The following is a 144,179-nucleotide window of genomic DNA, read 5'->3' on the forward strand; positions in this document are numbered from 1 at the left end:
ACTCTCACCTTAAAGCCAGTGTTGATAATGTTTAGACTGATGTAATGGTTCAATTGTGTTCTGTTGTAGGGTTCAGGAGGTCACCAGCTCGATTCAAACAACACCTACATGGTAAGGAAGGTCACCTCTGGAACATTGAAACTTTTCGCACAGCACGAGCTGTCAAGCTGTTGTTCACACCATTTCTGTGTTCTCTACTAGGCTCTGCAACGTCCCACTCAGTCCATCTACGGTCATCTCCAAGGTACGTTGCAACATCTTTGGACAGGCCGGCTAAACCATATCAACTGCTGTGGAAGTGGTGAGACTGGAGAAGTCTTTATACAGGAACAGCCAGTGAGCAATGAGCCCCGTGTGGTGATGGATCAGCGGCAGCTCAGTCTGATCACCAATTGGACCAGGGTGTGAATTCATACCTTTTACTGAATCAGGTCGCTCAGCCATGCACAGACATCCTCACAGTCCTGGTAAAGCTGAGTGTCTAAAAGACCCAGTGCTGTTCATCACCTCCATTGGTTTCAAGGCTGAGCAAGTGTTGTCCCTGATTTTTCCAGCAGGATCTGTTACATGAGTTGTTGAATTCCAGTGAGTACAGGCCAAGAGCCATCAGATGCTTTCATATGATAAGCCTTTCAGTTCTGAAATCATTTGAAGCCTCTCTTGGGCCCTCTCCAATGTCAGAACATCCTTTTTTCAATAAGAGTCCCAAACCTGCTCGCAATACTGCGTGAGGCTTCACCAGTGTTTTATAAATCCTCAGCATTCCATTCATGCTTTAATATTCCAGTCTTCTCGAAATGACCGCTAACATCGGATTTCTGTTCCTCACCACAAACTCAACCTGCAAATTAATCTTTAGGGAATCCTGCACAAGGACTCCAAAGTCCATTTGTGCCCCAGAATTTTGTATTTTCTCTCCATGAAATAAATAGTCCACACTTCCATTCTTTTCTACCAAGGAGCATGGACATACATTTCCCAACAATGTATTCCATCTGCCACTTCTTTGCTCATTCTACTAATCTGTCTAAATGCTCTGTGGCTTCTCTGCTTCCTCAACAATATCTGCCCCTCCACTTATCTTCATATTGTCCACATACTTGGCTACAAAGCCATCAATTCTATCATCCAAATCTTTCACACTTCACGTAACACTTTGTTTGTCATATATATTAATGATCTGGATGATGGGGTGGTAAATTGGATTAGTAAGTATGCAGATGATACTAAGATAGGTGGAGTTGTGGATAATGAAGTAGGTTTTCAAAGCTTGCAGAGAGATTTAGTCCAGTTAGAAGAGTGGGCTGAAAGATGGCAGATGGAGTTTAATGCTGATAAATGTGAGGTGCTACATTTTGGTAAGACACTCATGGTAAATGGTAGGGCATTGAAGAATGCAGTAGAACAGAGGGTTCTAGGAATAATGGTGCATAGTTCCCTGAAGGTGGAATCTCATGTGGATAGGGTGGTGAAGAAAGCTTTCGGTATGCTGGCCTTTATAAATCAGAGCATTGAGTATAGAAGTTGGGATATAATGTTGAAATTGCACAAGGCATTGGTAAGGCCAAATTTAGAGTATTGTGTATAGTTCTGGTCACGGAATTATAGGAAAGATGTCAAGAAAATAGAGAGAGTACAGAGAAGATTTACTAGAATGTTACCTGGGTTTCATCTTCTAAATTACAGAGAAAGGTTGAACAAATTGGGTCTTTATTCTTTGGAGCGTAGAAGGTTGAGGGGGGACTTGATAGAGGTATTTAAAATTATGAGGGGGATAGATAGAGTTGACGTGGATAGGCTTTTTGCATTGAGAGTGGGGGAGATTCAAACAAGAGGACATGAGTTGAGAGTTAAAGGGCAAAAGTTTAGGGGTAACATGAGGGGGAACTTCTTTACTCAGAGAGGGGTAGCTGTGTGGAACGAGCTTCCAGCAGAAGTGGTTCAGGCAGGTTCAATGTTGTCATTTAAAGTTAAATTGGGTAGATATATGGACAGGAAAGGAATGGAGGGTTATAGGCTGAGTGCAGGTCGGTGGAACTAGGTGAGAGTAAGAGCTCAGCACGGACTAGAAGGGCTGAAATGGCCTGTTTCCATGCTGTAATTGCTATATGGTTATATGTTATATGGTAACAGGACACCACTAGTCACCAGCAGCTAACCAGAAAAGATTGTTACAAGAATCAGTCCTCGTAATAATGATCGGTGAGGTACAGAGAATCTGTATTTACCAACAAGTAACTTTTATTGTTTCAACTCAAAGCACGTGGGTTCACAAACTATTTATCTGTGTGCACCCTACTAGAATCCTTGACCCTACATGAACAGTCAAGGAAGAGAAAAGGTATTACAGGCATTCCTCGTAGTCCTGATTTCCATGTGTCCGTGGAGTCCTCTGGCTGCTGGAAAGTTATTTCCCTGGCATATTTGCAGCTCCTGAGTCCTGTACTGTTCCTCATCAATCGAACAGTTGGATCTCCATCCCATTGGCTCAAGGTCACCTGACCTGCCTGGGTCACCTTCTTACTGGTCATTGTACAGGAGCAACAACCAACATTGTTTCAAGGTTCTGTCCACCCCAGCCTTGTGTATTTGAGCCTTTCAACTCTGACTGGTTTAAACCAATTCAATGAAGCAACCCAGACAAAGTCTAACGAGATTACAGATTGCTTCTTTGGTAGGTCTGGCATTTTCAAAATAAGTAGCTACTCCTCCAAGAACTGTCTCAGGTGTACTAGAAGTTCCTTGTGTCCACATTCAATTGCTCTGATTAGATTGTCCCAGAGCAAAAATCAGTTCAGAGTCCACAAAATGGGGGGAAACAACGACAACTGATTTGTCTGCTTCCTCTGTCTTCGATCAGACAGTTTCTTCTGACCAACAAGGTTGTCTCCTGCCAGTCAGCCAATGCTCTATCCATGTTAGTATCTTCCCTGTAAAGTCATGGGCTCTTAACTTGTTAAGCAGTCTCATGTGTGGCACCTTGTCAATTGTCTTAAAATCAATGTGCACAATATCCACAATTTTTTGTCTATCCTGTTTGTCATTTCTTCAAAGAATCCTAACAGTTTTGTCAGGCAAGGTTTTTCCATGCTGATCAAGGCCTATTTTATCATGTGCCTTCAACTACCCATAACCACATCCTTAGCAATCGACTCCAACTTCTTCTCAACCACTGAGGACAGACTAACTGGCCTATAGTTTCCTTTCTTCTGCCTATCTCCCATCTTGAAGAGTGGAGTGACATTTGCAATTTTCCAGTCCTCCAGAACCATGCTATAATCAATTGACTCTTTAAAAATCATTACTAATGCCTCTACAGTCTGTTCAGCCACTTCCTTTAGAACCCTAGGATGTAGACTGCCAGGTCCAGTTGATTTATCTACCTTCAGACCTTTCAGTTTCCCAAGGACCTTCTCCCTAGATTTGGCCACCATTTCCTTGTCTCCCATTACTATCTCTCCTGCAATGTTTTCCAACGGTCCGATATCTACTCGTGTCTCTCTTTTACACTTTGTGTATCTGAAGAAATGTTTGGTATTCTTTTTAATATTATTGACTTGCTTACCTTCATTTCCCATCTGTTCCTCCTTCATGACTTTTTTATTTGTCCTCTGTTGGTTTTCAAATGCTTCACATCAAAATATACTCTGCCTTTGGCTTATATGTTGGCTTTGACTTCGCTTATTAGACATGGCTGTGTCATTCTGTCTTTAGATATTTCTTCCTCCTTCAGAAGTACAGTATCTATCCCGCACCTTTTCGAATTGCTCAGAGAAACCCCGGCCAATGCTTCTCTGCTGTTATCCCTGTTCATGTTCCCTTCCAACCAATTTTGTCCAACTCCTCTCTCATGCCTCTAATTCCCTTTGCCCCACTGTAATACTGATACTTCTGACTTTAGCTTCTCCTTCTCAAAGTGCGGGGTGAATTTGATCATATTATCATCTTTGGGCTGTAGGGGTCCCTTTTGACATTACACCTTTAACATGCATTTCTATCACCTATTCTGATTTATGGACATTGCTACTGTGTTAGGGTATTTTTTTTCCCTTGCAGTTTCTTAGCTCGACCCACAGTAATCTTACACCTTCTCTGACTTGGCCAACTCCTTTTCATGATTTGATTTTATTTTTTATCAGCAGAACCACCCGAACCCCTCTGACTACCCGCCTGTCATTTTGATACAATGTTTACAGCTCGAGCAAACCTGTCTGCAAAGATATTAGAAACATAGAAACACAGAAAACCTACAGCGCAATACAGGCCCTTCGGCCCACAATGTTGTGCCAAACATGTCCCTACCTTAGAAATTACTAGGCTTACCCATAGCCCTCTAGTTTACTGAGCTCCATGTACCTATCTAAATGTCTCTTAAAAGACCTTATCGTATCTGCCTCCACCACCGTTGCCGGCAGCCCATTCCACACACTCACCACTCTCTGAGTAAAAATCATACCCCTGACATCTCCTCTGTACCTACTCCCCAGCACCTTAAACCTGTGTCCTCTTGTGGCAGCCATTTCAGCCCTGGGGAAAAACTTCTGACTATTCACACAGTCAATGCCTCTCATCATATTATACACCTCTATCAGGTCACCTCTCATCCTCCGTCGCTCCAAGGAGAAATGGCTGAGTTCACTCAACCTATTCTCATAAGGCATGCTTCCCAATCCAGACAACATCCTTGTAAATCTCCTCTGCACCCTTTCTATGGCTTCCACATCCTTCCTGTAGTGAGGCGACCAGAAATGAGCACAATACTCCAAGTGGGGTCTGACCAGGGTCCTATGTAGCTGCAACATTACATCTCGGCTCCTAACCTCAATCCCACGGCTGATGAAGGCCAATGCACCGTATGCCTTCTTAACCACAGAGACAACCTGCACAGCTGCTTTGAGCATTCTACTGACATGGACTCCAAGATCCCTCTGATCCTCCACATTGCCAAGAGTCTTACCATTAATACTATATTCTGCCGTTATATTTGACCTACCAAAATGAACAACTTACATAAAAACATAGAAAATAGGTGCAGGAATAGGCCATTCGGCCCTTCGAGCCTGCACCGCCATTCATTATGATCATGGCTGATCATCCAACTCAGAACCCTGCCCCAGCCTTCCCTCCATACCCCCTGACCCCCATAGCCACAAGGGCCATATCTAACTCCCTCTTAAATATAGCCAATGAACTGGCCTCAACTGTTTCCTGTGGCAGAGAATTCCACAGATTCACCACTCTCTGTGTGAAGAAGTTTTTCCTAATCTCGGTCCTAAAAGGCTTCCCCTCTATCCTCTAAGTGTTGTTAACTTCACACTTAACAACAAGCAACACACATAAAAGTTGCTGGTGAACGCAGCAGGCCAGGCAGCATCTGTAGGAAGAGGTGCAGTCGACGTTTCAGGCTGAGACCCTTCATCAGGACTAACTGAAGGAAGAGTGAGTAAGGGATTTGAAAGTTGGAGGGGGAGGGGGAGATCCAAAATGATAGGAGAAGACAGGAGGGGGAGGGATGGAGCCAAGAGCTGGACAGGTGATAGGCAAAAGGGATACCAGAGGATCATGGGACAGGAGGTCCGGGAAGAAGGACAAGGGGTGGGGGGGACCCAGAGGATGGGCAAGAGGTATATTCAGAGGGACAGAGGGAGAAAAAGGAGAGAAAGAATGTGTGTATAAAAATAAGTAACAGATGGGGTACTATAAAAATAAGTAACAGATGGGGTACTATAAAAATACTTCACACTTATCTGGGTTGAACTCCATCTGCCACTTCTCAGCCCAGTTTTGCATCCTATCAATACCCTGCTGTAACCTCTGACAGCCCTCCACACTACCCACAACACCTCCAACCTTTGTGTCATCAGCAAACTAACTAACCCATCCCTCCACTTCCTCATCCAGGTCATTTATAAAAATCATGAAGAGTAAGGGTCCCAGAACAGATCCCTGAGGCACACCCCTGGTCACCGACCCCCGTGCAGAATATGACCCGTCTACAACCACTCTTTGCCTTCTGTGGGCAAGGATATTGATGCCTGTTGGGTTCCAGTGTAACCTGTCATTGGAAGAGATCCCAATGATCTAAATCCCTGCCCCCTGAACCAGTTCCTCAGTCACTCATTCTTCTGCCAAATCATCCTATTCTTACCCTCACTGGCTTGTGGCAGAGACAGCAATCCAGAGATTACTATCCTGGAGGTAATGTTTTCAGCTTTCTACCTAGCTCCCTAAAAACTCTCTTCAGGGACTCCTCAGCTTGTCTACCCCTGTCATTGGTGCCAACATGAACCAAGACTTCTGGCTGCTCCCACTCCCCCTTTAGAACACCGTGGATCCAATTTGAGACATCTCTGACCCTGTCACCTGGGAGGCAACAAACCCTCTGGGTGTCTCTATTATATCCTCAGAATCTCATATCTATTCCTCTGACTATGAAATCTCTGATCACCAATGCAGTCCCCTTCACCTCTCTTCTCTTCTGAGCCACAGCACCAGACTCAATGCCAGCGCCCCGGTCACTGCAGCTCCCCTCCACTGGACTGTCCGCTTTGACAGTATCCAAAGTGGATCAGGAAACCATTTGGACCAGCAGAGGACACTTAGGTTGGTGACCCAAGTTCAAAGACTTGGGAACACCATCTGGGCCAGTGGAAGTCACTCAGCCCTGAGACACAAGCTCCCAAGGGTCAGAGACTCAGGGAAATGGCTCGGGCCAGCAGATGTGACTTAATTCTGAGACAGGAGTCCTCTGGGTCAGAGGCTCAGGGAAACCATTCAGGCAGTGTCTGTCACTGAGTTTAACTCTCCCATTCTTCACACATCTCGTTGTTTGTGTTTCAGCCGACAATAAACCACCGTCTCGCAGCTGAACCATAGCGGGAATCGGTCTGTGTGGGGGGAGGAACCCCGGATGGATTTCTGCACAGACACACTCACCAGAGGTGGAAAAGTTTAAGGCCCAGACATTCTACTCATTTGATGTGTGAGACAAGAATTTCACCAGAGACAACATTTGCGATGTTTCTATCACGGGAAACCGACCATGGTGGGAGGTTGATATCGAGGGGGTGAAATGTGATCAGAGCCCAGTTGTTGGAACATAGAACAGTACAGCACTGGACTAGCCATTCGGCCCACAAAGCTGTGCTGATCTTGGTGACAATTTGTACTAAATGTCCTCCTCCTGTGTATCATCCATATCCTTCCATTCCCTTCAATGTCATTTTGAACATCAGACACAGAGCAATACTGCACTGGAACAGACCCTTTGGACTTGCTGTGTTGAAATAATTAAAATTCATAATGAAATGTCCAGTGAAACTAATCATTTCTGCCCACCCAATGTCCATATCCCTCCACTTCCTGCCAATTCATGTGTCTATCCAAGGACATCTTGAACGTCTCTGTCATATTTGTCTCCACAACCACCCCGGCAGTGAATTCCAGACTCTCCCCCCTCTCTGTTTCTGAAACTTGTCCCTCGTACCTCCTTTGAAATTACCCTCTCTCACTTTCAATGCCTGACCTCTGGGACGAGACATTTCACCGGTGGGGAAAAGACACTGGTATCTATCTGTGCCCCACATAATATTATATACATTAATATATTTGGGCACCACGGTTGGGTAGCGGTCAGCGCGATGCTATTTCAGCTCGTGACGTCGGAGTTCAGAGTTCAATCCCAGCATCCTCTCTGAGAATTTTGTACGTCCACCCTGTGGAATGTGTGGGTTTTCCCTGGGTGCCTCGGTTTCCTCCCGCAGTCCAAAGACGTATCAGAGAGGTTAATTGGTGATTGGAAATTGCTCTGTGATTGGGTTCGGGTTAAATCAGGTCTGTTGGTGGTTGCTGCTCTAAAAGGGCCGACTCCCATTGTATCTGTAAATAAACAAACAAACCTCGAACAGTTCTCCCCTCAGCCTCCGTCACTCCAGAGGAAACAACCCACGTCTGTCCAACATCTTCCTTCAGAACGTGGCCTCTAATCCAGGCAGCATCCTGGTGAAACTCTTCTTCACCCTCTCCAAAGTCTCCACATCCTTCCTGTAATGGGGCAACCAGAACTCAATGCAACACCCCAAATGTGACCTAACCAGAGTTTTATAGAGCTGCAACATGAAATTCTGACTCTTGAACACAAACCCTTGCCTAATAAAGGCAAGCATGACATTTGCCAATCTAAAAGGCAAATGGTATGTGACCTATTAAAAAACTATCTAAAAGTCTCTCAAACTCCACCAAAACGCCTGCTTCCACAGTCACCCCTCCTAAACCCTGTCCACATACCTACTGTGTATTTCACTGTACATAAATAAATACATTGCCCTTCACATCACATTATGGTTCTGGAAGACCAGGAAATTGCAAATGTAACTTCCCTCTTCAAGCAGGGAGAGAGGCAGAATCAAGACCATAAGACCATAAGAAAAAGGAGCAGAAGTCAGCCATTCGGCCCATCGAGTCTGCTCCGCCATTTTATCATAAGCTGATCCATTCTCCCATTTAGTGCCACTCCCCCGCCTTCTCACCATAACCTTTGATGCCCTGGCTACTCAGATACCTGTCAATCTCACCCAATGACTTGGCCTCCACTGCCACCCATGGCAACAAATTCCACAGATTCACCACCCTCTGGCTAAAAAAATTTCTTCGCATCTCAATAGACAATAATAGACAATAGACAATAGGTGCAGGTGCAGGGCTGAATGGAGTAGGCCATTTGGCCCTTCGAGCCAGCACCACCATTCACTGTGATCATGGCTGATCATCCATAATCAGCACCCTTTTCCTGCCTTCTCCCCATATCCCTTCACTCCGTTATCTTTAAGAGCTCTAACTAACTCTTTCTTGAAAGAATCCAGTGAATTGGCCTCCACTGCCTTCTGAGGCAGAGCATTCCACAGAACCACAGCCCTCTGTGTGAAAAAGTTTTTCCTCAACTCCGGTCTAAATTGTCTACCCCTTATTCTTAAACTGTAACCTCTGGTTCTGGACTCCCCCAACATCGGGAACATGCTTCCTGCCTCTAGCGTGTCCAATCCCTTAATAATCTTATATGTTTCAATCAGATCCTCTCTCATCATTCTAAATTCCAGAGTATACAACCCCAGTTGCTCCAATCTTTCAACATATGACAGTCCCACCATCCCTGGAATTAACCTTGTGAACCTACGCTGCACTCCCTCAATAGCTAGAATGTCCTTCCTCAAATCTGGAGACCAAAACTGTACACAATCTCTGTTCTGAATGGGCGCCGTTCAATCCTTAAGTTATGCCCTGTTGTACTAGACTCCCCCCACCATGGGAAATAACTTTGCCACATCCACTCTGTCCATGCCTTTCAACATTTGAAATGTTTCTATGAGATCCCCCCTCATTCTTCTAAACTCCAAAGAGTACAGTCCAAAGCAGTCAAACGTTCCTCATATGTTAACTCTCTCATTCCTGGAATCATTCTAGTGAATCTTCTCTGTACCCTCTCCAATGTCAGAACATCCTACCTTATATAAGGAGCCCAAAACTTCACACAGTACTCCAAGTGAGGTCTCACCAGCGCCTTATAGAGCCTCAACATCATGTCCCTGCTCCTATACTCTATTCCTCTGGAAATGAATGCCAACACTGCATTCACCTTCTTCACTATTGACTCATCCTGGAGGTTAACCTTAAGGGTATCCTGCACGAGGACTCCCAAGTTCCGTTGCATCTCAGAACTTTGAATTCTTTCCCCATTTAAATAATAGTCTGCCCGTTTCTTTCTTCTACCAAAGTGCATGACCATACACTTTCCAACATTGTATTCATTTGCCACTTTTTTGCCCACTCTCCCAATCTATCCAAGTCTCTCTGCAGACTCTCTGTTTCCTCAGCACTACCGGCCCCTCCACCTACCTTCGTATCGTCAGCAAACTTAGGCACAAAGCCAAATATTCCATAATCCAAATCATTGATGTACAACGTAAAAAGAAGCGGCCCCAACACTGATCCCTGTGGAAAACCACTGGTAACCGGTAGTCAACCAGAATAGGATCCCTTTATTCCCACACTCTGTTTCCCGCCAATCAGCCAACACCCTATCCACGTATGTAACTTTCCAGTAATTCCATGGGCTCTTATCTTGTTTAGCAGTCTCATGTGCAGCACCTTGTCAAAGGCCTTCTGAAAATTCAAGTAACAACATCCACTGCATCTCCCTTGTCTAGCCTACTTGTAATTTCCTCAAAAAATTACAATAGGTTTGTCAGGCAGGATTTTCCTTTCAGGAAACCATGCTGAGTTCTGCTTATCTTGTCATATGCCTCCAGGTACTCCGTAACCTCATCCTTGACAATCGACTCCAACAACTTCCCAACCATCGATGTCAAGCTAACAGGTCCATAATTTCTTTTTTGCTTCCTTGCCCCCTTCTTATAATCAAAGAAATCATAGGGCAGTTTGTGACAGGATCCTGAATTAGATAGAGAGAGAGGTATTTAACACCGACATGCTGTTTTGAAAAGAGAGAGAGGAAGAAAGAGAGGGAGAGAGAGAGAGACAAAGACTAACTTTTGGACTGTCACTTTAAGGCACGGGGAGTAACTTTTGGATTTCTGCTGAGTTGGAGCCGAGTAGCTCGTAAGTTGCTCTGGTGTCCGAGGGCGGCATTATTTGATGGACAATTGATGTTATGATTTTTCGGTAGCGTGTTTATACTTCTCAAGGACATTTGCCTGCTCGTACATTTCTTATACAGAGAAGGGAAGGAGAGGGTATTTGAATGACAGCTGGTATCCAGTACGGTGAGATAAATAGGAGGTCAGATGATATAGACCTCAGACACATGTTTTGGACACTGAATGAGCTTTGTTGTGCCCGCAGAACAAGTGGGTTTTGGGAGGATCAATCAGGCAGATGGATCAGTCGCTCTTGCAGTGAGAAAAGGGAATGACTGGTGGGGATTTGTCCATGTGTCCACCCTTGCCTGGGTTGATAACTCCACCACAGAAAACCAGTCCCCTTTGTCACAGTCGGTGACTTTTAAAGGATTTCAGAGGACAACGAGAAGATTGACGGGGTCAGCTCACCTGAAGACTCAAATCTCTCCCTCTCTCTCTCTCTCCATCACTACTCAACTCAATACCAGAAACTGAACTGAACTTTACTCATTATCGTAAAACTGTACCTTTTTACCCCTAGACTTAAAGAAGCTTGGTTTTCATAAATATTTCCACACTTACTGATATACTTACTTATATATAATCATTGCTTACCTGTTTGATTTATCTACATTGATATTACTGTATTGGGTAGTTACTAATAAATATTATTAGTTAATAGCAGTACTGGACTCCAAAATGTTTTCTATTTTTGCTGGTTCTTTATTCCCGTTACGGGGTATGTGACAAAATTGTGGCCTGCGTCCGTCATATGAACAAGTTGGTTGGGAGGCTTGTTTGAATTGATTGGGAAAAATCCCTTTTGATTTAGTTGTGTGCAAAAACAGCAGAAATGGATGTTAGGGACTTTCCGAGATCCCCAGACCCGGGGACTTTGAAGATAACTAAAAAGGATGATGTGCGGGACATTGCTAAAGAAATGAGAATTGAGGTAAAGAAGGTTATGAATAAGGTAGAAATCCAGAGAAAAATAGTTGAATATTATATTTCGACGAAGCAATTTACTGAGGATGTGTTAAAAATGTTCGTGGAAGGTAAACCTACTGAGGATGAGCTTCAGCTTCAGTTGGAAAAATTAAGAATGGAGCATGAATTGAAATTAAAACAGCTCAAGAGAGAGGCTAGAGAGGCAGAAAGACAGAGGGAAGAGGCAGAAAGACAGAGACGGTTCAAAAGGGAGATGTGGCAGCTGAGAGGTTTAGTGTCAGACACTGATGATTTTTACAGCTCGGAAGGGCTTGTTTTCTGCGATGAATTTAAACGTTGTGCTCCTGATGATGTGAGGGCATACCCAGATGCAGAGGATGCCGCCACCCTGTTGGGGTCTGCTAAGAAAGCAGACAAAGAGGTTTTAACCCACAAGCTTGAGTTTACTCCAGATGAGAGTTACCCAGAGAATAACTGGGAGGTTGGGGTGACCTTGAATTTGAAACTGGGACAAGTGGTGACAGCCCAGAAGGGGCAGCTGTCCCGATTGCCAGTGTTCAGGTTGTTGAAGAACCTACGAATTCACAGGGGTCTGAACCTTGTGTTTAAGCACAGTTGAAGTCTGAAGTGTCTGACTTGGTTGAAAAGAAATGCAGGTTTTTTGTGTCAGATGATCTTGGTTCAGTGAATAAGGAGTTAACCTTCGTACCAGTGGAAGGTGAGGATTCTCAGTCACTTGTATTAGACAGTGTACTAAAAGTTAGTGATGAGGTGAAAAATTCTGAGGTTTGTGTTAATGAAAATAATGGGAAAAGTGCTGCTCCTGGACTTTTGAATAAAGTACTTGAAATGGTTGGATTGGTTGCACCATCTTTGACCCTGCTTGCAGGACAAAGGCCTGCTGAGGAAAGATGTGCTACTCTGTTGAATTTTGTTTGGACATTTGGGAGTACACGCCTGCAAGGTTATAATGTTGTGGAGAAGAAGGAGATTTGTTATGGTTTTGGGGTGGAAGTTGTTATGGAAGCAAGTCAAATTGAAGGTCAGAATCAGATGGAGGGATTGTTTGGTCTCTTCCACAATGTATACATGGTCCTCATAAGCCTGATGATGGTGCTAAGTTTAGTAAACAATGGAGGAATGTTGACACCTCTCCAAGATAAGGTTGATCTAGTTGTTCAACTGATGAGCAAAGCTGTGGTTGAGGCCTATGACAGCAAAACCAGGGGTTTAAATTATAATGATGTGTCACAGACTTTTCTACCTTCCAGTTTTCCGCAGGACTTAGAGGGTAGTAAAGCTGATCAGAGTAAGGTGTATGAAGAAGGTTTGTCCTTATGGAGGAAGGAATTTATAGAGGAACAGAAGCGAGATTCTGAAATAGTGGCTTTAAAGGAGATAGCGCTCACAGGAGAGGAAGTTCAGACAGAGTCAGTGAGATATTACCTTAAAAATGGGGTGTTAATGAGGAAGTGGAGACCAGTCACTGTGAGTGCAAGTGAGGATTGGGTTATTGAACATCAAGTGGTGGTTCCAAAAGTTTACAGGGCTGAGATTTTAAACATGGCTCACAGACTGCCTTTAGGTGGACATCATGGAGTGAGAAAGACGGTGAACAGGATTATGAAGGAATTTTACTAGTCTAGTTTAAGGAAGGATGTTGTGAATTTTTACAGGACATGCCATACCTGTCTAGTTGAGGGAAAACCTAATCAGGTTATTCAGGTAACTCCGCTTAAACCAATACCTGCTTTTGGTGAACCTTTCTCTAGGCTCATAGTGGATTGTGTCGGCCCATTGCCAAAGACTGCAGCTGGTCATCAGTATGGGTTAACAATTGTGTGTGCTGTGTCTAGGTCCCCTGAAGCCGTGCCTCTCAGAAACATCAAGGTCAAGACTGTGGTGAAGTCATTCAGTAAGTTTTTCACACTGGTAGGTCTGCACAAAGAAACTCAATTTGACCAGGGTGGTAAGTTTACTTTGAGAACATTCCAGGGGATTGTTAGAGAGTTGGAAGCTAAGCACATGGTGTCATCTGCATATCACACAGAATCCAAGGGAGCCTTGGAATGGTTCAACTCCACTCTAAAGACCATGATTAAAACATATTGTGTGAAAATTGGAGAAACTGGGATGAGGGGGTTCCCCTACTCCTATTTATTGTTGAAGCCTCCAACCTCATTAAAAATTGTGTCTTTTCCCTTGAAATAGCCTTCCACAAATCATACCTGGTTTTCTGGTACAGACCTGGGTTGCCAACCTTGAATGCCACAGATCTAGCTTTCAGCAGACAATGTACCTCCTGGTTCCTCCACAGCTATTGGTTTGGGAATGTATAGCAAGACTTTGTAGGCACACAATGATCCACATAGGTTTTAATGAAGTCGGTAACAACTGCAACATACTCATCCAGGTTCGAAGATGAATCTCTGATACAGTCCTGTGATTCAAAGCAGTCCTGTAGACGCTCCTGTGCTTCCCTTGTCCGTATCTTCTTGGTCCTCACTGCTGGTGCTGCAGATACAATCTCTGCCTATACTCAGGGAGTAGAAGTACAGCCAGGTGATCAGACTTCCCGAAGTGAGGGCGTGGAATAGCACGGTAGGCATTATTGATGGTGGTGTAGCAATGGTCCAGTGTGTTGTTTCCTCTGGTATTGCAAGTGATCTGTTGATGGTAATTGCTCAGTGATTTTTCCAGACTGGCCTGGTTAACATCTCCCAAAACAATGGTGAAGGCGTTAGGATACGCTGTTTCATGCATGTTGATCCCATTGCTCAGATCATCTAAAGTCTGATTGACATTGGCCTGAGGTGGGATTTAACCACCACATGTACAAACAAAGCTGTTCTTCCCGATGCGGAATCACTTGGCCTACAGTATATATTTTGGAGGCATTAGTAATGATCTTCCAAAAATCATTGGACTCTGGCATGGTGCCAGGGGACTGGAAAACTGGAAATGTCAATCTACTCATTAAGAAAGAAGGAAGACAGCAGAAAGGAAATTATAGCTCAGTTAGCCTGACCTCAGTGGTTGGGAAGATGTTGGAATCAATGGCCCACCCCTGAGCTCCCACAGTCTGATGCACAACCTGGACTGACACTGGGTCCTGCACGTTACCCGAAGGGAAGGGAACGTGTTCAAACAGCACGTCAGCTCAGAATCAGAGTCGGGAATGGAACTGAAACCAGTTGTTACAAGTTGGAACAAGCTGAGACGGAACTTGCCTTTTCTCAGGAATGGCTCAAGCTCGAGGATAACTTGTCTTCACTCCAGCTTAGTGTTCTGAGGGGAATGATGTGCAGACTCTGCCACAGCTGTGGTAGGAGGTGCTTCGTGCGGATGTGGATGGGTAGTTTGTGAAGTGGGGTCACTCCTTCTACACAAATACGTGGCGTGTGCTCCTCGTGAACAGACTCACGGCTCTCAGTGCTGTCATCAATATTCCTTCTCTACTTTGTGCAGATTGCAATGGGTTGGTGGGTGAAAAGCTTTCTTCACCACCCTGTCTACCTGTGACCCCACATTCAGGGAATACACACCCCCGTTGTTGGAGGTTTAATTAACGTTCTGCCCCAGTTCTCATTTTTCAACAATAACTCCACTTTTGATATGACATGTGGGTCTCAGACACTCTGCAAACTCCAGGAATGCCTGACGTTCGATCAGGTCCTCACTATAGTGACATGTGGGGTTCAGACACTCTGATGACTCCAGAAATGCTTGTCTCCCTAACCCTGGGATCCCTGGCAGCCACTGCGTTCCTGTGTCCTTGTACCAGAACCTGGCTGTAGAATACAGTCCCTTCTCTACAGCCGTGTCCTGGTTTGAGAGAGGCAAGTGTATTCGAAATCCTGGTCTTTCAGAGAGACAAACGTCACCTCCTGACATTCCCACCTGGCATGGAACTTCAGGCAATGAATCTATGCTGAAATCTTGCATTGCTTCCTGTCAGACTGCACATTCAGACACAAGCACAGGATCACAAAGAGTTTCAGAAGGATTAAATAATCCTCAGAATTTTATTAACAAAAGAGACAAAACAAACAGTAGAACTTACAAAGTCTTGGATAACTCAGCCACAACTTCACTGGGCAAGGATCAGAACAATGAAGCCAATGAGAGGTTAGCATTGCCTTTTAAATACACACTAGCGCATGACAGAATCTATGCCCAGACTAATAACAAGTTTTTAAGTGACTATCCTGATAAGAGACAAAAGTCCAAGCATACTTAATTGGACACCTGCAGAGTCTCGGAAAATTGACTGGAAATATTCAATCACAATTGCAACGTCAATGTTAAGCAGAGAAAACCTAAAATTAACCCATAAAAGCCTGAAATGCACTTTTTAATATATATTATTTCTGTTCTTTGCATGATTTTTAATCTATTCAATATACGTATACTGTAATTTATTTATTTATTTATTTATAATTATTATTTTATTTCGTTTTTCTCTTCTATATTATGTATTGCTTTGAACTGCTGCTGCGAAGTTAACAAATTTCATCTCACATGCCGGTGATAATAAACCTAATTCTGGTTTGTTTTCAGACACCAAGAATACAATATACCTTGTTCAAAGTTCACAGTGAACTTATTATCAAAGTACAGATACGAGACCATATACAACCCTGAGATTCATTTACTTGTGGGCATACTCAATAAATCCATAATGGAGTAATAACCATAATAGAATCAATGAAAGACCGCACCAACTTGGGCGTTCAACCAGTGTACAAAAGACAACAAACTGTAAATGCAAAAAGAAAAAAAGAAATAATAATAATAAATAAGTAAGCAATTAATATCAAGAATGTGAGATGAAAACTCCTTGAAATTGAGTCCATAGTTTGTGGGATCATTTCAATGATGTGTTGAGTGAAGTTATGCCCTCTGGTTCAGGAGCCTGATGGTTGTGGGGTAATAACTGTTCCTGAACCTGGTGGTGTGGGTCCTGAGGCTCCTGTACCTTCTCCTGATGGTTGTGGGGTAATAAGTGTTCCTGAACCTGGTGGTGTGGGTCCTGAGGCTCCTGTACCTCCTTCCTGATGGTAGTATCGAGAAGAGAGCATGTCTTAGATATGGGAGTCCCTGATGATAGATGCTGCTTTCCTGTGATAATGCTGATAGTCTTGTTATAAGACCATTAGACTATAAAACACAAGAGCAGAGTTAGGCCATTCAGCCCATTGAGTCTGCTCTGCCATTCTATCATGTCTGATTTATTATCTCGCTATTATTATCTCTCTCTATCCTATTCTCCTGCCTTCTCCCCGTAACCTTTGACAACCCAATTAATGAAGGACCTATCAAAACTCCGCTTTAATTATACTGAATGGCTTGGTCTCCACAGCCATCTGTGGTAATGAATTCTACAGATTCATCACTCTCTAGCTAAAGAAATTCCTCCTCATCTCTGTCCTAAAGGGACGTCCCTCTATTATAGAGATAGAGTAACATAGATTAAGACTAGTTGGAACAAGATTAGTTACATAATTACAGGGCATAGAACAAGATTATTTTCCCATCCCCTATCCTGGAAGCCCAGGTACAATGAAACGGCCATTGTCTATGTCACATAGTTGTGTGCTCCTGAAGGGAAGGGACAGACTGTCTGATCAATCCATACTGATGTCAGTGTTCAGTCCCTCCAACCCTACTCATCACATTATCCCAGCAGCTGGGTCGTTGGCTCAATTCCCTCTCTCATTGTGTTTTGAAATGATTTCATCCAAAAGATATAAAAGTCATAGAGACCTACATGAAAGAAATAGGCCCTTCAGCCCATCTAGTCTGTGCCAAGCAATCAATCTGCCTGGTCCCACCAATTTGCTCCCGGACCACAGCCCTCGACACCCCTCCCCCCATCCAACAGATACAACCAGAGTACCATCGTTGCTGAAATCACAGTGAACCAGTATGTTGGGGGCCTCTTTGTTGAGCACCTTTGCTCAATTCTCAAAAAGTAGGATTTCCTGGTGGCCAACCATTTTAATTCTAATCCCCATTTCATTCCAACATGTCGGCCCATGGCTTCCTCTTCTGTTACAATGAGACCACTCTCAGGTCAGATATGAACTCTTCATACGTCGTCTGGGTGGCCTCCACCCTGATGGCATGAATATTGATATTTCCCCAACGTTGGTGTTTCCCCTCTCCCCCTTCCCTCTTCTTCAATTCCTCATGCTGACCCACCCCAGCACTGCCTTATTTCTTCTCTTCTCCTCATCTGTCCATCACCCTCTCCTGGTGCCCTTCCTCCTTCCCTTTCTCCCTTTCTCCATGGTCCATCTCCTGTCGTATTAGGTTCCTTCTCCAGCCTTTTGCCTTTTCCACCTATAAACTCCCGTCTTCCTACTCCACTGCCCCCTCTCCACTAACCTATCACCTTTCAGATTGTCCTCTTTCCCGTCCCCCCACCTTCCACCTTGAGATAAGGCCAATCAACGTAGTATCACCTGCAAATTTACTGAGCAGATTAGAGCTGTGGGTGGCGGCACAGTCATGGGTATACAGACAGTAAAGGAGGGGACTTAGGACATAGCCCTGAGGGGCTCCTATGTTGAGAGTCAGAGGGGCAGAGTTTAGGGACCCCACTCTCACCACCTCCCGCTAATCTGACAAAAACTCCAGGAACCAGCTGCACAAGGTAGGGTGAAGGCCAAGGTCTCTGAGTTTCCTGCTGAGACGGAAGGGAATTATGGTGTTGAATGCCGAACTGCAGTCCAAGACCAGCATTCTCACATAAGCATCCTTCTTCTCCAGATGTGAAAGAATGATGTGTAGAGCTGTGGCTATTGCATTGTCTGTCGATCGGTTGTGTCAGTAGGCAAATTGTAGGGGGTCCAGTATGGGTGGTAGCATGCTGCAGATGTAGTCCTTGACCAGCCTTTCAAGGTGAGGGTGACAGGACGCCCATTGTTCAAACATGTTACCTTGGTCTTTTCAGGTACAGGAACAATGGTGGATGTTTTGAGCCTGAGGATAACCTACACCGGGAGTGATGGGCCGAAGGGCCTGTTTCTTGATTCTATGACACACAATTCCTAACAGCAACAACTGCATTTTTACTGAGCTGTGGGCAGAGAGGGATACAGGGAACAGCAGAGAATTGAGGACACAGCCCAGTCTGTCCATCACCCAAACCAACCTTAGACACAAGAGATTCTGCTGATGCTGGAAATCTAGAGTAAAACACACAAAATGCTGATGGAACTCAGCAAAACAACATTGGCTTTGTAGGAGAATCTAGGGAATGGTAAGAGATGGCTGCCTCTCTGACTGGAGGTCTGTGACTAGTGGTGTGCCACAGGGATCACTGCTGGATCCTTTGTTGTCATCAATATTAACGATCTGGTTGATAATGCAGTTAACTGGATCATCAAATTTGCAGATGAGACCAAGACTGGAGGTGTGTTGGACAGTGAAGAAGACTAACATAGCTTGCAGGAGGATCGGCATGAGCTGGAAAAATGGGCTGAAAAATGGCAGATGGAATTTAATGCAGACAAGTGCGAGGTGTTAGACTTTGGAAGGGCCAGTCAGGGTGGGTCTTACACAGTGAATGATCGGGCATTGAGGAATGTGGTAGAACAAAGGGATCTGGGAATACAAAGAAGTGGCAAATGAAATACAATGTTGGAAAGTGTATGGCCATGCACTTTGGTGAAAGAAATAAATGGGCAGACTATTATTTAGATGGGAGAGAATTCAAAATGCAGAGATTAGATTAGATTAGATTATGAGGACACGCAGTCCTCTTTTATTGTCATTTAGTAATGCATGCATTAAGAAAAGATACAATATACAGCTGGTGTGATAGCACAGAAACACAGGACAGACCAAGACTGAAAAACTAACAAAACCACATTATTATAACATATAGTTACAACAGTGCAACAATACCATAACTTGATGAAGAACAGTTCATGACACAGTAAAAAAGTTCAAAGTCTCTCGAAAGTCCTACATCTCACGCAGACGGGAGAAGGAAGAAAACTCTCCCTGCCGTGCCCAACTACAGTTCGACTCTGAGTCGTCCGAAAACTTCGAGCTCTGATCAGCCCTCCGATACCGAGTACCAAGCGCCATCTCTGCTGAACACTTCGACCTCAGCCTCGGTCGCCAGCATCAGGCAAAGCCGGGGATTTTGGGGCCTTCCCTCCGGAGATTCTCGATCGCACAGTAACAACGGCAGCGAAACCAGGCTTTTCAGAAATTTCTCCCGATGTTCCTCTGTGCTTTCACATCTGTCTTCATCAAATCAGAATTGTCCACGGCCCCTATTTAACAGATACGATATCATTTCACTGAAGAGCTGTGCACGCTGCATCACGCTGCCATTTTCTCCTCCCGCCCGATGAAAAGGGACTTGGGAGTCCTTGTGCAGGATACCTTAAAGGTTAGCATCAGGGTTGAGATGGTGGTGAAGAAGGCAAATGCAATTTTGGCATTCAATTCTAGACGTATAGAATGTAAGAACATGGATGTGATGTTGAGGGTCTCTAAGGCACTCGTGAGACCACACTTAGAATATGTTGTGTAGTTTTGGGCTCCTTATTTTAGAAAGGATATACTGACATTGGAGAGAGTTCAGAGAAGATTCACGAGAATGATTCCAGGAAAGAAAGGGTTACCATATGAGGAACGTCTGGCGGCTCTTGGGCTGAATTTCCTGGAGTTCAGGAGAATGGCGGGGGGATCTCTTAGAAACATTCCGTATGTTAAAAGTTCTGAACGGATTATATATAGCAAAGTTATTTCCCATGGTAGGGGAGTCTGGGACAAGAGGGCATGACTTCAGGATTGAAGGGCGTCCATTTAGAACAGAAATTACTTTAGTCAGAGGGTGGTAAATCTGTGGAATTTGTTGCCATGAGCGGCTGTGGAGGCCAAGTCATTGGGTGTATTTAAGGCAGAGATAGATAGGTTCTTGATTAGCCAGGGCATCAAGGGGTATGGGGAGAAGACAGAGGAGTGGGGATGACTGGAAAAATTGGATCAGCCCATGATTGAATGGCAGAGCAGACTCAGTGGGCTGAATGGCCTACTTCTGCTCCTATATCTTAAGGTCTTACGGCCTTATGGAATACAGGTCCTTAGTTCATTGAAAGTGGTGTCTCAGGTCAGGGAGATTGGTTCATAAAGAAATTTTTTGGCACATTGTCCTTCATAAATCAGTTATTGAGTAGAGGAGATTGGATGTTTTTTTTGAAGTTGTACAAGACGTTGTGAGGCCTAATTTGTAGTAATGTGTGCAGTTCTGGTCAGCCATCTACAGGAAAGATGTAAACAAGTTTGAAAGAGTACAGAGAAAGTTTACAAGTCTGTTGTCAGGTCTGGAGGACCTGAGTCATAAGGAAAGATTGAATAGGTTTGGACTGTATTCTTTAGAACATGTAAGATTGAGAGGAGATTTGATAGATGTATACAATTATAAGCAGTGTAAATAGGGTAAATGCAAACAGGCTTTTTCCACTGAGGTTGGGTGGAATTACAATTAGAGGTCATGGGTAAAGGGTGAAAGGTGAAAAGTTTAAGGGGAATATGAGGGGAACCTTCTTCACTCAGAGGGTTGTGAGAGTGTGGAATGAGCTGCCAGCACAAACATTATATGGGAGCTCAATTTTAACATTTAGGAGAAGTTTGGATATTTTCACGGACAGTAGGGGTATGGATGGCTATGGTCTGGGTAGAGCTCAATGGGACTCAGCAATTTTAATTGTTCAGCACATGGTAGAAGGCCCAAAGAACCTGCTTCCAGGCTGCTTTTTTTTTTGACTCAATGAATCTAAGGCTATCAGTGCAGTTTTCCAACAGTCCAGTGTTTTTATGGTTACCAGCTTTTACATTTAAACCCGGCTCTTAAAGAAAGGAGGAAGGCAGCAGAAAGCAAATCATAGACCAGTTAGCCTGACCTTAGTGGTTGGGAAGATGCTGGAGTCAGTTATTAAGGATGAGGTTATGGAATACTTGGCGACACAGGACAAGATAGTACAAAGTCAGCATGGTTTACTTAAGGGAAAATCTTGCCTGATGAACCTGTTGGAATTCTTTGTGGACATTACCAGCAGGATGGCTAAAGGAGGTGAAGGGGATGAACTAAATATGTATTTTTCATCAGTCTCCATTGTGGAAGACACTAGCTGTATAGTGGAAGTTCCAGATGTCATGGGGCATGAAGCGTGTGAAGTTACCATTATCAGAGAGAAAGTTCCTGAGGAAACTGAAGGATCTGAAGGTAGATAAGTCACCTGGACCAGATGGTGTACACCCCAGGGTTCTAGAGCAGGTGGCTAGAGAGATCGTGAAGGCATTAAAAATGATTTCGAGAAACAATTGCAAATGTCGCTCCATTCTTCAAGAAGGGAGAGAGGCAAAAGAAAGAAAATTATAGGCCAGTTAGTCTGACCTCAGTGGTTCAGAGGATGTTGGAGTCAATTATTAAGGATGAGGTACCAGAACACTTGGAGTCACGTGATAAAATAGCCTGCAGTTAGCATGATTTCCTCAAGGGAAAATCTGTTGAAGAAATAACAAGCAGGATAGACAAAGGAGAATCCGTTGATGTTGTGTGCTTGGAATTTCAGAAGACCTTTGACAAGGTGTCACACATGAGGCTGCTTAACAAGCTATGAGCCCATGGTATTGCAGGAAAGTTAGTAACATGGTTAGAGCATTGGCTGATTGGTAGGAGGAGCGATTGAAAATAAAAAGATCCTATCCTGGTTGGCGGCCAGTGACTGTTGGTGTTCCGCAGGGGTCAGTGTTGGGACCACTTCTTTTTATGCTGTATATAAATGACTTAGATGATGGAATGGATGGCTTTGCTGCCAAGTTTGCAGATGATACGACGATTGGTGGAGGGGCAGGTACTGTTGGGGAAACAGGTAGGATGCAGAAGGACTTAGACAGATTAGGAGAATGGGCAAGAAAGTGGCAAATGAAATACAATGTTGGAAAATGCATGGTTATGCACTTTGGTAGTAGAAATAAATGTGCAGACTATTTTCTAAACGGAGAGAAAATCCAAAAATCTGAGATGCAGAGGGACTTGGGAATCATTGTGCACAACACCCTAAGGGTTAAGAGTCAGTGGTGAGGAAGGCAATTGCAATGTTAGCATTCATTTCAAGAGCTCTGGAATACAAGAGCAGGGATGTGATGCTGAGGCTTTATAGGGCACTGGTGAGGCCTCACCTTGAGTGTTGTGAACAGATTTGGATTCCTCATCTGAGAAAAGATGTGCTGGTATTGGAGAGGGTCCAGAGGCAGTTCACAAGGATGACTGCGAAATGAAAGGTATCATATGAGGAATGTTTAATAGCTCTGGGTCTGTACTCGTTGGAATTTAGAAGGATGAGAGGGGAATCTCACTTGAAACCTGAAAGGCCTAGACAGAGTAGATGTGGAAAGGATAGTTCTCATAATGGTTAAGTCTAGAAGAGGGCACAGCCTCAGGATAGAGGAGCGTCCATTTAAAACAGAGATACCGAGAAATTTCTTTAATCAGAGGGTGGTAAGTTGGTGAAATTTATTACCACAGGCAGCTGTGGAGGCCAGTTTGTTGGGTGTATTTAAGGCAGAGATTGTTAGGTTTTTAATTGGACATGGCATCGAAGGTTATGGGGAGAAGGCCGGGGAGTGGGGCTGAGGAGGAGAAAAAAAGGATCGGCCATGAACGAATAGCGGATCGGACTCGATGGGCCAAATGGCCTAATTCTGCTCCTATGTCCATGGCTTTATGGCCTTTAAACACTGAGAACTACAGTGAAATACTTTGTTTGTATTAATAATCACTGTGCGAGATGTGCTGGGTCACCATGCTTCCCAGTATAGCATGTACACCCCTCACCAACCCTCAGTTCTTGTAACTGTGGGAGGAAAGCAGAACACCCAGAGGAAGCCTAATCGGTCACAGAGAGAATTGACAAACTCCTTACAGACAGTGGCTGGAAGTATCTGGGAGATTTTCCAGGGATCATAATTCCCATGTTCCTGGATCTCTGGACTAACCTCTGGATACCAGTCCAGTAACAACCACAATGTTACTGCAGCTGAAAGTGGTGCAGAATAAGGATGAATGAGTCTTACAAACACCTGCGGACAGAGATGAGGGTAATTACAGTGGAGGGAGATCCTCCAGGATATTGTGGGAGTGAGAGGAATCTACTGGGATAGTGTGAGACCAGATAACCACATTCTCCACCTAACAAGATGAATGTGCCATGGATATTGGCAGTCTGGCCCATAGCACTGAATATGGTGATGCCCTGACATCAGTGTAAATGGCCCCGGACCATTCTCCATTCAACAGAGCTTCTGGGTTTTGGTTTAAGGGGAACTGCAGGCTGTAGATTACAAGAACTTACCGTGAGGAAGTAAGAGAGTGGTTGCTAAACACTTGCAGACATGGTGCACTGGGGGAACAGAAGGGGGTTTGTGAGATGGTAAATGCAGAGATGTGGTCAAGCAAGAGGAAAGCAAATGAGAACATGGTGACTCCACACGGTTTGTGGTAAAATTGGGAAATAGAAAGAAGGGCAAGAGAGCTTTGCAGATATACAGTCAGGAACATACTGATGACCTTCTGTGTGATCATGGACTCACAGTAAAGCAGTGTTACAGGACTGGCTATTCAGCCCATCTTGTACATCCTGACCACGTTGTCAATTTACACCAATCACTTTTGTATGCATTGGGTCCCTATCCCTCAGTGCCTTTCCTATCCAAACACCTGTCGAAATATATTAAGTGTTGTAATTGTAGCTGACCCGACCACATCCTGTGGCAGCTCATTCAAATTCAAGTTTACTGTCATCTGACTGTACATATATACAACCAAATGAAACAATGTTCCTCTTGACCATGGTGCACCCACAATACATATATCACACAGCACATAAACCAAATATTACCATCAATATGTTAATAAACTATCATTCTGTATGTATGTAGAGCACAGCACAGGTAAACAATAAACAGTACACTGTCCTGGTGACGAGACCTCAGTGGTGACAGGGTATCCATTAGTCTCACAGCCTGAGGGAAGAAGCTGTTACCCAGTCTGACAGTCCCAGTCCTGATGCTCCTGACCCTCCTTCCTGACCGTAGTGGGTCAAAGAGATTGTGGGATGGGTGGTGGAGATCCTCAACAGAGCTTCAGGCTCTTCGTCTGCGACACGCCCGGTAAATAGTGGGGATGGAAACCTCAATGATCCTCATCACTCTCTGTGTGGAAAACCTCAGATCTTCTTTAAATCTCCCCACTCCAGGACAACATGTACATGGAGCAGACATTTAGGAAGGCAAATGACATGCTGGTCTTTATTGCAAGCAATCTGAGTACGAGAGACCTTCCCACCATACACAGCCATGGTGACAGCAGACCTGTGGGGTCCTGACATAACAAAGGAGATGGTTGCTATGGAGACAGTGCAGTGAAGTTTCACAGAACTGGTTCCCCGGATGGTGGCTCTGTGAGGAGAGGAGGAGTTGAACATTCTGATTAAAATGATTCACTTTATTTGTCACATGTAAATTGAAACACAGTGAAAGGGCATACAAGAGTAAGATATACCAGTTAGTTGAGTGGAGGCCTAGCGACATCCTGGCAGTCAATGTCAGTAAAACCAAAGAGCTTATTGTAGACCTCAGAAAGGGTAAGATGACCGAATATACACTAGTCCTCAAAGGGGGATCAGAAGTGGAGAGAGTGAGCAATTTCAAGTTCCTGGGTATTAATATATCGAAGGACCTAAACTGGTTGCAACATATTGTTGCAGTTATAATGAAGGGAAGGCAGTGGTTGTACTTCATTAGGAGTTTGAGGAGAATTGTTTTGTCACCTAAAACATTCAAACTTCTACCTATGTACTGTGGAGAGCATTCTGACTAGCTGCCTCACCGTCTGGTAAGGCGAGAGACTACATCATAAGATGAAAGTAAGTTTGGAAACTAGTAAAATTGCTCACGGGCACTAGCCTCCATAACATCCTACAAGAAGCAGTGCCTCAGGAAGGCAGCATCATCATTAAAAATTTCCCCCACCCAGGACATGCCCTCTTCTCATTGATACCCTTGGGAAGGAGGTACAGCAACCTGAAGACACACACTCAATAATTCAGGAACAGGTTCTTCCGGTCTGCTATCCACTTTCTGAAAGGACACTGAACCCATGACCACTACCTCACTATTTTTTTGTATTTCTGTTGTTTTGCTTTACTGATTTTAACTTAACATTTAGTAGACGTATTCAATATCATGTCCTATTATACAGATTCATTAACACATACTTACTGTAATTTGTTTTTTCTCTATGTATTGCATTGTACTGTTGGCGTAAAGTGAACAAATGAATTCCAATCTTGCAGCCGGCTCTACAAAGCATTGCGCCAATGGCTATGCTTACGTGCTGCCCTCTGGGATTGTCATGAGGCCTGTGATGGTCAGGGTCGACCATGGATGTTGCATCCTAACTGTCTACGTTGTTGGCGTAGTGCCAACGATACACAAGCCAGGTCAGTACAATATGGACAGCGAGCTGCTGCCCGTGCAGCTGTCTCCACATCTCCACACAGTATGTCCAAGTTGTATAGAATGCTTTGGGATTCCCTTTAATCCTTCTTGTCAAAGACTTTTCAGGGCCCTTCCTGGCTCTCCTGATCCCTTCTTGAATTCTTCTCCAGATTCCTTATAATTCTTAAGGGCTCTGTTTGATATTAGCTCCTTAAACTTACAAATGCTTCCTTTCTCTGACTAAATTCACCATCTCTCTTAACATCCAAGGTTCTCTTCTTTTGCCAACCTTGTCCTTCCTCCTGACTGGAATGTCCCTGTCCTATACTCTGTGTAGTTGGTCATTAAACACCCTCCACATGTCAGATGTTGACTTGTCCAGAAACAGCTGTTCCCAATGAACTCTCCCTAGCTCCTGATGAATGCTCTTGTAATGTGCCCTTCTGCAGTTTAATAGTCTCCCACAAGGTCCATACTAGCACTTACACCTGCTCACCCACTGAGAGGTCACCTGGCCAGACCCATTACCCAACACCAGGTCCTGTACAGCCCCTCCTCTCCTGCAGACAGCTAATAAATTCTTCCCCATGCAAAACCTTTTGCAGAAAGGAGATCCCAGTCCAAATTTGGGGAATTTGAAGTCTCCCAAGACAACAACCATGATGTTTTAAAACATTTCTGTAATCCATCTGTACACGTGTTCCTTCATGTCTGTTGGGGATGTGGGTCTGTAGTATGATCCCATCACAGTGATTGGATTTTTCACATTTTTCATCTCTACACATACAGACTCAGTGGGTGAGCCCTCCATTCTGTCCCCTGTGAGTGTAGCTGTGATATTGTGACTACAGAGCCAGGAGTGCAGGCAGGTTCTTGGCCTCTTTTAAAGCAGGCAGTCTGACAAGGTAGTTTAAAGTTACTACAAATGTTATTAACAAACAGAAGTTTTGTTTAAAAATGCAAATAGAGGGGCAAGGCAGATTTCAAATAAAATACAGCTCCTGCGTTATCATCAGACCCTGTAGGCTAGACAATGGCCCACGCACGTGTGGGGCAAAAGCTTTTAAGGCCACCTGAGGAGGAAGGTCCCACACTATTTTCCCTCCTGCCATGGTCCGGTCTGTGAAGTCCGCATTCCGGTTCACGGTCCAGTCTGTGAACTCAGGACTCCGGGTCTTCCAGCTGTCCCTTGTTTAAGTTAATCATAGGCACCTGATTCCCATCTTGGGGTTGGAATATAAGTAGCCTTGGGAGTGAGTGTGGGCTGCTGGTTTGTCTTGTCAAGATCCCCTGGGAGCAACCTGCTGCTGGAAGGCTAGTGAAACCATTTGTGATCTCCAGGTCTGGTTGGAGAACCACTGCTTCATGGAGCCTTGTTGCCTCTTGTTGGAGTGGTCTTTGTGGTATGGATTTGGCTGTTTCCAGGACCAGCTGAGTGGCTGTCAGCCACTCTGAGCTAGGTAGGGATCTGGCTGTTTCTGTAGCCAGCTGAGGTTGCTGGCTGAACTGAGATATGGAGCTACACTGGAGCAGAGATAGAACTGTCTGTTGTTCTTTGGTGTTTGTCTCTTCTTGTCCTTGCCTCTGTGGGGTAAGTCAGGCTGTTTGCCATTGCCCTGTGGGGGGGGGATCTGTCTTGTCTTGTCCTTGCCTCTATTGGGTAAGTCTGGCTGTTCTGCTGTTACCTGATGGAGGGACCAGTCCCACCTTGGTGTGGAGATCAAGTTGAGTCCTGGCTTGTTTTAGGATAAGTCCTGGCTCTATGTCTATGTTCTGTCCTGTTTCATGTTAGTGTTGTGTTAAAGGTGAGTCCTGGCTTGTTGAAGGATAAGTCCTAGCTCTATGTTGATGTTCAGTTCCCAGTCTGACTTTCAGCTCCAGTCTTTGAGACATCAGCCTCCGTATTTCAAGAAAAGGATCCTGCAGCCCAGCTCGGAGAGCCCCAACCTCGAGGATCCTGCAGCCTAGCTCGGAGAGCCCCGGCCTCGAGGATCCCGCAGCCCAGTCTCAAGACCCAAGACACCAGCCTCAAGCCATGTCATGTCCTTGCCTGGTTCTGGGGTCCGAGCCCGAGGCAAAACCCAGGTTCTGAGTCCTTGTCCAGTCTCGGGCTCGGAGTCCAAGCCTTCTCTTGTCTCCAAGCTCAAGCCTCTAGACCCCAGCTACATCCGGTCCTGAAGCCATGTCATGTCCTTGCCTGGTTCTAGGGTCCGAGCCTCAGGCAAAATCCAAGTTCTAGGTCCTTGTCCAGTCTTGGGCTCTGAGTCAAAGCCTTGCCTCCTAGTCCTGGTCCCGCTTTCCCTAGCTCAAGTCTGCGTTCTTGTCCCTGCTCCTGGTCTGAATCCTGTCACATCCCTACTCTAGTCAAGTCCTGTTCCTTGTACTTCAGTGCCTGTGTCTAGCATTTGGGTCCATTCTCAGCCACCCCCTTGTGACACCTCCTGCCAGAAACAAAAGGCACAATTCATTTGCAATGCTGACTGTTAATCTTATGATGAAGCCCTCCCTATAGGCACTACGAAGGCCCCTCTGCAGCCCCACGCTCTCCAGTTTGGTGATGGAGACATCCCACCTCTCCTGGAAAATCTGGGAGTCTCCCGCATATTGATAGTGGCTCCCTGATGCTGGAAATTATATACAATATCTCAGAAACCAATATTTTTGAGAGGGAGAGTGAGTATCCTGACTGGTCTCTTTGTGCTAAGTAGACCTATCTGTTTTCTGTGGGCGGGCTTCACAGTCGACCTCAAAAATAATGACAGTGTTGCTTGCTGCACTGTTTGCAACAGTGCCTTTTCTATTGCCCATGGTGGGTTAAAATGTAAAAGACATGTTGAGGTGAGTTTAACAGGTGTCATTTGTTCATTAGCATAGCTAACATTACTTAAACCAGCTGGCTAGCTGCTAAGGAGCTACTCTGTTGATGTCTTGTGTGATGAGGCCAAACTCCCTGTAGACTTGCTTAAAGCTGTAATAGAATAAAAAAATTACTCCATGATAATGTAATATAATATAAGTACATTTTAATGTTGCATTTTCTGCATATACCCAACTTGGTTTGCAAATTAGACAAAACCACTAAACACTGCGCAGGCGCGTGACGTAGCGTGTCAAGGTTTAAAGAGAAAATTTCAACTGTTCTTGTTTCAGTCGAAGCAAGCAGCTGAAAAAGGGAGTGGAAGAAATCGGGTAGAAAAAGTTTTTTCTTTTAAAACACTGCTCGGGGAGAAGGGTCTGCACTGCGTATGCGTGTGACGTAGCGCGCCGAGGTTTAAAAGCAGACCACCATATACAGTGGCCAATGTCGGAGTGGACTGAGTCAGAGTGGGATGGCTTTGGCTCAACAGGCTTCGGCGAGAACAGGCAGAGGCCAGGGTAGGTTCCAGTAAGTTTTTTCTTCAGATTGTCCAGTGTAGAGAGAATGCCAGGCAGGATGTTGGAATGCTCCTCTTGCAGGATGTGGGAAGTCAGGGAGCCCTCCAGTGTCCCTGACAACGACACCTGCAAGAAGTGCATCCAGCTGCAGCTCCTGACAAACCGCGTTAGGGAACTGGAACAGGAGCTGGATGACCTGCGGATCATTCAGGAGAATGAGGAGATTATAGATCGTAGCTACAGGGAGGTAGTTACGCCAAAGGAGCAGAGCACAGGAAATTGGGTCACTGTCAGGCGGGGGAAGAGGAAAGGGCAGGCAGAGCAGGGATCCCCTGTGGCCATTCCCCTCAACAACAAGTATACCGCATTGGTTACTGTTGGGGGGGGGGGGAATGACTTACCTGGGACAAGCTGCAGTAGCCGGATCTCTGGCACTGAGTCTGGCTCTGCAGTGCAGAAGGGAGGGGGGAAAAGAGGAGAGCGGTAGTGATAGGGGACTTGATAGTTAGAGGTGCAGATAGGAGGTTCTGTGGTCGTGACAGAGAATCCAGGATGGTTTGTTGCCTCCCGGGTGCCAGGGTCAAGGATGTCTCTGATGGATTGCATGACATTCTGAAGTGGGAGGGTGATCAGCCAGATGTCGTGGTGCAAGGAAGAGTGAGGAGGTCCTGGAGAGTGAGTATAGAGAGCTTGGTAGGAAGTTGAAAAGCAGGACCTCGAGGGTGGTAATCTCAGGATTGCTACCTGTGCTACGTGCCAGTGAGGGTAGGAATAGGGTGCTCTGGAGGATGAACAAGTGGCTGAAGAACTGGTGTAGGGGGCAGGGTTTCAGATTTCAGGATCATTGGGACCTCTTCTGGGGCAGGTGGGACCTGTACAAGAGAGATGGGTTACACTTGAACTACAGGGGGACCAATATCCTTTCAGGGAGGTTTGTTAATGCTGTTGGGGAGGCTTTAAACTAGATTTGCAGTGGGATGGGAACCAGAGTGCCAGAGCTGACTGTGTGGCTGGGGTGAAAATAAATGATGTTAAAAGTTCAAGCAAATCCGCTAATAGAAAGGTTGTGAGTGGTGGTAAACATCTTCTGAGGTGTATATATTTCAATGCTAGGAGTATTGCAGGGAAGGCGGATGAGTTGAGGGCATGGATTGACACGTGGAATTATGATGTTATAGCAATTAGTGAAACTTAGCTACAGGAGAGGCAGGACTGGCAGCTTAATATTCCAGGGTTCCAATGTTTCAGATGTGATCGAGGCAGAGGAATGAAAGGTAGGGGAGTAGCATTGCTTGTTAGGGAAAATATTACAGCAGTGCTCAGGCAGGACAGATTAGAGGGCTTGTCTACTGAGTCCTTATGGGTGGAGCTGAGAAACAGGAAAGGTATGGCCACATTAGTGGGATTGTATTACAGACCACCCAATAGTCAACGAGAATTGGAAGAGCAAATCTGCAGAGAGCTCGCAGGCAACTGCAGGAAACAAAGTTGTGGTGGTAGGGGATTTTAATTTTCCATATATTGATTGGGACTCCCATACTGTTAGGGGTCTAGATGGTTTAGAGTTTGTAAAATGTGTTCAGGAAAGTTTTCTAAATCAATATATAGTGGGACCAACTAAAGGGGATGCAATATTGGATCTCCTGTTAGGAAACGAGTTAGGACAAGTGACAGAAGTCTGTGTAGGGGAGCACTTTGGTTCCAGTGATCATAACACCATTAGTTTCAACTTGATCATGCACAAGGATAGATCTGGTCCTAGGGTTGAGGTTCTTAACTGGAAGAAGACCAAATTTGAAGAAATGAGAAAGGATCTAAAAAGCGTGGATTGGGACAGGTTGTTCTCTGGCAAGGATGTGATTGGTAGGTGGGAAGCCTTCAAAGGAGAAATTCTGAGAGTGCAGAATTTGTATGTTCCTGTCAGGATTAAAGGCAAAGTGAATAGGAATAAGGAACCTTGGTTCTCAAGGGATATTGCAACTTTGATAAAGAAGAAGAGGGAGTTGTATGACATGTATAGGAAGCAGGGAGTAAATAAGGTGCTTGAGGAGTGTAAGAAGTGCAAGAAAATACTTAAGAAAGAAATCAGGAGGGCTAAAAGAAGACATGAGGTTGCCTTGGCAGTCAAAGTGAAGGATAATCCAAAGAGATTTTACAGGTATATTAAGAGCAAAAGGATTGTAAGGGATAAAATTGGTCGTCTTGAAGATCAGAGTGGTCGCCTATGTGCAGAACCAAAGGAAATGGGGGAGATCTTAAATAGGTTTTTTGCGTCTGTATTTACTAAGGAAACTGGCATGAAGTCTATGGAATTAAGGGAAACAAGTAGTGAGATCATGGAAACTGTACAGATCGAAAAGGAGGAGGTGCTTGCTGTCTTGAGGAAAATTAAAGTGGATAAATCCCTGGGACCTGACAGGGTGTTCCCTCGGACCTTGAAGGAGACTAGTGTTGAAATTGCAGGGGCCCTGGCGGAAATATTTAAAATGTCGCTGTCAACAGGTGAGGTGCCGGAGGATTGGAGAGTGGCTCATGTTGTTCCGTTGTTTAAAAAAGTATCGAAAAGTAATCCAGGAAATTATAGGCCAGTAAGTTTAACATTGGTAGTAGGTAAGTTATTGGAGGGAGTACTAAGAGACAGAATCTACAAGCATTTGGATAGACAGGGACTTATTAGGGAAAGTCAACATGGCTTTGTGCGTGGTAGGTCATGTTTGACCAATCTATTGGAGTTTTTCGAGTAGGTTACCAGGAAAGTGGATGAAGGGAAGGCAGTGGATATTGTGTACATGGACTTCAGTAAGGCCTTTGACAAGGTCCCGCATGGGAGGTTAGTTAGGAAGATTCAGTTGCTAGGTGTACATGGAGAGGTGGTAAATTGGATTGGACGTTGGCTCGATGGAAGAAACCAAAGAGTGGTAGTAGAGAATTGCTTCTCCGAGTGGAGGCCTGTGACTAGTGGTGTGCCACAGGGATCAGTGCTGGGTCCATTGTTATTTGTCATCTATATCAATGATCTGGATGATAATGTGGTAAATTGGATCAGCAAATTTGCTGATGATATGAAGACTGGAGGTGTAGTAGACAGTGAGGAGGGTTTTCAGAGCCTGCAGAGGGACTTGGACCAACTGGAAAAATGGGCTGAAAAATGGCAGATCTGAATACAGATACAAAATTCCCTGAAAGTGGCGTCACAGGTAGATAGGGTCGTAAAGAGAGCTTTTGGTACATTGGCCTTTATAAATCAAAGTATTGAGTATAAGAGCTGGAATGTTATGATGAGGTTGTATAAGGCATTGGTGAGGCCAAATCTGGAGTATTGTGTTCAGTTTTGGTCACCAAATTACAGGAAGGATATAAATAAGGTTGAAAGAGTGCAGAGAAGGTTTACAAGGATGTTGCTGGGACTTGAGAAATTCAGTTACAGAGAAAGGTTGAATAGGTTAGGACTTTATTCCCTGGAGCATAGAAGAATGAGGGGAGATTTGATAGAGGTATATAAAATTATGATGGGTATAGATAGAGTGAATGCAAGCAGGCTTTTTCCACTGAGGCAAGGGGAGAAAAAAAACCAGAGGACATGGGTTGAGGGTGAGGGGGGGAGGAAGTTTAAAGGGAACATTAGGAGGGGCTTCTTCACACAGTGGTGGGAGTATGGAATGAGCTGCCAGACGAGGTGGTAAATGCAGGTTCTTTTTTAACATTTAAGAATAAATTGGACAGATACATGGATGGGAGATGTATGGAGGGATATGGTCCGTGTGCAGGTCAGTGGGACTAGGCAGAAAATGGTTCGGCACAGCCAAGAAGGACCAAAAGGCCTGTTTCTGTGCTGTAGTTTCTATGGTTTGTACGGTTAAAGTATTACATACACCCTTGGAGGTCGGCTGGGGCGGGGAGGTGGGGGAAAAGGGGTTGCAGGGGGGTGGGGGTGCTACCTTCCTAAAATGAGCTTTTGCAGGGTGGGATGTCTGCCCTTGGTAAGTTGAATAGGTTGGAATGGTTGCCAGTGTGATCTGTGCTGATCTCCAGAGACAGTGAGGGGATGGGATGCCACTGGGAGCCTTCACCACCTCCCTCCTCTTCAGACCCTGAAGTGTCCTGCTCCTTCTGCCCAGAACTCTATTTTCCTATTGATCTAGCACTGAGTTGTTACCCGCCATATGTTCTTCTGGCCTACAGGGAGCTAACAGACCCACCACACTGAGTGTCTCCTCTCAGTTGGTCTCTGGTTAGGGGTCAGACAGGCGATTCTGTGGACGCAGGAAAGAAACACGGATGGTAGTTTGCCTCCCAGGTGCCAGTGTCCGGGATGTTTCAGATCACGTCCACAATATCCTGAAGTGGGAAGGAGAACAGCCAGAGGCTATGGTACAGATTGGTACCAACGACATGGGCAGGAAAAGGGAGGAGGTCCTGAAAGCAGACTACAGGGAGTTCGGAAGGAAGTTGAGAAGCAGGACCACAAAGGTAGTAATCTCAGGATTACTGCCTGTGCCACGTGACAGTGAGCATAGGAATAGAATAAGGTGGAGGATAAATGCATGGCTGAGGGATTTGAGCAGAGGGCAGGGATTCAGATTTCTGGACCATTGGGACCTCTTTTGGGGCAGGCGTGACCTGTACAAAAAGGATGGGTTGCACGTGAATCTGAGCAGGACCAATATCCTGGCGGGGAGGTTTGCTAAACTTATTGGGGGAGTTTAAACTAGGATTGCTGGGGGGTGGGAACCAAATTGAAGAGACTGGGGAAGAGGTGGTTGGCTCACAAATAGAGAAAGCTTGTAGACAGTGCGAGAGGGAGGATAGGCAAGTGATAGAGAAGGGACGCGCTCAGATCAATAGTTTGATATGTGTCTATTTTAATGCAAGGAGTGTTGTGAACAAAGCGGATGAGGATAGAGTGTAGATCAGTACTTGGAGCTATGATGTTGTGGTCATTACAGAGACTTAGATGGCTCAGGTACAGGAATGGTTACTTTGAGTGCCAGGCTTTAGATGTTTCAGAAAGTACAGGGAGGCAAGAGCTGTGGGGGTGTGGCACTGTTGATCAGAGATAGTATCACGGCAGCAGAAAAGGAGGAAGACATGGAGGAATTGTCTATGGAGTCTCTATGGGTGGAAGTTAGGAACAGGGAGGGGTCAAGAACTCTATTGGGTGTTTTTTATAGGCCACCCAATAGTAACAGGGACATCGAGGAGCAGATAGTGAGACAGAATCTGGAAAGGTGTAATAATAACAGGGTTGTTGTGGGAGATTTTAATTTTGCAAATATCGATTGGCATGTCCCTAGAGTGAGGGGTTTAGATGGGGTGCAGTCTGCTTGGTATGTTCAGGAAGGCTTCCTGACAGAATATGTAGATAAGCCTAGAAGAGGAAAGACAGCATTTGATCTGGTATTGGGAAATTAACATGGTCAGATATCAGATCTCTCAGCGGGAAAGCATTTTGAAGATAGAGATCACAATTCTATCTCCTTTACCATAGCATTGGAGAGAGATAGGAACAGATAAGTTAGGAAAGCATTTAATTGGAGTAAGGGGAATTATGAGGATATCAGGCAGGAACTTGGAAGCATAAATTGGGAACAGATATTCTCAGGGAAATGTACGGAAGAAACGTGGCAAATGTTCAGGGGATATTTGCGTGGGGTTCTTACTACGTTCCAATAAGACAGGGAAAGGACGATAAGGTACAGAAACTATGGTGTACAGAGGCTGTTGTAAATCTAGTCAAGAAGGAAAGAAGACCTTATGAAAGGTTCGAAAAAACTAGGTAATGATAGAGATCTAGAAGATTATAATGATAGAGATCTAGAAGATTATATGGCCAGCAAGAAGGAGCTTAAGAATGAAATTAGGAGAGCCAGAAGGGTCCATGAGAAGGCCTTGGCGAGCAAGATTAAGGGAACCCCAAGGAACTCTACAAGTATGTGAAGAGCAAGAGGATAAGACGTGAGAGAATAGGACAAATCCAGTGTGACAGTGGAAAAGTATGTATGGAACCAGAGGAGATAGCAGAGGTATTTAATGATTACTTTGCTTCAGTATTCACTATGGAAAAGGATCTTGACAACTGTAGGGATGACTTGCAGCGGACTGAAAAGCTTGAGCATGTAGATATTAAGAAAGAGGATGTGCTGGACCTTTTGGAAAGCATCAAATTGAATAAGTCACTGGGACCGGATGGGATGTACCCCAGGCTACTGTGGGAAGTGAGAGAAGAGATTGCTGAGCCTCTGGCGATGATCTTTGCATCATCAATGGGGACGGGAGAGGTTCCGGAGGATCGGAGGGTTGCGGATGTTGTTCCATTATTCTTGAAAGTGAGTAGAGATAGCCCAGGAAATTATAGACCAGTGAGTCTTGCCTCAGTGGTTGGTAAGTTGATGGAGAACATCCTGAGAGGCAGGATTTATGAACATTTGGAGAGACATAATATGATTAGGAATAGTCAGCATGGCTTTGTCAAATGCAGTTCGTGCCTTACGAGCCTGATTGAATGTTTTGAGGATGTAGCTAAACACATTGATGAAGATAGAGCAGTAGATGTAGTGTATATGGATTTCAGCAAAGCATTTGATAATGTACCCCATGCAAGGTTTATTGAGAAAGTAAGGAGGCATGGGATCCAAGGGGACATTGCTTTGTGATCCAGAACTGGCTTGCCCACAGAAGGCAGAGTGGTGCTGGATGGATGATATTCTGCATGGAGGTCAGTAACCAGTTGTGTGCGTCAGGGATCTGTTCTGTAACCCCTGCTCTTTGTGATCTTAATAAATGACCTGGATGAAGAAGTGGAAGGATTGGGGTGTTGTGGATAGTGTGGAGGGCTGTCAGAGGTTACAATGGCTGGGCTGAGAAGCGGCAGATGGAGTTCAACCCAGATAAGTGTGAGGTGATTCATTTTGGTAGGTCAAATATGATGACAGAATATAGTATCAGTGGTAAGACTCTTGGCAGTGTGGAGGATCAGAGCGATCTTGCAGTCCGAGTCCATAGGACACTCAAAGCTGTTACGCAGGTTGACACTGTGGTTAAGAAAGCATACGGTGCATTGGCCTTCATTAATAATAGGAATGAGTTTAGGAGCCGAGGGGTAATGTTGCAGTTATATCGGACCCTGGTCAGACCCCACTTGGAGTACTGTGCTGCGTTCTGGTCACCTCACCATAGGAAGGATGTGGAAACCATAGAAAGGATACAGAGGAGATTTACTAGGATGTTGCCTGGATTGGGGAGCATGCCTTATGAGAATAGGTTGAGTGAACTCATCCTTTTTTCCTTGGAGCGATGGAGGATAGAGGTGTACAAGATTGAGAGGCATTGAACATTTAGATAGTCAGAAGCTTTTTCCCCAGGGCTGAAATGGCTATCACGAGAGGGCGCAGTTTTAAGGTGCTTGAAAGTAGGTACAGAGGAAATGTCAGGGGTAAGTTTTTTTACCCAGAGAGTGGTGAGTATGTGGAATGGGCTGCCGGCGACGGTGGTGGAGGCGGATACAATAGGGTCTTTTAAGACACCGGGCCGCAAAGCATGTGCTATCAGGCCGTGAGGAAACGATATGATTTGGCGATGAGTCAGCTGCACCTTTCCTCATTCCCTGTCACGCTCAGAGCTTGAACACGTGCGAGGTCATTACCCGTACGTCATTCATGTCAGCGCGGGAAGGAGATCAACTCCTCGAGATTGCAAATGACGGTGGGCTGAAAAGTATGTTTGACATAACATCCCTGCCGGCATTCTGGATCAAAGTCAAGGCTAAATATCCTGAGATAGTCACGGAAGCACTGAAAATGTTGCTTCCATTTCCAACATATCTCTGCAATGAATGCAACGAAAACTAAACTGCGGAATAGACTGGACATAAGGAAACCCCTTCGAGTATCACTGTCTCCCATCACCCCTCGATGGCACCGTCTTGTTTCAGGGAAACAAGCCCAGGGCTCCCACTGATTCAGTGATATTGGTGTGTTGCAATGATTTTATATGTTCATATGGGGAAAATATGTGCTGTGTGTTTAATATCCAAACATTACTTAACATGTTATAATGCTATTGACTTATAAGTGACTTATCACTATATTCACGCAGGGAAAATATGCGCTGTGTTTTTAATATTAAGTTCATTAGATAAACCCTTTTAGGAAGGAAATTGAGTGTATTAGCCACTTATAAGTGACTTATAGTTCTTATCACCTATATTTCCGTCCATCCGAAAACTTCGAGCCTCCGACCAGCCCCTCCAATACAGCCTCCCAAGCACCATCCTCTGCCGAGCGCCTTTGACCTTCAACCTGTGCTGAAACAAGCAAAGCCGAGGATTCGGGGCCTTCTGCTCTGGAGATTCCGGTTACCACACAGTAGCAGCGGCAGCGAAGTGGGCTTTTCAGATGTTTTCCAGATTCTGTTTCTTCCCCCCCCCCCCCCCACCCCCCACCCCTGAACAGAATCGCCAAAAACAATTTGTAGAAAAAAAATTGGCACGTACACACATGCGCAGCGGTCCCCACGCAAGGCTTCAACTCGTGTCTCTGGGCACACGGCCAGAAATCTTCCGACTCCCACAACACACTGATCTCCTGCTGGAACACCAACCTTCAACCTGCCCATCTCCAGAACCACAAGATGTCAGAACTCGAAAGGCGAGCTAAGATCTTAGGGTGCATCCATAGCTTGTCAAATAATGGCCAGTCATAAAATCCTGAGATCGGGTCCCATTCCCACAAAGAACCAAAGTCAGCATGTAACTCCAGGTCAGGGTCTTCAAAAGAACCTTGAAAGGGGAAAAATAAAGATATTAAAGATGGAAATAGTCGTTTCCAAAGATACAAGCAAAGGAGTCACCATTTAGCCCCATCATAACTAAGCTGCCCTCTCCTCAGAGCTCGCCTGATTTAACTTCTGGATTATTTACCATCCCGGTCATCAGAATGCAGCCACAGATACCCTGTCAAGGCAGCACTCAGGACCTATGTCTTAAGGTTTGGCCATGGATCACCTTCCTGAGGCTTATGGTGCCCCCTTGGCCAAGAGAAACATAGAAACATAGAAAACATACAGCACAATACAGCCCCTTCGGCCCACAAAGTTGTGCTGAACATGTCCTTACCTGAGAAATTACCTAGGGTTACCCATAGCCCTTTATTTTTCTAAGCTCCATGTACCTATCCAAAAGTCTCTTAAAAGACCCTATCATATCCTCTTCCACCACCGTTGCCGGCAGCCCATTCTGCGTACTCACCACTCTGTGTAAAATACTTCCCTGACATCTCCTCTGTACCTACTCCCCAGCACTTTAAACCTGTGCTTAAACCTGTGCCCTCTTGTGGCAGCCATTTCATCCCTGGGAAAAGCCTCTGACTATCCACACGATCACTGCCTCTCATCTTATACACCTCTATCATGTCACCTCTCATCCTCTGTCGCTCCAAGGAGAAAAGGTGAGTTCACTCAAGCTGTTTTCATAAGGTATGCTCCCCAATCCAGGCAACATCCTTGTAAATCTCCTCTGCACCCTTTCTGTGGTATTCACATTCTTCCTGTAGTGAGGTGACTAGAAATAACCTGACTAATCAGAAAACTATCAATTTTCTCTTTATATACACCCACAATCCACAGATTCCCTACCCTCCGGCTGAAAAAAAAATCCTCCTTACCTCTGTTGTGAAAAGTCACCCCTCATTTTTGAGGCTGTGCCCTCTAGTTCTGGATACCCCCACCACAGCAGACATCCTCTCCACATCCACCCTATCTAGTTATTTCAAGATTTGGATGGTTTCAATGAGATACCCCTGCATTCTTCTAAATTCCAGTATGTACAGGCCCAAAACTGCCAAATGCTCCTTGCATGTTAACTCCTTCATTCCTGCAATCATCCTTTTGAACCCCCTCTGGACTCTCCAATGACAACACATCCTTTCTGAGATATGGGGCCCAAAACTGTTGACAATACTCCAAGTGTTGCCTAACTAATGTCTTAGTCAGGGGCTCATTATTATCTCTTTGCTTTTGGTATTCTATTCCACTTGAAATAAATGCCAAAATTGCACTTGCTTTCTTTACCACAGAGTCAACCTGTAATTTAACCTTGGCTCTTCTGAAGTTTGAATTTTCTCCCCATTTAGATAATAGTCTGCACTATTGTTCCTTTTACCAAAATGCATTATACATTTCTGTCTGCCACATTTTTGCCCATTCTTCCCATTTGACTAAGTCCTGATGCAGTCACATTGCTTCCTCAGCACTACCTACCCCTCCACCTATCTTCAAATCATAGAAACATAGAAAATAGGTGCAGGAGTAGGCCATTCGGCCCTGCACCGCCACTTATTATGATCATGGCTGATCATCCAACTCAGAACCCCGCCCCAGCCTTCCCTCCATACCCCCTGACCCCCGTAGCCACAAGGGCCATATCTAACTCTGTAAATATCTAAATCACCTGTAAGCTTTGTCACAAAGCATCAATTCCATTATCCAAATCACTGACAAACAATGTGAAAAGCAGTGGTCCCAATACTGACCCCTGAGGAACACCCCTAGTCACTGGCAACCAAACAGAAAAGGCCCCCTTTATTCCCACTTGCTGCTTCCTTCCTGTCAGCTATTCTGTATGCGTGCCAGTATCTTTCCTGTAATGTCATGGGATTTTATCTTAAGTAGCCTCATGTGTGGCACCTTATCAAATGCCTTCTGAAAATCCAAGTAAATAACATCCACTACCTCTCCTTTGTCCACCCCGATGGTTCCTTCCTTGAAGAACTGTAACAGATTTGTCAGGCATGATTTCCATTCAAGTCAAGTCACTTTTTATTGTCATCTCAACCATAACTGCTGGTACAGTACACAGTAAAAACGAGACAACGTTTTTCAGGACCATGGTGCTACATGAACAATACAAAAACTACACTGAACTATGTAAAACAACATAAAACTACACTAGACTACAGACCTACCCAGGACTGCATAAAGTGCACAAAACAGTGCAGGCATTACAATAAATAATAAGACAAATGGGCACAGCAGAGGGCAGTAGTTTGGTGTCAGTCCAGGCTCTGGGTATTGAGGAGTCTGATGACTTGGGGGAAGAAACTATTACTTAGTCTGGTCGTGAGAACCCGAATACTTCGGTGCCTTTTGCCAGATGGCAGGAGGGAGAAGAGTTTGTATGAGGGGTGTGTGGGGTCCTTCATAATGCTGTTTTCTTTACAATGCGGCATGTGGTGTAAATGTCTCTAATGGCGGGAAGAGAGACTCCGATGATCTTCTCAGCTGACCTCACTATCCGCTGCAGGGTCTTGTGATCCGAGATGGTGCAATTCCTGAACCAGGCAGTGATGCAGCTGCTCAGGATGCTCTCAATACAACCTCTGTAGAATGTGGTGAGGATGGGGAGTGGGAGCTGGACTTTTCTCAGCCTTTGCAGAAAGTAGAGATGCTGCTGGGCTTTCTTTGCTATGGAGCTGGTGTTAAGGGACCAGGTGAGATTCCCTGCCAGGTGAACACCAAGAAATTTGGTGCTCTTAATGATCTCTACGGAGGAGTCGTCGATGTTCAGCGGAGAGTGGTTGCTCCGTGTCCTCCTGAAGTCAACAACTATCTCTTTTGTTCACATTCAGAGACAAGTTGTTGGCTCTGCACCAGTCCGTTAGCCGCTGCACCTCCTCTCTGTATGCTGACTCATTGTTCTTGCTGATGAGACCCACCACGGTCGTGTCATTGGTGAACTTGATGATGTGGTTCGAGCTGTGTGTTGCAGCACAGTCGTGGGTCAGCAGAGTGAACAGCAGTGGACTAAGCACACAGCCCTGGGGGCCCCTGTGCTCAGTGTGATGGTGTTGGAGGTTCACAGAAACCATGCTGACTTTGACTTATTTTATCATTGGTCTCCATGTACCCTGACACTTCATCCTTAATAATGGGCTCCAACATTTTCTCAACCACTGAGGTTAGGCTAACTGGCCTATAATTTCCTTTCTTTGTCTCCCTCCCTTCTTAACGAGTGGAGTGACATTTGCAAACTTCCATTCCTCTGGGGCCATACCAGAATCAAGTGATTCTTGAAAGATCATGACCAATGCACCCATTTTCTCTTCAGCAACCCCTCTCAGGTCTCTAGAATGGTCCAGGTGATTTACCCACCTTAACATCTTTGAGTTTGCCTTGCACTTTTCCTTTTAAATTAGCAATGACACTCACGGACCTCTGGCACACTGCTAATGTATTTCATAGTGAAGACTGATGCAAAGTACCCATTAAGTTCATCTGTCATTTCTTTATTCCCCCATTACTATGTCTCCAGCATCATTTTCCAGTGGTCCAATATCAACTCTCGCCTCCTTTTTACTCTTTATATAACTGAAGGAACATTTAGAATCCTGCTTTATATTATTGGCTGGTCGGCTCTCACACTTCATCTCTTCCCTTCTTATAGCTTTTCTAGTTGCCTTTTGCTGGATGTTAAAAGCTTCCTAATCATCCCACTTTCCACTCTTTTGCTACCTTATATGCCCTTGGCTTTTACGCATTCCTGACATCCTTTGTCATCCACAGTTGCCTACCCTTGCCATTAGAGAACTTCTGTGGGACATGTGTATCCTGTGCCTTGGGAACTATTCCCAGAAGCTTCATCTACTATCCTCCTCCGATCCAACTGGGGAAGCTCATCTCTCATGCCTCTGTAATTCCCTCTGTTCCATTGCAATACTGATACATTTGACTTCTCCCTCTCAAATTGCAGTATGAATTCATTCATATTATGATCACTGCCTCTTAAAGGTTCATTTATATTGTTTCCTAATAAGATCTTTCTTTTGTAATTCCACCCACAAAGATTCAACATTCTCTGACACCATGTCAGCTCATTCCAAAGATGTAATTCCATCTCTTACCTACAGAGCCACACCACTGCCGCCACCTTTCTGCCTGTCCTTTCGATACAAAGTATACGGTTTAATGTTAGGTTCCCAACTATGGCCTTCTTTCAGCCACAACTCTGATGCCCACATTGTGATACGTTTGTCCACCTTATTCCGAATGCCACACACATTTTGATACAACACCTTCAGTCCTGCATTCTTTGCCCTTTTGAATTTTTCTGTGGTACAATTTAACTCTTTTCTCTGTCTGCATTGGCTTGCTCTTCCTTACATTTGTGTTCCACTCATCATCTACAGTGGTGCTAGAAAGTTTGTGAACCCTGTAGAATTTTCTCTATTTCTCCATAAATAAGACCTATAATGTAAGTACTAAATGAGTTGAAGAGAACACAATTAAATATATAACACAAAAAACATTATATTTGGTTTTTTTATTTATTGAGAAAAATTATCCAATATTTGTATGTGTCTATGAGCCTTTACTTTCAGTAACCAGTGTGATCCCTTTGTACAGCAATAAGTTCAACCAGTAACTGTTGATCCGGCCTGCAGATCGGCTTGGAGGAATTTTAAGCCATTCCTCCAATCCTGCTTCAATTCTGGGATGTTTGTGGGCTTCTTTGTATGAACTGCTTGCTTCAGTTCCTTGCACAGCATTTCTGTATAACTAAGGTCAGGACTTTGTCTCAGCCATTCCAAAACATGATTTTTCTTTTTAAACCATTCCATTGTTGATTTACACTTGTCTTTCGAACATTGTCTTGTTGCATTATCCAGCCTCTATTAAGCTTTAGGTGACAGACTGCTACCCTGATATTCTCCTGTAATTTTGAATTCATTGTTCCCTCAATGATTGCAAGCTGTCCAGGCCCTGAGGCAACAAAGCAGCCCCAAACCATGATTCCCCTTCCACCATGTTTCTCAGTTGAGATGAGGTTTTTTTTGTTGGTGTGCAGTGTCCTTTTCCCTCCTAACATAATTTCTGCCAAAATTTCAACTTGTCTCACCTGCCCCAGAAGTGCTGCAGAACATCCAGATGGTTCTTTGCAAACTAGAGACATGCAGGAATTTTTTTTTTATTTTGGAGAGCAGTGGTTTCTTCCATGGTGTCCTTCCATGAACAGAATCCTTGTGCAATGCATTTCTTATAGTGGACACATGAACAGAGACTTCAAGTTCTAGAGATTTATGCAGGTCTGTTGCTGTTACTCTTGAGTTCTCCTTCGCCTATATCAATCATTGCATGTTGTGCTTTTGCTGTGATCTTTGCACGATGCCAACTCGGGGGAGAATAACAACAGTACCAAGTTTCTTCCATTTGTAGATAATTTCTTCTACTGTGGACTGAAGAACATTCAGGTCTTTAGAAAAGCTTTTGTAGCCTTTCCCAGTTTCATGGATCCTGTCCTGTTGTAGATACTAATTATTATAAATTACTATAAATTGCACAATGCACATTTAGATGAAAATGTAACAAAGATTTTTACTCCATGTATATGAAGGACGTAAATAATAAAGTCAATTCAATATAATTTTTCTAAGGTCCTCTGGAAATTTTTTTTGATTGAGGCGTGATGCACATAAATCTTTCTTGAGAAGAGCAGGCTCTGTCAGTAACCTGACATTGAGCATTTTTTTTATAGGGCAGGCACTTCTACAACCCACACCTCCAATCTCATCTCATTGATTGGAACACTTGATTCCAAATAGCTTTTGTAGATGGCATGACCCCAGAGGTTTACATATTTTTTCCAACAAATAAGTACAATATTGAATAAATTTTTCTGAATATTATAAATGAACAAGTATAATTTTTTGTGTTGCTTATTTATGTTTTCTTTATATAATTTTAGAACTTGTGTGAAGGTCTGATTGCATTTTAGGTCATATTTATGCAGAAATAGAGAAAATATTACAGGGTTCACAAACTGTCTCATACCACTGTACTTGTAAACCTGCTGGCTCATCCTCAGTTCTGTCATCCTGGTTCCCAACCCCATGTCATATTAGTTCAAAGCACTCCCAACAACTCTAGTAAATCTGCCCACAAGAATATTGGTCCCCCTTGGATTTAAGTGCAACTCTTCCCATTTGCACAGGTCACACCTGCCCTAGAAGAGGTCTCAATTATCCAGAAATCTGAATCCCTGGCCCCTGCTCCAATTCTCCTACCTCATTCTATTCCTATACTCACTGTCACGTGGCACAGGCAGCAATCCTGAGGTTACAACCTATGCAGTCCTGCTTCTCAACTTCCTTCCTAACTCCCTATATTTTTTTCTGGACCACCACCTTTTTTTTTTTCTTTCTGTGTCATTGGTACCAATTTGTACCATGGACTTTTGGCAACTCACCCTCCCTCTTCAGGATATTGTGGATGTTTTCAGGGACTTTGCTGATCCTGGTACCTAGGAGGCAAACTACCATCTGTGTATCTGTTGCACAACAACAGAATTGCCCATCCATCCACCTGGCTGTAGAATCCCTTGTTACTGCTCCATGCTCTTCAGTTCTTACCCTTAGCCACAGGGCCAGACTCCGTGCCAGAGACGTGGCCACTGCTGCTTCCCCCAGGGAGGTTGTCTCCATCAACAGTACTTAAAATGAAGTACTTATTGCTGAGGGTGATGGCAAAAGAGTGCTCTTCACTATCTGTTGTTCTCCCTTCCCTCTCCTGACAGCCACTCATTTATCAGTCTCCTGTAGCTTTGGGGTGACTCTCTCCCTCTATCTCCTGTCGATCACTGCTTCACTTCACTGCTTCACTTTCCCAAACAAGCTGAAGGTCATTGAGCTGCAGCTCCAGTCCCCTAACACAGTCTATCAGGAGCTGCATCTCGATGTACCTGGTGCAGATCTGGCCATTGGGAAGTCTGGTGGCCTCTGGTAGCATCTGACACCCAGAACAGAACACTGGCCCTGTAGACATACCTCCTATTCTCTCGAGTTAAATAAGAAAAAGGAAATAAAAAAAAATAAAGAATGAACTTACCTACTTACCTTGCCTTTGCCTGTGCTTGCCAAAGCCCTGTTGAGCCAAAGCCTTACTACTCTGACTCAGACAACGGTGACAATGACTGCTCTCATGATGACCACTCTGCTAGACGGTATCTCTTCTTATGGAGACTGTGGTTTTAAAGCTCTTTTCCAGACTTGTGTGGAACACTTCTACTGCATCTGCATGGTACTCCAATCAACAAATATGGGGGCAAGGAGTTGATGGACACAGAGTAAGTATTTTGCAACAGTCTTCTCTGTGGAAGACACTAGCAGTATGCCAGGAGTTCCAGAGTTTCAGGGAGCAGAAATGTGTGAGTTTGCCATTACTAGGGAGAAGGTTCTGGGAAACTGAAGTTAGATGAGTCACCTGGATCAGGTGTTATACATCTCAGGGTTCTGGAAGAGTTGTCTGAAGTGATTATGGAGGCATTGGTAATAATCCTTCATGAATCAATTGATTCTGGCATAGTTCCTAAGAAATGAAAGATTGCAAATGTCAGTCTACTCTTCAAGATGGGAGAGGGGCAGAAGAAAGGAAATTCAAGGCTAGTTAATCTGACCTCAGTGGTTGGGAAGATCTTGGAGTCCATTGTTAAGGATCTGGTTTTAGGTTACTTGGAGGTGCATGATAATATAGGCCATAGTCAACCTAGTCCTCAAGGAACAATATCTCCTGACAACTCTTTGAAGAAATAATAAGCATGATAGACAAAGGAGAACCAATGGATGCTGTATGCTTGGATTTTCAGAAGTCCTTTGACAAGTTGTCCCAAGTGAGATTGCTTAACAAGTTAAGAGCCCTTGCTATTATAGGAAAGACTCTGGCATCGATAAAGCAATGGCTGATTGGCAGAAGGCAAAGAGTGGGAATGAAGGGAACCTTTTTCTGGTTGGCTACTGGTGACTAGTGGTGTCCCACAGGGGTACATGATTGGATTGCTGCTTTTTACATTATATGTCAATGCATTAGGTGATGGAATTAATGGCTTTGTGGTCAAGTTTGTGGACAATAAGAAGATAGGTGGAGGGCAGGTGGATTTGAGGAAGTAGAGAAGGACCTGGGTTGATGAGGAGAATGGGCGAAGAAGTGTCGGATTGAATACAGTTTTGGGAAGTGCACTTTGGTAGTGCACTTCCTCAGGCGGACCTCATGCAGGATTTCCTAAAGGTTAATTTGCAGGTTGAATCAGTGGTAGGAAGTCAAAGGCAATGTTCGCTTTTATTTCAAGAAGACTAGCATATAAAAGTAATGATATGATGTCATAGAATACTGATGAGACCTCAGTTGGAGTATTATGAACAGTTTTTGGCCCCTTATCTCAGAAAGAATGTGCTGTAAGGGTTCAAAGGAGATTCACAAAAATAATTCTAGGACTGAATGGATAGTCACATGAAAAGCATTGCATGAATCTGGTCCTGTATTCATTGGAATTCAGAAGAATGAGGTGTGACCACATTGAAACCTATTGAACGGTGAAAGGGCTTGATAGAGTGGTTGTGGACAGGATCTGTCCTATGGTGGGGTCTCTAAGACCAGAGGACATGCTCAGAATAGAGCGGCCTCCTTTTAGAACAGAGATGAGGAGGAATTTCTCTAGCCAGGGAGAGGTGATGCAGTGGAATTCTTTTCCACAGGCAGCTTAGGAGGCCAAGTAATTGGGTATATTTAAGGAAGAACGCGATAGATTCTTGATTAGACAGGGCATGAAGGGATACAGGGTGACGGCAGGAGATGGAGGCTGAGGGGACCAACGGCTCAGCTTATATCCACTGCTGAATTTTGAGCAGCTTTTTACCTGAGCAATCAACCCACTCATTCCCCTCAACACTTCTATGTACAGGGACCCATAAGAAACAAACAGATAAACCAATGCTTCGTATATGAAATAATGTTTGATGAGCTTCCGACAGTAAATCTGACCTACTGCTGGGATGACCTGTTTTAATTCTCAAAACCAAAAAGGAATCTGAACAAATTATAGCTTTACAAGGACCAATTTCTCCACCTACTGTAAGCCAAAAATGATAGCAACCACTCCTGTTGTATATATTCTGATTAAGGGTTAGAAGGTCATTTCTTTAACATTACATATAATCCTGGCACAAAAACAGCCAAAGCAACATTCCCAGTTAAATTATCTTTCAATCCATCTGTAAAAATGGTTAACATCATTATAAATTTCCTTAATATATTGATGAACCAACAGACTTTCAGGCGTAAACAGAATCCTTTGACTTTATTAAATTGTGTAACCTAAAATCAGCTGAAGTCATTGTGAAAAAAGCCTTATCGAGAAGCTACAGGAGGACGTGATGTGTAATCCGCACTTTGCTGTCAGTGGATGGTGCGAGGGTGAAGCCGCTGATCGGTCACGTGTACAATGGGTGGGCTGGCACTTGGGTGTGCGGAGTGGGACTTCATTTTAAATGCCGTCCTGAGGGCTTTGCACCGATAGCACCAGGTGACTTAGAGAGGGGCAAAAACAATAAGTAGACACGGGTCTGTCAGAGGGCAGGTATGGTAGTCACAGTGTCTCATCGGTCTGAAGGGTGCCCTGGGCCCAATCAGCAATGCAGTGTAGTGGAGGAGGCTATTCAGTCTGTCGTGTCCATTCACTCTCTTGGTAAAGTCAAGGCAGAGCCAGTTATCACCATCCTCTGGTCAACTCCCAATCTCAACATCATCTCCCTCCAAACTATGTTTTTTGCTTCACATTTTTTTCTAATCCCAATTATAATTTCTTCCTGCTTTTGACAGTATGGGGTCCCTCAGTCAACATTTTTCAGACAGCTCACAAAAGTATCTTTTTTTTCTTTTACGTCCGTTTTTCACCTTAAATGTGTTTCTGGGACGGCTAGAGTCTGTGATTTACAGTTTGGAGATTGTTTAAGTGTTCCGGTGCTTTTCTGTCTCAGAAGATTCTGGAAAGCAAGCTTGTGCATGGACAGCCTTGAGGCAAAGAAACTTCAAGACGGGAGACGAGCCAATGTTCAACTCCATTTCATTGATTAAAGTGTCATTTAATCGCAGATTAAAGCATTGAAAGAGCTTGAGACATTGGGGCGGATGTGGAATCCAGCGAGAGTTCACTGCCAGCTGCCTTCCTTTTCATTGCTGCTGGAGAAAGAGTCTGTGAGCGGCCTGTCGCTGTGTGTCTCACTGTGGCAGGCAGGTAGGCCTCTCCCTCGTGTGGTGTTCCTCTCTTGATGATCACTGATACCATAGGATGGTATGATGGTTCTGTGTTTATGGATTGAACTATTGAGTGTGGACTTTTTCACTTCTGGTTTTTATATTATGTGTTTTTTAGCACCCATTCCTTTTCTGTTCTGTTGTGCAAAGAGAATGTGTTTGGGTGTTGATGTTCTGTTGTGTTCTGTAGTATTTTTGTGTGGGGAGGGGTTGTGTTTTGGGGATTGATGTTCTTGTCCATTTTGTGTGGGGGAGTGGTTTTGGGGGTTAATAATCAGGATGGCATTTTTTGTATGGGGGTGGTGGGAAAGATTTTCTGATCAACTTACATATTCTTTCTTTGTTTTATGGCTATCTGGAGAAGATGAATTTTAGAGTTGTATATGGGTACATGCTTTGATAATGAATGAGTGTTTGAACCTTTGCATTTTCCATTGCTGACTATTCTTTCAGGTAAAAGCTGGCTGTGAAACCTTGTATCAGTATGTTCCCTTTAAGTTTACTCCTGTATTCAACCCCAATAGATCTGAGTCATCAGGATGATTGCAGAAACCCAAGAGTTCTAGTCACCACCACTTTTTCACAGACAATTGGACGCAGGTGAATACAGCACAGGGACAAGCCATACTGTTCACCATGATACCAAACTGAACAACTCTCATCTGCCCACATTCTGCTGAACTGCTTCTCTCCCCTTTCCAAACCTCCACTTCCTTCCTGTAACGTGATCGCCAGAAATCCAATTGGCCATCAGCTGGGGAATGGAGGGTCACTGAGCCTAGGCAGAATAGCAGTTCATCATGGACTAGATGGGCTGAAGGGCCAGGGCGTTCTATGACTCTGGGTCCTGCTATTGACTGTAAATGGCAGAGTTGCACAACTTAGCATTCCAGTATCAAGATCCCATTGTTTAGTTAATAAATACACACAGAATTTTATTTCATTAAGTTAAGACACTTTGACAGTAATATCAATACTTGCAAACAATCTGAACACAACTTGTCAAAATTAATACTTTGCATTTTTTTTGCTCAATATAAATTGAGGGAGTAAACTCATTATCTAAAAGCAGAATACATGCCTCATATTACAGCACTAACTGAGCTGAAGAAGTGTCGCCCACTTTCTTAAACATTGACAAGGTTTTACATTAAAGGAAATTGGCAATATGTTCTGTCTTCTACAAATGCAACTTCCCAACAGCTCCCACCCCAAAATATGGGGTTTGTCTGTAATTAGTAAAATATTCTGTAAAATTTGAAAATGATATTCATTTTCCTAGGTTCCTTTAAGGTTGTCACAGCCGTCTTAGTGGGGGTGGAAGTGTGGATAACTTCCCACTAGCAATTAAACTCTCCCAATGTCGTACATTTCAAATAGCCTCTGACTGACAAGTCCATCTTCTCGTCCTCACCTGTGCCTCAGCTACTGAGCCCAGTGAAACCATTTCTACTGACAGGAGAAGGGGTAAGGGCAGTTTACTGCCACCTTAAAACCAATCGCTTCAGGAAGATGGGGCTTGTCAGCCGTAGTTGGCAGTTCATAGAGAAGGAAAACTCTGATCTCAAACCTCTGCTGCCTCACGACTGTACCCACTCATGGGGAAATCATCGGGAGTAACGCTGATGAAAATCCAGATCTGGAGTCCCTAAGGCCACTACATTGAGCTGAATGCTGACAGGCAACTCCTGCGACACCACTGGTGCCAAACGGTATCGGTCTCTGCCTTTCATTTGGATTTATCCGCTGTGTGGAGAGGGGGAACCCACTGCCCAGGCAACAACTTACTCTCCATATCGTACTGCCGTGGCTTACTGACTAGCGTGTGTATCCAACGTAGACAGCTGGAATGCAACATCCATGGTTGACCCAGATTAATGGATGGGGGGCTCCATTTTCCCAAGTCGGATCAGGACATTTAGAAAATGTTTCAGTCCATTCTTTATGGATGTAGGAAGCAGGATAAATCTGATCCTGTCTATTCATTGTATTTGGAGTTTCAGAAGCCATTCAATAAGCACAGATACTGCACAATTTTAAAGGATTGGCAGGTAGTGGAGACAGGCATAAATGGGTCATTTCTGGAGGAAGGAATGTAGGTGTTGAACAAAGCGATTGCCCCGTCTGTACCTGTTCTCCCTGATGTAGAGGAGGCCCAGGTACAACCACTAATGCTGGAGGAGATGCAATAATGCCCACCTCATAGGAGAAGGGCTGTTTCAGGCCCTGGATGGTGCTGAGGGTGGATGTGGAAGTGAAGCCATATTTGGAGTTTTGTTGTAGGAAAGGTATCATTCAACTAAAAAGAGGAGATGGAGGATTATCTTCTGTCTTTTTTTCTCAGAATTAGAGAGTACAGGTTTAAGATGAGAGGGGAGAGGTTCAACAGGAACCTGAGGGGCAATGTTTCTAGCCAGAGAGTGGTCAGTAGATGAAATGAACTACCAGAGCAAGTGGTTGAGGCAGGTACATTAATAATATTTAAAAGTCATTTGGACAGGTATACAGATAGGAAAAGTCTGGATGGATTTGAGCCATACATGGAGAAGTGGAACTAGGTTAGGTGGGAATTTTGGTCAACATGGACCAGATGGGCTGAATGGCCTGTTTCCATTCTGTTTGACTGTGAATTTGTGATATGGGTTTGATCTCCTGCAGTTGCAGGGGAAGCCCCTGGAGCTGGGAAGAAATGGGTGGGGAGAGTTGGCAGACCAGGAAGTTGTAGACAGAGTGATCACTGTGGAAAGCAGAAAGGGGTGGGGAGGGGAAGATGCGGTGATTGTAGGATCACATTGTAGTTGGTGGGAGTTGCGAGGTGTGATGTTCCGGAGTCCCGTGTGCTGATTTTTTTACCAACAAGAAGCACACACATTTAATAACCTGCTGCTGCTGAAGAATTATTTTTAGTCACTGGTCACGTTTGATGACGGCATATTCAGTTGTTTCCTCAGTGACTTTAATTTTTGGAGCTGTCTCCTGCGGTAGGAACTGAATATCAGCATAACACATCTCTGATTGCTCTGACTGGAACAGAAAAACACAGATGTTTACAGTACTGAAACAAACCACTCACCCCTGGTTTATATCTGACCCATCCCCACAGGACATTGCTACATATGGCTACTAAACACACAGTGTCTGTCGTAACCTCAGGGATCTTAGACACCAGAGATACTGACGGTGCAATTAGTTTGAAGCAACACACACAAATTGCAGACAAAGTACTTGAAGCATTGTTGAGGATCCCCACCACCCATCCCACAATCTCTTTGACCCACTATGGTCAGGAAGGAGGGACAGGAGCATCAGGACTGGGACTGTCAGATGGGGTAACAGCTTCTTCCCTCCAGCTGTGAGACTAATGAATACCCTGTCACCACTGAGGTCTCGTCACCAGGACAGTGTACTGTTTACTGTTTACCTGTGCTGTGCTCTACATGCATATTGAATGATATTTCATTAATGTATTGATGGTAATATTTGGTTTTATGTGCTGTGTGATACATGTATGTTCGAAGGAACATTGTTTCATTTGGTTGTATCCATGTACAGTCAGATGACGATGAACTTGAACTGAGTTCTGTTGAACGTTGTGGGCTGGTTGTGTTGGCGCCGAATACGTGGCGACACTTGCGAGCTGCCACGCACATCCTTGGGTGTGTTGGTTGTTAATGTATGTTTTGATGTACATTGATAAATAAATCTGAATGACATTTGCTGAATGTTTCCCTGCAAGGTTATGCCTCAGAATAGTTTATCTCAGAACAATTTACATGTGGAGTTTTTTACAAAATTGAAATATGGTACAGAATAGGCCCCTCGACCGTGACACTCAGCAACCACCTCTTTAATTCCAGCCCAATCACAGGGCAATTTACAATGACCTATTAACCGGTACATCTTTGGACTGTGGGAGGAAACCAGAGCACCTGGGGAAACCCACAAGGTCATGGGGAGAGCATTCAAACTCCCGCAGTGGCGGGAATTGAACCTGTGTTTCTTGTCCTGTAAGATGGTTTGTTAACCACAGAAAGAAATGGATTCCTGATGAGCAAAGGGAAGAAAAGTCACTGGAGGAGATGGGATTATGGAGTTGCAGTTACAATTGAACCACCATGACCTTAACAACAGGGCAGGTCTGAGGGTAAATTGTTAAACTGGTTTATTGTCGCCACATGTACTGAGGTAGAGTCAAGAACATACACACTGTACATACAGATCAAATCATTACCACAGCGTGCTGAGGTAGGACAAAATAAACCAATAACAGTGCAGAATAAAGTGTGACGGTCAGAGGGAGTGCAGTGCAGGCAGACAATAGGGTACAAGGTCATAACGAGGTAGATTGTGGGTTAAGAGTCTATCCTACAGGGTATCCTTTCAAGATTCAAAATTGTTCAATATCATTTCCATTTCACTAGTGTGAAGCAGAATGAAATAATTGTTACTCTGGATCTGATGCAGCACAAAAACACGAAGATAAAGAACACAATAATAAAAATATACAATAAATATAAATACTTGTATAAATAGCTTATATACATTGATTGTATGTCCATAAGGTGACTGACAGGAAATGATAAAGTGGTGGTGGTTGGGGGTGTGCAGGAGTGGGTTAGTGGGTGGAGGTGTTAATCAGTCTTTCTGCTTGGGGAATGTAACTAGTTTTTGAGTCTGGTGGTCTTGTTGTGGATGCTACATAGCCTCCTCCCTGACAGTCCATGAGCAGGGTGGGTGGGATCCTTCATGATGTTACTGGCCCTGTTCTAGCACCTTTCTGTATCTATGTCCTTGATGGAGGGTAGCTGGTGCTGGTGATGTGTTGGATAGTTTGGACTGCCTGTTGTAGATTGTTCCTGTCCACAGCAGTGCAGTTTCTGTACCGTGCAGTGATGCAGTTTGTTAGGATGGCCCCTACTGTACATCTGTAGAATGATGTGAGTATGGATGTGCAAAGTCCAGCTCTCTTCAGCCTCCTCAGAAAGTAGAGGTGAAATAGGTGAGTAGAGGAGAGTAGAAATAGTCTTATAACAGTGGGGTAGAAGCTAATTCAAATTAGTGTCAAAATAAAAGTTTAAAGAGGAAGTAATGGTGTTTATCAAACAGACTTCCAATACCTGATTTATTAGGGAGTAAAAGTGTTCATGGAAAACATTCCTCAATGTTATATTGAAGAAGGTTACTTACTGCAGTAATATTTGTGGCTGCCTGTGTATTCACCTCGGTTTCAGCTGAAATAAAATGAGAATTTGTTTGAGAGTTGCAACACAAGAATGATAATTGAACTGAAATCACATTGTGATGAAAAGTCCTCCATTCACCCTTATCAGGTGCATTCAGACAGGGACAGCAAACTGCAGAACATGCCATGTGAAGCATTTCCCATCGGAGCCTCCACAGGGGCATGGCAAGCAAGACTCACACGTGACTCAAAGGCCAGAGTCTTTTTTTCTGTTGATAACTGTCAAAAAAAGCCAAATCAGTTTCACTGTGATTCAATGTTGTAAAACAATAAAGCATAAAAACTTCCAAGGGGGGAGGTGAATATTTTTTATACACACTGTAATAGAGCAAAAATTAGTGGGAAGATAGAGGCTTGGGAAGCTTTTAAATACTAGCAGAAGGTAATGAAAAAAAATCAGTAAGAAGGCAAAGATGGAATATGAAAATAAGCTAGCCAATAATATTAAAGAGGATAGCAGAAGTTTCTTTAGATACATAAAGTGTAAAAACAAAGGTGAATGTGGATACAAGGAAATCTGCAGATGCTGGAGCTTCAAGCAACACACACACACACACACACACACACACACACACACACACACACACACACACACACACAAAAAAAAAAAATTGCTGGTGAATGCAGCAGGCCAGGCAGCATCTATAGGAAGAGGTACAGTCGATGTTTCGGGCTAAGACATCAACTGTACCTCTTCCTATAGGTGAATGTGGATGTCTGATGCTGGAAAGTGATGCTGCAGAGGTGGTAATAGGGGAAAAGGAAATGGCAGGTGTACTGAATAAGTATGTAATGCCCTTGGAAAGGATTCCCTGCTAATGTAAAGCTTGTTCTGCAGCAGCAGTGTTTGGGTTATGACGAGAGATAACCGGGGCTTTGGAATGTGCACCGTTCAATGAAGGGAGTGTTGTGTGCCTGAGAGTGAGTGATTCGAAGTCTTTTGTTCAGCAGAAGATGAAGAGAGAAGATGCCTAAAATGGGTGGATGGAGTGGGGCCGGGAGTTGACGAAACCCAGGGGAACTCGATGAAGGACCACTGGAAGGGAAGCTGTAAGCTCCAACGTGCACATTAGACTGTTTCACTAAAATGGGCCCTTTTATATTTTTATTTACTTACACTCTGGTCAAATTAAAAATTATAAAGCTAAATTGTTTTAATTGCATATAGTGTACAGTCTGTTATTTTTTGGTACTGATTTGTAACAGGATAACACATCATGCAGCATCCACCCAAACAAAAGGTTTTGCACCTCAGACTTCACACGTTTGGTGGGGCCAGAGACTACCTTCCCCAGATTCCTATTATCTCTAGTCATAACCCAAACAGTGCTGCTACAGAACAACCACTATATTAGCAGTGAAACCTTTCCCAGTGCATTACAAGTCTTCACTGTGGAAGACACCAACAGTATGGTGGAAGTTCCAGATGTCAGGGGGCATGAAGTATAAGAAGTTACCAGAACTAAAAGGAATATTTTTGGGAAAGTGAAAGGTCTAAAGATAGATAGGTCACCTGGACCTGATGATCTACACCCCAGCGTTCTGAAAAATGTGGCTGAAAAGATCATGGAGGCATTAGTAATGTTCTTTCAAGAATCTTTTGATTCTGGAATGGGTCTAGAAGACTGGAAAATTGAAAATGTCACTCCAATCTTCAAGAAGAGAGAAATGTAGAAGAAAGGAAGCTATAGGCCAGTTAGTCTGACATCAGTGGTTGTAAAGATGTTCGATTGTTAAGGGACACACATCAAAGTTGCTGGTGGACGTAGCAGGCCAGGCAGCATCTCTAGGAAGAGGTACAGTCGACATTTCAGGCCGAGACCCTTCGTCAGGACTAACTGAAGGAAGAGGCCCCTCCCACTTTCAAATCTCTTACTAACACTTCCTTCAGTTAGTCCTGACGAAGGGTCCAGGCCTGAAACGTCGACTGTACCTCTTCCTAGAGATGCTGCCTGGCCTGCTGCGTCACCAGCAACTTTGATGTGTGTTGCTTGAATTTCCAGCATCTGCAGAATTCCTGCTGTTTTCGATTGTTAAGCATGTGGTTTTGGGGTACTTGGAGGCAGATGACAAAATAGGCCATAGTCAGCATGGTTTCCTCGACAGAAAACCTTACCTGACAAATCTGTTGAAATTCTTTGAAGAAATAACAAGCAAGATAGACAAAGGAGATATGGTAGGTGCTGTGTACTTTGATTTTCAGAAGGCCTTTGACAAGGTGCCACAAATGAGGGTGCTTAACAAGCTGCGAGCCTATGGAATTACAGAAAAGATTCTTGCATGGATAAAACAATGGCTGATTGGCAGAGGTAAAGAGTGGGAATAAACAGAGCCTTTTCTGATTGACTGCTGATGACTCATGGTTTTCCACGGGGGTCTGTGTTGGGACCAATTCTTTTTGTTATATAGCAATGATTTGGATAATGAAATTGATGACTTGCAACGTTAGCAGATGAATCCAATATAAGTGGAAAGGTAGGTCATTCTGAGGAAGTAGAGAGAGTACAGTAGGACTTTGACAGATTGGGAAAATGGGCAAAGAAATGGCAGATGGAATAAAGTGCCAGGAGTGTACAGTCATGCACTTTGGTAGAAGGAATTAAAGGGTTGTGTGTTTTCTAAATGGAGAGAAAATACAAAAATCTGAGGTGTAAAAGGACTTGGGAGTCCTTGTGCAGGATTCCCTAAAGGTTAATTTGCAGGCTGAGTCTGTGGTGAGGAAGGCAAATGCAATGTTAGCATTCATTTCAAGAGGACTAGAATATAAAAGTTTTCATGCAGTGTTGAAGCTTTATATAGCACTTTATAAAACACTTAAGAGTGTTGTGAGCGGGTTTGGGCCCCTCATCTTAGAAAGAGTGTTCTGAAACTGGGGAGGGTTCAATGGAGGTTCACAGAAATTATCCAGGATTAAACAGCTTGTTATATGAAGATTGTTTGATGGTTTTGGGCCTGTATTCACTGGAATTCAGAAGAATGAGGGGTAACTTAAGTGAAGCCAATTGAATTGTGAAAGGCCTTGATAGAGTGGATGTAGAAAGGATATTTCCTTTGGTAGAAATGCCTATGACTGGAGGACACAGCCATAGAATAACAGAGATGAGGAGGAATTTCTTTAGCTCGAGAGTTTTGAATCCATGGAATTCATTGCCGCAGGCAGCTGTAGAGGCCAAACATTTATGTATATTTGAGGCAGAGGATGATAGATTCTTGATTAGCCAGGGTGTGAAGGGATACAGGGAGAGAAGGTAGGAGATTGGGGCTGAGAGGAAAAATTAATCAGCCATGATGAAATTGTGGAGCAAACTAAATGGACCAAATAGCCTAATTATTTTCCTATATCTACGGGTCTTATGGACTTGTATCTTGTTTAGCTTGTGTGCAGCACCTTCTAGGCTCTTGCTTCAGTGTAAAGCTGCTTTCAGTTGGCTTTTCCATAAGTTTTTCAACTGGGGGTGAAGGATTAATCAAAGAACTTACTGTATGTCCTTTAGTTTGCCATGGTGACAGGTCAAATGGATGAGAAATTGAAAATCTTTACTCATACATCCTTTTAGAACAGAGATGAGGAGATATTTATTTAGCCAGGGAGTGGTAAATCAGTGGGATTTGTTGCGACAGATGGCTGTGGATGCCAAGTTTTATGTATATTTATGGCAGAGGTTGATAGATTCTTGATTATTCAGTATATGCCAGAGAGTGGTGAATGGGTGGAATTTTTTGCCACATGCTGCTGTGGAGGCCGAGTCAGGAGCCTGGAGCTGAGAGGAAACTTGAGTCGACTATGATGAAGTGGCAGAGCAGGCAAGACGGGTGATGGCCAAGTAATCTTGTTCTATGTCCACTGGGGGCCTGAGTCACCCCGTCACAACCTGCTCTGCTGCTACCATCCCAGAAATAGCACTGCAGCATAAAAGCCAGGACCAACAGGCTCTGAGGCAGCTTCTCCCACCAGGCCATCAGATTGATTCATTCGTGCTGGTACAACTGTATTTCTATGCTATATTGACTGTCCTGTCATACATACCATTTATTACAAATTACTATTAATTACACGTTACACATTTAGATGGAGACGTCACATAAAGATTTTTACTTCTCATGTATATGAAGGATATAAAAAATAGTCAATTCATTAATCATGTAACTAATCTTGTTTCAACTAATTTTAATCTATATTAATGTCTCACTATAATAGAGGGATGTCCCTTTAGAACAGAGATGAGCAGGTGTTTCTCAAATCAGAGTGCTGGATCTGTGAAATTCTTTGCTACTGGCAGCTGCGGATGCCAAGCCTTTACTATATTTAAGGAAGAGGTCAATAGATTCCTAATTAGTCAGGAAATGTCTGCTCCTAAATCTTATGATCTTATGTTATTGGTCTTGGTAAAATTCTGCTGTTAATTTTGCACCTGTGGTAACCAACTTTAGAGAATGTGCACGAATTGAGATTTTTAATTTTAGCTCAAGGCTGATGATTTGTCAGTCAGTGTCAGTGCCCTGTAGCAGGCTGTTCCTGATTTGATGCAGATGTTGAGTGCTTAAATTTGGATTGTGTGGATACAGGATCTGATTGGAATTGAGACCCTAATAGATAGAGATTTTCACTCCATTTCGATCTCTTGGTATGGTCTGCGTGTATGGCTGTCTGTTATTTAGGACAAAGTTATGATGAATTTTCTTTAATGTGGCTTGTGAATCTTTATCCTTCTCTATTTCAGAGGATGAGGAATGTTTATTTGTCTGCATATATTGAAGAGAAGTGAAAAGGCAGGACTGGAGTTGCTGTTGAGGATGATCGAAACAATTGATTACTCCTTGTCCTGCATTGGGAATCATTGTTGAACATAACTATCATGTGAAGTAATTCCCAATGTGAGCACTGAAATGAACTTTTTACCTGTAACTGTGGCATACACTGCATTCCGATCTTCAGTAGAGCACCTGCGTAAACAATGAACAAGATAATGATAGTGAATTTGTTATACAATAGATGTTAATGTCTTTAAAAACAACTTAACAACTTTATGAGAAGTTAAGCAGTCACAGTATCTTTTCCAGTATAATGAAGTTTTGTGAAGGGTAACAGTTGTCTGTTTCACGTCAGTTTTTCTACTCCTGATGGGATTGGATTACTCTCATCCTCAATAAACTACACAGCAGGATTGCCAGGATTAAGATAGGAATGGACTAGATGATTTCAATAACACAGGATACTGCAGATGCTGGAAATCCAAAGTAATACACAAAAAAATTCTGGAGGAACTCAGAAGGTCAGGAAACATCCTTGGAGAGGAATAAACTGTTGTCATTTCAGGATGAGACTCTTCATCAGGACTGGAAAGGAAGGAGGAAGATGCCAGAATAAGAAGGTAGAGAGCGGGGAAGGAGGATAAAGTAGAAAGTGGTTTCCATGCCCAGTTTCACTTTTGCAGATGAAAGTACCCAGGATCTGCTAACGTATAAAACTGGAGCTCACATTCAATTGCAAGCAGACATTTATCTGGATTGTAGAGACGAGGTGTAAGCAGGTCAGCTCAGGTACCTGGTCAGCACAGAGGTTGATGATGGCAGGTACAACAGGCAGTGAAAAAGGCAAATGGTATGCTGGCATTCATAGCAAGAGGATTCGAGTACAGGAGCAGGGAGGTACTACTGCAGTTGTACAAGGCCTTGGTGAGACCACACCTGGAGTATTGTGTAGAGTTTTGGTCCCCTAATCTGAGGAAAGACATTCTTGCCATAGAGGGAGTACAAAGAAGGTTCACCAGATTGATTCCTGGGATGGCAGGACTTTCAGATGATGAAAGACTGGATGAACTGGGCTTATACTCGTCGGAATTTAGAAGATTGAGGGGGGGATCTTATTGAAACATATAAAATCCTAAAGGGATTGGACAGGCTAGATGCAGGAAGATTGTTCCCGATGTTGGGGAAGTCCAGAACGAGGAGTCACAGTTTGAGGATAAAGGGGATGCCTTTTAGGACCGAGATTAGGAAAAACTTCTTCACACAGAGAGTGGTGAATCTGTGGAATTGTCTGCCACAGGAAACAGTTGAGGCCAGTTCATTGGCTATATTTAAGAGGGAGATAGATATGGCCCTTGTGGCTAAAGGGATCAGGGGGTATGGAGAGAAGGCAGGTACAGGGTCCTGAGTTGGATGATCAGCCATGATCATACTGAATGGCGGTGGAGGCTCGAAGGGCCGAATGGCCTACTCCTGCACCTATTTTCTATGTTTCTATGTTTTCTATTAATATAGGTATATTGGATAGAGTCATACTGTATAGAAACAGGTCTGTCAGCCCAACCTGGACATACTGACCCATCTCTACACTAATTCCATTTTCCAGCACCATGCTGATGAGGGCAATTCAAACACTCATTGAGACACTTCTCAAGAGTAAAGAGGTGGTTCGTACCAGTGACTTCGGTTCAGATCCTGCCACAGTCTGTAAGGAGTTTGCACGTTCTGCACGTAACTACGTGGGATTCCTCTGGATGCTCCAGTTTCCTCCCTCGGTCTGAAGACGTACTGGTTGGTTGGTTAATTGGTCATTGTACATTGTTCCATGATTAGGCGAGGGTTAAATTGGGGGATTGCAGGGTTGTGTGGCTCAAAGGCTGGAAGGGCCTATTCCATGCTGCATCTCAATGAATAAGTAGGCACAGGGTCTATCCGGGGTGCAACCCATTGATACAGTCATGAAGAAGACATACCAACAGTTCAACTTCATTAGGAGTTTGAAGAGATTTGGTATGTCGCCAAATCAGGTGGCAGTGGAGAGCATTCTAACTAGTTGCAGAACAGCCTGATATAGAGGCTCCAATACAAAGACTGCAAGAGGCTGCAGAGGGTTGTAGACTCAGCCAGCTGGGGATCAGAACCGTCGCCATCATCAAGGACTATTGAAGAGTCTGTGCCTCAGGAAGGCGGCATCCACCATTCAGGACCCTCACCACCCAGACATCCCCCTGCTTGTTCCAACTTCCAGGGAGAATCAGATATAGGTATAATATCACTGGCGTATGTCATGAAATTTGGTGTTTCGTGGCAGCAGTATATTGCAATACATAATAATAATAAACTATAAATTTCAATAAGTATGTAAATATACATACGAGGGGTGATTGATAAGTTCGTGTCCTAAAGTAGAAGGAGATGAGTTATACAGCTCTTGTTACATGCACATGCAGTTCAACTGTTTGAGTGATTACGCAGAAAGTTTGAAGTTAATATCTCATCTCCTTCTACCTTAGGCCATGAACTTATCAATCACCCCTCCATGTACCACTCTCTGGAGGTCCAAGACGCCGACTTCTACAAAGAAGGGATCCATATGCTCCACGACCCCTGAACTAAGTGTGTAAATGTAGGAGGGGACTATGTTGAAAAATAAATGTGCTAGGTTTTCTAAAATTGACTCCTCCTACCTTAGGTGGTATGTGTGTGTGTGTGTAAAATTAAATAAATAGTACGAAAAGAGAAGCTAAAAAAATAGTTAGTTAGTGCTCATGGCTTCACTGTCCATTCAGAAATCTGATGGAGGAGCAGAAGAAATGTTGTCCCTGAAATGTTGAGTCTTTCAGGCCTGTGGGCGGCACTGGAGAGCACTGGTCCTATCAAAGTGCAAAACCTCCCACTTGTCTGCCTTAAATCCATCTGCCATTTTGCAGCCAATTTTTCCAGTTGACGCAGATCTTTCCTCAGTGTCCACTACACCCTCAATCTTGATGGCATCTGCAAACTTGTTGATCAAGTTAACCACCTGATCATCCAGATCATTGATGTAGATGACAAACAACAAAGGACTGAGCACTAATCCTTGCAGCACACAATTCGTCACAGGTCTTCAGTCAGAGAGGCAACCATCTACAACCACGTTCTGGCTTTACGCAGAAAGCCAATGTTTAATCCAATTTTCTACCTCATGCTGAATGCCGAGGAGCTGAACCTTCTTGACCAGCCTCCCATGTGGGACCTTGTCAAATGCCTTACTAAGGTCCATGTAGACAACATGCAACCCCCTTGTTCATCTACCCTTCCTGGTAACTTCCGTGAAAAACTCTATAAGCTTGTTTAGGACATGACCTACCGTGCTGACTATCCTTAGTCAGTCCATGTCTATCCAAATACTTATATATCCAGTCCCTTAGAATACCTTCCAATAGCTTTCCATTAACTGATGTCAGACTCATTAGCCTACAATTTCCTGGTTAATGTTTAGAGCCTTTTTTAAACAATGGAACAGTATCGCCACCCTCCAATTCTCTGGTAGCTCTACTGTCGCTAAGGATTATTTAGTATCTCTGCTAGGAACCTGGCAATTTCTGCGCTTGCCTCCATAGGATCTGAGGAAAGACCTTGTCAGGCCCTGGGGATTTATCCACTCTGATTTGCCATCAGGGGTAGCAAACACCTCCTCCTCTGTAATCTGTGCAGGGTCCATGAAGTTGATGCCATTTTTACCTCACTTCTCTTGACTTTGTGCCCATCACATGACTGAATACAGATGCAAAGAATTCATTACGATCTCTCCCATTTGTTTTGGCTCCACACATGAAGTCCATTCTGGTCTTCCAGAGGACTATGTTGAGTTCATCTGGTAGAGATTAAGAATAGTGAAGGGGAAAAAATCACTGATGAGGTTTTTTCTATAGGCTACTTAATAAAAATATTGCAGTGGCAGAGGCGATTAACCAAGAAATACTGAAGCTTGTAAGACAGACGGCAGTTGTCACGGAATCTTGTAGTCAGGGATCCTCTTGGAAAGAGTGATCATAGTATGATTGAATTTCGCATACAAATGGAGGATGAAATAGTTAGATCTAAAACTAGTGTATTATGCTTGAACAAGGGAGACTACAACAGGATGAGGGAGGAGTTGGCTAATGTGGATTGGAAGCACAGGCTATTTGGTAGGACAGTTGAGGAACAGTGGGAATACTTTCAAAGAGATTTTTCACAGTGTTCAACAAAAGTATATTCCAGTCGAACGTAAGGACAGTAAGTGTGGGGAGATCCAACCCTGGATAACTAAGGTAATAAAAGATAGTATCAAATTAAAAGCTCGTGTACAAAGTCGCAAAGAGTAGTGGGAGACTGGAGGATTGGAAAACTTTAAAAAGCAACAAAGAACAACTAAACAAGAAATAAGGAAAGAGAAGATAGAGTATGAAAGTAAATTAGCACAAAATATAAAAACAGATAGCAAAAGTTTTTTAAGAATATATAAAGCGGAAGAGGGTGGCTAAAGTCAATGTAGGTCCCTTGGAAGACGAGAAGGGGAAATTGATATTGGGTGATAAGGAAATGGCTGAGGCATTGAATGACTGTTTTGTGTTTGGTCTCACGGTGGAGGACACGTCTAATATGCCAAAGGAGGATGTTATGGATGAAATGGGAGGTGAGGACCTCGATAAAATCACTGTCAATAAAGAGATAGCGATGAGCAAACTAGAGGGCCTGAAGGTAATAAGTCCCTGGTCCTGAAAGGGATGAATCCCAGGGTGCTGAAGGAATTGGCGGAGGTTATAGTAGACACATTGTTAATCATTTATCAGAACTCTCTACACTCTGGGCAGGTCCCAGCGGATTGGAAGACAACAAATATCACGCCACTTTTTAAGAAGGACGTGGTGCACATCGGTACCAATGACATAGCAAGGAGAGTGAGGAGGTCCTGGAGAGTGAGTATAGAGAGCTTGGTAGGAAGTTGAAAAGCAGGACCTCAAGGGTGGTAATCTCAGGATTGCCACCTGTGCTACGTGCCAGTGAGGGTAAGAATAGGATGCGCTGGAGGAGGAACAAGTGGCTGAGGAACTGGTGTAGGGGCAGGTGGACCTATACAAGAGAGACAGGTTACACTTGAACTACAGGGGGACCAATATCCTTTCAGGGAGGTTGTTAGTGCTATTGGGGAGGCTTTAAACTAGATTTGCGGGGGGATGGGAACCAGAGTGCAGAGCTGACAGAGTGGCTGGGGTGAAAATAAATGATGTTAAATGTTCAAGCAAATCCGCTAATAGAAAGGTTGTGAGTGGTGGTAAAAACCTTCTGAGGTGTATATATTTCAATGCTAGGAGTATTGCGGGGAAGGCGGATGAGTGAGCGCATAGATTGACACGTGGAACTATGATGTTATAGCAATAGTGAACTTGGCTACAGGAGGGGCAGGACTGGCAGCTTAATATTCCAGGGTTCCGATGTTTCAGATGTGATCGAGGCAGAGGAATGAAAGGTGGGGAAGTAGCATTGCTTGTTAGGGAAAATATTACAGCAGTGCTCAGGCAGGACAGATTAGAGGGCTTGTCTACTGTGTCTTATGAGTGGAGCTGAGAAACAGGAAAGGTATGGCCACATTAGTGGGATTGTATTACAGACCACCCAATAGTCAACAAGATTGGAAGTGCAAATCTGCAGAGGGATAGCAGGCAACTGCAGGAAATATAAAGTTGTGGGTGGTAGGGGATTTTAATTTTCCATACATTGATTGGGACTCCCATACTGTTAGGGGTCTAGATGGTTTAAAGTTTGTAAAATGTGTTCAGGAAAGTTTTCTAAATCAATATATAGAAGGACCAACTAGAGGGGATGCAATATTGGATCTCCTGTTAGGAAACGAATTAGGGCAAGTGACAGAAGTCTGTGCAGGGGAGCACTTTGGTTCCAGTGATCATAACACCATTAGTTTCAAATTGATCATGGATAAGGATAGATCTGGTCCTAGGGTTGAGGTTTCTGAACTGGAAGAAAGCCAAATTTGAAGAAATGAGAAAGGATCTAAAAAGCGTGGATTGGGACAGGTTGTTCTCTGGCAAAGATGTGATTGGTAGGTGGGAAGCCTTCAAAGGAGAAATTTTGAGAGTGCAGAGCTTGTACGTTCCTGTCAGGATTAAAGGCAAAGTGAATAGAAATAAGGAACCTTGGTTCTCAAAGGATATTGCAACTCTGATAAAGAAGAAGAGGAGTGTATGACATGTATAGGAAACGGGGTAAATAAGGTGCTTGAGGAGTATAAGAAGTGCAAGGAAAATACTTAAGAAAGAAATCAGGAGGGCTAAAAGAAGACATGAGATTGCCTTGGCAGTCAAAGTGAAGGATAATCCAAAGGGCTTTTACAGGTATATTAAGAGCAAAAGGATTGCAAGGAATAAAATTGGTCCTCTTGAAGATCAGAGTGGTGGGCTATGTGCGGAACCAAAGGAAATGGGGAAGATCTTAAATAGGTTTTTTGTGTCTGTATTTACTATGGAAACTAGCATGAAGTCTATGGAATTAAGGGAAATAAGTAGTGAGATCATGGAAACTGTACAGATTGAAAAGGCGGAGGTGCTTGCTGTCTTGAAGAAAATTAAAGTGGATAAATCCCCGGGACCTGACAGGGTGTTCCCTCGGACCTTGAAGGAGACTAGTGTTGAAATTGCCGGGGCCCTGGCAGAAACATTTAAAATGTCGCTGTCTACAGGTGAGGTGCCGGAGGATTGGAGAGTGGCTCATGTTGTTCCATTGTTTAAAGAAGGATCAAAAAGTAGTCCGGGAAATTATAGGCCAGTAAATTTAACGTCGGTAGTAGGTAAGTTATTGGAGGGAGTACTAAGAGACAGAATCTACAAGCATTTGTATAGACAGGGACTTATTAGGGAGAGTCAACATGGCTTTGTGAGTGGTAGGCCATGTTTGACCAATCTATTGGAGTTTTTCGAAGAGGTTACCAGGAAAGTGGATGAAGGGAAAGCAGTGGATATTGTCTACATGGACTTCAGTAAGGCCTTTGACAAGGTACCGCATGGGATGTTAGTTAGGAAAATTCATTCGCTAGGTATACATGGAGAGGTGGTAAATTGGATTAGACATTGGCTCGATGGAAGAAGCCAAAGAGTGGTGGTAGAGAATTGCTTCTCTGAGTGGAGGCCTGTGACTAGTGGTGTGCCACAGGGATCAGTGCTGGGTCCATTGTTATTTGTCATCTATATCAATGATCTGGATGATAATGTGGTAAATTGGATCAGCAAATTTGCTGATGATACAAAGATTGGAGGTGTAGTAGACAGTGAGGAAGGTTTTCAGAGCCTGCAGAGGGACTTGGGCCAGCTGGAAAAATGGGCTAAAAAATGGCAGATGGAATTTAATACAGACAAGTGTGAGGTATTGCACGTTGGAAGGACAAACCAAGGTAGAACAATGGTAATCACTGAGGAGTGCAATAGAACAGAGAGATCCGGGAATACAGATACAAAATTCCCTAAAAGTGGCGTCACAGGTAGATAGGGTCGTAAAGAGAGCTTTTGGTACATTGGCCTTTATTAATCAAAGTATTGAGAATAAGAGCTGGAATGTTATGATGAGGTTGTATTAGGCATTGGTGAGGCCGAATCTAGAGTATTGTGTTCAATTTTGGTCACCAAATTACAGGAAGGATATAAATAAGGTTGAAAGAGTGCAGAGAAGGTTTACAAGGATGCTGCCGGGACTTGAGAAACTCAGTTACAGAGAAAGGTCGAATAGGTTAGGAGTCTATTCCCTGGAGCGTAGAAGAATGTGGGGAGATTTGATGGAGGTATATAAAATTATGATGGGTATAGATAGAGTGAATGCAAGCAGGCTTTTTCCACTGAGGCAAGGGGAGAAAAGAAACCAGAGGACATGGGTTAAGGGTGAGGGGGGAAAAGTTTAAAGGGAACATTAGGGGGGGCTTCTTCACACAGAGAGTGGTGGGAGTATGGAATGAGCTGCCAGACGAGGTGGTAAATGCGGGTTCTTTTTTAACATTTAAGAATAAATTGGACAGACACATGGATGGGAGGTGTATGGAGGGGATATGGTCCGTGTGCAGGTCAGTGGGACTCGGCGGAAAATGGTTCAGCACAGCCAAGAAGGGCCAAAAGGCCTTTTTCTGTGCTGTAGTTTTTCTATGGTTTCTATGGACGTAGGCAAAAGATGGGTAACTATAGGCCAGTTAGCTTAATATCTGTAGTTGGGAAAATGCTTGAAGCTGTCATTAGGAAGAAATAGCGAAACATTTAGAAAGGAGTGGTTCCATTAGACAAACGCAGCATGGATTCAGAAAGGGTAGGTCCTGTTTGACAAACTTACTGGAGTTCTTTGAGGACATAATGAGTGCAGTGGATAGTGGGGAACAGGTGGATATCGTATACTTGGATTTCCAGAAGGCCTTCGATAAGGTGCCGCACAAGAGACTTATAAATAAGATACGGATGCATGGAGTTGGAAGAAGTGTATTGGTTAACCAATAGAAGGCAGAGAGTTGGTATAAATGGGAGTTTCCCCGGTTGGCAGTCAGTGGTGAGTGGGGTGCCACAGGGGTCGGTGCTGGGCCCGCAGCTGTTTACCATTTACATTGATGATTTGGAAGAGGGGACTGTGCGTAGTGTAGCAAAATTTTCTGTTGACCCTAAACTGAGTGGAAAAGCAAATTGTACAGAGGATGTGGAGAGTCTGCAAAGGGATATAGATAGGTTAAGTGAGTCGGCCAAGGTCTGGCAGATGGAATACAAATTGGTAAACGCAGATCATCCACTTTGGAAGTAATAATAGAAGAGCAGATTATTATTTAAATGCTGAAATATTGCAGCATGCTGTTGCGCAGAGGGTCTTGGGAGTGCTTATTCATGAATCACAAAAAGTTAGCTTGCAGGTACAACAGGTCATTAAGAATGTTGGCCTTCATTGCTAGAGGGATTGAATTCAAGAGCAGGGAGGTTATGCTGCAACTATGCAGGCTACTGGTGAGGCCGCACCTGGAGTACTGTGTGCAGTTCTGGTCTCCATACTTGAGGAAGGATATACTGTCTTTGGAGGTAATGCAGAGGAGGTTCACCAGGTTGATTCCAGGGATGAAGGGGTTAACCTATGAGGAGAGATTGAGTCACCCGGGACTATACTCTCTGGAATTCAGGAGATTGAGAGGGGATCTCATAGAAACATACAGAATTTTGAAAGGGATAGATAAGATAGAAGTAGAAAAGTTGTTTCCATTGGTAGGTGAGACTAGAACGAGGGGACATTGCCTCAAGATTCAGGGGAGAAGATTTAGGACGGAGATGAGGAGAAGCTGTTTTTCCCAGAGAGTGGTGAATCTGTGGAATTCTCTGCCCAGGGACGCAGTTGAGGCTTCTTCACTAAATGTATTTAAGATACATTAGATTGGTTTTTACACAGTAAGCGAATTAAGGGTTATGGGGAAAAGGTAGGTAGATGGAGTTGAGTTTACCGACATATCAGCCACGATTTTATTGAATGGCATGGCAGGTTCGATGGGCCGGATGGCCTACTCCTGCTCCTATTTCTTATGGTCTCATGTTCTTATGCTTTCTTAACCACAGAGTCAACCTGCGCAACAGCAAGATACTTGCCAGATAGTTTCTGATACCATCAAAATTGGCCTTTCTCCAATTTAGAATCTCAACTCACGGACCAGATCTTACTTTGAAATGAATGACACTGTGAACACTAGATGCAGAGTGTTCCCCTACACAAACTTCTGACACCTGCCCTGTCGCCTTCAGATAGCAGATCCATTTCTCTACACACTTCATTGGGATTTCTTCGTATTAATGAAGGAAACTTTCCTGAACGTTTTTGACAAACTCTATCCCATCTATTCCTTTTACAGTGTAGGATTCCCAGTAAATATGTGGACACTTAAAATCACCCTTTAAAACAACCTTATGTTTCTTTCAACAGTCTGTGATCTCTTCTCTGTTCCTCTAAATCCTAAGGATTGTTGAGTTGTCTGTAATGCAGCTGCATTAACCTGGTCATACATTTCTTATTCTTCAGTTCCACCCGTAACGCCTCACTAGACAAGTTCTCCAGTCTGCCCTGACAGAGTACCGCCGTGCCTTTTCACCTGACCATTAAAGCTGCCCGCCCTCCTTTAATCCCTCCCGCTTTGTCACGTCTAAAACAACAGAACCCTGGAATACTGAACTGCCAATCCTGCCCCTTCTGCAACCAAGTCTCACTAATGGCTACAGTGTCATAATTCCATGTGTTGATCCATGTCCTGAGCTAATCCGTCTTTCCTACATACCTCTTGCATTAAAATAAATGCAGTTCAGGACACTAGCCAGGGCATGCTCAACCATTTGATTCCTGTCTTTGTCTGATGTCTTACCAACGTCTGTCTCCAGCAACCCTCCAGTAACTGTTCTGGCACCCTGGTTCCCATCCCCCTGCGACTCTAGCTTAAACCCCCCAGTGCAGCTTTAGCAAGCCTTCTATCAACTCTGTTTTGTAATTCAACGTTTCACACTTATTGTTTTGAATTTACAGTAATTGTAGGTATTTGTGCTGCATGCTGACCAATAGTAACTGCATCGCCTAGCACCTTGTACCACCTCCTGTCTGCCATCAGATTTCTGAATGGTCTATGGACAATGTTTTGTTATTCATTGTTTTACACTTATTATTTTGTATTTACAGTAATTTTATGTGTTTGCACTGCATGCTGACCAATACTGACTCTTCCATAGTAACCCCATCATCTGGCACCTTGTCCATCGCCCTCTCTGCCTAAGTGTTCATTGTTAGTGCTGTCAGTGACCCAGTTTCTGACACTCTCTCTGACAGTGTGTTCTGGAATTCCTGCTCCCTGGTTGAAGAGGAGCTGGCATATTCCCCTCTGAGTCTCTTCCCCTCACCTTAAGTACATTTTCTCAAATTTTATCTATCCCTGATATGGGGATGAGTTTTCTGCAGTCTAAACCCAGTCTAAACCCTATAGATTTTGGAAAGATGCAAAAATAACAGGTTTGTTATCATGGGTGACTTTAACTTCCCTAATATTGATTGGCACCTGATTAGTTCCAATGGTTTAGACAGAGCAGAGTTTGTTAAGGAGGACATAAATAATCTTCCAGAAATAGTAGGGGACAGAGGGTCCAGTGAGATGGAGGAACTGAGCGAAATACATGTTAGTAGGGAAGTGGTGTTACGTAAATTGAAGGGATTAAAGGCAGATAAATCCCTAGAGTGCTTAAGGAAGTAGCCCAAGAAATAGTGGATGCATTAGTGATAATTTTTCAAAACTCCTTAGATTCTGGACTAGTTCCTGAGGATTGGAGGGTGGCTAATGTAACCCCACTTTTCAAAAAAGGAGGGAGAGAGAAACCGGGGAATTATAGACCGGTTAGCCTAACGTCAGTGGTGGGGAAACTGCTGGAGTCAGTTATCAAAGATGTGATAACAGCACATTTGGAAAGCGGTGAAATCATCGGACAAAGTCAGCATGGATTTGTGAAAGGAAAATCATGTCTGACGAATCTCATAGAATTTTTTGAGGATGTAACTAGTAGAGTGGATAGGGGAGAACCAGTGGATGTGGTATATTTGGATTTTCAAAAGGCTTTTGACAAGGTCCCACACAGGAGATTAGTGTGCAAACTTAAAGCACACGGTATTGAGGATAAGGTATTGATGTGGATAGAGAATTGGTTAGCAGACAGGAAGCAAAGAGTGGGAATAAACGGGACCTTTTCAGAATGGCAGACAGTGACTAGTGGGGTACCGCAAGACTCAGTGCTGGGACCCCAGTTGTTTACAATATATATTAATGACTTGGATGAGGGAATTAAATGCAGCATCTCCAAGTTTGCGGATGACACGAAGCTGGGCGGCAGTGTTAGCTGTGAGGAGGATGCTAAGAGGATGCAGGGTGACTTGGATAGGTTGGGTGAGTGGGCAAATTCATGGCAGATGCAATTTAATGTGGATAAATGTGAAGTTATCCACTTTGGTGGCAAAAACAGGAAAACAGATTATTATCTGAATGGTGGCCAATTAGGAAAAGGGGAGGTGCAACGAGACCTGGGTGTCATTATACAGCAGTCATTGAAAGTGGGCATGCAGGTACAGCAGGCGGTGAAAAAGGCGAATGGTATGCTGGCATTTATAGCGAGAGGATTCGAGTACAGGAGCAGGGAGGTACTACTGCAGTTGTACAAGGCCTTGGTGAGACCACACCTGGAGTATTGTGTGCAGTTTTGGTCCCCTAATCTGAGGAAAGACATCCTTGCCATAGAGAGAGTACAAAGAAGGTTCACCAGATTGATTCCTGGGATGGCAGGACTTTCATATAAAGAAAGACTGGATGAACTAGGCTTGTACTGGTTGGAATTTAGAAGATTGAGGGGGGATCTGATTGAAACGTATAAAATCCTAAAGGGATTGGACAGGGGTCACGGTTTGAGGATAAAGGGGAAGCCTTTTAGGACTGAGATTAGGAAAAACTTCTTCACAGAGTGGTGAATCTGTGGAATTCTCTGCCACAGGAAACAGTTGAGGCCAGTTCATTGGCTATATTTAAGAGGGAGTTAGATATGGCCCTTGTGGCTACGGGGATCGGGGGTATGGAGGGAAGGCTGGTGCAGGGTTCTGAGTTGGATGATCAGCCATGATCATAATAAATGGCGGTGCAGGCTCGAAGGGCCGAATGGCCTACTCCTGCACCTATTTTCTATGTTTCTATGTTTCTATGTTAAGTGTGTCCAGGACGGATTCCTGTCACAGTATGTGGACAGGCCGACTAGGGGGAATGCCATACTAGATCTAGTACTAGGTAATGAACTGGGTCAGGACAAACATCTCTCAGTGGGTGAGCATCTGGGGGATAGTGACCACTGCTCCCTGGCCTTTAGCATTATCATGAAAAAGGATAGAATCAGAGAGGACAGGAAATTTTTTAATTGGAGGAGGGCAAATTATGAGTCTATAAGGCTAGAACTAGTGGGTGTGAATTGGGATGATGTTTTTCCAGGGAAAAGTACTATGGACATGTGGTCGATGTTTAGAGATCTCTTGCAGGATGTTAGAAGGGCAAGAAGGGGGCATGAGAAGGCCTTGGCGAGTAGGGTAAAGGAAAACACCAAGGTATTCTTTAATTATGTGAAGAACAGAAGGATGACAGGAGTGAAGGTAGGACCGATTAGAGATAAAGGTGGGAAGATGTGCCTGGAGGCTGTGGAAGTGAGCGAGGTCCTCAGTGAATACTTCTCTTCGGTATTCACCAATGAGACGGAACTTGATGACGGTGAGGACAATATGAGTGAGGTTGATGTTCTGGAGCATCTTGATATTAAGGGAGAGGAGGTGTTGGAGTTGTTAAAACATATTAGGATGAATAAGTCCCCAGGGCCTGACGCAATATTCCCCAGGCTGCTCCACGAGGCAAGGGAAGAGATTACTGAGCCTCTGGTTAGGATCTTTATGTCCTCGTTGTCCGCGGGAATGGTACCGGAGGACTGGAGGGAGGCGAATGTTGTCCCCTTGTTCAAAAAAGGTAGTCGGGATAGTCCGGGTAATTACAGACCAGTGAGCCTTATGTCTGTGGTGGGAAAGTTGTTGGAAAAGATTCTTAGAGATAGGATCTATGGACATTTAGAGAATCATGGTCTGATCAAGGATAGTCAACATGGCTTTGTGAAGGGCAAATCATGTCTAACAAGCCTGATAGAGTTCCTTGAGGAGGTGACCAGGCATATAGATGAGGGTAGTTCAGTGGATGTGATCAACATGGACTTTAGTAAGGCATTTGTTAAGGTTCTACATTGTAGGCTTATTCAGAAAGTCAGAAAACATGGGATCCAGGGAAGTTTGGCCAGGTGGATTCAGTATTGGCTTGCCTGCAGAAGGCAGAGGGCTGTGGTGGAGGGAGTACATTTGGATTGGAGGGTTGTGACAAGTGGTGTCCCACAAGGATCGGTTCTGGGACCTCTACTTTTCGTGATTTTTATTAATGATCTGGATGTAGGGGTAGAAGGATGGGTTGGCAAGTTTGCAGACGACACAAAGGTTGGTGGTGTTGTAGATAGTGTAGAGGATTGTCAAAGATTGCAGAGAGACATTGATAGGATGCAGAAGTGGGCTGAGAAGTGGCAGATGGAGTTCAACCTGGAGAAGTGTGAGGTGGTACACTTTGGAAGGACAAACTCCAAGGTAGAGTACAAAGTAAATGGCAGAATACTTGGTAGTGTGGAGGAGCAGAGGGATCTGGGGGTACATGTCCACAGATCCCTGAAAGTTGTCTCACAAGTAGATAAGGTAGTTAAGAAAGCTTATGGGGAGTTAGCTTTCATAAGTCGAGGGATAGAGTTTAAGAGTCGCGATGTAATGATGCAGCTCTATAAAACTCTGGTTAGGCCACACTTGGAGTACTGTGTCCAGTTCTGGTTGCCTCACTAGAGGAAGGATGTGGAAGCATTGGGAAGGGTACAAAGGGGATTTACCAGGATGCTGCCTGGTTTAGAGAGTATGCATTATGATCAGAGATTAAGGGAGCTAGGGCTTTACTCTTTGGAGAGAAGGAGAATGAGAGGAGACATGATGGAGGTGTACAAGATAATAAGAGGAATAGATAGAGTGGATAGCCAGTGCCTCTTCCCCAGGGCACCACTGCTCAATACAAGAGGACATAGCTTTAAGGTAAGGGGTGGGAAGTTCAAGGGGGATATTAGAGGAAGGTTTTTTACTCAGGGAATGTTTGGCGCATGAAATACTCTGCCTGAGTCAGTGGTGGAGGCAGATACACTAGTGAAATTTAAGAGACTACTAGACAGGTATATGGAGGAATTTAAGGTGGGAGGTTATATGGGAGGCAGGGTTTAAGGGTCGGCACAACATTATGGGCCGAAGGGCCTGTACTGCGCTGTACTATTCTATGTTCTATGTTCTATATGTCTCTCATAACTTTGTACACCTCAATCGTCCCCTTGAGCTCCCCTGCCCAATGGAGACCAGACTTAGCTTCTTCTTTCTCTCCTCATAACGGAACTGTTTCATCCCAGACAACATCCTGGTGGAGCTTCTGTGTTCTCCCACTGTTTCATTCAGATTCAATTCCTTTACCAACCATGTTTGATACAATATTATTGAAAGAAGATACAAAATAAAATGTTACTTACCCTTCTGGCTTCAATCTCTGTTGAAAACATGCCTGTTTTTTCACATAGCATATTGTTGTTACTAAGATGACCAGTACGAGGATACTGGTGAGAATACTGGCCAAGACTTTCCAAGACACACCTTCATCTGCTTCTGAAAAATAGCAAAGATTGAGGTAGAGTTTAATATTGGTAATGTGAATTGTCCTTTGAATGACAGGTTTAATATGTGAACACTGGAGGTCGATAGTTCTCCCTGAGACATCTCATTAACAGTCAGTAAGGGAGAGAGTGTTGTGTGAAGGATGGACTTACTGTGCTGCTATTGTACCGAAGGAAAGAAACATCAAGGTTATAAATAATAATAACCTACTTAAAGAGCAATTTTCATACAGACAATGTCAGCCATGGGTTAAAGTACAAACAGGAAAATAAATAAATATATATTCATGAAAATAGATTAGAAGCATGGCTAAATAAATGGGTCCTGATCTGATGTTTAGAAGTGTCAACCGAGTCTGCATCCCTTATGGTTTTATGAGTTACAGTATACGAGCATTGTTCAAAAAAGTTGATCTATCAATTACCTTTTGAGGGAGGATGGTAAACTATATATAATATGTTTTAACTGGGTTACCTGTCTGGACATGCCCCTCTGCTGACTGCTCCTGTGGCTCCACCCACAGGACCCTGAATAAAGGCGATTGCGCCATTGCTCCCCCTCTCAGTCCAGGGCAGATACTCAGCGTGGTTGAGGTCATATTTTACTGTTAATAAAAGCCTTTCAGTATTTACTCTGCTTCCATAGTTTTGGAGTAATTGATAGTGCATCGGGGAGATTGTTTACATTTAACAGACCGTCAGAAGAAGACCAGAGAGATCGAGCAGGATTACAAAAGAAAAACGATTCTGTGATGTACTCTGATCTCAGACCATTAAGAGCTTTAAAAGCAAGAAAGAGAACTTTGAAATCAATTTTTAAACATCCAGACAGCCAGTGCTGAGTAGCTAGGATGGCGGCGATATGCTCCCTCAGCAGTGGTGTTCTGAATGAGTTGAAGTGTGAACATTAATAACACTGGCTAGTTTCTATAATGACCTCCATCTACAATGTTAGTTTATTGCTCTCATTTTAATCAAAGGTGCAGGTTGTGAAACTCCAAGGGCAGTGACACTAATGTTTGTCCACCAATGAATTCCCTGGTGGCCTCCAGCACTGACCAGTACAGAGTGGGATAAAAACAGAATATGTTGGAAAAACTCAGTCATTCAGGCAGCCTTTATGGAAAGGAAAACAGTCAATATTTCTGGTTGAAGATTCTTCATCAGAAATGAAAAGGAGAGAGTCTAAATAGCAGTGAAGGCTGGGAGACAGGGAATGTCTGTGTACTAGTGAAATGATGCAGCCATTAATGGATAATTAACTTTCCACCCACCACCTCCCAGCTTCTTACCTGATTCCCCCCTCCCCCACCCACCTGGTATCGTTTATCACCTTCCAGCTTGTCCTCCTCCTCCCCCCCCCCCACACCCCAGCTTTTTATACTGTCGTTTTGCCCCTTCCTTTTCAGTCCTGAAGAAGGGTCTTAGCCCGATAGGCTGACCGTTTATTCCTCTCCATAGACGCTGTCTGACCTGCTGAGTTACTCCACCATTTTGTATGTGCTGCTTTAAATTTCCAGCGTCTGCAGAATCTCTTGTGTTTATTCACTTCCATAGATTCCGCCTCACTTGCTGAGTTCCTCTAGCTTTTTGTGTGTGTGGCAATGGAGAGTGAAGCTACTTTGTGTGACATGTTGTTAATGTTGTAAAATCTGTTGGTGTTATACAGTCTGGCCTACTGGTCAGGTGCAGATACCCAAAATATACAAAGGAAAGACAAGAGAGAGAAGAATGGTGACACAATACTAGACCTGACCTGATTCAAAAAGGAAAAAAGAGCAAATTATTTGAAGTTGGAGAAGTTCATTACGAGTCCTGCAGGTTGTAATGTGTCGAGAAGATAAATCTGTTGTCCCTCAGCATACATCACCCCTGTAACAATGCAGGAGCCCAGTGCAACGCTTACTCACCTGATTCAACACAAACGGTGTATTACAAAGTTCAAAATAAATTTATTATCAAAGTACATATTTGTCACCATATACAACCCTGAGATTCATTTTCTCGTGGGCATACTCAATAACTCCACAATGGAATAATAACCATAATGGGTAATCGTGACCAGAATCAGCTCCTTGGTCTTGCTGACAGTGAGTAAGAGATTGTTGTTATGGCAGATTTTCAATCTATGTTGATTCATCTCCACCTTTGATTCGGCCTACAACTCATTCATTCACTGCATGTTCTAATGAACATGTGCCAAATAAAGTTAATCTTTCTCTTTGGGAGGCCAAGACAGAGAGGTCAGATGGGGAATGAAGACAGCACACAACTGGAAGCTGGGGAGGTGAGAATGGGAGGGGGAGTCACCCCGTTGACCAAGTGCAGGTCCTCTGCCAAACGATTATCCAGTCAGTGTTTGGTTTCCCCATGGTGGAAAAGGTCACATTGTGAATACCAAGCATATTCACGCAATGAAAGTATCCCCGGGAATCGCTGCCTTACCTGGAATGACTGTTTAAGTCCCTGAATCATTGGAAAGGAACAGGAGTTGCAGCTCTGTAGTTGCACAAGATAAGTGGCAAACAAAGTTGAGTAACAGGCAGGCAGAGATGAGTGGACCAGGGCATTGGGAAGAGTGCAGAGATAAGTATGCATTCAGTGGTGGAATCTTGTTGGAGATAGGTCTGTCTGGATTCCATGTGATCCAACCTTCCAGAGCAGCCTACCATTTGGAACTTTATCAAAAGCTTGTTGAAGTCTACAAGTGCTCTGGCTTTCTCATCTTTCTTGGTCGCCTTATCAAAAAGCTCATTCAGGTTTGTAAGACATGATTTCTCTTGCACAAAGCTTGCAGCTACTTCTGATCAATCCCCATCTATTCAGAAATGTATGAGTTTTCTCTCAGGATTCTCTCTGGTAACTTTCCACTGATATTGACTGGTCTATAATTCCTAGGGTTCGCTTTGCCACCCTTAGATATAGAAACAACATTTGCTACCGTCCAATATGCTGGTGCCTCATTGGTGGTTGCTAACAATGATGCAAAAAGCAGCCACTCTCAGAGGTCCCAGCTCTAGCACCTGGGAGGCAACTCACAATCCTACTATCTGTTGTGGCCACAGGATCTCTTGTCTGTTTCCCTGTCTATTGAGGCTCCTATCACTAAAGCCCTGGCTGACTTCTCCCTTACCTGTTGTGCATCAGTGCCAGTCTCAGTATTACCAACCTGACTACAGCTGACGTGCCCAGTAAAGCCATCCTCCAGCATTATCCAAAGGGGTGCACTTGTTTCTGAGGAGAATGGCCACAAGGGAATCAAGTATTCTGTCTCTTCCTCTTATCTTTCCTGATGGTAGCCCAACGATCTGCAGCCTGCAACTTAAGTGTGACTGCCTCAGGAACACTCTCGTCCACAATGCTCTCAGCATCCCAGTGATACCATTTACATACAAGTCCCGCCCCAGTTCCCGAATATAGTCAGTCAGGAGCTGTACCTGGGCACACCCCCCCATAAATGCAGTCCTCAGCATACTGGGAGTCTCCCTGATCTCTCACATCCTACAGGAGGAGTCATACCCTAATTGACATCCCAACTGCACTCATTCTAAAGAATAAGGTATGAAAAGATTTATCAGACTTCACCAGCTTCCTTACTCTGCTTGGGCTCCTCTTACTGAAGCCCCTTGAGCCAAAGCATTAGCACTTACGGTATTCCTCAAACACTCACTTGGGAACTCAAACACCGCCACTTGTCATCTATATCAATGATCTGGATGACGATGTGGTTAACTGGATCATCAAATTTGCAGATGACACCAAGACTGGGGGTGTGGTGCACAGTGAGTTACAGTTATCATGGCCTGCAGCAGGATCTTGACCAGCTGGAAAAATGGGCTCAACAATTGCAGATGGAATTTAATGCAGACAAATGCGAAGTATTGCACTTCAGTAGGATCAACCAAGGTAGGTCTGACACAGTGAACGGTAGGGCACTGAGGACTGAGGTAGAACAAAGGGATCTGGGAATACAGGTCCATAATTCATTGAAAGTGGTGTCACAGGCAGAGGGGGTCAAAAAGAAAACTTTTGGCACATTGGCCTTCATAAATCAATGTATTGAGTACAGGAGATGGGACGTTATGTTGAAATTATATAAGACATCGGTGAAGCCCAATTTGGAGTATTGTGTGCAGGTTTGGTCACCTATCTACAGGAAAAATTTCAGTAAAGTTGAAAGAGTACAGAAAAAAATTACAAGGACATTGCTGAGTCTAGAGGACATGAGTTGTAAGGAAAGATTGAGTAGGTTAAGACTTGATTCCTTACAACATCGAAGATTGAGAGGAGATTTGATAGACGTATATAGAATTAAGAGGGGTATAGTTAGGGTAAATGCAAGCAGGTTGGGTGCGACTACATCTAGAGTTCATGGGTTAAGGGTGAAAGGTGAAATGTTGAAGGGGAGCTTGAAGAGAAGCTTCTTCGCTCAGAGGGTCATGAAAGTGTGGAAAGAGTTGTCAGTGCAAGTGCTGCATGCAAGCTCCAGTTCAATGCTTAACAATGGATGTTAGGGACATGGAGGGCAATGGTCCCGGTGCAGGTCAATGGGAGTAGACAGGTTAAATAGTTCAGCATGGACTAGATGGGTCAAAGGGCCTGTTTCTCTATTGGACTTTTCTATGATTGTATGACACTCTTGGATAAGGTTGCTTCAAAAATTGAGTTGTTGATAGTGCTACTCAGAGCTCAGTTGCTGTTGCTCCGCCAGTATCCAGCCTTGCTCCCTTCTCACTGCTGCCTTCTCACATCAGGAGGGAGGTACAGGACCCTCAGGAATCACAGCACCAGGTTCAAGAACAGTTATTACCCCTCAACCATCAGGCTCTTGAACCAGAGGGGATAACTTCACTCAACTTCACTTGCCCAATCACTGAACCTATGGACTTACTTTTAAGGACTCTTCATCTCATGTTCTCAATATTTGTTGTTTGTTTACTTATTTTTTTGTTTCTTGTGTATTTGCACAGGTTCTGGTCTTTTGCACTTTGGTTGTTTGCCCGTCCTGTTGGTTGTGGTCTTCCATTGATCCTAAAGATCCAAAGGTTCAAATGTTCATTTATTATTCTAGCATGCTTCCAGATACAACTTGAAATTTGTATTCTCCAGATAGCCACAAAAACAAGAAAAATATGAAAGTCATTCAGAAAGAACATCAAACCCACCCCCCATAATAGGAAGACCAGCACTCCAATCATTAACCCCACAAACCACCCCCCCTGCACAAAATGGAACAGGAACATTCAGCCCCCACACAAAAATACTAACAGAACATCAACCCCCAAATGCCTTCTCCTCGCTCAACAAAATGGAAAAGGAACAGGTGGTAAAAAAACACAGAATATAAAAACCATAAGTCTACCTAGCTCTCTAAATTCTCTTTTCAGGACCTCATTGCTTTTCCTTCCGATTTCATTGGCACCAATATGTACCAAGATATCTGGCTGCTCCCCTTCCCTCTCCAAAATGTTGCGGACGTGATCTGAGACATCCGTGAGCCTGGTACCTGGGAGACAACATACCATCCGGGTAACACACATCAAAGTTGCTGGTGAACGCAGCAGGCCAAGCAGCATCTGTAAGAAGAGGTGCAGTCGACGTTTCAGGCCAAGAGACCGCTTTGCTGAACGTCTACGCTCTGTCCGCCAGAGAAAGCAGGATCTCCCAGTAGCCACACATTTTAATTCCACATCCCATTCCCATTCTGACATGTCTATCCACGGCCTCCTCTACTGTAAAGATGAAGCCACACTCAGGTTGGAGGAACAACACCTTACATTCCGTCTGGGTAGCCTCCAACCTGATGGCATGAACATCGACTTCTCTAACTTCCGCTAGGCCCCACCTCCCCCTCGTACCCCATCTGTTACTTATTTTTATGCACACATTCTTTCTCTCACTCTCCTTTTTCTCCCTCTGTCCCTCTGAATATACCTCTTGCCCATCCTCTGGGTCCCCCCCCGCCCCTTGTCTTTCTTCCCGGACCTCCTGTCCCATGATCCTCTCGTATCCCCTTTTGCCTATCACCTGTCCAGCTCTTGGCTCCATCCCTCCCCCTCCTGTCTTCTCCTATCATTTTGGATCTCCCCCTCCCCCTCCAACTTTCAAATTCCTTACCCACTCTTCCTTCAGTTAGTCCTGACGAAGGGTCTCGGCCTGAAACGTCGACTGCACCTCTTCCTACAGATGCTGCTTGGCCTGCTGCGTTCACCAGCAACTTTGATGTGTGTTGCTTGAATTTCCAGCATCTGCAGAATTCCTGTTGTTTACCATCTGGGTGTCCCGTTCGTGTCCATGGAATCTTCGGTCTGTTCTCCTCACTATCACTACCGCTCCCTTCTTCTCTCTCTTTCCCTTCTGCACCACAGACCCGTGCTCAGTGCCTGTAACCCGGTCGCCGTGGCATTCACCCGGGAGGTCATCCCCCCACAAAAGTATCCAAAGTCAGTATACTGGTTTTTGAGGGGAATGGCCGCAGGGGTGCTCTGCTCTAACTGTCTATTTCCATTTTTCCGGATAGTCACCCAGCTACTCGCCTCCTGCAACTTCAGGGTGACTGTAGCTTTGATCAATTATATCTTTGCTCTCCCGTACAAGCCAATGGTCATCCAGTTGCTGCTCCAGATCCCTAACACGGGTCTTCAGGGAGCTGCAGCTGATGTAGTTCCCCAGGAGACTCCGGGTCTCCCACTTCTCCAACATCCGGCATGAAGAACACACCACAGCCATTTCAATGGTATAGTAAGATAGGAAAAAACAGGAAACCTTGACAGACTCTTTACACAGAGCCAATGCCTCTTATAAGCCTAAGCCTCCTCCAAGCCAAAGCCAACTCAGACAATGACCTGACGATGGCCGCTCTGCTTATTCCTTCTATAATTTATTTAGTTTGTAGAGCTCTGTTGATGCCACTGAGAGGCCACGTTCAATGGACAAGCACCCTTGAAGATCCCTTTTTAAATAACCGCTGCCGATCTGTGAGAAATCCCTCTTGGTAGTCTGTAGATGCCACTGATAGGCCACAAACAATTTTAGTACACGGTGATCAAAACGACCATTGTCTTGTTAAAAAGTAGTGAGTTGGGTTGGGCTGCTTGGTTCAGGAAATCAATAGCTGAAGGGAAATAGTTGTTCTTGAAAGTGGTGGTGTGAGACTTCAGGCTTCTGTACCTCCTGTCTGATGGTAACATTGAGAAAGTAGACTGCGAGCAGCTGACAGAAGGTAAAACAACATTTGGTGGGAGAGGCATTTAAAAGTGAGATGTTGGGACGTGAGGATCAACATGTTCCTGTTCAAGAAAGACTGGTGGGAACTGATGGAAGCTCAATACTGCCTTCAATTAGCTGTCTTGTTGTATCATTGTGTGGTACGGAAGCTGCAAGGCATCAGACCGCAAGACCCTACAGATGATAATGAAAACTACCAAGAATCACCTGTATCCCTCTACCCCTTATTTGTGATATTTACCAAGCGTGTTGCAGACGAAGAGCCTGAAGCACTGTTGAGGATCCCCACCACCCATCCCACAATCTCTTTGACCCACTATGGTCAGAAAGAAGGGACAGGAGCATCAGGACTGGGACCGTCAGACTGGGTAACAGCTTCTTCCCTCAGGCTGTGAGACTAATGGATACCCTGTCACCACTGAGGTCTCGTCACCAGGACAGTGAGCTGATGACTGTTTTCCTGTCCTATGTTCTGCATGCATTTTGAATTGTACTTTACTTATGTATTTCTGGTAATATTTTGTTTTATATGCTGTGTATGATATACATTTTGTGGGTGCACCATGGTCTAGTGGAATGTTGTTTCATTTGGTTGTTTATATATAATAAAGTTAAATCTGATCTATTACTAAGGAGAAGGTGCTTGGGAAACTGAAAGGTCTGAAGGTAGATAAGTCACCTGGACCAGATGATGTACATTCCAAGGTTCTGAAAGTGGTGGCTGAAGAGATAGCAGAGGCATCAGTAATGATCCCCACTTTTTGCCTCCTGCCAATGTTCTATCCATGCTAGCAGCTTTCCTGTAATACCATGGGCTCTTTTAGACCATAAGACCATAAGATATAGGAGCAGAATTAGACCATTTGGCTCATCGAGTCTGCTCTGTCATTTCACCATGGCTGATCCATTTCTCCTCTCAGCCCCAATCTCCTGCCTTCCCTCTGTATCCCTTCATGTTTCAACCAAACAAGAAGCTATCTACCTCTGCCTTAAATATACGTAAAGAATTGGCCTCCACAGCTGCTGTGGCAAAGAATTCCACAGATTTACCACTCTCTGGCTCAAGAAATTTCTCCTCATCTCTGTTCTAAAAGGATAGCCTTCTCTTCTGTGGCTGTGTCCTCTGATCTTAGAGTCTCCTACCCACTGGAAACATCCTCACCACATCCACTCTGTGAAGAACTTTCACTATTCAATAGGTTTCAATTAGGCTACCCATCATTCTTCTGAATTCCAGTGAATACATAGTCATAGTCATACTCTATTGATCCTGAGGGAAATTGGTTTTCGTTACAGTTGCACCATAAATAATAAATAGTAATAAAACCATAAATAATTAAATAGTAATATGTAAATTATGCCAGTAAATTATGAAATAAGTCCAGGACCAGCCTATTGGCTCAGGGTGTCTGACCCTGCAAGGGAGGAGTTGTAAAGTTTGATGGCCACAGGCAGGAGTGACTTACTATGACTCTCTGTGTTGCATCTCGGTGGAATGAGTCTCTGGCTGAATGTACTCCTGTGCCCAACCAGTCGATTATGTAGTGGATGGGAGACATTGTCCAAGATGGCATGCAACTTAGACAGCATCCTCTTTTCAGACACCACCGTGAGAGAGTCCAGTTCTATCTCCACAACATCATTGGCCTTACGAATGAGTTTGTTGATTCTCTTGGTGTCTGCTACCCTCAGCCTGCTGCCCCAGCACACAACAGCAAACATGATAGCACTGGCCACCACAGACTCGTAGAGCATCTTCAGCATCGCCTGACAGATATTAAAGGACCTCAGTCTCCTCAGAAAATAGAGACGGCTCTGACCCTTCTTGTAGACAGCATCAGTGTTCTTTGACCAGTCCAGTTTATTGTCAATTTGTATCCCCAGGTATTTGTAATCCTCCACCATGTCCACACTGACCCCCTGGATGGAAACAGGGGTCACCAGTACCTTAGCTCTCCTCAGGTCTACCACCAGCTCCCTAGTCTTTTTCACATTAAGCTGCAGATAATTCTGCTCACACCATGTGACAAAGTTTCCTGCCATAACCCTGTACTCAGCCTCATCTCCTTTGCTGATGCATCCAACTATGGCAGAGTCATCAGAAAACTTCTGAAGATGACAAGACTCTGTGCAGTAGTTGAAGTCCAAGGTGTAAATGGTGAAGAGAAAGGGAGACAAGACAGTCCCCTGGAATACTGACCCAGAGCTATCAAATGGTCTTCATATAACAAGCTGTTTAATTCAGGAATCATTTTTGTAAATCTCTTTTGAACCCTCTGCAGTTTCAGCACATCTGCTTATCTTGTAAAGCAGCCTCATGTGCACCACCTTGTCAAAGGCTTTCTGAAGATCTACATATCCCCCAATTCTCCTTTCTCTATCCTGCCTATTATTTCCTCATAAACTTCCACAGATTTGTCAGGAAGGATATTCACCTAAGGAAATGTGCTGACTTTGGCCTATTTTATCATGTGCCTCTAAGTACCCTGAAAGCTCATCCTTAATAATGGACTCCAACATCTTCCCAACCACTGAAGTCAGGCTAACTGGCCTGTTTCCTTTCTTTTGCTTCCATTCCTTCTTAAAGAGTGGAGTGACATTTTTGGGTCACTTATCCAAGAAAGAATGTCGTGCCATTGGAGAGGGTTGAGAGGAGATTCCTGTGAGGATTCAGACACAGATCGTTAAATAAACTACAGTGCCCAGTATGAAAGGTAATATACTAATGTGGACTGTGGATTGGTTATGAACAGAAAACAGTCTGTTCAGAACCAGTTTCTGAAACACAAATGGCCATTTTAGGATTGGGTGACTCTGAGTGTTGGTGTATCACAGTGAATTGATCAGTAATGTCTCTGAGGGGGCTGTGTGATGGATAAAGTTACTGATTGGCAGTGTGGCTATGAGGAGAATGTGGAGAGATTTCAGACAGACAGAACAGGTGAGTGAATTGGCAGATGGGAAGAATGAGATTGAAAAGTGTTGGTGTCCAAAGGAACCTGGATGTCCTGCTTGTGTAATGAAGGTGACATGTAGGTGTGGTGAGTAAATATGTGATAATCTTCATGGCAAAAGGTTTCAACTACATATTTCTATAGTGGTGTGATATCCTGGTGACTGTGGATCTGGAATATTGTGTAATCGTTTATAAGGTGATGTTCCTTCAGCAACGTTTCCGTGTGTTCCCAATGCATGGCCTCAAAGTTCTCGATACCATCCTGAATATTGCTTCCTGGGTCATGGGCCAGTGGTTCCCAGGAGTCAGTGGGAAGCTGCATTTCTTCACGGAAACCTGCATCCTATATCCTTCTCAAGGAAAAACACTGCTTTTAATATCCCTTTAATGTTTGGCCACATCCCATGAAATCACTCTCTCTCCTGTGCTTATACAAGGAATTAATTCATTCTCAATATACAATAAGGATTCCCTAACATCCAGACCTCTCTCAAAAAGCAAATAACTGATCTTGGTGGGAAAGAGGCTGTGGATCCTGGAATCTGTCACAAAAAGCGAACTTGGAAGAAGGAAGCATGCTGAAGGTTGGTCTACAACATCTGAGGGGAAGGAAGGAATTAGTGACACTTCAATCTGGGATCCTGTACCTGGACTGAGAGTGCAGAGGAAAGACAGCCAGAATAAAGGGATGGAGGGACGGGTGATATGGAGGCTAGAAGGTGATAGGAGTCACTACTGGAAATCTAAAACAAAAGCCACATTCTCTAGTTCTGCACCAGGATGGGGGTGGGGAGTTAAACTAGAGTTGCAGTGTCAGACAGATGGTGCAGATGTTGTGGAGACAGATGTTGTTAAGACCTTAGATGAGGGTTTCTCAACCAGGGTTCAGTGAGAGATCATGATTATAAAAAAACAAACATCATTTATTGAACTTCTCACAAGGCACGATGTTAGCACTCGTAGTGATGGGCAGTGACCGAGCAGCCGTTAGAAATCTCTCTCGAGCTTTCTCAGCCCAGTATGACAGTGCGCGGTAGGGCCGTGTCTATTTGCTTGACTCCATTCTCAGTTTTTAACATGAGCGAGGGGAGGCTGTTGATAATTGGTGAGTGATGTATTACACAGCGGGGAGGACGGTAGGCTGATAATTGGTGAGTGCTGTATTACACAGCGGGGAGGACGGTAGGCTGATAATTGGTGAGTGCTGTATTACACGGAGGGGAGGACGGTATTCTGATAATTGGTGAGTGCTGTATTACACAGCGGGGAGGACGGTAGGCTGATAATTGGTGAGCGCTGTATTACACAAAGGGGAGGATGGTAGGCTGATAATTGGTGAATGCTATATTGCACGGAGGGGAAGATGGTAGGCTGATAATTGGTGAGCGCTGTATTACACAGAGGGGAGGATGGTAGGCTGATAATTGGTGAGCGCTGTATTACACAGAGGGGAGGACGGTATTCTGATAATTGGTGAGCGCTGTATTACACAGAGGGGAGGACGGTATTCTGATAATTGGTGAGCGCTGTATTACACAGAGGGGAGGACGGTATTCTGATAATTGGTGAGTGATATATTACACGGAGGGGAGGACGGTATTCTGATAATTGGTGAGTGATGTATTACACGGAGGGGAGGACGGTATTCTGATAATTGGTGAGTGATGTATTACACGGAGGGGAGGACGGTAGGCTGATAATTGGTGAGCGCTGTATTACACGGAGGGGAGGACGGTAGGCTGATAATTGGTGAGTGATGTATTACACGGAGGGGAGGACGGTAGGCTGATAATTGGTGAGTGATGTATTACACGGAGGGGAGGACGGTAGGCTGATGATTGGTGAGCGCTGTATTACACGGAGGGGAGGACGGTAGGCTGATAATTGGTGAGTGATGTATTACACGGAGGGGAGGACGGTAGGCTGATGATTGGTGAGTGATGTATTACACGGAGGGGAGGACGGTAGGCTGATGATTGGTGAGTGATGTATTACACGGAGGGGAGGACGGTAGGCTGATAATTGGTGAGCGCTGTATTACACAGAGGGGAGGACGGTAGGCTGATGATTGGTGAGTGATGTATTACACAGAGGGGAGGACGGTAGGCTGATAATTGGTGAGCGCTGTATTACACAGAGGGGAGGACGGTAGGCTGATGATTGGTGAGCGCTGTATTACACGGAGGGGAGGACGGTAGGCTGATAATTGGTGAGCGCTGTATTACACGGAGGGGAGGACGGTAGGCTGATGATTGGTGAGTGATATATTACACGGAGGGGAGGACGGTAGGCTGATAATTGGTGAGTGCTGTATTACACGGAGGGGAGGACGGTAGGCTGATAATTGGTGAGTGATATATTACACGGAGGGGAGGACGGTAGGCTGATAATTGGTGAGTGATGTATTACACAGAGGGGAGGACGGTAGGCTGATAATTGGTGAGTGATGTATTACACGGAGGGGAGGACGGTAGGCTGATAATTGGTGAGTGCTGTATTACACGGAGGGGAGGACGGTAGGCTGATAATTGGTGAGTGATATATTACACGGAGGGGAGGACGGTAGGCTGATAATTGGTGAGTGATGTATTACACGGAGGGGAGGACGGTAGGCTGATAATTGGTGAGTGATGTATTACACGGAGGGGAGGACGGTAGGCTGATAATTGGTGAGTGATGTATTACACGGAGGGGAGGATGGTAGGCTGATAATTGGTGAGCGCTGTATTACACGGAGGGGAGGACGGTAGGCTGATGATTGGTGAGTGATGTATTACACGGAGGGGAGGACGGTAGGCTGATGATTGGTGAGCGCTGTATTACACAGAGGGGAAGATGGTAGGCTGATAATTGGTGAGTGCTGTATTACACAGAGGGGAAGATGGTAGGCTGATAATTGGTGAGTGATGTATTACACGGAGGGGAGGATGGTAGGCTGATAATTGGTGAGCGCTGTATTACACGGAGGGGAGGACGGTAGGCTGATAATTGGTGAGCGCTGTATTACACGGAGGGGAGGACGGTAGGCTGATAATTGGTGAGTGATGTATTACACAGGGGAGGACGGTATTCTGATAATTGGTGAGTGCTGTATTACACAGAGGGGAGGACGGTATTCTGAAAATTGGTGAGCGCTGTATTACACAGAGGGGAGGATGGTATTCTGATAATTGGTGAGCGCTGTATTACACAGAGGGGAGGACGGTATTCTGAAAATTGGTGAGCGCTGTATTACACAGAGGGGAGGACGGTATTCTGATGAGCAGCGTGAAATGTGTTTTCTGAGCCTCTGACATCAGCCTCTCCTTTCTGAAATACCTCCCCCAATTTCCCGTTATGCATTGCCGACTGACTTATTGAAGCCAACAAATTCTATTGGTGTAGTAGAAAATTGGATGGAAATTTTTGAAAAGAAGGTGTGATGGAAGACGATGATTCTAGGCCTAGGCCTACTGACAATTCTGAAAGGGTTAATGATGGAAGAATTGCAATCTTCCGACTCATTTCACTACACTAGTGCAACAACGGACACAAAAAATCTGTCTTTTTTTCTACAAACTATAAAAGTTTATTTACACAACAAATACACACAGTGCAAACATTAAGTACTTACAAGACAGTGAATGAATTCAAATTAAAATATGATTATTACTGTCTATGAAACAAACTTTTCCTAGGGGTCACTGCTCCTTTACCCATTGTGACCACATACTTCCTCTCCAAGAGCAGCCGGGCACAAACAGAAGCGGGGCAGGCAGACCACCTTGGCAGATCCCTCAACTTTGCACCGCCTGTACCTGTGAATGGCCATCTTGGCCAGGCCCAGGAGCAAGCCCACCAGTTCATCCTCCTCGCGACACTCCCCTTTCCTTACTGAGTGACCGTATGTAAGGAATGCGGGCTGAAGTGCAGCCAGAACCTGAGGAGCAGCCCCTTCAGCTACTCAAGAATCATAAGATAATGAGAGGCATTGATCGTGTGGATAACCAGGGGCTTTTTCCCAGGGCTGAAATGGCTAACACCAGGGGCATTGCTTTAAGGTGCTTGGAAGTAGGTACAAGGGGGATGTCAGGAGAAGGTTTCTCACACAGAGAGTGGTGGGTGCATGGAATGCACTTCCAGAGAAGGTGATAGAGGGGGATAAAATAGGGTCTTTTAAGAGATTCTTAGATACGTGCATGGAGCTTAGAAAAACAGAGGACTATGTGCTAGGGAAATTCTAGGCAGTTCTAGAGTAGGTAACATGGTCGGCACAACATTGTGGGCCGAAGGGCCTGTAATGCACTGTAGATTTCTATGTTCTATACTCTATGTTCAAAGGGGGACTGCAACCTCTCACACTCCATATATGTGTGGTACACTGACTCCTCGCGCCCACAGAATGGACAGGTGGGCGGGGTGTCAGTGACCCTGCTCAAAAACCTGTTGTACGCCACTGCCCGATGCAACACCTCCCCCCCCCCCCACGTCCCCAATGTACAAGGAAGGACCCCTGCGTAAAGGGACTTCCACTGGGGACAAAATCCGCTGCCAGACGTCAACACTGACCGGCAAGGCAAGGCCTGTTGGCAGATGAAGACAAGGAAGAGAAAGGTCTGCAGGAGCGGCCCGTGTAAGAAACACTTTGGAATGTCACCGAACGCACAGCGGGCACCTCCGCACGATGGCGCATGTAATGTGGGACCCTCCCCCACGTAGTATCCAAAGGCCTGGGTCCGACGAGCATCTCCGGCCCATCAGGTAGTGGTGCTGCCAGATCCCCAAGCCCCCTCTGTGACAGGATGGGAGCCCACCCCCTCGCAGCCAGAGCACCATTCCCCACCGGTGCAGAGGCACCCTATCTGGATGAGACAAGACATCATACCCTCAGCAGCTCTCGGTAAGAGTGAGGCAGTTCCCTCAAGTGCTGTCTGTTGGAAGTGGCGTGCCCTCCCTGGCGGAGAAATTGTGCCAGCAGAGCATGCCATCTCAAAGGGTGGTCACTGTACAGGTACCGCTACAGGGTTCTGAGATGAACAGCCGCCAGGTGAGAGCGTACACACACCAATAACTGACCACCCTCGGCGATCAGAAGACTGAGAACCACAACAGAGTCCCAAAGCCTCTTGTTGCCCCAGAAGAAGTAGAGACATAGAACATAGAAAGCCTACAGCACAATACAGGCCCTTCGGCCCACAAAGCTGTGCTGAACATGTCCTTACCTTATAAATTACCTAGGATTACCCATAGCACTCTATTATTCTAAGCTCCATGAACCTGGCCAGGAGTCTCTTAAAAGACCCTATCGTATCCACCTCCACCACAGTCGCCGGCAGCCCATTCCATGTACTCACCGCTCTCTGCGTAAAAAACTGACCCCTGACATCTCCTCTGTACCTACTTCCAAGCACCTTAAACCTGTGCCCTCCTGTGTTAGCCACTTCAGCCCTGGGGAAAAGCCCCTGACTATCCACACCATCAATGTCTCAAGAGCCTACCAGCCTCTCCTAGGTCCCGGAGACAAAAACAGTGGCAGGACTAAGTAATCAACCGGCATTATATCTTTACAACAAAGGCTACTTCTCAATGGGTTTTACATGGACTGGTGATCGAAGTTGTCCTGTTCCATTGTGCTTTGCTTGTGGCAAACAACTTACAAATGTAGCAATGACCTCAGCAAAATTGAAAAACACTTAACTACAAATCACAGCCATATGACACGTAAAGTGCTGATTATTTTAAATGACTATTGGACTCTCAAAACAGACAGATTAAAGCTTTTGAAAATAAAGTCACAGTCAGTAATGGTACTGAGGATGCAAGTTATTTAGTAGCTTTAAGACCAGTTCACTCGAGAATGTTTAAAACACTGTATGAAATCCTGGACAAAGGGCACACCAGTCTCCTGCTACAGCCAGAAATCCAGTGGCTTAGCAAAGGAAGAATTCTCAGCAGAGTGTTGGAATCATTTCATTTCAGTGGAAGGTGAAATCCGTGCGTGCTTACCTCAAGTTTGACCCAGAATTGAGAAATTTATTATGTTTGCCTTCTGAGTTTTCACAATTTTTGAAAGAGAAAGAAAGAGTAATTTCAAGACAGGTAAGCTAAAAATTCATTCTCTACTCAAAAGAGCATTAACGATTATTTTTGGATAATTATATCTACAACCTACTGATCAGGCTAACGTACGGTGAGTTCTAAATTAATAACTTTTATGCAAGGTTTCCCTGAGACCTGAAAATTATTTCAATGGTTCCGCCAGGGCAAAAAGATTGAGAAAAGCTGCCTTACACAAAGTCAGGGGTCAAAGGATTGAGCATGGTGTGACTAGTGTCCTGAACTACATGTATTTCAATTCAAGTATCGTAGGAATGTCAGGTGAGCTCAGCACACGGATCAGCACCGGGAATTATGACATTGCAAGCATTAGTGAGACCTGGTTGCAGGAGGGGCAGGACTGGCAGCTCAGTATTCTGGGGTTCTGTTGTTTTAGACGTGACAGAGTGTCAGGGATTAAAGGAGGAGGAGTTGTGATACCAACCAGGGAAAAAGTCACAGCAGGTGCTCAGTCAGGACAGACTGGAGAACTTGACTCGTGAAGCATTATGAGTAGAACTGAGGAGTAAGAAAGATATGACCACATTAATGGGGCTATATTACAGACCCAAAAGACCTGCTGTACGAGGAACTGGCCTCCAGCAAGAGAGCACAAGGGTGGCCCCATCTTCCTTTCAAAGATGTCTGCAAGAGAGACATGAAGTCACTGAACAAGAACGTCGAGAGGTGAGATGACACCGCAAGTGATCAGTCTTGCTGGAGGCTGGAACTATGCAGAGGTCTAAAAAGAGGAGGAGGGAAGCTGAGGCTTGCTGCTGAAGAAAAGTGCACTCGTCGGAAAAACAGCACCAAGACAACACTGGAGGACAGTGCCTTCAAGTGCAGTCGCTGCAGCCGAGACTGTCACTCCCGTGTGGGCCTCTACAGCCACAACAGACGCTGCTCTAACACAGACTGAAGCAAGACCTTCCAGGCGCAGTTCCATGGTCTCGCGAGACTAATGGATTCCACAAATTACAGACCACCCAAATGTCCGAGGAATTTAAAGACACAAATTTGTAAAGAGATTGCAGACTGTTGCAAGAAAAAAAAGGTTGATATAGCAGGTGAATTTAACTTTCTACAAATTGATTTGGGCTCCCATACTGTAAAAGGACTTGATGGGATAGACTTTGTCAAATGTGTCAGGAAAGTTTCCTTCATCAGAATGTAGAAGTCCCAATGAGAGAGTATGCGATCTTGACCTGCTATTAGGGAATGAGACAGAAGTTTGTGCAGGGAAACACATTACACCTAGTAGCCATAATGCCACAAGTTTCAAGGTAAATATGGAAAGGATTAGGTCTGGTCCAGAGATTGAGATTCTAAATTGGAGAAAGGCCAATTTTTGTGGTATCAGAAAGGATCTGGCAAGTGTGAGTTGCCAGCACAAATAGTGCATGTAGGAAGTTAAGAAAGGTACATGGATGGTAGGGGTATGGAGGTTGATGAATGAAGGCAGTTTAAATGGTTCAGCACAGGCTAGATGGGCTGAAGGGCCTGTTTCTCAGCTGTACTTTTCTAGGACCCTATGACTCTGATGATATTGCTTCTGCTATCAGTTTTATTCTCTTACTTACTTTGAATTTAATGACCAGTCTATTTCTTTTACACACATTATTTTATCCTCTTCTCCCGTCCACTTGTTCTAACTATTTTTCCGATTGGTAACATTGTCCAGTTCTGACAACTCACACCCACAGGGTGAGCTCTTAGTAAATTGGTTTATTATTGTCACACGTACTGAGGTATAGAGAAAAACCTGTTCATCCACACAATGATTTGCCAAGATGTTCTATATTATTCCAGAGTACTCGTCCTTTCCCAGTTTTCCATTTACCAACTGTCCCCAGTTTACACTCCAGGGAAAACCATCCCACTCGCTCTTGTTCCCAGGCCACTGGTGGTATCAGTGGACATCGGTGACAGTCACACTGGCATTATACAAGGCACAGTGGAGCTGGACAGTTACACCCTCCGGTACCTTGCTGATTGGTGGATCCTGCACAAGGTCGGGATCATCCGCGGGATCTGTGTGTTGGATATGTAGACATTAATGTATATTTATGGAGCTCAATACAAGGCAGTATTTTTCCCCAGCAATTGACAATTTCTAATATTTAAATAAATTTTAGCCCTAAGAATAATTTACAACTCTTTACTGAAGTCAGTGATATCTGGCTTGCCCTGAAAGTGTGGATGCCCTGAGAGTGACATAGTTAATTCAGAAACATAGGTTCTGAAGTTAAAGAAGGGTAACTTTGAAGGTATGAGACATGAATTAGCTAAGATAGACTGGCAAATGATACTTAAAGGGTTGACGGTGGATATGCAATGGCAAGCTTTTAAAGATCGCATGGATGAACTACAACAATTATTCATCCCAGTTTGGCAAAAGAATAAATCAAGGAAGGTAGTGCACCCGTGGCTGACAAGGGAAATTAGGGATAGAATCAATTCCAAAGAAGAAAGATACAAATTAGCCAGAAAAAGCGGCACACCTGAGGACTGGGAGAAATTCAGAGTCCAGCAGAGGAGGACAAAGGGCTTAATTAGGAAAGGGAAAAGAGATTATGAGAGAAAACTGGCAGGGAACATAAAAACTGACTGTAAAAGCTTTTATAGATATGTGAAAAGAAAAAGATTGGTTAAGACAAATGTAGGTCCCCTACAGTAAGAAACAGGTGAATTGATCATGGGGAACAAGGACATGGCAGACCAATTGAATAACTACTTTGGTTCTGTCTTCACTAAGGAGGACATAAATAATCTTCCGGAAATAGTAGGGGACCAAGGGTCTAGTGAGATGGAGGAACAGAGGGAAATACATGTTAGTAGGGAAGTGGTGTTAGATAAATTGAAGGGATTAAAGGCAGATAAATTCCCAGGGCCAGATGGTCTGCATCCCAGAGTGCTTAAGGAAGTAGCCCAAGAAATAATGGATGCTTTAGTGATAATTTTTCAAAACTCTTTAGACTCTGGATTAGTTCCTGAGGATTGGAGGGTGGCTAATGTAACCCCGCTTTTTAAAAAAAGGAGGGAGTGAGAAACTGGGGAATTATAGACCCGTTAGCCTAACATCAGTGGTGGGGAAAATGCTAGAGTCAGTTATCAAAGATGTGATAACAACATATTTGGAAAGTGGTGAAATCATCGGCCAAAGTCAGCATGGATTTGTGAAAGGAAAATCATGTCTGACGAATCTCATAGAATTTTTTGAGGATGTAACTAGCAGAGTGGATAGGGGAGAACCAGTGGATGTGGTATATTTGGATTTTCAAAAGGCTTTTGACAAGGTCCCACACAGGAGATTAGTGTGCAAACTTAAAGCACACGGTATTGGGGGTAAGGTATTGATGTGGATAGAGAATTGGTTGGTAGACAGGAAGCAAAGAATGGAAATAAACGGGACCTTTTCAGAATGGCAGGCAGTGACTAGTGGGGTACCACAAGGCTTAGTGCTGGGACCCCAGTTGTTTACAATATATATTAATGACTTAGACGAGGGAATTAAATACAGAATCTCCAAGCTTGCAGATGACATGAAGCTGGGCGGCAGTGTTAGCTGTGAGGAGGATGCTAAGGGGATGCAGGGTGACTTGGATAGGTTAGGTGAGTGGGCAAATTCATGGTAGATGCAATTTAATGAGAATAAATGTGAGGTTATCCACTTTGGTGGCAAAAACAGGAAAACAGATTATTATCTGAATGGTGGCCGATTAGGAAAAGGGGAGGTGCAAAGAGACCTGGCTATCATTGTACACCAGTCATTGAAAGTGGGCATGCAGGTACAGCAGGTGGTGAAAAAGGCAAATGGTATGCTGGCATTCATAGCAAGAGGATTTGAGTACAGGAGCAGGGAGGTACTACTGCAGTTGTACAAGGCCTTGGTGAGACCATACCTGGAGTATTGTGTGCAGTTTTGGTCTCCTAATCTGAGGAAAGACATTCTTGCCATAGAGTGAGTACAAAGAAGGTTCACCAGATTGATTCCTGGGGTGGCAGGACTTTCATATAATGAAAGACTGGATTGACTAGGCTTATACTCGTTGGAATTTAGAAGATTGAGTGGGACTCTTATTGAAACATATAAAATTCTAAAGGGATTGGACAGGCTAGATGCAGGAAGATTGTTCCTGATGTTGGGGAAGTCCAGAACGAAGGGTCACAGTTTAAGGATAAAGGGGAAGCCTTTTAGGACCAAGATGAGGGAAAAACTTCTTCACACAGAGAGTGGTGAATCTGTGGAATTCTCTGCCACAGGAAACAGTTGAGGCCAGTTCATTGGCTATATTTAAGAGGGAGTTAGATATGGCTCGTGGCTAAAGGGATCAGGGGTTATGGAGAGAAGGCAGGTACAGGGTTCTGAGTTGGATGATCAGGCATGATCATACTGAATGGCGGTGCAGGCTCGAAGGGCCGAATGGCCTACTCCTGCACCTATTTTCTATGTTGCTATAAAGTGCTGTTATAGTTTGGAGAGAGTTCTGAAGACCATGTTGCATCTGAAAATAATATTTCCCCCTTTATCCCTGACAAAGTTGGTGGAGTCATTCATTGATTCTATAGAAGTTATTTTTTATTACGTCTGCAAGAAAATAAATCCATCAGAAAGGAGGCGCTCATGACTAAGGACGCCCATCACACAGGACATGCCCTCTTCTCATTGTTACAGTCAGGAAGGAGGCACAGAAGTTTGAAGACACGCACTCAGTGATCCAGGAACAGCTTTTTCCACTCTGCCACATGTTTCCAAATGGATATTGAACCCGTGAACACCAGCTCACTTCTTTTAAAATATTATTTCTGTTACTGTATTATGTTTAATTTAGCTATTGAATATACAGATATATACTTACTGTAACTAATTTACTTATTTTTTTCTATTTTAACATGTACAGCATTGTACCGCTGCTGCTAAGTTAACGAATTTCACAACATATTCTAGTGATAATAAACCTGATTCTGATTTAAGCAACCCTGATCTATGAGTCTGAACACTGAGCAGCTTCTCCTTTTCTCTCCTGTGATAACACACTCCATATTGAAATTTATTTTCAAATATTCAACTGGACACACAGAGCAGACAGTCAGTCACCATGTTGGTGCTCCCCACCCATGAGTTAGGGGCCTCAGTGCTCTGGATCGTGTCCCAGTGATGGGGCTCCAGTATTACACTGTGTGTTCTTCAGTACAATGTGCCCAGCCACGGGAAGTGAGTGGTGATGGAATAACTCCCAATGCAGGAACACACTACTGAATAAATAGAACTTGTACTCACTGGTTACGATGAGCTGGGTGCCGTTCCCGTCGATGTCTCCCCACACTCTGCAGTAATAGACGGCAGAATCACTGTGCACCACGTCTGTGACTGTCAGGATGAAGCTGCTGTTGGACGTGTCTCTGTAGGACTGGAACCTCTCAGAGAAACCCCGTCCCCACTTTGCTCTGCCTCCTGCCCTGTGTGTTAAAACCCACTCCATGTCCTGCCCAGGTAGTTTCTGATACCAGTGGACGTCGGTGTCTTCCAGCCTGGCTTTGCTCATGGTACAGCATAACCACGCCGTGTGACCCTCAGTGACACGCTGTATGCTTGGGGACTGGATAAGGACAGGAACGTCTGCACCTGTAAGGGAGAATATCGTCACTTCAACCCCAGCTTGAAGCAGTCATCTTTTGTTACATGACCTCTTGTGAAAGTACAAACACTTTGTTGCTTCTGTTATTATCATTATTATGTTGCAGCTGATCCCGAGTTTACAGAGTTCAGGAGAGACCAAGGTTGGGTGATAAATATGTGCTTCAAGTAATCACCACCCACTTCGAATTGAATGTGAACAGTACAGAACTGGACAGGACATCTGGCCTTGGTGTTGTGACGACCTTGATGCTCATTTATGTTAAATATGCTCCTCCTATGCATCATTCATATCCCTCCATTCCCTTCGTATTCACGTGTCCATCTAAAATCCTCTTAAAGTCAAACAAACTCCCTGCTCCACTCCTACCCCAGTAACCGGTTCCAGGCAGAAATGGTAGATTCCGGTTCATTGGGACATCAGTTAATCAGGGAGCCGCTTATTTGGGACATCTCTTAAATAACAAAAACTAATTGAGAAAATAGGCAGGATTCACTTTGTTTTTTGGGACACTATGTTGTTTAATTGGGACAAGAGGTTGTTGCTGAACAGTTTCTAATGAGTGTCAGTAATGTGTACTTTTAAGGTTGTTACACAACACTGCTTTGAGCAAGTAGATTTAAAATAACATCAAAACATGTGTTTTTGTTCAAAGAACAGTGATTAAGTCCTGGTTCAAAGCTTCATTTGTTGTCAAAGTATGTATGTACAATACAACTCTGATATTCGTCTTGGCAACATCTGTGTAAGTTTTCTCTGCAGGTGAGTGACCAGAACTAGACACATTACTTGGTCAAAGGATGCAATACGGAGGCTGTACAGGACATTGGTCAAACTGCTCTTGGGATACGGTGAGCAGTTTTGGACCCTTATTTATGAAAGGATGTACTGGCATTGGAGAGGAGATTCATGAAAATTATCCCAGAAATGAAAGGGTCAATATATGCGGAGAATTTGATGGTTCTGGGCCTGTACTCACAGGAATTTTGAAGAATGAAGGGGAATCTATCCTTCATTGTAACCTATCAAATACCTGGATAGGATGGATGTGGAAAGAACGTCTCCTGTAGTGGGGGGAGTCAAGGACCAGAGTGCACAGCCTCAAAATCGAAGGATGCTGCTTTCGAAGAGAGATGAAGATGAATGTCTTCAGCCAGAGTGTGGTGAATCAGTGGAATTCATTATCACTGACAGCTATGAGGCCTGCACAGGACCGATAGAAGGACAGAACGTTGTAAAATGAATCAGCTCCATCCTGGTACTAGCCTCTGGAATACCCAAGACATCTTCAAGGAGTGGTGCCTGAGAAAGATGACATCCATTAAGGACCCCCATCACGCATGACATGCCCGCTTCTCATTGTTACCATCAGGTAGGAGGTACAGAAGCCTGAAGGCACATATTCAGAGATTCAGGAACAGCTTCGTCCCCTCTGCCATCCGATTCCGAAATGGACGTTGAACCCGTGAACAACACCTCACTTTTTTATATATTATTTCAGTTTTTGCACTTTTTTAAATCTAACTATTTAATATATACACATATATAGTTAATGTAATTGATTTATATTTTTCCTTTCTATATTATCATGTATTGCATTGAACTGCTGCTGCTAAGTTAACAAATTTAACGACACATGCTGGTGATAATAAATCTGATTCTGACTCTGAATGCTATGATTCAATGTGCTGATCCATGTCTTGAGCTCATCTGCCTTTCCTACAAAACCCCTTGCATTGAAATATGTACAGATCTGAATCTTCATCCCACCATGCTTGAAAATTTGATTCCTTACTTTGTATGTAGGCTTCACAACATTATTCCCACAATCACTCCAGCAGCTGCCCTGGCAGTCTGGTTCCCATCCCCCTGCAACTCTAGATTGACTCAAAACTGGGTTGGCCATAGAAGATGGAGGAGTGGGGAAGGGCTGTTACTCTGCGAGTTACCGTGACTAGTTGTGTTCTGAAATGAACTGTATCGGATCCTCTGTTTTTTGTGATATTAGCTGAAGATGATATGAAGATTGGTGGAGGGGCAGGTACTGTTGAGGAAACAGGTAGGATGCAGAAGAAATTAGACAGATTAGGAGAATGGGCAAGAAAGTGACAAATGAAATACACTGTTGGAAAATGCATGGTCATGCACTTTGGCAGTAGAAATAAATGTATGGTCTATTTTCTAAACAAGGAGAAAATCCAAAAATCTGAGATGCAAAGGGACTTGGGAGTCCTTGTGCAGAACACCCGGAAGGTTAACTTGCAGGTCGATGGTTGAGGAAGGCAAATGCAATATTAGCATTTATTTCAAGAGCTCTAGAATACAAGAGCAGGGATGTGATGCTGAGGTTTTATCAGGCACTGATGAGGCCTCACATTGAGTATTGTGTGCAGTTTTGGGCTCTTTATTTTAGAAGAGATGTGCTGGCATTGGAGAGGGTCCAGAGGAGGTTCACAAGGATGATTCCAAGAATGAAAGGGCTCTCATACGAGGGAAGTTTGATGGTTCTGGGTCTGTATTCACAGGAATTTAGAAGGATGAGGGGGGATCTCATTGAAACCTTTCGAATGTTGAAAGACCTAGACAGAGTAAATGTGGAAAGGATGTTGCCCATGGCAGGAGAATCTAGGACAAGGGGGCACGTTCAAAGGGGCGTCAATTTTAAACAGAGATGTGGAGAAATTTCTTTAGTCAGAGGGTGGTGGATTTGTGGAATTTGTTGCCACATGCAGCTGTGGAAACCAGGTCATTGGGTGTATTTAATACAGAGATTGATAGGTTCTTGATTGCACATTATGGGCAGAAGGGGAGAAGGCTGGGAAATGGGGTTGAGGAGGAGAAAAAAGAATCAGCCATGATTAAATGGTGGAGCCAACTCACTGGGCCAAATGGCCGAATTCTGCTTCTATGTCTTATGATCTAAGATGTAGGTCGGTTGATATATTAGTTGGCAGGCGACACAAAAATTGGAAGCATGTGGCATTGTGGGTCCTGAAAAGAATGTCAGAATATCCACGGATTATAGTTCTGTTGCAGATTTTGAGCTGAAAAATGAGAAAGATGAAAAATCTGGACAAGTGTGAGGTGATATACTTTGGGAGGTCAAATAATCGTGACAGTATGGAGTAACTGGATAGACCATTTGGTGTACCTTCAGGAGTACTGGTGTACAAAGGGATCGTATGGTACAAATCCATTGTTAACTGAAAATGGCATTGCAGCCCTGAAGAAGGGGCTCGACCTGAAGCATTGACTCTTTATTCCTCTCCACAGATGCTGCCTGACCTGCCGAGTCCCTCCAGCATTGTCTGTGTGTGTTGCTCTGCATTTCTATTACCTGCAGAATCTCTTGTGTTTATGATTGCAGGTACAGAATGCATATGCACAAGGAGTCATGCAGCAGCTGTGTGAAGTTCTGCTTGGGGAACATTTCCTGTGCAGTTCTGGTTACCCCGTTACAAGAAGGTTGTGGAGACTTTGGAGAGGATGCAGAAGAGGTTCACCAGGACGTGGCCTGGATTGCAGAGCTATAGTTATAAGGGGAGTTTGGACAGACAGGAAAATCAGAGACGGAGCTGTGACTATAAAATTATGTGAAACATAGAAAGAGTCGATAGAGACACAAGGGATGCTGCAGATGCTGCAAAAACTTTGGTGCCCTGACTAGTCAAGTACCCATCAACCTTCGCTTTAAAAATACTCAGTGAGTCGGCCTCCACAGTAGTGGTAATGAGTTCCACGTATTCACTACCCTCTGACTAAACAAGTTTCTCCTCATCTCTGTTCTAAATGGGCATCCCCCTACTCTGAGGCTGTGCCCTCTGGTCCTAGACTTTCCCACTATAGGAAACATCCTCTCCACATCCATAATATCTGGGCCTATCAATATTCGATAGGTTTCATTGAGATCACCCTTCATTCTTCTAAATTCCAGTGAGTACAGGCCCAGGGTTATCAAATGCTCCTTGTACATTAATCTTTTCATTGCTGGAATCATTCTTGTAAACATCCTCCAGACTCTCTTCAATCTCATCACATATTTTCTTAGGTAAGTGGCCAAAATCTCATTATTATCCTCATTGTTTTAATGATGCCTGCAGTCCAGTCAATGTCCTGTTTTATTCAGATGGCATCTGCTGTTCCTCTGGGTGCTTTTGTTTTTCAGCACCCGAGTCCGTGCAATGGTCATCCCTCACCTTGCATTCGTCTATTCACAGACACGGAAATCACTGGCAATACCAGTATTTATCCTCTTTCCCTGATTACCCCTAATTACCTGATTCCACAGGGGTCTGTGTTGGGACCAATCCTTTTTATGTTAAATGTCAATGAGCCAGTGAAGAGTCATCCACCTCATTCATTAAAAAAAATCAGTTTGTCCCACTCTTTATTCTGCAGCAGAAACTAATATTTACAGGTATTTCTATAAAACTAAAAACATGGTGTCAGTCTTAATTGTACAGAGACATGACTAGAAATACAACCAACATGAAGTACTCACTGGTCACATTCAGCTGGGTTCCCTTTCCAAAGACCGACCCCCAAATGCCACAGATGTAAAGTTTAGAGTCGGTGATCTTCACGTTGCTGATGGTCAGTGAGTAGCTGTTCATGGTGACATTCCTGGAAAGCTGAAATCGATCAGAGAAGCCCCGTGATCTGTAAACTTGGCCAGTATAGTAAAGAGTAAGGGCAATTCCTTTATCTGTCAGTTTATTGTGTGAGTTGTACCAGTGTACATTGAATTTATCCACAGTGTCATTCACATTACTGCTCTCCAGGACACACTGTATCTGCACCGTTCCACCTTCCCGCACCTTCACAACTCCTGGCGATTGGATCAGGACTGTTCCTGCATTTACACCTGTGGGCAGTAAACAAATGAAGGTCAGGGCAGATAAAGAATCACAAAAACCATCATAATAATTCAAAATTTACAAAAAATATTTATGAATATTTTGCGCATTGAATATCAACTTGCAGTGTAACTGTTTCCATCCTGAGCTCAGTTCTCTCACTTTGTTCTGAACTGACCTACAATCTCCTGGTTGCTGCAGCCAGCACAGAAGTAACCATATATAGCATATAACCATATGACAATTACAGCACGGAAACAGGCCATCTAGTCCGTGCCGAACTCTTACTCTCAACTAGTCCCATCGACCTGCACTCAGCCCATAACCCTCCATTCCTTTCCTGTCCATATATCTATCCAATTTAACTTTAAACGACAACATCGAACCTGCCTCAACCACTTCTGCTGGAAGCTCGTTCCACACAGCTACCACTCTCTGAGTAAAGAAGTTCCCCCCTCATGTTACCCCTAAACTTTTGCCCTTTAACTCTCAATTCATGTCCTCTTGTTTGAATCTCCCCCACTCTCAATGGAAAAAGCCTATCCACGTCAACTCTATCTATCCCCCTCATAATTTTAAATATCTCTATCTAAAGTAGAAATATCGAATGCGAATGCACAAATCTTGGTCAATGTAAAATTTTATAGACTGCACTCAGAATTGCAAGGGTCACTCCACTACTTCTGGCAGCTTATTCCAAACACGCACCACCCTTTGTGTGAAGAAGCTGCCCCAATGTCCCATTTCAATCTCTCGACTCTGATCTTTAACCTGTCCTCTTGTTTTTATCACCCCCTTCCTGGGGAATAGACTGTGTGCTTTCACCTTGTCCATGCCCCTCATGATCTAATACCCCTCTGTCAGGTCTCTCTCCCTCCAGTCTCCTCAATTCCAGGGAATGAAGTCCTAGTGTACACAATCTGTCCTTGTAACACAGACCCCCAGGACCAGACAACATCCTGGTGGATCGTTTCTGCACTCTTTCTAGTTTAATAACTGACTTCCTATAACAGAATGACCAAAACTGTACACAGTACCACGGCCCACACTGGTCAATTAAACTCAAAGGCAGATGAAACCAGTCTCAGACTGGGTGACCCCACTCTGGGAATTTACTTACCCACTGCACAGACGGACAGAGTCAAGGTTGTGATTATCGCTGCAAACATTTCTTCTCGCTTGTTCTTCAAAAACTGAATTTCTGCTCATTCAGACCCGATGTTCCCCATTGGTATTTCACAAGCGACTGATTCCCCTTCAACTTCCCCACATGCTTATTTCAGCTCAAAGGCACAGGGTGTGAAGAGGAAGTGATGGGGGAGAGTGGGCAGCCCTGTGGAAACTGCTGAAGAAATAGTAACAAACTGCAGAGTAGTTGAATGTTTTCATCTACATTTACATGTCTGTCACTGAAACATCCCTTATGCCCACACACCATTATCAGATTGAAATGTGAGAAACAAGCCAAGTACACAGTTTCCCCTCCCTGACAGTAGGCTCCTCATGGTAAGGCTACAAACACTGGCCCAACACCAGGCAAAACAGACATTTATCTGTATGACAGCATGACACTTACTGTAAAGTTCAAAGTTCATAGTAAATATATTATCACAGTATATGTGTGTCTGGTGCTCCTTCCCTCCGCTAGCCTGCAGGCCGCCCCTGGGCATGGTGTAGCACCTGCTTGGCCCTCTGAACAGGGTCATGGGAAGCCATCGGAGCAGGTGTTGTATGAGCAACTGATGTATATCACAAGTCCTGGTTATGCGACCACTAACACCAGGCACACAATCTTTGAAAGAGTGTTGGTCATGGCTGGGCTCACAAAGACACTGCCCAGAAGAAGGCAATGGCATACTGCTTCTCTGGAAAAATGTGCCAAGAACAATCATGGTCATGAGACCATGATCACCCGCGTCATACAACATGGCACATAACGAATGAATGAGTGATACATTTGTCACCATGCACCACCCAGAGTTTCATTTGCTTGTGGGCATTCATTATAAATAGACAGAAACACAACAGAGTCAGTGAAGAACTGCACACAACAGAGACACAGAACACAGAGCTCACAATGGTGTGCCAAACCGATTCTATTAGTTTATTATTGTCACTAGTACCAAGGTACAATGAAAATCTTGTCTTGCAAACTGTTCCTACAGATCAATTCATTACACATTACACTGAATTACTTAGAGTCCGGCGCTGGAGTCCCTAAGGCAATCCAACGTTGAGTTCAACGCTGACTGGTAATTCTCGTGATACTTCTGGTGTCAGACTGATTTGGTCTGTACCGTTACTTTGAGTTCATCAGAGGTGTGAAGAGGGGGAGCTTGCTACATGGGCAACAACTTGCTCTCCATGTCGTACTCCCCAGGCTTGTGTATCCAGACAGCTAGGACACAATATCCATGGTTGACACTGACCAACAGAGGCCTTATAGAATAGTACTGTCATGGTCTGTTCCATGAAATCCACATTCGGATTCACGGTCCGGTTCATCGATCCTTATTCCGGGTTTACCTGTTTTCCCTTGTTCCATTGGGTGCCTTAATTGAGGCACCTGATTCTTGTTTTGAGCTGGCATATAAATACCTCTCAAACTAAGGATTCCCTGCTGGACTGTTCCCCTCCCCTCTCCATCTGAATCCCCGACAGTCTCCCTCTGCAGCTTACCTCGGCAGTTTCCTTCAGCAAGTATCCTCAACAGTCATCCCGACCCTGCGTCCTAGAGAGCGTCCCGGTCCTATGACCAAGAAAGGGTCCCAGCCCTGCGTCCTAGGAGGGTCCCGGCCCTGCACTCCAAGAAGGAGTCCCGGCTCCGTACTCAAGGGCCTAACTGAGCTGTGTTCGAGAGCTGAGCCTAGCCTAGTCCTAGAGCCACGTCCTGTCCAGCAGTACCTCGCCCAGCCCAGTGCTGGAGATCCCTCGTTCTGTGCTGAAGTCTCTTGTCCAGTCTAGGAGTCCCTAGTCCAAGCCATGTCCAAGTACCGAGTCTTGTCCAAGCCTAGTCCAAGATCCTCGTCCTGTCCAAGTCAAGGCCTCGTATTCTCATCCTGTCTATGTGCCTTGTCCTGTGCAGGAGTTCCACGTCCAATCCTCGCCTAAATCCAGGGTCTGAACCCAAGTCAAGACCCAGGTTCCTGGTCCCTGTCCAGTCTCTGGCTTGGAGTCCTAGCCCAGGTTCCTAGTTCCAAGTTCCTTGTCCTGGTCCCACTTTCCTAGTCTTAGTCCTAGCCCAGGCCTGGTGTCCTTGTCTCATCCAGGGCCTGTGTCCATGTCCAATGTCGTTTCTTCCTGACTCCCTTTGCTTTCTTGATAAACCTTGTCCTGTTCCTAGTACTTCAGTGTCTGTGTCTTGCATTTGGGTCCACTTCCAGCGCCCCTCCTATGACAGAACAGCCCAGCCATACATGGACCCAGCAACACAGACACTGTAGTTTAACTCTCGCCATTCTGGGTTCCCTCCTGTTGAATACCACCCCCCCCCCAACCTGCCCGGGTTGTCCTTAGTCCTGAAGAGCCTGTTTGATTGCCAGGAGGCTCCCATAGAGGTGGGGGGAGGGGTACTTTCACGGTCCAGTCCGTGAAATCTGCATTCTGGTTCATGGTCCGGTTCACCAATCCTTATTCCAGGTTTTCCTCTTTTCCCTTATTCCATTGGGTGCCTTAATTGAGGCACCTGATTCTGGTTTTGGGCTGGCACATAAATAACCCTGCAAACCAAGGATTCCCTGCTGAACTGTTCCCTTCCCCTCCCCATCCGAATCCCCGACAGTTACGCGGCAGTTTCCTTCGGCAAGTATCCTCGGCGGTCATCCCGGCCCTGCATCCAAGAAAGGGTCCTGGCCCTGCATCCTAGGAGGATCCTGGCCCTGCACTCCAAGAAGGAGTCCCGGCTCCGTACCCAAGGGCCTAACTGAGCCGAGTTCAAGAGCTGAGCCTAGCCTAGTCCTAGAACCAAGTCCTGCCCAGGAGTACATAGTCCAAGCCACGTTGAAGAACCTCGTCTAGTTCAAGAAGCTCATCCTGTCCAAGTCAAGGCTTCGTATTCTCGTCCTGTCCACGTGCCTCGTCCTGTGCAGGAGTTCCACGTCCAGTCCTGTAACCACATCTTGTCCGAGCCTAGATCCGGGGTTCAAGCCCAAGTCAAGACCTAGATTCCGGGTCCCTATCTAGTCTCTGGCTCAGAGTCCTAGCCCAGGCTCCTAGTTCCAAGTTCCTTGTCCTGGTCCCGCTTTCCTATTCTCAGTCCTAGCCCAGGCCCGGTGTCCTTGTCTCGCCCAGGGCCTGTGTCCATGTCCAGCGTTGTTTCTTCCTGACTCCCCTTGCTTTCTTGATAAACATTGTCCTGTTCCTAGTACTTTAGTGTCTGCGTCTTGCATTTGAGTCTGCTTCCAGTACCCCACCTATGACTGAAGAGCATTGTACAGCCCCTTGGCCCATAATGTTGTGTCAACCTTTTAATCTCCTCCAAGATCCATGTAACCCTTCCCTCCGACACAGACCATAAAGCTTCATTTTCCTTACATCCGCGAGTTTATCTAACGTATCAGTTTCTAAAATGTCCCCAGTGTATTAGCCCCTACCACCACCCCAGGAAGCACAGTCCAGGCACTTTCTGTGTGGGAAGAATGTAGCCCTGATGCGTATCTCCCCTTACCTCTATCAAGTCACTTCTCATCCTTCAAAGTTCAAAGTAAATTTATTATCAAAGTAGAACTATTTCATAATATACAACCAAGAGATTTGCTTCTTTGCGAGCATAGTTAGTTAGTGCAAGAAACACCTGCAGTAAGACCCCAGATCTCTAGTGCACTGAGTGACGTCAATGGTAAATGTGTCAGATACCGGTTGTAAAGCAAAGTGACCTGAGACGCTGTGTCAAGTACAGCTTTAGCATAAATACCCTCTATCTGTAACACTACACTGGAGCATGGCCACACTAAGCCTTCCTGACAGTCGGTGCCTTTCACTATTTGCTCCATTCTTAACTGATCCACATCAGCTGTCTGAGGCTACGTCCACACTACGCCGGATAATTTTGAAAACTCCAGGTTCAAGTAAAAATGACAGGCATAGCGGAAGTTTGAGAAGTCAATGTTCATGCCATCAGGTTGGAGGCTACTCAGACAGAATATAAGGTGTTGTTCCTCCAACCTGAGCGTGGCTTCACCTTTACAGTAGAGGAGGCCGTGGATAGACATATCAGGATGGGAATGGGACGTGGAATTAAAATGTGTGGCCACTGGGAGATCTTGCTTTCTCTGGCGGACAGAGCGTAGGTGTTCAGCAAAACGATCTCCCAGTCTGCGTTGGTCTCGCCAATATATAAAAGGCCACATCGGGAGCCCCGGACGCAGTATATCACCCCAGCCAAGTCACAGGTGAAGTGTCGCCTCACCTGGAAGGACTGTCTGGGGCCCTGAATGGTGGTGAGGGAGGAAGTGTAAGAGCATATGTAGCACTTGTTCCACTTACAAGGATAAGCCACACTCAGGTTGGAGGAACAACTCCTTATATTCCGTCTGGGTAGCCTCCAACCTGATGGCATGAACATTGACTTCTCAAACTTCCGCTAATGCCTCACCTCCCCCTCATACCCCATCTGTTATTTATTTATATACATACATTCTTTCTCTCTCTCTCCTTTTTCTCCCTCTGTCCCTCTCACTATACCCTTTGCCCATCCTCTGAGTTTTCCCCCCTCCCCCTTTTCTTCCTCCGTGGGCCTCCTGTCCCATGATCCTCTCATATCCCTTTTGCCAATCAACTGTCCAGCTCTTGGCTCCATCCCTCCCCCTCCTGTCTTCTCCTATCATTTTGGATCTCCCCTCCCCTCCCACTTTCAAATCTCTTACTAGCTCTTCCTTCAGTTAGTCCTGACGAAGGGTCTCGGCCCGAAACGTCGACTGTACCTCTTCCTAGAGATGCTGCCTGGCCTGCTGCGTTCACCAGCAACCTTGATGTGTGTTGTTTGAATTTTCAGCATCTGCAGAATTCCTCGTGTTTGCTCCCCTACAATCTCCTCCTGCCAGAACATATGGATGGTTCACAGCCCGCTCACCTGGGGCCCCAATAGTACCAGGCAGTTATGTCAGCGCTCGTCTGAACTAAAGCCAAGTCTGTGCCCGCCATTTTATCAAACCCCCACCCCACAAATGTAACTTTTCCTACAGCTTTAACAGTACTCAAATTCAAATTAACAATACATCAGGTAGACAAATGTCTACCCCATTCAATACACATACGTTCGTCACCAGTAACCCCGTGGATTTGTACAACCGCTCAACCCCGACAGCATCAATGACCACGTATCATAATCATTTTACCAGCCAATAGTTGAGCACAGATTTAAACACACAACCCACTGGATTAATGCTCAGGGCAATCACACAGCTTCCAGCGACATCGATCCTGGACGATAGCCCCACAATTGAAACACTCTGATTCTGCTGGTTGCGCAAGTCTGGAGAAAACAATCTCCTGCCCCGACAAGTGTGGGAGATTGAAGTGTGAGCCCCCAAATCCCCATTCCCATGGATGCTGTGTAATTTGTCACCCTGTTACAAATCAGTACCACAATATAGCAGACAGTACATGGCATACAATTAAAAGATTTAGCTTTATAATTCTTTATTTGACTGAAGGGTTAGTAAAGAAAAAGCAAAAAAAGAACAGAACCCATTTTAAATGAAACTCTAATGTGCAGAAGTTGGAACTCATGGTTTGCCCTTCGCCAATCCTCCTTCCATCTCCCCTGGCTTCACTGAGTCACCGCCCGCTCCGGGTCGACTTTTATGACCTCTTCTCTCTGGAACCTTCTCTCTTCTCCCCCAACAAAGCTACAAGCCCAATCTCAGTGGACAAACTCCCCCAAATCTGGCCATCCCAACTGGATACAATATAGAAGCAGAGAAAATGGAAGTCAGCCCCAAGTCAAACCACGTCTGCTTATTTTGCAGATGCTATTTTTAAATGTTGGCTTTGAGGCTTTGATGATGTACATGACATGTGTACACTTGATAAAATAGCAGGTTAATGTTTTCTAACCTCATCTGCACTATGCATGAAAATAATTCAGGAAGTGCCTCCAGCAAGCAATCGTGTCATCAGTGGAGTAATATATATCAGAACAGAGAAGTAGAATGCAAATATTGTTGAAAGAGTTCCAGTTTCATTCTAAATGTTTCAGCAATTAAACTGAAAAGGAAGTAACAAGTTTATAAGTTGGCACACCCATTACCTGAATATTACACAGATACTGGTCTCTCCCTCTGCCCGGCTGCTGAACTGTTCAGGTACACATCCAGTCAGTCTCCTGCCCTCGATCAGCTTGAAACAAACTGACCGTCACGATGTGCGCTGACAATGTTGGAACCCAAGTGTGGAGGAAAGACAGACTCTGATTAGAGACGGTAACAAGAGTTTATTCATAATAATTCAAAAAGAATATCAGTGACTCGGCCGAGTGACACCATGAGAAGTAACATTCCCAAAACCAGGACTCTGTGATTAGTGCTAATCGGGTGTCTGCTTACAGGAACCCCTGAGCCTATCAGAATAAACTCAGCAAGTTTAAACAGAAAGTATCAAGAGAACACATTACAAAGAGCGAGTGGCAGAGAAAATCACAAGGAATTCCAAATGACTGATGACTATTATTAAACAACAATTAACCAATTCAGGACATCTGTAAACCTTGAAGACCTATGTTCCCCAGAGCCCCGGACAGGCCCAAAGAATTCATTGCAGTCTTCTCCCTCCCTATGGGCAGCGCCTGATGTCCCAGGGAGACCTGAAAACTCCAGATCCAGGGACAACTGGGAGACCTGGGAAGCATGGAGATCTTGAGGGAGAGGAAGGGAAATTTTGAGAATGAGAGCATAAGACCAAGACTATATATAAGAAATATATAGGAGCAGAATTAGGCCATTTGGCCCATTGGGTCTGCTCTGCTATCTCATGATGGCTGATCCAATTTTCTTCTCAGCCCCAATCTCCTGCCTTTTCCCCATATCCCTACATGCCCCAACCAATCAAGAATCTATCACTCTCTGCCTTAAATAGAAACATAGAAAATAGGTGCAGGAGTAGGCCATTCGGCCCTTCGAGCCTGCACCGCCATTTATTATTATCATGGCTGATCATCCAACTCAGAACCCTGCACCAGCCTTCCCTCCATACCCTCTGATCCCCCTAGCCACAAGGGCCATATCTAACTCCCTCTTAAATATAGCCAATGAACTGGCCTCAACTGTTTCCTGTGGCAGAGAATTCCACAGATTCACCACTCTCTGTGTGAAGAAGTTTTTCCTAATCTCGGTCCTAAAAGGCTTCCCCTCTATCCTCAAACTGTGACCCCTCGTTCTGGACTTTCCCAACATCGGGAACAATCTTCCTGCATCTAGCCTGTCCAATCCCTTTAGGATCTTATACGTTTCAATCAGATCCCCCCTCAATCTTCTAAATTCCAACCAGTACAAGCCCAGTTCATCCAGTCTTTCTTCATATGAAAGTCCTGCCATCCCAGGAATCAATCTGGTGAACCTTCTTTGTACTCTCTCTATGGCAAGGATGTCTTTCCTCAGATTAGGGGACCAAAACTGCACACAATACTCCAGGTGTGGTCTCACCAAGGCCTTGTACAACTGCAGTAGTACCTCCCTGCTCCTGTACTCGAATCCTCTTGCTATAAATGCCAGCATACCATTTGCCTTTTTCACCGCCTGCTGTACCTGCATGCCCACTTTCAATGACTGGTGTATAATGACACCCAGGTCTCGTTGCACCTCCCCTTTTCCTAATCGGCCACCATAAATGTACCTAAACATTTGGCCTCCACAGCTGGGGAACTGGAGAGGAGTGCAGACTCGGGACATTGGAACGTTGGCTCGGGATATGTTCTGAGAATAGAAGGCACCCTAACCTTTCGCCACCAATGACAAAACCCGGCTGCTCATCCTACCCTCGTCCATTACTTAGCAGGATCTTTCTGTCGCAATGTGCACTGGCAATATCAGAACCCAACTACAGAGGAAAGACAGATATTAATATAGAGACAACAATCAAAGTTTATTTTTAATAATTCCAAAAGAGCTAAACTAGGACCCTGCAATTAGCACTAATCAGGCATCAACTTAAATAATACAAGTAAAATGGTATCTCCAAACAGATAAAAATAGGCTAAACAAGCTTAGACAGACAGCACTAGGAGAACACATTACAAAGAGTGAGTCACTCGAGAAAAACACAAGCAACTCTAAATGATTAATATTTATTGGTAAACAACAATGAACAAATTCGAGAGCTTAAAAACCTCAGAGTCCAACACTCTCTGATGCCCCGTACAGTGTGCAGACCCCGAGAACTCATTACAGCAGACCACGTTGGAGCTTAAATCCAATCACGTTCACCCCTGTCCTCTTTAACCTACATTGGCTCCCACCCCAACTGATTTAAAATTCTTAATGTTGTGCTGGCTTCACCTTTCCTTGTACTGACAACTGTTTGAGAAATGGTTTCATATTCTCGTAAGACCACAAGACCAAGGAATAAAATTATGCCATTTGGCCCATCGAATTTGCTCCACCATTCCATTATGACTGATTTATTATCCTGATTAAACCCTTTCTCCTGCCTTCTCCCCATAGCCTTTGATGCCGGAACTGATCAAGAACCTATTACCTCCACTTTAAATATACCCAGTGACTTGGTCACCACATTCGCCTGTGGCAATGAATTCCATAGATTCAGTACACTCTGGCTGAAGAAATTCCTTCTCATCTCTATTCAAAAAGGATGTCCCTCTAGTCTGAAGCTGTGCCCTCTGGTCCTAGACATCCCCACTTTGAGACATCCTCTCTATCCAGACCTTGCAATATTCGATAAGATTCTCCTCATTCTTCTAAGTTCCAGCTAGTGACGGCCCAAAGCCTTCAAATGCTCCTCATGCGTGAATCCTTTCATTCCTGAGGTCATTCTCGTGAGCCTCCTCTGGATTCTCTTCAATGCCAGCACATCCTTTCTTAGATAGGGGCCGGAACTGCTGACAATTTTCCAAGTGTGGGCTGACCAATGTGTTTTAAGCTTTGGCATTCCATCCTTACTCTTGTACTCTAGTCCTCTTGAAATGAATGCCAACATTCCATTTGCCTTCCTCACCTCTGATTTAACCTGCAAGCCAACCTTTTTGGAATCCTGCACAAGAACTCCCAAGTCCCTCTACTCCTCTGACTTTTGAATTTTCTCCTCATTTACAAAATAGTCCATGTTTTTATTCCTTCTGCCAAAGCACATGATCACACATTTCCCAAAAATGTTGTCCACCTGCCACTTTTTCCCCATTTCCCCAGCTATCTAAGGCCTCCTGCAGACAACCTGCTTTCTCAACACTATCTGCCCCTCCACATATCTTCACATCGTCCCGAAACCTGGCAAAAAAACATCATTTTTAACATCCACGTTAGGGACATATAACGTAAGAAGAATTGGTCCCAACACAGACCCCTGCGGAACCACTGGTCATCAGCAGCCAACTAGTAAAGGCTCCCTTTATTCCTACCATTTTCTTCCTGATAATCAGTCAATGCTGTATCCATGCTGAAATTTTCCCTGTAATACCATGGGCTCTTAACTTGTTCAGCAGCCTCATGTGTGGCACCTTGTCAAAGGACTTCAGAAAATTCAAGTACACAACATCAACTGAATCTCCTTTGTTTATCCTGAACGCAGTTTCCTCGAAGAATTCTAACAGATTTATCAGAAATTACTTCTACTTCAGAAAACCATGCTGACATTTCCTTATTTTATCCTGTGCCTATTATTAAGGATGAAGTTAACAATTAAAGATTATAAACCTCATCCTTAATAATAGACTCCGACCCCTTTCCAACCACCAAAGTGAGCCAAAACCACTTACAATTTCCAGTTATCTGTCTCCTTCCCAGCTGAAAGAGTGGAGTGACATTTGCAATTTTCCATTTCTCAGGAACTATTCCAGAATCTAGAGATTCTTGAAATGTCATTACTAATATTGCCACAATCTCTTTCACTACCTCTTTCAGAAGCCTGCGGTGTAGTCCATCTGGTGCAGGTGACTTGTCGGCCATCAGGCTTTTCAGCTTCCCGAGCATCTTCTCCTTTTTAAAATTTATTCATTTACGGGATGTGGGCATCGCCAGCTAAACCGGTATTTATTGCCCATCCCTAGTTGCCCTTGAGTAGGTGGTGATGAGCTGCCTTCTTGAACCGCTGCAGTCACTGAGGTGTAGGTACACCCACAATGCTGTTAGGAAGGGAGTTCTATGATTTTGACTCAATGACAATGAAGGAACGGCGATATATTTCCAAGTCAGGATGGTGAGTGACTTGGAGGGGGATTTCCAAGTGGTGGTGTTCCCAGGTATCTGCTGTTCTCGTCCTTCTAGGTGGTAGTGGTCGTGGGTCTGGAAGATGCAGCCTTAGGAACTCGAGTGTGTTGTTGCGGTGCATCTTATAGATAGCACACACTGCTGTAATTGTTTGGCAATGACTTGCATTTCTGGGATTCTGCTGGTGTCTTTCACAATGAAGTCTGATGCAAAATACTTCGTAAGTTTGTCTGCCATTTCTTTGTCTCCCATTACTACCTCTGCACTACCATTTTCCAGCAGTCCTCCCTTTACTGCTTATATAACTGAAAAAAAGTGTTTTGTATTCCCTTTATATTATTAGGTAGCTTACCTTCATATTTTGCCTTTTCTCTCTTTATGGATGTAAGGGGTTTCTTCTTTTATGATACTGCGTAGGCTCATTAAAATAGCTTCTTTGTTATGTTATAATTGAAATGGCTTCTTTGTTATGTTAACTGCTGAGAAAGTCCTCCCACTAGCAGTTTGTTTAGATTATGTTATTGATAAGAGGATGAACAAACCAATTGGGATAGATGTTATTCTTTCTGTGTGTCTGTAAGTTATTGTGATGAGCGGGTATTTTGGGCAGAAGATGTGAGAGAGAGAGAGAGAGGATGGACAAGGTGCTATGAGTCGGCTAACGGGGTCAGACGCCGAACAGGAGTCCGAGATCCAGGGTGTTCAGCGAGGAGAGGAGACGGAGACGGACTCGTGCGGAGCCTCTGGTCGGCCACCGTTGCTGGTCCCAGGCGGCCGGTCAAAGCGGTCCAAGGGGATCGCTGGGTGAAGAAGGAGGGTCTTGAGCTCCAACTGTTTGTGCACGAACAGATTGAACTTTGATAAGTGTGGCACCTTTTATTTTCCTTTTATATTCTATCTCTATTAATTATATAGTTCTGGTAATATCTATAAACTGTAATTCACTTAATTGTATCTGGTGTATTGTCTGTTATTTGGGCAGGGTGGGATACATCACACAGCATCCACACAAACTAATTACCCAGTTTGGCGGGGCCGAGGTCTGTTTCCTGACTGAGATGACAGCGAGCTGAGCGACCCTGAGGCTGGCCGGGGGGGTGGGGGGGCTACATAGATTTTTAGTTGCCTTCTGTTGGTTTTTAAAAGTTTCCGAATCACTACTTTCCCACCAATATTTGCTCTATTATATGCCTTCTGTTTTGCTTTTATGCTGTCATTGACTTCCCCTGTCAGCCATTGTTGCCTCGTCCTCCCTTCTTCATCTTTGGAACGTATCTTTCTGGCACCTTCTGAATTTCCCACACAAATACCAGCCATTGCTGTTCTGCTGTTTTTCCTGCTGATGCCCCCCTTCTAATCAACTTCAGCTAAACCACAATCTCTCCAGCTACTTCCTTCAGAACCCGAGGGTGCATTACATCAGGTCAGGAGATTTATCCACGCTCAGACCATTAAGCTTCCTGAGCACCTTCTCAGTCGTAATTTTCACTGCACATACTTCACTTCCTTGACACTCTTGAATGTATGGTATACTGCAGAGGTCTTCCACTGTGAGGGGGGATCTCATGGAAACATTCCAAATGTCAAAAGGCCTGAACAGATTAGATATGGCAATGTTATTTCCCATGGTAGGGGATTCTAGGACAAGAGGGCATGACTTCAGGATTGAAGGACGTCCTTTTAGAACTGAGATGCGGAGAAATTACTTTAGTCAGAGGGTGGTAAATTTGTGGAATTTGTTGCCACGAGCAGCTGTGCAGGCCAAGTTATTGGGTGTATATAAGGCAGAGATAGATAGGTTCTTGATTAGCTAGGGCATCAAAGGGTATCGGGTGAAAGAAGGGGAGCGGGGTTGACTGAATGAAGTGGATCGGTCCATGATTGAATGGCGGAGCAGACTTGATGGGCTGAATGGCCTACTTCTGTTCCTAAATCTTATGGTCTTATAGTCTCGGTAATTGCCTTTACAATTCTGTAATACTGAAACATCCAGTTTTAGTTTCTCTAAATAACACCCAAAATAACATAATAGATATGTTATATAACATATAGATAACAAAATTTCATTAAGTAACACCCAGTCCAGGATTGCCACTCCCCTAGTGGCCTCAACCACAAGCTGCTCTAAAAGGCCATCTCGTAAGCATTCCATAAATTCTGTCTTTGCAATCCAACACCAACCTGGTTTTCTCATTCTGCCTGCATAACACAATCCAGAATGATTATTGCAACAATGCCATTTTTACATGCCTTTTCTATGTCCCATTCTAATCTGTTGCCCACATCCTGGTTCTTGTTCAGAGGCCCGTATATACTGTTACTCCGATCAGCGTCTTTTTACCCTTGCAGTTTCTTAACTCTACCCACAAGATTCTACATCTTCCAATCCTATGTCACCTCCTTCGAAGGATTTCATTTAATTTTTTAACCAATAAGCTCCAAACTATGATCTACTTTCAGCTATGACTCAGTGGTGCCCACAATTTCATACCGGCCAATCTCTAACTGCTCAAAGGAGCTTTGAGCAGTGGCCAGTCAGAAAGATCAGAAGCTCGAGAGGACCTAACTCTCTAAGGTCGGCCTATTGAATGTTAAAGGCAGTGGCTCGAGGCAGTTTTTATAGGAGATTTGAGGAAAAGTCCAATCAATGTTTGGGATTGATTAGCAAGAGCAAATTAAAGTAAGGCTGGGGTTAGCGGAAAGGCCATTGTGCTGTGGCCAGCATTGGAGCAGACAGAGTTACAGTGAGGCTTTAGCTCTTTGAAACTTCAGTCAGAAAAGGCAAAAAAGCTGTAAGTAGAGATGTTTTCGCCCTTTCTTTATATTTTGCTCAGTAAGCGTTTAATGTTGAAACTTGACAAAGCACTGTGAGCAGGCTTGACGTTCAAGATAAGGTAGTAAACTGGATTAGACATCAGCTTTATGTCACAGAGTGGTAGCAGATGATTGTCTCTCTGACTGGAGGCCAGTGACTAGTCATGTGCCGCAGCGATCGGTGCTCGGTGTGTTGCTGATTTTCATCCAGGTAATGCGGTTAACTGGATCAGCAAGTTTGCGGATGACACCAAGATTGGAGGTGTAGTGGACAGTGAGGAGAGCTATCAAGACTTGCAGAGGAATTTAGATCAGCTGGAAAACTGGGCTGAAAATAACAAATGGAATTTAACGCAGAGAATTGTGACATGATGCACCTCAGTAGGACCAATCAGGGTAGGCCTTACACACTAAACGGTAGGTCACTGAGGAGTGTGGTAGAACAAAGGGATCTGGGATTACAGAACCAGAGTTCATTGAAAGTGGTGTGAAAGGTAGATGGGATCATAAAGAAAGCTTTTGGCACGTTGCCCTTCATGAATCAAAGTACTGAGTACAGGATATGAGGTGTTATGCTGCAGTTGTACAAGGCATTGGTGAGGCCTAGTTTGGAGTATTGTGTGCATTTTGGCCACCTACCTGCAGGAAAGGTGTAAATAAGTGTAACACTCTGGATTAAGACCATGCTTTATTTCATTAACACGGTTGAGCTGTTGTGTACTTTGTTTTCCAGAGATGCTCTCAAAAATGTTATGTGTTCCTTTAATTACATTACGCAATTGAGTATTTCATTTTTGCTGTTTAAAATGTCAGTGATTAAGTTAGGCTTTTTTAATTAGCCAATAGAATTTGTCTTGTTAACATTTTTTTGACAGCGCAGGAAAAGATCGGGAGAGCTACATTTTTTTCCAGGAGAATGCAGGATTGAAGGAGAAAGAAAGAAAATGGAATTGGACAACAAACCTAGCAAAAGAACGTAGTGAAATGCTCACAGAACCCACTTGGAAGAACAGATAATGCTGTTGGAAAATCCTCATGTAAACACTGACACTGTACAGATAACTTTTAGTCAGTTAGAAATGACATTGAAGAAATTTCAACATCTTTTCCATGGAGGCTGTATGATTTGTTTCCTGGGACAGGTTCTTCAGCGCAAAGCTGTTTCAGTATAATGAGTTAATGAAGTGAAGCAAACTGGATAGTTTACGCAACAATAAACTCCAATGATTACATTATCGACCAATGTTTTTATGTAAATGACAGGCCTTTTTCTTTATTTTGTATTATATCGTATTATTGTGTTACTTATTGTTTACAATATTTTATCAATACAATTTGCATTCATGTTTTTACTGTGTGTGTGTCCTGGTGAATAGTAAATTTGCATGGGCTATTACTGTGTGTGTCCTGGTGAATGGCAAATTTGCATGGGTTTTTACCAACCATCTACAAATTTGCTGACGATACAACCATTGTTGGTAGAATCTGAGGTGGTGACGAGAGGGTGTACAGGAGTGAGATATGCCAACTAGTGGAGTGGTGCCGCAGCAACAACCTGCCACTCAACATCAGTAAGACGAAAGAGCTGATTGTGGACTTCAGGAAGGGTAAGACGAAGGAACACATACCAATCCACATAGAGGGATCAGAAGTGGAGAGAGTGAGCAGCTTCAAGCTCCTGGGTGTCAAGATCTCTGAAGATCTAACCTGGTCCCAACACACTTATATAGTCATAAAGAAGGTAAGACAACGACTATACTTTATTAAGAGTTTGAGGCAGTTTGGCATGTCAACAAATACACTCAAAAACTTCTATAGTTGTACCATGGAGAGCATTCTGACAGGCTGCATCACTGTCTGGTATGGAGGGGCTACTGCACAGGACCGAAAGAAGCTGAAATAGGTTGTAAGTCTAGTCAGCTCCATCTTGGGCACTAACCTACAAAGTACCCAGGAGATCTTCAGGGAGCAGTGTCTCAGAAAGTCAGCATCTATTATTAAGGACCTTCAGCACCCAGGGCATGCACTTTTCTCACTGTTACCATCAGGTAGGAGGTACAGAAGCCTGAAGGCACACACTCAGCGATTCAGGAACAGCTTCTTCCCCTCTGCCATCCGATTCCTGAATGGACTTTGAAGCTTTGGACACTACCTCACGTTTTATAATATACAGTATTTCTGTTTTTGCACATTTTAAATCATCTATTCAATATATATAATTGATTTACTTGTTTACTTATTATTATTTTTCTCTCTCTCTGCTAGATTATGTATTGCATTGAACTGCTGCTGCTAAGTTAACAAATTTCACGTCACATGCTGGTGATAATAAACCTGATTCTGGTGTGCGTCTTGGTGAATGGTAAATTTGGTTACTGCTTTTGGTTTTTCATATAAGTAACAGTCCTGCATTTCCTTAAAGGGGCATTGAAACTTGTATGTTTGTGTTTACTCGAATCATATTTACTCTAGACATGTTTATTAATTGGAAATGTCCTTCTCATCATTATTCCTATGAATTGCCATTATAACCCCATAAGACCATAAGACTTCAGGTGCAAAATTAGGCCATTTGGCCCATCAAGTCTGCTCTGCCATTCAATTATGGATGATCCTTTTTTCCCCTCCTCAGCCCCACTCCCTGATCTTCCCTCCTTGATCTTTGATGTCATGTCCAATTAAGAACCTATAAATCTCCACCTTAAATACACCCAATGATCTGGCCTCCACAGCTGCCAGTAACAAATTCCTGGCAGTAACAAAATCCTGTAGTAACAAATTCCACAAATTCACCATCCTCTGGGTAAAGAAATTACTCCTCATCTCTGTTTTAAAAAGATGTCCCTCTATTCTGAGGCTGTGCCCTCTTGTCCTAGACTCTCCCACCATGGGAAACATCCTTTCCACATCTACTTTGTCTAGGTCTTTCAACATTCAAAAGGATTCAATGAGATTCCCCCATTCTTCTAAATCCCAATGAATACAGGCCCAGAGCCATCAAACATTCCTCATTAGGTAACCATTACATTCTTAAATTGATCCTTGTGAACTGCCTCATCTTATGTTGCTGTCATAGGCTTCCACGGTGCAGGGCTTTAGTCTGAGAAAGCAAAAGAAAAGAAAGCTTGTGGCTATGGGGATCGGGGGGTATGGAGGGAAGGCTGGGGTGGGGTTCTGAGTTGGATGATCAGCCATGATCATACTGAATGGCGGTGCAGGCTCGAAGGGCCGAATGGCCTACTCCTGCACCTATTTTTTATGCTTCTATGTTTCTATGTAAAACTCTTGGTTAAGTTTTTTTTTCCTTTCCTTCTTTCTAACTGCTCAGTTAGGACAGCAGAGATGCCAGGCGGGATAGTTGAATGCTCCTCTTGTGGGATGTGGGAAGGCAGGGAGACCTCCAGTACCCCTGAGGATTACAACTGCAAGAAGTGCATCCAGCTGCAGCTTCTAACAATCCATGATAAGGACTGGGAGCTGAACTCCAGATCTTTTGGGAGGCTGAAGGGTTGATAGATAGGACATACAGAAAGGTAGTTACTCCCAAGGTGCAAGACACAGGAGACTAGGTGAAAGTCAGGAAGGGGAAAGGGGTTAAGGAGCCAGTGCAGAGAACCCCCATGGTCATCCCCCTCAATAACAGGGATATCACTTTGGATACTGACGGTGGGGGGTGGGGGGTGTGATGACCTAGTCGAGGAAAGTCTCAGATGTTTGTGTCTGGCACTGAACCTGTCTCTGTGACTCAACAAGGAAGTGGGGTGGGAAGAAAAGGGACACTGTGATGACAGGGGATTTGTTAGTTAATACGTGGTTAAGTAGTAGCTGTCGGAGGGAGAGCATAACATTTCTGGATCACTGGGCTCTCTTCCAGGGAAGTTGGGACCTGAGAAGGGATAGTTTACACCTGAACTGGAGGGGGACTAATTTCCTAGTGGGAAGGTTTGTTAATTTTTTTATGATGGGGTTTAAACAAGAGTTGCAGGGGGATGGGAGCCAGACTGGCCAGAACAGCTAGTGGAGAGGTTGTGGAGGCAGCTGTTGGTAAGACCTCAGACAAAGGCCGGAATCGAAAGGTTCAGCATGGTGTGACTAGTGCCCTGAGCCATGTATACTTCAATGCAAGAAGTATTGTAGGAAAAGCAGGTGATAGTGCTGAAGATGAGGGAGTTGGTTTACCAACAGAGGCAATGTGCAGTGAGGAGAGGCTGTTGAAAGGGCAAAATCACATTCGTTGAGTTGCAACATTAAAGGCAGGCTAAATCGCAAAGGGTGACCACAGGACTGAAGGTGTTGTATCTGAATGCACACAGTATACAGAATAAGGTAGATTAATTTGCAGCACAATTGCAGATTGTCGGATATGATGTTGTACGCATCACCGAATCATGGCAGAAAGATTATAGCTGGGAGCTTAATGTCCAAGGATACACATTGTACTGGAAGGATTGGCAGGAAGGCTGGGGAGGGGGGGGCACGTTGCTCTGTTGGTAAAAAATGATATCAAATCATTAGAAAGCGTCAAAAGTGTTGAATCATTGTGGATAGAGCTAAGGAACTGCAAGGACAAAAATACCCTGATGGAGTTGTATACAGAGAACCAGACAGTAGTAAGGTTTGACCTGCAAATTACAACGGAGATAGAAAATGCATGCATGAAGTGCAATTTACAGCAGTCATGGGCAACTTCAATATGCAGATAGATTGGGAAAACCAGGTTGGCACTGGATTCCAAGAAGGGGAACTTCTACAATGCTACGAGATGGCTTTTTAGAACAGCTTGTGATTGAGCCCACTAGGGGATCAGCTATTCTGCACTGGGTGTTATGCAATGAACTGGAATTGATGAGAGAGCTTAAGGTAAAAGAACCCTCAGGGACTAGTGATCATAATATTCCATCTGAGAAGCCTCCAACCTGATGGTATGAACATCAATTTCTTGGAGCTTCCAGCAAAGCCTCCCTCCTTCACCACTCCCCATTCCCAATGCCCACTCTCACCTTATCTCCTTACTTGCCTATTACCTCCCTCTGGTTCTCATCTCACTTTTCTATCTTCCACGGCCATCTCTCCTCTCCTATCTTATTTCCCCTTCTCCAGCCCTGTACCTGTTTCACTAATTAACTTCCCAGCTCTTTACTTCTCCCTTCTCCTGGTGGATGAACTGAATAAGTATTTTGCATCAGTCACCACTGTGGAAGACTCTAGTAGTATGATGTCATGGGGCATGAAGTGTGTGAAGTTACCATAAGCAGAGAAAGATCTGAAGGTAGACAAATCACCTGGATCAGATTGTGCAAACCATAGAACTCTAAACGAGGGGGCTGAAGGGATTGTGAAGGCATTAGTGGTGATCTTTCAAGAATCACTAGAATCTGGAATGGTTCCAGAAGACAGGAAAATTGCAAATGTCACTCCACACTTCAAGTAGGGAGAGAGGCAGAAGAAAGGAAATTAGAGGTCAGTTAGTCTGATCTTTGTGGTTGGGAAGATGTTTGAGTTCATTGGTAAGGGTGTGGTTTTGGGGTACTTGGAGGCACATGATAAAACAGGCTGTAGTCAGCACGGTTTCCTCCAGCAAAAATCTTGCCAGAGAAATCTGTTGGAATTCTTTAAAGAAACAACAAGTAGGATAGACAAAGGAAAATCAGTTGATGTTGTGTATTTGGAGTTTCAGAAGGCCTTTGACAAGGTGCCACACATGAAGCTGTTTAACAAACCACGAGAGCCCATGTATTACAGGATATATTCTAGCAGAGGTAAAGCAGTGGCTGATTGGCAGGAGGCAAAGAGTGGGAATAAAGGGAGCCTTTTCTGGTTGGCTGCCGGTGACTAGTGATGTTCCATAAGGTCTGTGTTAGGACCAATTCTTTTTATGTTCTATGTCAGTGATTTTGATTGTGGAATTGATGGTTTTGTTGCAAAGTTTGCAGATGATATGAAGACAGTGGGAGGGGCTGGTAGTTTTGAGGAAGAAGAGAGACTACAGAAGGACTCAGACAGATTAGGAGACTGGGCAAGGAAATGGCAGATGGAATACAGTGTCAGCAAGTATATGGTCATGCACTTTGGTAGAAAGAGTTGACTATTTTCTAAGTGGAGAGAAAATAGAAAAAACTGAGGAGCAAAAGGACTTTGGAGAGCTTGTGCAGGATTCCCTAAAGGTTAATTTGCAGGTTGGGTCTGTGATGAGGAAGGTAAATGTGATGTTAGCATTCATCTTCAAGAGGACTAGAATAAAAAAGCAAAGAAGTAATGTTGAAGCTTTATGAAGCACTGGTGAGACCTCACTTAAGTATTGTGAGCAGCTTTGGGCCCTTTCTTTTAGAAAGGATTTGCTGACACTGGAGAGGATTCAAAAGAGGTCCACTTAAATAATTCCACATTTGAACATCTTGTCATATGAAGACCATTTGATGGCTCTGGGCCAATATTCACTAAAATTCAGAAAAATTAGGGGTGACCTCATTGAAACCTATCGAATGGTGAAAGGCCTAGAGTGAGAGTGGAGAGAATGTTTCCTACGGTAGGAGAGTCTAAAACCAGAGGACACAGCCTCAGAATAGAGACGCATCCTTTTAGAATGGAGATAATGAGGAATTTTTCCAGCCAGAAAGTGATGAATCTATGAACTTGTTGCCACAGCCAGCTGTGGAGGCTGAGTCTTTATGTATATTTAAGTTAGAGGTTGATAGATTCTTAATTGGTCAGGGCATGAAGTGATATTGGGTGAAGGCAGGAGATTGGGGCTGAAAGGAAAAATAGATCAGCCATGATGAAGTGGCAAAGCAAACTTAATGGCCAAATGGCCTAATTTTGCTCCTGCATCTTATGGTCTTTAGGTCTCTCCTTAGTGTTGATGGAAACATGCCGATCTTGGGCAACGAAAAAATCCTTCACAGGTGGTCTGAATCGTATTTCGATTATCAATGATGAAGCCATCGATGACCTGCCCCAAGTACATGTTAATGAAGCACTGGATGTTCCACTGACCTTCGATGAGACCCAGAAGGTTATACCTCTGCTGTCTAGCAGTAAAGCTCTGGGATCAGAATCCAGCGAGGAATGTGGTACATCAGCTTCTTCCAACTCACGTGGCAGCAAGAGAAGATTGCTCAGGAATTGAAAGGTGCATCCATCAACCACCTATATAAGGGAAAGGGAAACCTGAATAACTATCGGGGAATATCCTTGCTGTCTATTGCAGGCACGATCTTCGCCAGGCTTCTCAAATGTCTCACATCACACCTTGACAGGGGACTCCGATGACAGAGCCAGTGTGGGTCCCAGAAAGAGCGTGGGACTATCAATATGGTATTTGCTGCAAGAGAAATGTCAGGAGCAAAACGCTGACTTGTTCTGCTTTGTCAATCTGACGAAGGCCTTCGACACGGATAGCAGAGAGGGTTTAGATCTAGTCTAAGAATACTTATATATCTAGTCCCCCCAATAACTCTCCCACTACTGATGTGAGGCTCTCTGGCCTATAATTTACTGCTTTATTCCTAGGAGCTTTCTTAAACAATGTTACAGCATTATAAGTTCAAAGTTCAATGTAACCATATAAAGTCCTGAGATTCATCCTCAGGCACGTAACCCATGACGTAAATATCTCTGCTAGGTTCCCTGAAATTTCTGCACTTCTCTTCCACAGGGTCTGAGAGAACACTTTGTCGGGCCCTGGGGATTTATCTGCTCTAATTTGCCTCAAGACAGTAAATACCCCTTCCTCTGTCATCTGTGTCGGGCCCATGACCTTGCCGCTCCCTATCTATAGGCTCTGTGTCCATCTCCTGAGTAAATACTGATGCCAAAAATCTATTTAAGATCTCCCCATCTCTTTTGGCTGCACACATAGATGACCACTCCGATCTTCCGGAGGACCAATTTTATCCATTGCTATCCTTTTGCTCTTAATATAGTATATCTCAAAGTTCAAAGTTCAAATTCAAAGTAAATTTTATGACCAGATTATATATATTTCGCCAAGCACAACCCTGCAATTCTTTTACCTGTGGGCATACTCAGCAATTCTATAACTATAACAGAATCAATGAAAGATCATTTAGAGCATAGAAGACAACAATCTGCAAATGCAGATCTAAATAAATAGCAATAAATAATGAAAGCATGAAATAACAAGATAAAGAGCCTTCAAAATGAGATCATAGATTGTGGGAATGTTTCAATGCTAGGACAAATGAGTGGAATCATACTCTTTTGTTCAAGAGTCTGATGGTTGAGGGGTTGTAACTGTTCTTGACAACACTCACGTCACACTGGATGATCTCTGCTGAGTTCCTCCAGCGTGTTGTGAGTGTTGCTTTGGCTCCTGCATCTGCAGAGTATTTTGTGTAACTGTTCTTGAACCTGGTGTGGCAAGTCCTGAGGCACTTTAAAAAAAAGAGGTTTTCTTTCCTTTGCTTTCTCTGAGTGAAGCCTTGAAGAGCTAAAGCCTTAACATCACCAGTCTGATTATGTCCATTGCGATGATGGCCACTGAGCTTGCCCCTGCCTTCCTTTAATTTGCTCTTACGAATCAATCCCAAAGCTCTATTACGTAGCTGCAACCGCTCCTGCCTTTTGTCCTCCGACAGTAGATCTGATTGAAGTCCCCTCCCCTTCAAACTTCCAATGTCCAAGTTAATCTACTGACCAGACTGTGGGAGGAAATCCATACGGTCACGGGGAGAACTTGCATCCTTACAGACAGCGGTGGGAATTGAACACAGGTCAGTGGCAATGTAAAGTGTTGTGCTAATCACTGCACTGTCTTGCAGCAATGTATCAAAATACTCATATGTGTGGAAGTCAAGTACTCCACATCAAAACTGTTACCCTCTTCAATCATTACCTCAGCAAAAAACTTCAATCAAGTTGGTTAAAAACTGTAGCAGAAAGTCAAGGGACTCTGCAGATTCTGGAAGTGCAAGCCGTGCACAAAACATGCTGGAGGAACAATGAGGCCATACTCAGGTTGGAGGAACAACACCTTGTATTCCATCTGGGAAGCCTCCAACCTGATGGCATGAACATCAAGTTCTTGAACTTCCAGTAATATTCCCCCCTTCACCAATCCTATTCCCATTCCCCTCTCTCACTTCATCTCCTTACCTGCCCATCACCTCCCTCTTGTGATCCTCCGCCTTCCCTTTCTTCCATGGACTTTTACCCTCTCCTTTCAGATTCTCCCTTCTCCAGCCCTTTATCTCTTTCACTTATCAACTTCCCAGCTCTTTACTTCACCCCTTCCCCATCTCCTGGTTTCACCTATCACCTACCACTTTGTACTTCTTCCTCCCCTCCCCCCCACCTTCTTGCTCTGATTTCTCACTTCGTTACCAGTCCTGATGAAAGGTCTTGGCCTGAAATGTCACTGTTTACTCTTTTCCATCGATGCTGCTGAGCCTGTTGAGTTCCTCCAGCATTTTGTGTGAGTTGTCTGGATTTCCAGCATTGGCAGATTTTTTCTTATTTGCACTTCTACCTTCTATGCGATGGCAGCAGCGAGAAATGAGCATGGCCTAGCTGGTGGGGAACCTCTGATGATGATTGGTGCTTTCTTGCAACATCGTTTCATGCAGATATGCTCAGTGGCTGGGAGGGCTTTCCTCGTGCTGTAGTGGGCCCAATCCACTACCTTTTATAAGAGTTTCCATTCTAAACCATTGGTGTTTCCATATCAGGCAATACACTCTCCACTACACATCTATAGAAGCTTATCGAGGTTGTTGATGTCATGCCGTATCTCTGCAGACTTCTGGGGAAGTTGAGGCACCATTGTGCTTTCTTTGCAATTATATTTATATGCTGGGTCCAAGACTGGTCTTCTGAGATAGTGACACCCTGGAATTAAAAGCTACTGACTCTCTCCACCTCTGATCCTCTGATGAGGACTGGCTCATGGTCCTCTGGTTTCCCTCTCCTGGAGCCTACAGTCAGTTCCTGGTCTTACTGACATTGACTGAGAGGTTGTCGATGGTGTAGTATCACCACTCAGCCACATTTTCAATCTTCCTCCCTTATGCTGGTTCACCACCACTTTGATACAGTCCACGTCAGTGGTGTTATCAGCAAACTTGAAACACAGCCATGGGTGTAAAGCAAGTACAGCACAGCAGTGCGTATATTAAAAGCGGAGGTCAATAGTATCCCGATCGGTCGCGGCATCAAGGGATATAGTGAGAGGGCAGGTGAATGGGTTCAGCCATGATGAACAGGTGGACCAAACTCGACAGGGCGAATGGCCTAATTCTACTCCTATGTCTTATGGTCTTATGGAGTGGGGCAGGGGACTAAGCAAACAGCCCTGTGGGGCACCTGTGCTGTGAGGAGTGGTCAGCCTGCACCTTCCTCAAGTCCACTTCCAACTCTTTGGTCATTTCCACATTGAAACTCATATTGTTGTGTTCCCTGCAGCCCACAAGCTGCTCAACCTCCTCTCCGTGTGCTGACTCATCAATGTTGTGAAAGAGCCCAGCCGCTGTTGTGTCATCAGTGAAGTAAATGACGTGGTTACAGCTGGGTCGAGCAGTGCAGTCGTGCTTTAGCAGTGTGCAGAGTGAGCTAAGCAGGCAGCAGCAGGGGGAGGGAGGGGTGCACTGCTCTGTGTGATTGAACTAGAGATGTTGCTGCCAACACAGCCTGAGGTCTCTCTTTTTATAGTCATCACGGGATTCCCTCGGCCCTGATCTCCTAAACCTTCTTTATGTTGTTGCTGAGTGTCGATGTCGACTATGGCGACCCCATGGATAGTGCAGTTGTCCAGAGAGTTTTCGTGGTGAGATACAGTACAGCAGTTGATTTCCAGGCCTTTCTTCCACACAGATACTGCTTCTGCCCATGTTGGGTCCGGGCCAGACTCAAACTCAGGACCCTCCACTTTGGTCCAGTGCTGATGCCACTACACCCACCAGCCTGCCCACCAATCTTCCGGTACGCCTCCACTTTAATGAGCAGATCCTCAATATGTCTAATCAGCCTGGTCCCGTAAACTTGCCATGTTTACTCCTTATCCTGCTCCTGGACTCTGGATATCCCACGAAGGGTCACTAGAACCAAAGTGCTGCATGCCTTCCTCTTCTGTTACTCATTGAGGACATACCCTGCCTCATCCCAAAGAGGAGGTCTTTGCACACTCCTGAGTAGAGCTCTCTACATACTGACTTAGGAAACTCCCCTGTATACATTTAACACATGCAACCCTGTGTCATCCCTTCAATCTCTTGGTTGCCCAGTCAACACTGGGGCAATTAGATCTCCTGATAATTCAGCTCCATTGTTCTTGCAGCAGTGAAAAATATTTCTACAGACCTGCTCCTCAATTTCAGTAACTATTAGGAGGGGGGTCTATAGTGAAGCCCCACTGTAGTGACTCTCCCCTTCTGGTATCCAAGTTCTACATGTAATGCCCTGGTTCAGATTTTTACTGCTATACTGTAGGTATGTCATTTTAGCAATTCTGTAAGAGCAGTCTGTCCTGCTTTCTGCCTATCTGGTTACTGTTCAAGATATGGAGAGTGACATAGTTAATCAGAAACAAAGGTTCTGAACTTAAAGAGGGGTAACTTTGAAGGTATGAGACGTGAATTAGCTAAGATAGACTGGCAAATGACACTTAAAGGATTGACGATGGATATGCAATGGCAAGCATTTTAAGGTTGCATGGATGAACTGCAACAAATGTTCATCCCAGTTTGGCAAAAGAATAAATCAAGGAAGGTAGTGCACCCGGGGCTGACAAGAGAAATTAGGGATAGTATCAATTCCAAAGAAGAAGCATACAAATTAGCCAGAGAAAGTGGCTCACCTGAGGACTGGGAGAAATTCAGAGTTCAGCAGAGGAGGACAAAGGGCTTAATTAGGAAGGGGAATAAAGATTATGAGTGAAAACTGGCAGGCAACATAAAAACGGACTGTAAAAGCTTTTATAGATATGTAAAAAGGAAAAGACTGGTAAAGACAAATGTAGGTCCCCTGCAGACAGAAACAGGTGAATTGATTATGGGGAGCGAGGACATGGCAGACCAATTGAATAATTACTTTGGTTCTGTCTTCACTAAGGAGGACATAAATAATCTTCCAGAAATAGTAGGGGACAGAGAGTCCAGTGAGATGGAGGAACTGAGCGAAATACATGTTAGTAGGGAAGTGGTGTTAGGTAAACTGAAGGGATTGAAGGCAGATAAATCCCCAGGGCCAGATGGTCTGCATCCCAGGGTGCTGAAGGAAGTAGCCCAAGAAATAGTGGATGCATTAGTGATAATTTTTCAAAACTCGTTAGATTCTGGACTAGTTCCTGAGGATTGGAGGGTGGCTAATGTAACTCCACTTTTTAAAAAAGGAGGGAGAGAGAAACCGGGGAATTATAGACCAGTTAGCCTAACGTCGGTGGTGGGGAAACTGCGGGAGTCAGTTATCAAGGATGTGACAACAGCGCATTTGGAAAGCGGTGAAATCATCGGACAAAGTCAGCATGGATTTATGAAAGGAAAATCATGTCTGACGAATCTCATAGAATTTTTTGAGGATGTAACTAGTAGAGTGGATAGGGGAGAACCAGTGGATGTGGTATATTTGGATTTTCAGAAGGCTTTTGACAAGGTCCCACACAGGAGATTAGTGTGCAAACTTAAAGCACATGGTATTGGGGGTAAGGTAATGGTGTGGGTGGAGAGTTGATTAGCAGACAGGAAGCAAAGAGTGGGAATAAACGGGACCTTATCAGAATGGCAGGCGGTGACTAGTGGGGTACCGCAAGGCTCAGTGCTGGGACCCCAGTTGTTTACAATATATATTAATGACTTGGATGAGGGAATTAAATGCAGCATCTCCAAGTTTGCGGATGACACGAAGCTGGGTGGCAGTGTTAGCTGTGAGGAGGATGCTAAGAGGATGCAGGGTGACTTGGATAGGTTGGGTGAGTGGGCAAATTCATGGCAGATGCAATTTAATGTGGATAAATGTGAAGTTATCCACTTTGGTGGCAAAAATAGGAAAACAGACTATTATCTGAATGGTGGCCGATTAGGAGAAGGGGAGGTGCAACGAGACCTGGGTGTCATTATACACCAGTCATTGAAAGTGGGCATGCAGGTACAGCAGGCGGTGAAAAAGGCGAATGGCATGCTGGCATTTATAGTGAGAGGATTTGAGTACAGGAGCAGGGAGGTACTACTGCAGTTGTACAAGGCCTTGGTGAGACCATACCTGGAGTATTGTGTGCAGTTTTGGTCCCCTAATCTGAGGAAAGACATCCTTGCCATAGAGGGAGTACAGAGAAGGTTCACCAGATTGATTCCTGGGATGGCAGGACTTTCATATGAAGAAAGACTGGATGAACTGGGCTTGTACTCGTTGGAATTTAGAAGATTGAGGGGGGATCTGATTGAAACGTATAAGATCCTAAAGGGATTGGACAGGCTAGATGCAGGAAGATTGTTCCCGATGTTGGGGAAGTCCAGAACGAGGGGTCACAGTTTGAGGATAGAGGGGAAGCCTTTTAGGACCGAGATTAGGAAAAACTTCTTCACACAGAGAGTGGTGAATCTGTGGAATTCTCTGCCACAGGAAACAGTTGAGGCCAGTTCATTGGCTATATTTAAGAGGGAGTTAGATATGGCCCTTGTGGCTACGGGGGTCAGGGGGTATGGAGGGAAGGCTGGGGCGGGGTTCTGAGTTGGATGATCAGCCATGATCATAATAAATGGCGGTGCAGGCTCGAAGGGCCGAATGGCCTACTCCTGCACCTATTTTCTATGTTTCTATGTTTCTATAAGGGTTTTTAGGAATCTGTGTCATCCAATCATGGAGAAGGTTCTAGAGAATGCTGGGGGAGAGGTTTTGTGATGAACACTAAGGTGGATCGTGGTCTTTTCTGGTGGGAGATGGAGAGAGAAGGAGCTCAAGAGAACTGGCCATAGGATTCAATCCAGTGGGAATGTGCGATCCAAAGGAGCCCGAGAGGAGATCTTTTACTGGGGAGCAGTGAAAAGGAGTTAATGCAGTGAGAACATCGGAAACAACGGCTTCTGGAATATTTGAGCTCTACTTTGACTGCTTAACTATAATGGGCCATTTTTCATCTTTCTTTCCTTTATTAACTGTTTGCTTAAGCTAACATTCTTAAATATACTTCCTTATAATTGGATGCAGTAGATGATCTGTTATTTCTTGCCGGGGGCAGTAAATCACACAGCATTCACACAAGCTGGAGTTTGGGTGGGCGAGACATCCTAATCTCACGGGTTTGGCGGGACCTCACCCTGGACATACGGAGCCTGTAAAAGTTAGTCTCCTCACCGCGGAGTCAGCGAGGGACTAACGAGCTGCATTTCCAGAGACACCCAATAAACTGTCAGGAGAAACTGGGGGAGAAGCTGACAGCAATGCAGGTGGATGCTTTTCTGGTGTCATGGATTCTTGATTACCTGACTGGCAGACCACAGTACGTGTGCTTGCAACACTGTGTGTCCGACAGAGTGATCAGCAGCACTGGGGCTCCACAGGGGACTGTCTTGTCTCCCTTTCTCTTCATCATTTACACCTCGGACTTCAACTACTGCACAGAGTCTTGTCATCTTCAGTAGTTTTCTGATGACTCTGCCATAGTTGGATGCATCATTAGGGGAGATGAGGCTGAGTACAGGGCTACGGTAGGAAACTTTGCCACATGGTGTGAGCAGAATTATCTGCAGCTTAATGTGAAAAAGACTAAGGAGCTGGTGGTAGACCTGAGGAGAGCTAAGGTACCGGTGACCCCTGTTTCCATCCAGGGTGTCAGTGTGGACATGGTGGAGGATTACAAATACCTGGGGATATGAATTGACAATAAACTGGACTGGTCAAAGAACACTGAGGCTGTCTACAAGAAGGGTCAGAGCCATCTCTACTTCCTGAGGAGACTGAGGTCCTTTAACATCTGCCGGACGATGCTGAGGATGTTCTATGAGTCTGTGGTGGCCAGTGCTATCATGTTTGCTGTTGTGTGCTGGGGCAGCAGGCTGAGGGTAGCAGACACCAACAGAATCAACAAACTCATTCGTAAGGCTGGTGATGTTCTGGGGATGGAACTGGACTCTCTGATGTTTGTGTCTGAAAAGAGGATGCTGTCCAAGTTGCATGCCATCTTGGTCAATGTCTCCCATCCACTACATAATGTACTGGGTGGGCACAGGAGTACATTCAGCCAGAGACTCATTCCTCCGAGATGCAACACAGAGCGTCATAGGAAGTCATTCCTGCCTGTGGCCATCAAACTTTACAACTCCTCCCTTGGAGGGTCAGACACCCTGAGCCAATAGGATGGTCCTGGACTTATTTCCTGGCATAAATTACATATTACTATTTAACTATTTATGGTTTTATTACTATTTATTATTTATGGTGCAACTGTAACGAAAACCAGTTTCCCCTGGGATCAATAAAGTATGACTATGACTATGAGTAAACGGGGTTGAATACGTATGTACTCGCCATTCAGCTGGATGAGTGCAGCTCCATCAACACTCAAGAAACTTGACACCATTCAGTACAAGGCAGCCCACTTGATTGGTGCCCCTTCTACAAGCATCCAAACCCTCCACCGTCGACAAACAGTTGCAGCAGTGTGTACAACACACCAAAGTTCCTAAGACAGCACCTTCCAGACCCATGACTACTACCATCTAGAAGGACGAGAACAGCAGATACCTGGGAACACCACCACTTGGAAATCCCCCTCCAATCACTCACCATCCTGACTTGGAAACATATTGTCGTTCCTTCATTTTCCCTGGGTCAGGATCATGGAATTTCCTCCCGAACACCACTGAGGGTGTACCCACACCTCAGGGACTGCAGAGGTTCAAGAAGGCAGCTCGTCACCACCTTCTCAAAGGCAACTATGGATGGGCAATAAATACCGGTTTAGCTGGCGATCCCCACATCCCATAAATGAATTAAAAAAGCATATAGCTTCACTGAACAATCCCAAACAATGTCATCTTTAAGAACTGATGTTATAGCTGCCTTACAAAAAGGCAACAATCTCTCCTTGCTTTCCTCCGCCTCTGTCACACCTGAAATATCTGTGTAAGACTATAAAATACAGGAGCAGAATTAGGCCATTTGGCCCATTTCGTCTGTTCCGCCATTTCATCATGGATGATCTTCTGAATTCCAGTGAGTAGAGGCCCAGAACCATCAAACGTTCCTCATGTGATAAGCCTTTCAATCCAGGAATAATTTTTCTGAACCTCTTTGAACCCGCTGCACAAACTTTTTTTTGACAAGGGGCACAAACTGCTCACAATATTCCAAGTGAGGCCTCGCCGGTGTTTTATAAAGCCTCAGCATTGCATCTTTGCTTTTATATTCCAGTCATCTCAAAACGAATGCTAACATTTCATTTGCCCTCCTCACCACAGACAAAACCTGCAAATTAACCTTCAGGGAATCCTGCACAATGACTTCTGAGTCCCTTTGCACCTCAGATTTGAGAATTTTCTATCCATTTAGAAAATAGTCTACCCAGTTATTGCTTTTACCAAAATGCACGACCATACACTTCTCAACACTATATTCCATCTGCCACCTTTTTTGCCCATTCTCCTAACCTTTCTAAGTCCTTCGGCAGCCTCTCTGGAATGCTGGAATATTGGGCACTCGTTCATCTTCCTCCTCCTCCTTCCCGTGAAGGACGTGGGTAAGATTGGGGTGACAGATACATACAGCAGGGACACAGGCCCTTCAGCCCAACATGTTGTTGCTCACCTTCAGGTATCGATCTGTATAAATCATACTTTTCCTCTTGTATTCCCATCCACCCTCTGCCTCTCCTGACACCTGAATACACTGGGGCAATTTACCTCAGCCAATTAACCTTTCTTCCTAAGTAGTTGAGGCATTGACTTCAAAAGTCAAGAGAAGATGCTCTATCAAGCAGTAGTAAATCAAGGCAACTGGACTTGCTGTGTTGTCTAGAAGACGTTTCATCACACATCCGAGAGGCTTCGTCAGTTCTGATCTGTAATGGGTAGTTTTCCAGCTTGTAAATTCTTGTGAGTTGTTTAAAGGTATAGCAATCACATGAGGGTTGTTAAGAGTTGTAGAAGTAATGAGAAGGTCACGAGTCTTATCTTTGCATGAGTGGAGGTGTGAACTGTTGTGGAGTCGCTGAGGTGGAATCACAAAAAGGTGAACTATAGGGAAGATTGTCAGTGTAAGATTGCAGTGGCTGCGTATGGTTGTGGGAAGAGATGTTTGACAGATGATGTTCAAACTTAAAATATATTTATTATTAAAGTATGTATGTTGTGCACAACCTTGAGATTTGCCTCCTTACAGACTGCCACAAAACAAAGAAATCCAATAGAACCCTTAAATAAAAAATATCTAACATCCAATGTGCAGAAAAACAAATCGTACAAACAAAAGCAAGCAAACAACTGAAACTCACAAAAGTGAGTTTGTAGCCATGAAGCCAGTCATTACTGCAGCCGATCCAGGAGCCTATTAGTTGCCGGCCACAGGCTCAGTTCAATGCAGAGACGAATAAACCTCACAGAGCAGTGAGCTGAACCAGACCTTCACTCACCTCTGGCTCTGACACACCGACCTTTTCAATCTGGCTCGGCGCTCTTCAGTCATCCAAACCCTAGGTCGTTCAGTGCTATCTTCATAATCAATATTAAACCAATGTGTGAGCCTGGCTGGTGAAATTGGAGTGAAAGAATTGAATGTGAGCCAGGTACTGGAAGCTTATGGGTGGCAGGGTGGAGATGTGTCTCTACCAAAGGACGTGTAAGGAGCTCCTTCCCTCCGCTAGCCTGCATGTCACCTTTGGGCAAGGTGTAATACCTGCTTAGCATCCCCCTCCCCGATCAGGGTCACACAAAGCCGTGGGAGCAGGTGATGGACGGTTGTTTGAGCATCTGGTACATATCACAAGTCCTGGTTATGTGACAACCGGCGCCGGGCAAACAATCTCTGAAGAGTATTGACAATGGCTGGGGTCACCCATTTTGTAAACACACTGCCCCGAAGAAGGCAATGGCAAACCACTTGTGTAGAATTTCCCCAGAACTATCATGATCATGGACCGCGATGGCCTATGTCATACGACACGGCACATAACGATGAATAACTGGAATTCTGGCATTATTTCCAACTGTGGAGATGTGATGATCATTTTACTTTCACTCACGAATCAGTACAGGGCACAATTCAATATAAACAGAGCAAAGGGGAATAGTGAGGTTGTGTTCATGGACCATTCAGAAATCTGATGACGGGGTGGACACAAACACTCCACACGAAGACGGTTTCCAGATTCCAGTTGGATTCAGGTCACTGGAGCTGTGAGCAGCCGAGGGAACTCCTCTGTCACTCAGACAACCTCTTCCATCAGCATTTATCAGATCTTCCCTGAGAGTGATAATAATGATGTTGACATTAATTCGGAGAAACTGTGTGAGCTAGCGCAGTAAATCAGGAAGTAGTTATGGATTAACAATATCTGAACTGAATCATTATCAGCCAAGATTTCAAAGTTCAAAGTAGATTGATTATCAAGGTACAATATGTGTCACCACATAACCACATTTAGATTCATTTTCCTGTGGGCATACTCAATAAATCTATAGAATAATAACCATCCCATTGTAATAATAAATTATAAATTCTTTCAATAGAACCATTGATCGAAGGATTCATACTCATAATAGTATCTAACAGGTCAGCCTCCAATATATAAGGAAAATTACTTAAATATTTTTGTAAAAAATGTCTAACTTGAAAGTATTGCAGAAAGTGTGAGTATGAAAGAGAATATTTATCAATTAATTGTTCAAAAGACATCTATCTATCTGTTAAGGATCCAGCCTGAACACTGGGTCGAAGGGCCTCTGCTGGTAGCTCTGGATCACGACAGTCTTTAATTTCTGTTTTCTTTCACCTGGCCATGTAGGTTCTGGCCCAGCCCCTTTCCTTTTTGGACTTCCTCCAATTACCTGCTTGTCTCCTCATTTGCTCTCACCTGTTTCTAATTTTCACTCATTACCCTGTCCATTTAAACCCTGCTTTGACGAGCATTCTCTGCCAGTTCGTCCCAGTTCTGAACCTGTGTGGTTCTAGCCTGCCATTGCGACTTCTGCCAACTGATTTTGGCTGATTTTACGTTTTGGATTTTGCCTGTTCTTGGACCTGATTTTTGCCTGTGTGCTCTGGATTGTCTGCCCTCGCCTGACTGCCTTTCCTGGGTAAGACCTCTGACATTTTGGGTTCATGCTTGCCTTCTGTTTTTGGAAGACTGTTGCCTTTGTGTTCCCTAATAAATCCTGGTGAAAAAAGTATTGTTCTGCACTTGAGTCCCGCTGAAACTTGACATTATCTTCTTTAAATAAATCCAAAACAGAATTAATACCTTTATTTTTCCAAAGTAAAAAAATTGGATCACACAGAGAAGGCTTAAAAAAAGTAATTTTGATAAATTAAACTACAAAGTTTAAATCTTTTAAGGTTAAAAAAAATTGCAGAACTGGAGCCAAATTTGTAAAGAATACTTAATCACAGGATATAGGTTTAAATTTGCAACTTTAGCTAATTGCATAGGTAAAGCAGCTCCCAATAATGAGGTTAAATAGAACTGTTTTACAACTTTCATTTCCAGGTTTACCCAATCACTTTTATCAACCCAGTATATAACCAAAAAGACATGTATTGCACACTAACAGCCCATAGTACATTCTTAGATTAGGCAAAGCAAGACCTTCATCGTTTTTCAATTTTTGTAAGTGACAACTTATAATTTATTATTAAAATGGGATAAGTGTCCTTTATCTAAGATTAAACAGGATTGGGAAAAGGAACTAATTTGACTTTTATGATGAAGGATTGGATGCGGATTTTGAAGTTGGTTAACTCTTCAATTTGTACTAGCCATTCATTGGTTCAATTTAAAATTGCACATCATTTGACGAAGGAGAGACTTTCTAAAATCTTTTCTAATGTTGATTGTCATTGTGATGTAAAACTGAGATAGCTACACTGACACGTTTTGGTCTTGTTCTATATCGGAACAGTTCTGGAAGTCATTTTTTTTTTCAACAATTTGTAAAGTGCTTAAAATTAATCTACAACCTAATAAATTAACTGTGCTTTTTGGAATAATTCCTCAAAATACTTATGGTATTTCTATGTCTGACCAACATGTTATTGCATTTGTTACATTGATGGCCATTTTGTTGAAGTGGAAGGATACATCAGCTCCCACTTTGTCACAATGGTTCTCTCAAGTGATGCTATGTCTTAGTTTGGAGAAAATTAGAAGTCGAACCTTTGAACCTTTATTTGATTTTGAGAAAAGATGGGGCTCATTTGCTTGTTATCATTTGAGCTAATTGACAATTTTTCCACAATCTAATTGTAAATTTTTTAGTATATTTTCTTGCTGACGGTTTGATGTTTATTTTCAGAAGCTTTTTGTATGATGCATGGCTCCGGGGTTGTACACCTAATGGGTTCTTTTTTTTCCCTCACTTTTCTGTTTAGTAGGTTTTTTGTTATCACAATTTTTTTCAATCTTTAAGATAATGTCTTTTTTGAGGCATTGTAAGTGTTGTTACTTCAATAACTCATGGTTTTTTTTGTATAATATAACAATAAAAAGATTTGAAAAGGAATAACCATAACAGAATCAATGAAAGACTGTCCAACTGGGTAGTCAACCAGAGTGCAGAAGACAAACTGTGTGAATGCAAAAAGAAAGAAATAATATATCATCAATAATTATCAAGAATGCAAGATGATGAATCCTTGAAACTGGGAACATCTCAATGATGGTCCAAGTGAAGTTGAGTGAAGTTATCCCCACTGGTTGAAGAGTTATCCCCACTGGTTTAGGGTTAGTAACTTTTCCTGAACCTGGTGGTTCTATTTCCTGAGGCTCCTGTACCATCTTCCTGATGGCAGCAACAAGAAGAGAGCATGTCCTGGGTGGTGGGGAGTCCCTCGAGATGAAAGCTGCTTTCCTGCAACCGCATTTCATGTTGATCTGCTCAGTGGTTGGGAGAGCTTTACCTGTGATGGACTGGGCTGTATCCACTACTTTTCATAGGATTACCATTCAAGGACATTAATGTTTCCATACCAGGCTGTACTAAAGCCTGCCAATATACTCTCTACTACATGTCTATAGAAGTTTGTCAAATTTTTACATGTCATGCCGAATCTCTGTCAACTAAGGAAGTAGAGGTGCTGCCATGCTTTCTTTGCATGCTGGGCCCAGGTTCTCTGACATGGTAACACTGAGGAATTTGAAGTTGCTGAACCCCTCCACCTCTGACCCTCTGATGAAAACGGGCTGATGGATCTGTGGCATTTTAAAAGCTGTAGAAGGTAAGACCCAGACCAAACACTTTACAAAGCACAATGGCTGCAGGACTGATTCAAACAGGAGGAAAGGATAAAGCAAATTATTACAGGCCAATTAATTTAATACCACAATGAGGAAATTTTTGGGGAGAGAACTTTTCGGTTGGTGATCTTGTATCAGGATTGGAAAAGTGGAAAAAAAACACTTGTTCGCTGGGTGGAAAAAAAATTGGAAAACTGAGGAAAGAGACTGAATGGTGAGGATGAAGACAAAGAGAATCCAAGTGATAATGCTGCTGTTTATCAATAGCAGAGGAACCCACCAGATCAGGCAGATGTTCTACAATGAGAAATGTCATCCTGAGAACAGATCCGATGGAGTCCGAGGAACTGAGAACAGAATCAATTTTTTTTTTTTTTTTTTTTTTTTTAAACAAGTGACAGGGTGGGTGGAAGTAAGGTCAAGATAGTTGTGAGAGTCAGGAGGTTTATAAAAGATATCAGTGGATGGTCTGTTTCCAGAGATGGATACAGAGAAATGAAGAACGAGTATTCCATGTACGGCCTCAGTAGAATTATAGAAAGCTGCAACATAAATTCCTGACCCTTGACCTCAGATCCTGGACTAATAATGGCAAGCATGTCATATGCCTTCCATTCCCAGTCGATAGCTTCCTGAAATTGGGGACACAGGTTGTGGTAAAGAAAGTATTGTCCAGCATTATCCTGGCTTCCCTCCTTGAACAAAGGAACTACATTAGCAACTTGCCAGTCGCCCAGGCGCTCACTAGTGGCTGGATAGGACAGAAAGATCTTGGTTAATGTCCCAACAATCTCATCTCTTGACTCCCTCAATAACCTGTGTTATAGCCCATCATGTCCCGGGAAGTTAATGTTCTTCAAGGAACATTTTTGTTATCTCAAAGATCTCACTCCCCTCTGTTTTTCCTTGGTAAATGTTCACGTAACTTATACATTTCGGAGCTCAGGAGTATCCTCCGACTCAGTGGATGTGTTCACTCTATCCTTCAGTGGTCCTATCTGTTCTTTAGTTGATGTATGTATAAAATGCCTTGGGATTCTCTTTAAACCTGCCTGCCAATTAATTTTGCTGGCCCCTCCTGGCTCTCCTAATTTCCTCCTTCAATTCTTTTCACAGTTCTTTAGGGCTCTGCTTAATTTTTCTTTCCTAAACACTATGTATGCTTTCTTTTTCTCAACTAAATTCACCACCTGTCTCATCATGCAAGGATTCATGACCTTGCCAACCTTGTCCTTCCTTATAACTGGAATATAGCCGTCCTGTACTTGGTGCAATTGGTCTTTAAGCCCTCCACATGTCAGATATCAACCACCCCCACCCCCCCCAAAACAGCTGAGAGCAGATGTGCAGGAAATGGAGGAGATGCTGGTGAGGGGATGTTCAGGTGGTCTCCTACTGAAAGGTCAGTTATATGGTCAGGTAACTTGTCTGAGTGCTGCTGGTACCTATAACCCAGTACTACATGTCGCATGGTCGGGTGGTGGGTGACTAAACCGGCTCCCTCACCAGGCTTGCCTGGTGAGGGTGGCTAGACACCCTGCAGGAAGATGAACAAGACCTGTCAAAGGGTGGATGAACCCTCTCGTAGGGTCAACAGCCATCTAGCAAACACGTGCCGTGAAGTGCGGAAAGGGCATCCCTTGCATCGAAGCTTGGTCTGGCCATTCACTGCAACAGAACTTCCCCCAGCTGTCTTGGACCCCACCATGCCGCTGGATCCAGGACGGGATGTTGAGAGGGTGGGTCTGGACCTGTGCAACCCCCTACTCAGCTAAAATCCATTTTACACACGCTGTTTCTTTCTGAGGAGTGCGGGATAAACTCCACTAACCGACTGAAAGGAACCATCATCATCCTGTGGGATGGGTATCGAGAGTATATGGCCAAACTTATTCCCCAACACTATGACCCCTCCTCTATCACTTGGCATCAACACCTTCCAGGGTCCCATCACCTGCTCTAGTGATGCCTGGGGCTTTCAATGTCTCTAACGTCCTCTCCTTCTTACCTATATTTCAAAACTTAAAACTCCCATTTCCAAACTGTGCCTTTCCAAGACTCTACATCAATTCCTTCTGACTCTCCCCTGAGGATCACCTTGTTCATTCTGTGGGAATAAGTCAGGAGGAGCAGTGAGGTGTCATTTTACCCTGTTTGTTTCAAAATCAGTCTCTGTCCAATGAGACTCAGTGCTCCAATGACTTAAGCAGTGATTTCACTCTCCCACTCTCCTTCTACATTAACCATGTCACTATTGTTAGGTAGATCTGCATGTCTAGGTCACTGTCTTTCCACTCTCTTGTTAGTCTCATGTGTGTTCTCAAAGTCAAAGTGGAGTTTATTGTCATATGAACAAGTCCACGTGTGTGCAGGTGAAATGAAAACTTATTCCAAATGGTATCATATCACCAGCGTTCACAAGAAAAACATAAATTATGCAACCTTTCCAAAAACGAACACAATCTGAAATAAATACAATGTTTATCTTAGTGCAAAGTAATCAGAGGTCACAGTATTGCTGAACTGTTGTGGTTAGTGTTATTGTCAAACTGTTATGGTTAATGGTTCAATAACTGAATGATTAAGAGGAAGTAACTACTTATGAACATGATGGTGTGAGGCTTTGACTTTCTGTACTCCTGACTTCCTCGATTTCTCTTTGTGGTAGCTGCAAGAAGGCAGCATAGCCCTGAAAGTTCGGATCTTTGATGGTGGATGTTAGTTCCTGGGGCAGTGACTCCTGTAGGTACTGATGATGGGGGAGAGGAATGCGCAAGTGATGTTTTACACTGAGACCACTACCCTCTGCTGTTTATATAGAATCATAGAAAACTATAGCACAGAAACAGGCCCCTCAGCCCATCTGGTCAGTACCAAATAATTTCAGCTGCCTAGTCCCATTGACCTGCATCTAGACCATAGTCCATAGAACCATAGAAACTACAGCACAGAAACAGGCCTTTTGGCCCTTCTTGGCTGTGCCAAACCATTTTCTGCCTGGTCCCACTGACCTGCACACAGACCATATCCCTCCATACTCCTCCCATCCATGTATCTGTCCAATTTATTCTTAAATGTTAAAAAAGAACCCGCATTTACCACCTCGTCTGGCAGCTCATTCCATATTCCCACCCCTCTGTGTGAAGAAGCCCCCCCCCAAATGTTCCCTTTAAACTTTTCCCCCTCTCCTTTAACCCATGTCCTGTTTTTTCTCCCCTTGCCTCAGTGGAAAAAGCCTGCTCCTCCATCCATGTACCTAAAACTTCTCCTTAACATTGATATCTAAGATGCATCCACCACTTAAACTGACAGCTCACTCCACACTCTCACCACCCTCTGAGTGAAGAAGTTTCCCCTCGTGTTCCTATTAAATGTTCACCCTTAAACCATGCCTTCTAGTTCTAGTCTTACCCAGCCTTCGTGGAAATAGATTGCTTGCTGTCTATACCCTTCATGATTTTTTATACTTCTGTCAAATCTCCCCCTAATCTTCTACATTCTTCAGAATGAAGTTCTAACCTTTTCAATCTTTACTTATAACTCAAGTCCTCCAGTCCTGGCAACATACTTGAAAATTTTCTGTAATTTTACAATCTTATTTAGACCTTTCCTGTTGGTAGATGACCAAAACAATACTCCCAATGAGCCTCACTAACATCTTATACAATTTGAACATAACATTCCAACTGTTGTACTCAGTACTTTCATCTACGATGGCCAATGTAGCAAGAGCTTTCTTACAACCCTATCCACCTGTCATGCCATTTTCAATGAATTATGGACCTGTATTCCCAAATCCCTTTGTTCCACCACACTCTCTGTACCCTCACAGTATGAGACCTACCCTGGTTTGTCCTCCAAAAGTGCAACAGCTCACACTTGTCTGCATTACATTCCATTCTATCTGCCATTTTTCAGCCCATTTTTCCGGCTGGTCGAGGTCCCACTACAAGCTCTGATAGTCTTCCTCGCTGTCCAGTACACCCCTAGTACTGGTGTCATCCACAAATTTGCTGATCCAGTTAACCACATTATCATCCAGATCATTGATTATAGCTGACAAGCAACAATAGACCCTGCACTGATCCCTGCAGCACTTCACTAGTCACAGGCTTCCAGTCAGAGAGTGACCATCAACTACCACTCTCTGGATTCTCCCACAAAACCAAAGTCTGATCTTATGTACTACATCTTGAATGCCAAGTGACTGAAGCTTGTTGACCAACCTCCTTTACAGGACAATGCCTGGCTAATGTAGGAAATGTCCACTGGCTTGCTTTCATCAATGTTCCTGGTAACTTCCTCAAAAAACTCAATAAACTTGGTTATATGTGACCTAGCATGCACAGAGCCATGATGATTATCTCCAGTCAACCCCTGTCCATCCAAATACTCATATATCCAATCCCTTAGAACAAACTAGCTTTGCAGGGGGCTGGGAACTGGATCACGGGGTCAATAAGGGAAGGATTGGACTGGAAGACAGATGCCAGGGAAAGTCTTGAGATGCAAAATTGAAACAACAGGTATGATGGATCAGATAGTTTGAATCGTCTACGATTTAATGCTAGGAGTATTATGGTCTAATTCTTCCCTTACTGACCTGGTGATCTAGCTCCCAGGCCCCCACAAATCTGAGAGCATGGATCAGTAGATGGAACTATGATGTTGTAGCCATTACTGAAACCTGGTTGAGAGGAGCAGAAATGGGTGATTAATGTACCAGGTTTCTGAAGTTTTATAAAAGATAGAGGAGGGGTAGAAAGAGGGGTGGAGTAGCATAACTAATCGGGAATTAGACATGCAGTGGTCAGGCACTGAGTCCATTTGGGTAGAATGCAGGAATAGGAAAGGGGGCAGTCACACTGATGGGATTGTTCTACAGAGTGCCTAATAGCCACAGGGACATTCAGAAACAAAGATATGGCTAGTGGAATGATAGAAGAGGCTGTACTGGACCTGGTGTTGATAACTGTCCTTTCAGTGGCTGAGCAGTTAGGGAACAGTGACCACAACTCCTTAACTTTCAGGATAGCTTAGCAAGAGATAAGAATAGGCATGGTCCTTTCAGGAGAGCTTTAAAATGGAGTAAGGAAAATTACAAGGACATTAGGCACGAAATAAGAAGAGTTAATTGAAGTAAGATTATTGCTGGGTGCCTATGTCCAAGGATAGACACGACAGCTAGGAAGGCAGAGGGGGTGACATCGTCCTGCCAACAGATGCCCAGGATTGATCCCAGGTCACAAGTATGGAATGTTTCCAGCATTTTATGGTGCCCTCGTGTACTTCCAGGTTTCACAGTCGTGTAATAGACTGCTAAGAGCGACCACTTTGTACACCTTGAGGTTCTGGCTTTTAGAATGCTTTGCTGGTTCAGTACATGTGAATGCAAGCTCCCGAGGGCTTGACTGGCCTTGCAAATCCTAGCGCTGATTTCTTTGTTTAGAGAGCCATCACTAGATAACACTTCCGAGGTGTTTGAATTCTTCCACTGTTCTAAGCTGTGTATCTTTGACGCAGACTTTGGGCCGGTAGACTTTGGACCGGGTAGGAACAGGACTTCAGGCTTTTGTAGGCTGATGGAGAGGCTGAACAGACAAGCTGCTTCTGCAAACCGATCAGCAAGCAGATGAAGATCGGCTTCAGTGTGGGCCGTAGGTTGCAATCATTATTGAACAGGGCTTCTCGAATGAGCTTACTGATTGATTTCACAGAACATAAAACATAGAAATCTACAGCACATTACAGGCCCTTCAGCCCACAATGTTGTACCAACCACGTAACCTACTCTAGAGACTGCCTAGAATTTCCCCACCGCATAGCCCTTTTTTTTTTTTAGCTCCATGTTCCTATCTGAGTGTCGTAAAATATCCTATTGCATCCGCTTCCACCACCGCTGCGGGCAGTGCATTCCACACACCCTCCACTCTGTGTGGGAAAAACTTACCTCTGACATCCCCCTTGTGCCTACTTCCAAGCACCGTAAAACTTTGCCCCCTCGTGTTAGCCATTTCAGCCCTGGGAAAAGGCCTCTGTCTATCCACACCATCAATGACTTTCATCATTTTATTTACCTTTATCAGGTCATCTCTCATCCTCCGTTGCTCCAAGGATAAAAGGCCAAGTTCAGTCAACCTATTCTCATAAGGTATGCCCTCCATTCCAGGAAACATCCTTGTAAATCTCCTCACTCTCTCTGTAGCATCCACATCCTTCCTGTAGTGAGGTGACCAGAACTGAACACAGTACTCCAAGTGGGGTCTGCCCAAGGTCTTGTATAACTGCAACATTACCTCCTGGCTCCCATGGTTGATGAATGCCAGCACACCATACGCCTTCTTAACAACACTGTTAAATTGCTCAAAAGCTCAGTGTCCTATGGACACAGACCCCAAGATCTTGCTGATCTTCCACACTGCTAAGAGTCTTACCAGTAATATTATATTCTGCCTTCAAATTTGACCTTCCAAAATGAACCACTTCACACTTATCTGGGTTGACCCATCTGCCACTTCACAGCCCAGTTCTGTTTCCTATCAATGTCTGACTGTAACCTCTTACATCCCTCCAGACTATCCACAACACCCCCAACCTTTGTCATCAGCAGACTTACTAACCCACCATTCTACTTCCTCATCCAGGTCATTTATAAAGATCACAGAGGAGGGGTCCCAGAACAGATCCCTGCAGAACACCACTGGTCACCATCCTCCATGTAGAAAGTGAACCATCTGCAACTACACTTTGTCGCTTGTGGGCAAGCCGATTCTGGATCTATTAAGCAAGGTCCCCATGTCTCCTTACTTTCTAAAGGAGACTTGCCTGGGAACCTTATCAAATGCCTTACTGAAATCCATATACACTACATCCACTGCTCTACCTTCAGTGTGTTTTGTTACATCCTCGAACAATTCAATCAGGCTCACAAGGTATAACCTACCCTTGACAAAGCCATGCTGACTGTCTCTAATTAGATGACGTCTCTTCAAATGTTTAAGTCCTGCCTCTCAGGATCTATGCCAACAACTTGCCCACCAATGAAGTCAGACTCACTGGTCTATAATTTCTTGGGTTGTCCCTACTCCTTGAACAAGGAATAACATTTGCAACCCTCCAATCCTCTGGTTCTTCTGTCTTGATTGATAATGCAAAGATCATCACCATAGGCTCGCAAACTCCTCCATCACTTCCCACAGTACCCTGGGATATATCTCATCCATTCCTGGTGACTTACTTAACTTAATGCTTATCAAAAACTCCAGCTCATCCTCTTTCTTAATTTCTCTATGCTCAAGCTTTTCAGTCTGCTGTAAGTCATCCCCACAACTGCCAAATTTGTTTTCCCTGGTGAATACTGCAGCAAAGTATTCATTAAGTACCTCCAGTACCTCCTGCAACTCCAGCACACATTTCCACTGTCACAGCCTGACTGGTCCTATTCTTACTCGGCTCATCCTCTTGCTCTTCACATATATGTAGAATGCCTACAACAGGAATTCTGCAGATGCTGGAAATTCAAGCAACACACATCAAAGTTGCTGGTGAGTGCAGCAGGCCAGGCAGCATCTCTAGGAAGAGGTACAGCTCCTTTTTCTCCCTCTGTCCCTCTGACTATATCCTTGCCCATCCTCTGGGTTCTCCCCCCCCCCCCCCCCCCCACCTTTGTCTTTCTCCCCGGACCTCATGTCCCATGATCCTCTCATATCCCTTTTGCCAATCACCTGTCCAGCTGTTGGCTCCATCCCTCCCCCTCCTGTCTTCTCCTATCATTTTGGATCTCCCCCTCCCCCTCCAACTTTCAAATCCCTTACTCACTCTTCCTTCAGTTAGTCCTGACGAAGGGTCTCGGCTTGAAATGTCGACTGTACCTCTTCCTAGAGATGCTGCCTGGTCTGCTGCATTCACCAGCAACTTTGATGTGTGTTGTATGTAGAATGCCTTGGGGTTTTCTTTAATCCTGCTCACCATGGCCTTC

The 144,179-nt window shown here is 44.2% G+C and overlaps 1 protein-coding gene across 5 annotated transcripts; it reads right to left on the reverse strand.

Annotated features, from left to right (window-relative positions):
• Positions 1-49,463: 49,463 nt before the first annotated feature.
• Positions 49,464-112,070, reverse strand: LOC140201111 (uncharacterized). 5 transcript variants are annotated; one of them, XM_072264723.1, is made up of 9 exons: positions 111,679-112,068; positions 107,868-107,986; positions 101,739-101,963; positions 100,264-100,626; positions 95,405-95,749; positions 73,725-73,857; positions 58,700-58,743; positions 53,745-53,788; positions 49,464-51,581 (listed from the first exon to the last, which is right to left on the reverse strand). In XM_072264723.1, exons 3-9 carry the CDS (start codon positions 101,785-101,787, stop codon positions 51,465-51,467), a joined length of 1,095 nt encoding a protein of 364 aa, XP_072120824.1. In that variant the 5' UTR covers positions 101,788-101,963; positions 107,868-107,986; positions 111,679-112,068; the 3' UTR covers positions 49,464-51,464. The 5 variants fall into 5 exon arrangements, 4 of the variants coding, with proteins under 4 accessions (XP_072120824.1, XP_072120823.1, XP_072120822.1 ...); XM_072264722.1 differs by having other exon boundaries at positions 101,739-101,951; positions 111,543-112,068; XM_072264721.1 differs by having other exon boundaries at positions 111,543-112,068.
• Positions 112,071-144,179: the final 32,109 nt, after the last annotated feature.

The sequence above is a fragment of the Mobula birostris genome, chromosome 8 (genome assembly GCF_030028105.1).
Source record: "Mobula birostris isolate sMobBir1 chromosome 8, sMobBir1.hap1, whole genome shotgun sequence".
NCBI classification, from domain to species: domain Eukaryota; kingdom Metazoa; phylum Chordata; class Chondrichthyes; order Myliobatiformes; family Myliobatidae; genus Mobula; species Mobula birostris.

Coding starts and splice junctions, on each gene's coding strand:
- LOC140201111 (XM_072264723.1), bottom strand. CDS start 101,787: ATGTTTGCAGCGATAATCACAACCTTGACTCTGTCCGTCTGTGCAGTG. Junction 58,744..73,724: donor CAGAGATTGAAGCCAGAAGG/GTAAGTAACATT, acceptor TTGTTTACGCAG/GTGCTCTACTGAAGATCGGA. Junction 53,789..58,699: donor AGTGTATGCCACAGTTACAG/GTAAAAAGTTCA, acceptor ATTTTATTTCAG/CTGAAACCGAGGTGAATACA.